The sequence below is a fragment of the Zonotrichia leucophrys genome, unplaced genomic scaffold (assembly GCF_028769735.1).
Source record: "Zonotrichia leucophrys gambelii isolate GWCS_2022_RI unplaced genomic scaffold, RI_Zleu_2.0 Scaffold_38_522144, whole genome shotgun sequence".
NCBI classification, from domain to species: domain Eukaryota; kingdom Metazoa; phylum Chordata; class Aves; order Passeriformes; family Passerellidae; genus Zonotrichia; species Zonotrichia leucophrys.
Window position 1 is genome coordinate 416,591 of NW_026992243.1, and position 105,554 is coordinate 522,144.

A 105,554-nucleotide genomic window follows, 5' to 3' on the forward strand; every position below is an offset into this window, starting at 1 on the left:
GCCTGGATCAGGAATGGTGTGGCCAGCAGGAGCAGGGCTGCTGGGCCAGCACTGATCTGCCCCAGCTCTTCACACAGACATTGCTGCTGCAGCTCCAGAGAAGGCAACAAAAGGGCATCTCTACAGAAAACTCTGCTGGGAGATCCATTAGTTCCTTAAAGCCACCAAAAGCACAGCCCCTCATTGACACAGTCTGTGGCCACATGGAAGGTGGAGAGAAGCAAAATTAGAAATGCACAAACAATGACATTTATTTGTAGATATTATTTAAAAAGCAAAACAAAGAAAAGGAACTTCCAAAATGAAACCAACAAGAAGTATCAAAGATGATTTTTATTACAAGTGATTTGCAGGAACTGGCCAGCAGTTTAATGTTCCTGAAAGCATCCAGTCATCAGTCTCCACACTGCAGCCTTGAGCTCCGGGTTCCTCAGGCTATAGATGAGGGGGTTCAGGGCTGGAGTAACCACCGAGTACAGAACTGACAGGGCCAGATCCAGGGATGGGGAGGAGATGGAGGGGGGCTTCTGGTAGGCAACTGCTACAGTGCTGACAAACAGGGAAACAACAGCCAGGTGAGGGAGGCAGGTGGAAAAGGCTTTGTGCCGTCCCTGCTCAGAGGGGATCCTCAGCACGACCCTGAAGATCTGCACATAGGAGAAAACAATGAACACAAAACAGCCAAATATAAAACAGACACTAACTGTAAGAAGACCAAGTTCCCTGAGATAGGAGTGTGAGCAGGAGAGCTTGAGGATATGAGGGATTTCACAGAAGAACTGATCCAAGGCATTGCCATTGCACAAGGGCAGGGAAAATGTATTGGCTGTGTGCAGCAGTGAATAGAGAAAGGCACTGGCCCAGGCAGCTGCTGCCATGTGGGCACAAGCTCTGCTGCCCAGGAGAGTCCCGTAGTGCAGGGGTTTGCAGATGGACACGTAGCGGTCGTAGCACATGATGGTCAGGAGAGAAAACTCTGCTGAAATGAAGAACACAAAAAAAAAAGAGCTGTGCAGCACATCCAGTGTAGGAGATGTTCCTGGTGTCCCAGAGGGAATTGTGCATGGCTTTGGGGACAGTGGTGCAGATGGAGCCCAGGTCGCTGAGGGCCAGGTTGAGCAGGAAGAAGAACATGGGCGTGTGCAGGTGGTGGCCGCAGGCTACGGCGCTGATGATGAGGCCGTTGCCCAGGAGGGCAGCCAGGGAGATGCCCAGCAAGAGGCAGAAGTGCGGGAGCTGCAGCTGCCGTGTGTCTGCCAATGCCAGCAGGAGGAAGTGCCTGATGGAGCTGCTGTTGGACATTTGCTGGGGCTGGCCATAGGGACCTGTTCATGGACAAAAGGACAGTGAAGAGTTTGAGGAGATAAATGTAATCAAAATCAAAGCCATTTCCCATATACCCTCCTCTGTAAAACACAGACACAGGCTTCAGTGTTGAAGAGTTGTGAGGTTTTCTTTTTGAGATGCCTCCATGTCTCTGCTGGTATTTTTGCATATCAAACCCTCAGCATTTCTGCTGCCCTCAGAGAGAACAGAGTGAGTTCCCTGGGTCAAGATGATGAGTGGAGACTGAGGGGAGTTGGTCTTTCATTCTGACTTGTTCAGAGATTCTTTGGGCTTGAGTCTCTCTCCGGTGCAGGGTGATCACCTTCCCTGCTTCCCCTAAAATGTCGCCAGGTACTGCTTAGAGCAGATGAATCCAGTACAGCCAAGCTCCACATTCGTAGCCAAGGACTCACGTGTCTAATTTCACTGATCACCTCTCTGCTTCCTGGAGATTTTCCTCCTGCAGGTGTTTCCCTGTGCCTGATATCTCCCTGGCAGCACTGACAGACCCCAAATCTCTGTGCACTCTCCTTAGCCGGACATAACCCTCCCTGTTTGCAGGGCACTGGCTGGGGGCAGGTTCTGTTTGCAGCTTGGAGAGAGGACAGCTCAGACTGAGCCTGATGGCTCCAGCAAAGGGGATGCTGCTGCAGTCCATTGGCCGTGTGGATGAAAGAACATTAGGGATTTTTTGTGGACCTATTGATCAGTGAAAGGAACAGTTTGGATGTCTCAGGCATGGATAAAATAATAACTGATAATTTATACTACCTTTAATATTTAACCCTCCCTTCCCAACATTCTCTAATACTAGGAAACTGAATACAAAGTCTTAGAAAGTTTCCTTATTTTTATCAAAATCCTTGACTTGGAAATATTCTCTGACTGATCAGAACCCCTCAGCATGTCAGAGCTTCTTGAGCATTTCACATCCCCTGCACCAGAAATACTCAGAGTTGTACTCACAGAATCTGTAGGCAATGAGATGTTCCAGCATTACGAGATCACTCCAGGAGCTGCAGCTGCATTGTCCTGCAGCCAGAGGTTCCTGTGCCAAGGGCTGGCAGTGATTCTCCCCCAGACACTTCTCAGCACCTTCCCAGCCCTGACTGATTGAAGCTCTCTGTGCCTCTGTGCTATGCCCGGGGTGGCTGCAGGCAGTGCCCCAGCCCTGCTGGACTTGCAGAAGAGCTGCTCATCAAGAGAAATGTGCTTTTGAAGCTCTTCTTGGTTACCAGGAGCTGCCTCTGTGCCAGGAGCCCAGTCCAGCTCAGCAGCACAGACACAGCACAAGGACTTTAATGAGCCTCTGGGGCTTTGTGCTCTGACTGACTGAGGGTGGCTGCGACTGACTGAACATCAGTCCCTGAGAGGGAGCTGAAGAAACCTCTCCAGAACTCCAAGGCAGAATCCAACTCCAAAGTTTCTTGGACTTTTAATGGGTCCCACTGAGGGATACCACTGAGAAAGTGTCCCCAGGCCCCAGGCAGAGCAGAGAACTGGAGGCACTGATGGCAGGTGGGGACAAAGAGAAGCCAAGTCTTGGTGCCCTGGGGCACAGCAGGGTCTGTGCCACCAAGGACTGTGAGGAGACACCTTGTCCTGAGGCCCTGGGGTCTCCTGGCACAGCCCCAGCCAGGCTGGGCACTGTCAGCCCCTTGTCCTGCCCTCAGCATCCCCCCCCAGCCCACATCCCAGTGGCCTCAAGGACCTGCTGGAAGGAATCCCTTGGGACCCTTGCTCAGGAGTTGCCCTGGGGGCTTCTTAATGCTCCCAGGGGCTGCAGGTTTTTCACAGGACTTCGGGTTTTGCTTTGGCCTTGAATTTCTGAGAGATTTTTGCAATCATGCCCTCCAATTCTCTGCTGTAATTAGTCCCTGGAGAGGCTTTATCAGTAACAACACTCACTGGGGCTCATTACTACTTCAAGGTACTTCAGTTATTTTAAGGTACTTGGTGTTTCCCTTTTGATACAGACTCTGTGAGAGGTTTGTGCAATCATGGCCCCAATTATCTGCTTTAACAAGTCCCTTGAGAGCTCTGTACTGACACTCAGTGGTGCCCATTAATGTCTTGAGATACTCAAAGTTTTTAAGGTACTTTATGGATTTAAGAATACTTTTAGTTACTTTTAAGGTGTTTCCTTCCCACACTGAGTCTCTGAGAGGTTTTTGTGCCATCCTGGCCTCCAATTCTCTCCTCCAAGGAGTCCATAAGGAGCCTGTGTTGAGTATCTTCCTCCTTTCTGTCTTACAACAAAGATGGAACTGAAAGAATTTTGTAAGTTTTTCTAGAAGGATCCAAATAAACATGGGACAATTAACAATACAACAGCAACCACTAAGAGAATGAATAGTCCTGTTTTAGCTAGTTATCATCCAACCCTTTCGTCCCTTGGATTGGAAGAGTTTATTGAACCAGTCTTTGTTTTCCACTTGAAGATTCTTCAACCCTTCAGTACCTGAATGCTGTTTTGAATTGACTCACTGTGGCTGGAGAGGTTCATACAGTACATTCCCTCAGAGTGTAAACAGTCATGCCCATGAGCCCAGAATAAAACCTCTATCGCTGTTCTGCAAGTTGGCATGTCTGATGGTCCCTATGTCTGAGAGCTAGCCACTCAATGTGAGGGATGTAGCTTTTGTTTGCTTACTTAACAGGCATCCAAGATGGCCTAATTGTCCTAAAGCTTTAGCTGCAGCCACCCAAGGTAGTCCAAATTTGGGGTGCTACAATCCGGTACCTGGATTAAATCTTGCAAAGCCATCTCTTTGATATCATCCAATACTTTTCTGGAGATATCTGCTGCTTAGTCATCTGGTAGACTGGGTTTTTCCTTCTCCAGCTAGATGGCTGAGTGTCAACTCTGCCTTTACCTCATTATTAGCATAGTCTGCTAATAATTGATTTAGTAAACACTTCCATGCCCCTCGTCACAGGGTGTATTCTTTAGGTGGCAACATCATGGTCATAATATATTTTAGATCATAGGGGGTTAAGACATGATCTGTAAACATGGCCCTCATGAGGCCATTATAACAAAGTAAGTCCTTCCTATGGTCTTTAGCTGCCCTACCACAGATTCTTGATTTCCTCGTAAACCAATGGCTGATACCTGGGATTCTGCCCCCTTCTTTCATAACATACGGGGGCAAAGAGGAGTTTAGAGACTATTTGCCAGTCTGCTTCCTTTCCCAGGGATCTTCGGGAATTAAGGGATAAGGTGGCTCTGGGGAATCTAAACTGTCTTCTGGGGAGGAAGAATAACTTGGAGCAGAAACATGTGGATTAGAAATAGTGTGATAGTTGGGCTTATTACCTGGACCATGGGGGTTATAGTGTTGTCGGAGGCAAAAAAAGGGCACTGCCATTTTAACAGGTGTTGGAGAGGAAGGGCCTTGATTTAGGATGGCAGACTTCCAGGCTTGCCTTTTGGAGGCATGGCCCAGGGTGGAGGTGGAATGATTGAGAGTGGGGAATGACCTGCAGTTGTGGGAGTGGAGTCTGGAACTTCGTTCATGGTGGAAGAGAAGGCTGTGGTAGAATGAAATGGAGGAGCCAAGATGGAGGGAGGATGGTCAGACTCAGGGACATCTGGAAAATTTTTAATGATCCACTTCATGATTGATTTTAATTTGTTCTTTGAAGATACATGGTCTTGATCAGTGAGAATTAAAGCATCCATATACACACCTTTCTACTTTGGACATCCGGCTGCCCATTTTTCTCTTTCTCTGCCTTAGGTGGACAGCCACTGGAACACCCCAAATCAATTATGGGATGTGGATCTGTATTGTAAAAACACAGTAGCAAAATGGGCATTTCCCCAAACCCACCTGCAATCCTATGCAGGTGAAACCGTCGTTGTCCCTGCAGATCCTGGGCCAAGGTCCCTTGAAGCAACAATGAATCCACTGGGCCCGGCACAATCCAAAATCCCAGGGAGCGCTGGCCTATCAGTCAGCTAACCCCAGCTGATGTGACTGACATGGGGACCCCTGAACATCATGGTGCCTCTTCGGGTGCCAAATGTCTCAGTGAGGGTGGCTGCGACAAACCTCTCTGGTTCCCTGACTTCAGGGCGAGGGTGGCAAAAATGAAAATTAGCAGGATTGATGGAGTTGTTTAAAAGGAACTTTAATAACACGGTTAAAAACAATAAACATGGAGAAATCAAGAACAGTATGAGGGGCAGGATCCAAAGACCTGAGTCAAAGGGGAAGCAACAACATGTACACTTGGGGGTAAAACACTCTAGAACAATAACCATAGAAGGGAAACAAGTAACCAATAGGGTAGTAGAACTTGGATAAACTAGCATAGCAACACTAAAGGCTTATGGGGGAACTTTCAAACTCACCCAAAGTTAAAGAAATTATTCCCAGGGCTTGAAACTCATGCCCAGTTCTTTTGGGGTAAAATCTGGCTGACTCTGAGTTACAGCTGAGCTAACTACCACACCGCTGCCTTGCACTGGCCTCTTGGGAACTATGTGTCCCAACAGAGCCACAGTGATGTCCTTGGTTCCACGAGGCTCCACAGTGTCACAGTGGTCCCTCTGATCCATGGTACTCTGCAGTGCCACAATGGCCCCTTCATTTCACAAGGCTCCCAACTTTCACACTGGTCTCCATAGGAAGGAAATTACGGAGCTCCATGATTCAGGAGCTGATGAACAGTAACCACCAGAGGTCAAGGTGAGCCTGACCTGTCTGTCCTGGCAGGTTTGCTTGGAGCAACCCTTGGATATTAAAATTATGAATGCAGTCCTAATTTTAAAAAATTGTGCCTGGAGAAGAGGGATAGGGTCTTTTTCATAAAAAGAAAAGCACAGAGTCCTTTCCATTGTTTGGAAAATAGGTGAGTGCTGTCCCTCAGGAGTCAAAGACCAGCCAGACTTGTCTCTCCTGGCAACTTTTGTCTGGCAGCAATCCTTTAATACAGAAAAATTTGTAGGTGGAATCCTAGTTTTGGCCATGGATGCCTGGAAAAGATGGACAATTCTTTTCCACAAAAAGAAGAGCCTAGAGCCCCAGTGTTTCAGGGGCAGATGGGAGTGGCCTTCCACATTCCAAGGTCAGCCAGACCTTTCAGGTGACCCCTTGGAGACCAAGGCAGCCACACCTATTTCATGTTCCTTTGGTTCCACAAGGCCCTGAATTGTCACAATGGCTCCTTGTTTCCATGAGGCCTTGCAGTGCCACAGTGGTTCTCTGCTTCCATGATGCCCTCAGGTGTCATAATGGCCCCTTGATAACACAAGTCCTTAAGGACCTTAATGGTCTCCATGGTTCCACAAGGCCCCACAGTGTCATAATGGTCTCTTGGTTCCATGAAGCCTCGCTGTGTCCAATGGCCCCTTGGTTCCATTGGGGCCCAGTAGTGCAACAATAATTCCCTTGGTTCGACAAGTTCCCATAGTGTCACAATGGCCCCTTCCTTCCATGAGGCCCTGCAGGGTCACAATGGTCTCCATGATTCCATGGGGCTTTGCAATGCCACAATGCTCTCCATGAATCCACAGTGCCCTGCAGGATCACAACGCCCCTTTGGCTCCACGGCCCTGAAATACAGCAATGGCCTCTTGGCTCCACAAAGCCCCGCTGCTTCACACTGGCCCCTTGGGACCATGTGGCCCAACAGAACCACAGAGATGTCCTTGGTTCCACAAGGCCCCACAGTGTCACAATGGTCCCTTGTATCCATGGTACCCTGCAGGGTAATTCTGATGCCCTGCATTTCAGAAGACCCCAAAGTGTCACAATGGCCTCCATGGTTCCTCAAGACTCCACAGTGTCACAATGGCCCTTTGGATTCATGGTACTCACAGTGTCACAATGATCCCCTTTGTTCCACAAGTTCCTATAGTGTAACAATGTCCTTTGGCTCCACAACACCCCACAGTGTCACAATGGTCTCCATAGGAAGGAAATAAGTGAGCCTCAGTGGTTCAGGTTCAGATGAGAGGCAGTCACCAGAGGGCAAGGCTAGCCAGACTTGACTTTATTGGCAGATTTTTTTGGAAATTAATGATCCACTAATGAGCCTTGAATATATGGAATTTTAGAGGTGGAATCCTAATTTCAGCCATGGAAGCCAAGACAAGAAAGATAGTTCTTTTCCATAGGAAGAAACTCAGAGAGCCCCAGTGCTTCACAGTCAGATGAGAATGGCCCTTGGCATGTCTAATTCAGTGGGACCTGTCAGACAGCCCCCAGGAGTCCAAACGAGGCAGACCTGTTCCATGTTCCCTTTTTTTTAATGGTTCCCCATACTGTCACAATTGTCCCCTTTATTCCATGAAGTCTTGCAATGTCACAAAGTTTGCTTGGTTTAATAAACGCCAACAGAGTCACAAGGGTCCCTTGGCTCCATGCGGCTCTGCTGTGTCACAATAGTTCCTTGTTTCTATGGGCCCCCCTGTTTGATCATTGACCCTTGCATCCATACTGCCCCTGAGCTGCACAACGGTCTCCTTGATTCCATGAGATTCCATAGTCTCACCATAGTTTCCTTGAATCTTCATTGTGACAACTGAGCCACGGTTCCATGAGGTTCCGTAGTGTCAGTGTGGTGTCCTTGGACCCGTTTTGTCACAACTGACCCATGGTTCTATGAGGTTCTGTAATGTCACCCTGGTTGCTGTCAGAGGCTGGATGAGATTGATGTCCCGAGACACCTTGGGATGCTTGCAATGCCCGTGTGGGCCCAGGGCCGGGTTGGGCCTTGGTTTGTGGTGGGACAGAGCCCCGCCCCCAGCCCTGGCCTGGCAGAGCTGTCAATCACACAGCGGGGGCAATGTTAACCCAGCTCTGATTGGCCCATCTGTTAATCAATCAATCACACACCAGCAACTTGCTCCACCCTGACTCTGATTGGACAAACAACTGTTAGTCCCACCCCAGGGGCAGGCCCATGAGGGCCCAGGGGGTTAAAAGCCAGAGCACGAGACCAGCCCAGGGTGTGGATCCTGCCTTCTCCTGGGGTTCCTCTTGTTAGCAGTGCTGGAACCCCAGCAGTTGGTACCCATGTACGTGCCTTTCTATGGATCTTCTGTCTTTCTGTTGTTCTCTATTTCTTCTCCTTCTGATCCTACTTACCTGGAACAATTTTGGATATCTTCACATGCCAAGGGTTAAAGGATTTTAGGTTAAATGTGTGGGAATCCAAGGCACAGGGAATATTTCTCTGTCTTCTCTGAGAGGTCCTGACCCCCAGAAAAACACTGCCTTTAACCTTCGCCCGTGATGAGGGCTTCCAGGACTTTGAGAAAAATTAGAATTTACCAAAGTGGGAAATAGTTTAGAGGGCAGTATACTATGTTCCTTGGGTGTAAGTTTTGGGATTTTTAGTATGGGGTAGATAGGAAGCAAGATGGAGGAATTGGAGTGTAGTCCCTGTCTTCTTCATCTACTCCATTTTCTGCTGCTGGTGGCAGACGGTCATTGGCCAAGGAAGGCACAGTGCAGAGGTTATGTGGACAGTCAAGGGATGAGTTATTGGTAGATAATTAGAAATAACACATGTTTTAAGAGTTTAAAGGATGAGACAACTTTAAAAGACCTTGAAAACATACATTTTAGAGCTATTCTGAGGTGTTTTCCAAGCGTGCTGGGCCTGGTGCAGAGAGCAATGCAAAACTTTAGATAAGATAAAAATAAACGAGAAGCTGAAGACTAAAAAAGTCCCGTGCATCTCCTTTTACCTGGCACAGAACTGCTACAGGAGGGTTTCCCCCATCCAGGGAGCCCCCAGAAAGGCCCAATGTAAAACAAATATCAATACCTGGTGCCTTGACAATGTTTGCAATAAGTTGGTTTTTTCCATAAAGTTATTTACTGTAGGGTGTTGTCTTAATTGGCCAATCATGTGAAATGTGTTGATTAAATGACCAAAGAGGTCCACCTGTAGCAAACCAAGAGGATTGAATAAGAGTGTGGCTTTTAGCCTTCTGATCTGAGTCTGTGTAATCTCTGACTGAGCAGTAACATTTGGGGATCTATGGGGTCTGATGGGGTTCCTTTCTGAATGTTGAGACCCAGAAAGAACTCCTCCAATAAACTTTGCTTGAAGCTCCCACTGTGCCCATGACAGGAACCCCTGTGAGTGTCTGGGACATCCCAGCTCTTTGGCAGCCTGGGGACTCCTGGGATGTCACCGTGGAGCCCCCATGAGTGCCTGTGACAGATGGGTGCCTTGGCAGCCCAAGGTGCCCTGGGATGTCACCATGGAATGGCTGTGACTGCCTCTGATCACAGGGCTCTTTAACATCCCAGAAAGCCCTGGGAGGTCTCCATGGAGCCCCTGTCTCTGCCTGTGGCATTCCAGCTCTGGAACAGCCTGAAGACTCTTGGAAAGTCCCTATGGAACCCCTCTGAGCGCGTGTCACAAATCTGATCCTTAGCAGGCAACCATAACCAGGACCTGTTGCTATGGTCAGTTTCCATGGCAACCATCACCCTCTCCTGTTGCTATGGTCAGTTTCCATGGCAACCATCACCAGCCCCCTGTTGCTGTGCTCAGTCCCTCGGCAGCTCCATGGAGACCCCATGCCAGGGGTGGTTGCCATGGACACCAGCTCAGGCCTGCAGCCACAGCCCATTGCCATGGCAACCATTGGCAGTCCCATCCCCAGGCTCATGGGATCCCAGAACCACAGAATTGGCTGAGCTGGGAGGGAACCATCAGGATCCTCCAGTCCAACTGCTGGCCCTGCACAGGACACCCCAACAACGCCAGCCTGGGCCTGGCAGCGCTGTCCAAACGCTGCTGCAGCTCAGAGAGCCCTGGAGCTGGGACCCTTCCCTGGGGAGCCTGGGCAGGGCCCCAGCAGCCTCTGGGCAAAAACCTTTTCCTGACATCCAACCTGAGCCTGCCCCGACTCAGCTGCAGCCGTTCCCTCCACTCCTCTCCCTGGGCACCAGAGGGAAGAGATTCCCACAGCCCCAGCCAGGGACCCGCTCCCAAGGCTGTTGCCATGGCCACCAGGGCTGACACCAGCTGGGATGCTCGGTTTCCATGGGCTGGGGTTCAGGAATGAGATTCCCCAATTTCCTGCTCCTGCTAAAAACGCGCTGCCCTCATGGCCCTCCTGCCTCCCATGGAAAGTGCAAAAGGCAAAGATCCCGGGCTGGGATAAGAACAATTTATTGGGAACAGCAACGAGATAAGGAACAAATGGAACAGAAAAACTATTGATCACAGAAGGGATAAATAAAACTGTTTACAGGGAAAACTAAAACACAACTGCCTGGCTCTTCCCAGCAACATATTTCCCCCACCTGGAAGGGACACCCTTCTTCTCAGGGAGAGAGAGAGTCCCTTTCCTGCCCCTGGCAATGACCTGAGGTGAGAGTGAATGTAATTACAGGGCCATTGAAAGACCCTCATGTACTTCAGTTCTACAACATGTCATTGAGAGGGGAAGGTATTGGGGCAGTTGTCTTCACAGCATGGATCATAGGGAACATGGATCACCCGCACTCTTCCCAATGTTAGACCTCCATTGGGGATGAAGCTGGAGCAGTTCACAAAGCTCCTGCAGCTGGGGCACTCTCAGGGCTTCCTTTAGTAGCTCCTCCGTTGGTGTTTTGTCATGTTAGAGCTGCTGGTGAAGCTCTTCCCACACTGGGGACACTCGTAGGGCCTCTCCCCAGTGTGGATGCCTTGGTGCCTGATGAGTTCTGACCGGTAGCTGAAGCCCTTCCCACACTCCCCACACTCATAGGCCCATTCACCAGTGTGGATCATCTGATGGCTGATCAGGGTGCTGCTCTGCCTGAAGCTCTTCCCACACTGCAAGCACTTGTGGGGATTCTTGCCACCATGAAGCTGCTCATGGACCACCATCTCTGAGCCCTGGCTTGAGCTCTGTCCACCTTCCTGGCTCAGGGAGGGTCTTTCCTCCTCAGAGCACCCTGGGCTGGGTTTGGAGCCCCTCCTCCTGTGGGATCTCTGGGGAGTTTCCTCCCTGTTGGATTCCAGTGCCCTGGAGTCACTCATAACAGCCTCTTTCACAAGGTTCTGCTGTGGGGATTTGTCCTCCATGGTCCCAGTCCTCAGCTTCTTGTCTGGGGGAGGAAAAACAAGGAGAGGATGGGATTTGCCTCCGTGCCAGAGGGAAGGGGAAGGAGATCCCCCCAGTGCATCCCCAGCAGGACGGCGTTGGCAGCAGGGTTGTCCTGCAGCTGGGGGCCGTGCTGGGCTGGGAGATGGAGCAGGAGAGAGGGGGAAAGGGGTACTGACTTCCTCCTCACCTGCCTGGGTGTCCCGGGGATCCTTCCTGTTCCTCACAGTCTCCTTTTCCATCTGGCAATGGTTTGGGGATGGGAAATCCTGTTTTGGGAGAATAACAAAGGATGAGCACATTGAGTTTTGTACTGGTTTGAAGGCAAACCTGGGGAGGGTCTAAACCAAAATTGCAATTCAAAACCAAAATGAAGATCAACGCAATGATACAGAAAAACTGCCTTAAACGCACAGAGTCAGGATATAACCTGACACCCTGTTGGGCAGGGTGGTGGCAGCAGCCCCATTAAGTTGTGGCTGTAGTCCTGTTGGAGTGATGAACGTGGTTCTGTCAGAGCAGTGATCCTATAAAAGGGTCTGGTCTTCCTCTCAAGGTCCAGTGGTGGTTATGGAGCTCTTGTCCTCTGGGAATCCAGTAGGCAAGCTGCTCCTGGTTGTAGCAAGGCTCAGCTTATATCCAGGTAGGAACGCTTCGATCCTCCCCCTGGGCGGAGCATCCCACAATGGGATGATGGCATTTTATCAGTCCTGCAGTGACACTCAATGGCCCATTCAGAGAAGAGATCTCCCCTGGAGGGCATTATCAGGACTGAGTCATGGAAGAGATAAAGAACACTGCCCCACCTGTTTATAGCAGTTGATGAAGATGGGGATTGAAAACATGCATTTAGTTACATCTTGCATGGCAACCTGGAACAGTGGGATAATCCCTGCTCAGGGGGTGAACACCACCCCCCTTACCCAAACTGGCTCAGATGTAAAACCCCCACCCAGGGAATGCCACACACATTTTTCTCTTTCTTTCCATTTCTCTCTACCTCAGATTTACTGTTCAATAAGATCCACTTCGGATTTGGTCGTGTTAGCACCTTAATTGGGGCAGAGGCATCTCTGTAACAATTTTCTTAACCAAATTGCCATATTGTTTATGCATAGTGAGTTCAGGGCACTGTTCTCTGATCCCAAGTGCCTTTGACAACAGCATGATTCCCTCCACTCAGGAGGTTGTGGTTCTTTCTGGAAGAACTCTTGGAAACTTGGACACCGTCCCTCTGTCATGGTTTGAGCCTGGCACAGAGCCAGTGCCCCCATGAAAATGCCCTCACCCTGGTGTCTGCTGTGAGATGTGACCAGGAATAAGCAAAACAGGCTCCAGCTTAAACATAAAGAACACTTTATTACCTAAACTACAGGAAAATAGGGAAAAACTATAAGGAAAAGAAAAAAAAATTGAAAACCTTACAAAAAAACCACTTTCCTCCTCCCCACTACCTGAATTTCCCAATCCGATACATTCTCCCAAATCACCAACTGCCCAGCCTGGCACCACCCTTTAGTATACTCAAACTTCAGTTCATGAAGAGGAGAGGAGTCCTTCTTGTTCCATAGGCTTCCCCTGGAAACACACTGAAACCTCGTGTGCTTCCCTGTCACTTCGGCACCGCCCGGAAAAAAAGTCCTTTTGCCGCTTGTGACATCTTCCTTCCATGCCCGGTGCTCTCACCACCGTGCATGGATCAGAGCTGCTTTTAGGGTTGTCTTTTAAGGATGCTTTGTCTCACTCCAGAAAGGCACAGTCTCTGCTTTGGGACATCTGTCCCCCCCATATTTTTCCAACCCCCTGGGGCCAAGGGGTCCTCACGATGAACCCTCCTGGTTCTGAGCCACTGCTTCCCCCCAAGTGCAGTCTCTGTGTCACAGGAACAAACTGAGTCCATGGCCACAAGAAAAGTCCAGCCAGAAGGCCACTCCAAATCATCTCTCCCCATTCAATCATCTCCACGTTCTTCGGGCCAGGTCCTTGTCTCATCTCATCTCCTATCTCCCTTCTTATTCAACTTCGAGGAGGATTAGCATTTTTGCAAGGCCCCAATCATGAAAGAAAGGGGTTAAAACTTTCAGTCTCTGTCTGTCTCAGAACAATGATACTCCCACATGTGCTGCTGCTGCGGCCGGCCGGGCTGCACCCTTCTCCCCCCTTTCTCCTCCTGGGCCGGCTGCTATCACATTCCGTCTCGCCGACTCTCCCTCTCTCTCCCTCCTGGGGGGGGGAATGGCTGCCCGATGTCTCTTGGGGCTCCTCCACCCTTCCATCCTTGAGGGCCTTCTCACCCCCATCTCTGTCCAGGCCCCGGGCCTACCGAATGGCTGCCCCTCCCCCGCCCAGCAGCAGTGGCTGGACAGGGCAGGGAGATCCGACCTCTTCCCCTCGACGTCCCAAGAGAACCTCCCAGGGCCAGAGCTCTGCTTTTTAACTCCTGTGTATTCTCGGAGGTGTGTCCAAACCCCACTGGCTACACCAGGTGCCAGTCTCAAACTCAGAACATCCATTGGTTTGACCACAGCATCCCAGAATTCCCACTTCTTCCTGGTCAAACCACCACACCCTCCTTCCTCCTGGTAAGCTTATGGAGCTTATAAAACCTTTTTTTCTTTATGGGAGAAATTATGAGGAAAATGGCTTTTATGGGTGGCCAGTGTAAAGAAAATAATTTGTCGTCCTTCCTTATAAAGTTGTTAAAATCACTGGAGGAAATGGAGCAAATGTTACCAGTGAGACTGACAAGGTTCATTCACCCCACGGTGAGGAATGCAAGGCGGCTAAAAGTCCCAGAAGAAACCCAGCTCAAGTAGGTAAATTTCCGAATAAATCCTGAATTCCCCGGCTTGGAGGCTTTACCAAATGTGACAATCATTTTTCTTTTTTATCCCTTTGTTACCTTTGTGACTGCTATACAGAGCTTCCTTCCTTTTAATAGTCTGTATTGGGCCAAATTTCCACTTTCCTTTTTTTGAAACCTGCCAGCAGCTGAGCTGGAGCTGTGCAGGAAGCAATGAATATTGGAATTGCCTCATCACTGCTTGGATTATCAGTTTATTCATATTTGGGATTTGTTTGTGCTTTCATCACAAGTTACTTGTGGGAAAACCATATATTCATCAAAGTGATTTTGCAGAGTCAAGTTTGATTTCTGCCAAGTTTATTTTGTCCATTGCCCAGAGGATGCTCAAGGGGTCTCTGTGTCTCTTGCCCTGGGGGATGCTTGGGAGGGGTTTGGGGGGGGTTCTTCCTGTCCCTGTCACGCCAGGCCATTCCCCAGGGGGTCTCCCTCCCTCTCACCCCTGTGCCAGGGGGTGCTCGGGGCAGTCTCTGTCCCTCTCAGCCCAGGGGATGCTCGGGGCTCTCTGTCCCTTCACCCTGGGGGACACTCAGGGGGTCTCCATCCCTCTGGCCTCAGGCAATGCCTGTGCAGGGCTGGGGACCAGGGGCTCTGTGTCCCTCTCACCGCTGAGGATGCTCGGGGCTGGGGGGGCTCCCTGACCTTCTCACACCTGGGGAGGCTGGGGCAGTCTCTGTCCCTCTCAGCCCTGCTGTGACCCCACCCAAACATCATCGGGGTCAGAGGGACAGAGACACCCCAAACCCCCAGAAGGGCTGAACCTGGGATTTGGTTTGGGGCTGAGGATTTAGGAAGGGGCTGGAATTGGGGCTGGGTTGGAGTTGGGGCTGAGATTTGGATTAGAGCTGGGATTGGGGTTAAGGCTAGACATGGGATTAACTTTAGGGCTGGATTGGGATTCAGTCTGGGAACAGATGATTTTGGGACTGGGATGTCATTAAATAGAGAACTGTGAGTGTGTCTAAACATGGAGTGAGACTGAGACCAGGATCAGGGTCAGGTTTGGGATTGAGCTCACCCAGAGCGGGACAGGGGGGATGTCACAGTGAGAAGGTTTGGGGAAAATCCTGGTTTGGGGGAAAACAAGGTGTGAATGCCTTGGCTTGGGGATTCCTCCCATCCACGTCCATTTCTAGAAGACACCTGATGTCCAAAAATCAAGAGTGAATAAAAAAAAGCCACCAGGAGTTTCCCATTTCCAGTCTCATCCCTCTTGGGTTATAGTTGGTCCCCCATCTCAGGGCTGGTGGGGATTCCATTGATCCTGGGTGAAATAAACAGGACCAGGAGACTTCTTCTCCTTTTTAATGCCTTTATTAAAAGTGATCAGCTCAGGATTGGGCGGCTCGGCAGTGCTGCAGTCCCCGTCGCGTCTCCCAGGGCGACTCAGAGGAGGAGGACATGCGCAGCTCTGTCCACCAGGGGCAGCGCCGGGGGATCCAGTCCTCGTGGGAGCCTTTAGGGCCTGATGTCCCCGTCAGATGTTAGTCCTTTGAGCTTCTCAGGTGGTTGGTCCCGGCGTTGGGACGACTCTCTGCTCAGGGCGAGAGGGGCTCCGCATCTCTGCAGGCTCAGCACTTGGCTCCTCATGTCCAGACACCACTTTAGTCTCTCAATTCTTATTTGGCTCGTTGTTTTTGGGGTTTTCTCGTTGCATTTTGGAGTCGAGGTCTCAAAGCCTGCTGGTCTTTGGAGTCACATTGCATAACCCCCCCCCCCACCCTCTCAGGTGTCTTCCCTATGTTGGAAGAGCGCACAGCCTCGGGGAAGGGCCATCACCCCATGCAGCCAGGCCTTTTACTAACACAAAAGAGGAGATAAGCCTCAAGGACTCGTGATTACCATGACAAAACACTAAGAACTCTGGCAGAGACAGAGACCGGGCTGGGTCCCTGTAACTCTTTCTCACAAAAAAAATATTAACTGAATTTTTGTTCATAACAGTCCTCCCTCTTTTTCTTTGATCGAGCTTAAATTCTTAAGCTCACATCAACTCACAATGTTTTGTTTTGAATCTACTATAAATCTCTTGTGCACTTTGGTAATCATGGTTATTTAACTTTGTTACTTTTCTTGGTTTCTTCAGGTTGGTTTGTACAGCCAATACTGTTTTACTAAAACAGATAAATAAGCATAGTAAAAAGAGCAATCCTCCAAGTACACACACAGCGAGAAAAACCACCTTTTCCCATACATATTTTCTGAAAATCTCTAAGTTCTCCCACCCACTGGGATCAAGTGTAGGAGTTTGATCTTGATTATTTACACATGCTAATCTTTTTATTTCGTTTGAAATGTCCCTAATAATTGAATTCTTTATTTTTAATATTGCCTGGAGCCAGATGACTTTGTTCAACACAGATTTTGGGATCCAAACTTGGTTTTTACAATTTTGGATTCTCTCAATTTCTATTTCACTTTCCCGGTTTTGTTTAATTTCTCCCAAATCATTATATATAGGAACTCCCAAACTTGATCCAGTTTCTTTGGGTAATAAGAAAATTGGTTTTATCACCCTAGCAATGCAATTGCCAGATGAGATCAAACTTAGGGGTTTAGAGTTCCCCTGAAATGTGTTCCAAAAGGGGTTTATCTCTTTTCCAGTACACTCATATAAATACTTGTAACAAACAATTCTTACCATTTTCACCATTTCTTTGCTTTTTACTAGATCTGCTGAGCTTGTTTCAGCAGCATCACATTCAAAGCACAACCAGGCTTCCCCTATAGGGCACTCTCCTAGGAGTGGCTGCCTAAAAGTGGCAGTATTCTGGGCTATCCAATACACTCTCTTATTTTTCTGATAAAGGACCAATTGGGAGGGGTTAACACAATCAGGGTTAGAACTGATGTGGACTCTTGACAAGGAGCTCACTTCCTCCTCATAGCGGGGTTGGTAGCCTTCACTGCACGGCTCAGCTGGGCTTCCCAGAGCAACACCAGCAATCAGAGCCATCAGTACCACCCTTCCCAAGAGTCCGCTATGGGTCTTCTTGCACAGCCTGCCCACCCGGCCTTGCCTCTTGGGGGATTTTACTGTGGAGAAGCTTCCAAGCTCTTTAGAGTCCCTTCTACCTGCTTCTCTGGTTAAGCCTCTCTTGGTCTGTTCCCTACAAATTTTAGTTTCCCCTAGGGGAGTATTCTGTAGAGGATTAACCTGGAGTCTTTAGAAATATATTGGGGAACTTAAACTAGAATTACTTATTTACAGCCTTAAACTTTTTACCAACATAATTTACACAGAACAGTTTTGAAACATTTTAAGCAATATTAGAACTCTGATACCAATTTTTCCTATACAGTTCAGTCTTTTTGACTCTTCCTCCTGAGAGTCAACTTTAAATCTCAGTATACTCAGGTGAAATAACTTGTGATGTGGATGAATCCTTATCCCGTGCCTGGAGGTGAGTGGTGTGGACCCTGGCCCAATGTCAGAGGGAGAAACTGGGAGTCTGGCCCAATGCCAGAAGGAGAAAGGGGTGGAGTCCGGTCCAATGCCAGAAGGAGAAAGGGGTGGAGTCTGGCCCAATGCCAGAAGGAGAAAGGGGTGCAGTCCGGTCCAATGCCAGAATGCCAGACGCAAAAACTGGTGTTGAATCCTGGTCCAATGCCAGGGGGTGAGAGTGATGTGAGTCCAACCATCTTAGTAATGAAGAATACCTGAAACGGGCTTTCAAACACAGGTATTAATGGTCTGCTATTTAATGATTTTATCAAAACTCAGCTTCTCTGTTTAATGTTATCAGTAATTTCTCTTTTTCCATAGCTTGTATGTTTCTCTTATCAACTTCTACATACTCTGTATTTTGCAAGGAGTTGTATTTCTCAGCTAACTTAACTCCCAAAGTACTCTTATTCTCCTGTTTTTCTGTGTATTTAATTCACTGGTTTTCTGTTCTATTTTTCAAGATCTTATTTATTTATCTCTTGCTTCTGTTTCTTACTTTCACTTACAGCTTAAATACTTCTTTCAACCCCTTACACTTAATTTTTTTTCTTTTTTTCTTTACACCATTCTTCTACACAATACACTTCCCTCTAAGAAGATGTGGTAAAGCTTGTAACTACATTACCTCGATTCTAATTTGTTTATATTCACTCTCTCATTTCTCATTCACTTTCACACATTCCTCCACACCTTTAAGACACAAACTTATTGCTAGAAAATCACAGGTCCCTATAGCCCCCCCTCACCTTGGGGTTGGCCCACAGGTCTCAGCATCTCTGGGCCTCTTGGAAGGGCCCAGACTCTGGTTGCCTGTGGTGCACATTCACCTGTGAGGCTGCCTGCGTGTCACTCACGCTCTTACAGCTACGGCTCCCTCACACATCAGGGGAGCACTAGTCTGGTTTGTAGGTCACACACACACACTTTGGTCACAGCCCCCACCCGCCCAGGGGACACAAACCTGGTTTGCAGGTCACACACACACTTCCACTGCCCCCTTCCCTGCCCGGGAAGTTGAGGCTGACTTTACTTGTGACTCACTCTCACACACACAACAAGACAACAGTAAGGTACCTTTTACTTTCATATCACTTATTACAAGTTTAGTTTTGCTGGCCAGTTTTGGTGCTATTGGATATCTTTTCTACCTAGCTGTTTTTGTGTAACTTCAGATGTTACTTTGTTGAGACAGTGTTGTGGTGTGTTGCAATATCCTGTTTTACCTTCTCCCTTCCCCCTCGCCCCTCGCTGAGTGTGCCCTGTCAATCAGGCTAACATACCAGCAAGGCGTCGTGTGATAGGTGACCCTAGTACCTGGAGACCCTGCCCCTTCACCTGGTTGGTGACTCACCTGTCCCCTCCCCTTCCCCTGTCCTGAGCTTAAAATGTGAATGAGACCATGCGGCACTATTCTGTTACCAGCAGTGGCCCAGTGCAGACGTATCTGTACTCATGGAATAAACATCTGGCTACCTTCTAGCAGAATCCATTCCCTTTCTCTCCACCATCGCCAGAAGCTCTCTCCTGAGGAGAACGGAGTCCTGTCTTGTGCCCCGCTGCACTCTGCCGCCAGCCAAGGTATCTCTGCGGTTAAACACCGCAGTGCTGCCTTTGGCCCAGCAGCGAAGGTCAGAACTGGCCTAGGCACCATCTAACTGGTTATATTGGGATACTTATTCCAATATATTGGCGTCCCTGTGGGTGGCTCGACTCTGCAGCCAGAAAAAGGACTCGCAGTACCTCAGAGAAGCTTCTGCCAGCCGTGCATCCAGCTGAAAGGAGCCTGGCTTCAAGACTCCCAGCTAGAGACTTTGGGAATATTCCCAGAAAAAGTTTCGTGGACTGTTCGGCGCCTTTGGAAAGCCCTGCTTCATTGTGGTGAACAGATTTTCCAGAGGGAGAAAAGGGCAGCCTCTCTTGCACCCAGAGAGAGGTCCTTTTCCGGTGGAGACCTGCCTGCCTGTACCCAGCCTACAGCTTCCATTTCACGTGAGTATCTCTGCTTTCGGTAGAGCAGAAGCTCAAAAACAGACTCTGCCGCGAGTTCTGTTCCTTTTTTGCCTTTGCATTTTGGCTGCGCAGCCCCACAGACGAGAATTCATAGCGTTCTAGTTTAGCTTTCCTGCTGCGTGTTTCACTGTTTTTTAGAATTCGCGCCGGAGCGGGATCGCTCTCTGCCCTTCCCCCCCCGGCTCAGCAGCGTGTTCAGACACGTGTTAGGAGATTTTCTTTCTCTTTCTCTTTGCGGGGGAGGGGGGGGCTCTCTTTCCACGTGGCTGCGGGGTCGGGAGTGCTCTGCACACGCGGCGGCAGGGGGGGGCGTCCCGGTTTCGGCTGCCACGTGGAGTGGCTGCTCTCTCTGCTCCGCGGGGGTGCTGCATTCCACCGCGGGGGAGGCTTTGTTTCTGCCTCGGCTCGGCAGGGCGTGCCCTGCCGCTGCTGCCCGGGAATTTTAAAAGCATTATATACAGCTGCATTGTGAAGCTTTTGTCTGCTCGTTATCGCTTTCTATCTGTGGTTTTTTTTAGAAATTGGTAGCTGATTTTAGCTTTGTTTTTGGTCAGGCGGGATTAAGTACTCTGCTTTTTTACATCTATCATGGGTTCCAAACTTAGCATTGTACAAAGGGGAGTGTATTATGATATTGTTAGCATTCTAATCAAGAGTAATGTGAAATTCTCTAAAGGAAAATTGAAACAGTTTATAAGATGGCTTTTTCTGCAGTTCCCAAACATTTCCCCTGAAGAAATCCACAATATTCAATTCTGGGATAAAGTTGGGAATGAATTGATAACCTTAGGACAATCTGGCAAATTATCCTCAGCTAAATTTGTGTTCTGGAGTTTACAAATTCGAACAGCATTGCTCAAACAAAAGGAAATGGAGAAAAAGCCGAATGTAAAGCCATGTGCCTCTGCTCTCCCTGTTCCTCCCTCTCCCTCTAACACCCCTAAACCTCTTTCCCCAAAAAAATCCCGAGCACGTGTTAGCTTTTCGGAGAGCAGTGATGTCCAAAATGGCCCCCAGTCCCTAGGGGGTGCACAAGATGGTGGGTGCCACGTGGCATCTTCCCAAACCTGGTCTTCTTCCCAAAATCCTCTTAAGCATCCCAAAATTCCTGCCCCATCCCCCTCTCCTCCTGTTCCTCGTGACACCTTCCCCCCTCCCCCCGCCTTTCCTGCAGTACCCTCAGCTCCGCCCCTCTACTCCTGCCAGGGGGCGGCTGCTGACGTGATGTTACCAGGTGACCCCGCCCCTGTTCCCACGGTATCCCCGCCCCCTGCCAGCCCCTTGACCCCGCCCCTTGTTCCCACGGTTTCCCCGCCCCTTGCCGGCTCCCTTTCCCCGCCCCCTCCCCGGGTTCCCACGGTGGGGACACACCCACTGCCTGTCCCCAAACCTGTAGCTGTGATCCCAATGCTTCTGATTCAAGGGATACAGAGCAGGGGACGGCAGACCCAATGCATGGTGCCATGTTGTCGCTAGCTCCTGTTACGTTTCAGCCTGCAGCTCAAGCTGGAGCAGCCCCAGCTGCTAATTGGAGTTCTTTTGGACGACAATTGATTAAAAGAGATCTGTAAATCTCATAAAGAATATGGTCCACACAGTCCATATTTCCGTGGCCTTTTAAATTCTGAATTAAGTAGGACTATTGTAGTTCCACATGATTTAAAACAATTGTTTTCATGTCTCATGACATCCACGGAATTCAAATTATGGGAATCAGCATTGAAACAACTGCTAAAAGATGCTCTCCCAAGCTTACAGGCTGATCCAAACACAGCAAAAGACAACAATGGTAACCTTATTACTATTGACCACCTCTGTGGTGAGGGTCAATGGTCTTCTCCCTCAGTCCAAGCTGCTGCAATTCCTGCAGAAACACTTGAGAAAGTAAAGGAAGCAGCTGAAAAGGCATTCTTTTCCCTCCAACCTGAGGGGCCTTTTGAGCCCTATAGTAAAATCAAACAACTACCATCAGAGCCTTTTGTGAAATTTGTAGAAAGGCTAACTAGAGCCATTGAAATACGGGTTAAAAAAGAAAATGCTAGAGAAGCAATTTTAGAAGAAATAGCGTTTACAAATGCAAATGAACAGTGTCGAGCGGCAATCCTGAGCCTTCCTATGGAACCTTCCCTACATTAAAAGATATGCTTCTAGTCTGTAACAGGAAAGTGCCTCTGATGAGTGTTGCTGAAGACACCAGACCAAGGCTGCTGCCAAGACCACCTCAGCGTGTTGCTGTTGCCAGCCCTGCACCTTCTCTTTCAGCACAGCAGTACCCTGGGCAGCAGCGGAGACCGGCAATGGTTGAGCCCACTAAACCATGCCTGCTTTGTAATAAGCTAGGGCACTGGAATAACCAGTGCCCCCTGAAAAGGGAATTTGATGAATTTAAAAATAGCAGGGGAGGAGAACTGCAAGCCCTCCCTGGGGGTCAACAACAAAAAAACGAAGAATAAAGCGCCAGCCTGCCAGGCGTGCAGACATAAAAGGAGCAGGCCAAGAGAATAAGGGTAGCAAAACAAATCAAGCGCGCGATAATATTAACATTTGTGTAAGTAAAGCAGGTGCTTCAAAGACCAAGTCTGCTAGTCCACTGTTGAAAGTGAAACAAAATAAGCTTTGTTATGATTTAAGTAATTCTGTATTAACCGCATCTTCTGTCAATGAGCCTTACAGGTTGCAGCTGACAGAGTCACTCCACCTGAAGGACACTGACTGGCATATTGTCTCTGTAAATGCTGAACAGAAAGGTACTTGGAACCAAATTTGTTGTAAGTACATCATCACTGGGGACAAAAACACACCACAGAGATCGAAATTGCTCCGGGACTGACAACATCAGATCCTAAGCAATTTGTTCTCAGCCTGCACTGTTTCCACCCACCCCTGTTTCTTCCCAAGGGACAAATTGTTGCTCAAGCTATCCCTGTGCCATCTTTACCTGAAAATGTCGATAAACAAGGGCCCACAGTCGCCCGGGTCCAAGTTATTGGGACAGATAAACCCAAATTGTGGTGCAATGTCAGTGGGAGTGGGGAGTCTAAACGCATTGAGATGCTTGTAGACACAGGTGCAGACTGCACAGTGATTCCAGTACAAGACTGGCCAGCTCACTGGCCTTTACAAAATGTTGCTGGTCACCTTCGAGGTGTAGGAGGTCTGCAATTGGCAAGGCAATCCAAAAGCATTATTCAATTCGAGGGTCCAAACGGACAATTGGCAAATATCCGTCCATTTGTGTTAGATTATTCAGAACCTTTGTTAGGGAGAGATTTAATGGCCCAGTGGGGTGTCACAATTAATATTCCAGACTCTCCACAGCATTTTTGTGCAGCAGTCATTAAACAACAGCGCCCCACCCAAAAACTTAAGTGGAAAACAGACGAACCAGTTGATGTGAAACAGTGGCCACTCAGTAAACAAAAAATAAAGGTGCTTGAGGAACTAGTACAAGAGCAACTAAGAAAGGGCCACATTGTGGAGACCATGTCCCCATGGAACTCTCCAGTGTTTGTCATCCAAAAAGCTGACAAAAAGAGGTGGCGACTTCTCTGTGACCTCCGACAAATTAATAATGTAATTGAAGATATGGGTTCTCCTCAACCTGGTATGCCATCCCCAACAATGCTTCCCCAAGATTGGAAATTAGCTGTTATTGATATTAAAGATTGTTTTTTCCAAATCCCATTGCACCCTGATGATGCACCGCGTTTGGCATTCTCAGTCCCTTCTATCAATTCAGAAGCTCCTATGAAAAGGTACCATTGGACTGTTCTTCCTCAGGGCCTAAAGGTATCTCCAGCTATCTGCCAGTGGTATGTCTCTTCCCTGCTTTCCCCAGTTCGTGCAGCCGCAGAGAAGGCCATCATTTATCATTATATGGATGATATCCTTGTGTGTGCCCCAGTGATGATTTACTAACACATGCGCTTGACCTAACGATCGATGCATTGATTGTTGCAGGGTTCGAGCTCCAGGAACAGAAAATTCAAAAGATGCCACCTTGGAAGTATTTGGGCTTAGAAATTGGAAATAGGACCATTGTTCCTCAAAAACTAGAAATCAATCCAAGGATCAAGACCCTTGCGGATGTCCACAAGTTGTGTGGGTCTTTGAATTGGGTAAGACCATGGCTTGGTCTGACTAATGAGGACCTTGCCCCTCTTTTCAATTTATTGAAAGGGGGAGAGGACCCAGGTGCTCCTAGGTCTATTACCCCAGAGGCACGGAAAGCTCTAGAAAAGGTTCAGATTGCAATGTCCACAAGACAGGCCCACCGATGCCGGCCTGATCTGCCATTCAAATTTATCATCCTAGGTAAGTTGCCACACCTCCATGGAATTATTTTCCAGTGGGAGGAAAAACAAACACCTAAGGCAAAGGACACACCAAAAAAGGACCGGGACCAGAGGCACTCTCTCTTGATCATAGAATGGGTTTTCCTCAGTCACAAAAGGTCCAAGAGACTGACAAAGCCTCAGGAGCTGATAGCAGAACTGATCCGGAAAGCAAGGACCCGGATCAGGGAGTTAGCAGGATGTGATTTTAAGTGCATTCACATTCCAGTTGAGTTAAAATCAGGTCAAAATACTATGAAGATACTGGAACAATTGTTTCAAGAAAATGAAGTGTTGCAGTTTGCTCTGGATTCCTACTCAGGACAATTTTCGGTAGCACGGCCCGCTTGCAAATTGTTTGAACAAGATGTTCAATTTACTTTAAAATTAAGAACTGCTCTAAGTAGGAGACCTTTAAAAAGGGCTCTAACTGTCTTTACAGATGCGTCCGGGAGGTCACACAAGTCTGTTATGACTTGGAAAGATCCTCAAACCCAGCAGTGGGAGACGGACATTGCTGAGGTGGAAGGTTCACCTCAGGTTGCTGAATTGGCTGCGGTTGTTAGGGCTTTTGAAAGGTTCTCAGAACCATTTAATCTGATCACAGACTCTGCATACGTGGCAGGAGTAGTATCCAGAGCAGATCAAGCAATACTGCAAGATGTATCTAACATTGCACTTTTTGAATTGCTCTCAAAACTGGTAAAGTTAGTCACTCACCGAGAGCAACCCTTTTATGTGATGCATGTCAGGTCACACACTGACTTGCCAGGGTTTATCGCTGAAGGCAACAGAAGGGCAGATGCTCTTGCTGCACCTACAGTGATGGCCACTCTCCCAAATGTTTTTGAACAGGCAAAAATCAGCCACCAGCTTTTCCACCAAAATGCACCTGGCCTGGTTCGCCAGTTTAACATCACTCGAGAACAGGCCAAAGCGATTGTGGCCACGTGCCCAAATTGCCAACAACATGCACTCCCTACAGTGAGTACGGGAGCAAACCCAAGGGGACTGAACAGTTGTGAACTGTGGCAAACAGATGTAACACACATACAGGCTTTTGGACGGCAGAAATATGTTCATGTTAGTGTAGATACCTTTTCTGGAGCGGTCTATGCTTCTGCCCACACAGGAGAATCATCTATTGATGCTATTAAGCACCTCTTACAGGCTTTTTCTTTCATGGGCATCCCCAAGGAGCTGAAAACTGATAATGGGCCTGCTTATAGATCCAAGGAATTCGGGAGCTTCCTGCAGCAATGGGGAGTAGAGCACAAAACTGGCATCCCCTACTCCCCTACAGGTCAAGCCATTGTAGAAAGAACTCACCGTGATATTAAAGGGGTCCTGGATCAGCAACAACAGGTTCTGAAGGTAGAACCTCCCCACATCCGGTTATCCAGGGCACTATTCACAATCAATTTTCTGAATTGTTCTTTTGACAGCCTGAACCCACCCATCCTACGCCACTTTGGGGGAACAGTCACAGGTTGATGAAAGAAAAACCTCCAGTTTTAGTAAAGGACCCTGAGACTTGGAAAATGGTGGGACCTTACAAATTGGTTACTTGGGGACGTGGATACGCCTGTGTATTCACCCCCTCTGGTTTAAGGTGGGTTCCTTCCAAATGGGTAAAGCCCTATGTTCCCAAAGTCTCAGAGAAATCTGCAGAAGCACCCCAGGTTGCTCATGCTGCCTGGAGAAGAAAACGCCGCGCACGTTCTCTGGAGGAAATTCCATTTAAGCCTCCTATCTGGAATAGTTTGTAATATATGTTTGTCTCAAGTTTTTGTACCAGTTTAGATCCCACTGTTCGTGTGTAGCCTTGAGACGTCATGAGACCGAGCCTGCTTCTCGTCCTACTCGTGATCATCCCACCTGCAATCTCCTACATAGTACCGCAGCCCAAACCACATATGGACTACCTCGATAAAGGTTCTCAGACATCAACAGAGAAACTGACAACGAGCTGAATGGACTTTTCAATGGCTGGGGACTCTCGGGCTGGTTGGGATCTATTCTGAAAACTGTAATTTTAGTGCTGTTTATTTTAGTTGTAGTTATTGTAGTTTTTAGCATTGTTTTTGGAGTAATCAGACGCATGGTTCTCAAGTTAATCTCAAGCTCATCTCCCCCTCCTGAGGTCTACCATTTGGAAGCCCTCAGTGCTCCAGTGGATGACCTAGAAGCCTCAGTAGAATCATTCTGCACCATAAACACAGTCCTCTTCTTTTTAAACAAAACTAGGGGGAGATGTTGTGGTGTGTTGCAATATCCTGTTTTACCTTCTCCCTTCCCCCTCGCCCCTCGCTGAGTGTGCCCTGTCAATCAGGCTAACATACCAGCAAGGCGTCGTGTGATAGGTGACCCTAGTACCTGGAGACCCTGCCCCTTCACCTGGTTGGTGACTCACCTGTCCCCTCCCCTTCCCCTGTCCTGAGCTTAAAATGTGAATGAGACCATGCGGCCCCATTCTGTTACCAGCAGTGGCCCAGTGCAGACGTATCTGTACTCATGGAATAAACATCTGGCTACCTTCTAGCAGAATCCATTCCCTTTCTCTCTACCATCGCCAGAAGCTCTCTCCTGAGGAGAACGGAGTCCTGTCTTGTGCCCCGCTGCACTCTGCCGCCAGCCAAGGTATCTCTGGGGTGAAACACCGCAGCGCTGCCTCTGGCCCAGCAGCGAAGGTCAGAACTGGCCTAGGCACCATCTAACTGGTTATATTGGGATACATATTCCAATGAGACAGGACTTATCTGCTCCTGTATCTACTCAAAAATTCAAATTCTTCATTTAGGGGTCCCACTTCAAAGTTTACCAAGGGCTCTTCTAGATGTTGCATCAGGTCCCCTAAAGTGTAAAGCCCCTGACCCTCTAATCGTCACCTCTAAGGATCTTTTCTAAATTATCTTGTTCCCTGGCTATTGCCGCATCGAGACTGAGCTTTCTACAAAACCTCCTGACGTGTCCTGGCTCTCCACAGTAATAGCAATGTCGTTCTCTCAAAGGGACTTGAGGTGTCTCTATCCCTCTTGCACCTGACAGTACAAGAGGCCTATCCTTGCCTCCTCCTGGTGGTGGACCCGCCCACCCTGCACTTTCTCTAGCTACAGCAACCATGATCTTAGCCTTGGCCTTTGCTTTTTCTTCCTCCCTCCTTAAATACACCTTCAATGCCTCTCTTAATAACTCATTTATGTCCTTCTCTTGCCAATCTTTCATCTTTTCTAATTTTCTCCGTATATCAGGCCAAGATTTGGTAACAAATTGGACTTTTAGTAGCATTTGTCCTTCTAGGGTGTCTGGGTCTATTCTAGAGTACAACTGGAAGTTCCGCCTTAGGTGATTAAGCCAGGCAACAGGAGCTTCATCTTCCTCCTGTGTACCCTCAAATGCCAATTGGGTGTTAGTTCCTTTGGGAACTGACTCTTTGATCCCCTGTATGATCAAAGATCTATATTCCATCATGGCCTTCCTCCCCTCCTCCTGGTTAGGGCTCCAGCTGGGATCCGTTAGTGGCAATTTCTGTTCGCCTGATGGCACCTGGGGTCCTGGACTGTTATCTTTCTCCCAAATTCTTATGCCAGCCACCCTAATCATCTGGACCTCTTCTGGGGAAAATAATATACTCAGGATGGAATTCATCTCCCCCCAAGTGTAGATATTTGGACCTAGAAATTGATCCACTTGGTTGGCTATGCCCACTGGGTCCTCAACTAAATGCCCCAACTCTTTCTTGAATCCTCTCACCTCAGAAGCAGTTAGGGGAGCATTCACAAAGCAAACATCTCCCGCTACTCCTCCCATAGGAACCTCTCTGAGGGGAAAGAGTCTCTCTGCCTTGGAGGTCTTGGATCTGGTGCTACAGTACGGCCCATCTTCAGATGCCAAACTACTTTGAGAGATATCTGGGTTATCCTGAACTTTCTGCCCATCAGCAGGTGTATTTGCTGACAGCTGTTTATTGGGCAAGGAGGCATTTGTGTCCCAACTAGGAGGAGGTAAAGGGACAGCAATTGGAGGGGGAGAAGAGCCTGAGTGGATATTAAGTGGAGCTGGAGAAGGGGTGGAGAATGCAGCAGGTGGAGTAGGCACTTGTGGTGGTGCAGAAGAAACTGGAGGAGCTGAGGGTGGTGAGGGAGTGGTTACTGGAGGGGATACTGGGTTTATCATAGGGGAAGCTGAAGAGGTAGAAGGAGGAATTTGAGCAGGTGGTAATGAGATGGCAGCCGGGGGAAGAACCGGACCTGCCATTTGAGGTGTTTGAAGAAGATAATTATAAGGTGGAGGGGCAGAAGGAGGCAAATAATCCAGGGGGTCCCATCTTTTACTAGTCCTATCATCCCCTCCTTCATTCCCCTCTTCCTTTCTCTGTACCTTACAAATTCGCACCCCTTCATCCCCAATAGCGTTCTTTAACCAGCAAGATACATACAGTAATTGCTCAGGATCGGTATCTCCTCAAGCTGTCAGATAATGACTCATTTTTTGGCATATCCACTTATCCTTTGTCCCACACCAAGGCCATCTTCCTTGCACCTCTAATTCCAGCCAGACTTCTACACAATAATATATCATTTTCACTTTATCTAATCCCTCCGTGGCCTCCATAGAATCCCATTTTACTAGCAGTTCTCCTAAGGGACTATTGGGATGTATATACCTCAGTCTCTTGCCAGTCTTTTTACTATTACACACTCCCATTTTTCAGGTCGCAACAGTAAAAAGTACCAAAGAGGCCTCTACTGATCGGTAATTTTCAAAAAGAAACCTTCTTTGAGGAGCTTCAGCCTCCTCCACCAAACTTCAAATTTCTGCCTGATGCTCAGGACTTTATACTGAAACAACTGCCCTATCTCTTGATTTCCCAACTTTCCAACATCAGGTCTTACATCTGTCGAGACTTGAACACACGAGACCTTGGTCTAAGAATCCGGGTCGTGCCTGACTCCCTCAGTCAGGAAAAACAACTGCCTGATTTTTAGTTTACCTAACCCACCAATCTTAGGCTTCACCGTATCAGGACTTAAAAGCAAACTGCAGCCTCCTTTGCTGGGGTTTGTGCCTGACTCCTTTGTCAGGACTTACGTTGCCTGCAGGGCTTGAGCTTACCTGAATCCTTCTCGGGACTTACAAATCCTACCTGAATCCTTCTCAAGACTTACAAATCTGCCTGACTTCTCTCTGTCAGGACTTACATTGTGTGCGTGCCACTCGTACAACTATTCCCTCCGCACGCCCGGGGGGGGGGGGGTCCTTTTTTTCCCCCTTAGGAGACAACTCACTCACACTAATTCCACTCGCTTTCCCCAGTTCCCAGCCAGCTTTCTCGCGAAAGTTCAGAAACGCGGTACTAAGGGCTCCGCTCTCACTTTGAAGGTCCGGCTGCCGGCCCTCGTCTCACTCACACACACATGCTCACGTCTCCCACTCCCGCCACCAGATTTCTCACCAGTCCGGTGCTCTGCTGCTCCTCCGCGTCGCTGGTCCTGAGCTGATCCCTCTGGTCCTGGTAGCCAGCTGTCCTGGAGGTCCAAGTTGGCCAGTCCTGTTGTCCTCTTTCGGCGTGGCTATTCCGGACAAGCGCCCCAGCTGAAATAAACAGAGCAAGGAGACTTCTTCTCCTTTTTAATGCCTTTATTATAAGTGATCAGCTCAGGATTGGGTAGTTCGGCGGGGCTGCAGTCTCCCGCCATCCCTCCAGGGCTACTCAGAGGATGAGGATATGCACAGCTTTGTCCACTAGGGGCAGAGCTGGGGGTCCGGTCCTCGTGGGAGCCTTTAGGGCATCAAGACCCTCTGTTGTTAATTTTTGCTGGCTGTCTTAGCCGGCCCTCAGCGCCGGGGACGACTCCCATGCTCAGGGTGAAAGGGACTCCGAAGGTGTTCCGCATCTCTGCAGGCCCAGCACTCTGCTCCTCTCGTCCAGACACCAGTCCAATCTCTCAACTCTTAGGTGGCTCATTGTTTATGGGGTTCTCTCAGCATGTTTGGAGTACGGGTCCACAGAGCATGCTGGTCCTTGGAGTATTTTGCATATCCCTCCCCTCCAAAGTCTCTTCTCTTCACTGTTCAGGAGGTACCCCACCCTTCACTGTCTCAGAAAAGGGCCATTAACTTGCCCCAGCCAGGGCTTTTACTGATACAAAAACAACTATTAACAACAACAACCCGTAATTACCATAACACAACAAGCAGAACTTCGGCAGCAACAGTGATCTCAGCTGATTTTTGTAACCTTTTCTCATAAAAAAAATTAACAGAATTTTTGTTCATAACAGGGAATCCTCATGGGAGCACTGAGGGGATTACATCAAGTGTCTAGGGCCACTTTGGGTAGGAGGGTGGGGAGGATGGCTCACATGGGCCAATGGGGCCTCCAGGAATAGGGGAATTCCAAAGGGGTGTTGCAGACAGGGATTGGCTCCAGGTTAAATTGGCAAAGAAGGTTGGGAACAAAAGGGGCTGGGTTTGACAGGCAGGAAAACAGCTAGACCAAGGGGAAGGGAATGGCATGAGGGACAGTTTTGAGGGAGGGTAAAACCCAGAGGTAAAGCAGCTCAAGGACAACATAGGGTACAACAGAACAAACCACTTAACAAGGAATCAATAAAATAAATTTGAACTGCTACACATGGCTGCAGATTTTTTGGCTCCACTGGACCTTCCTGCAGTGAACACAAATCATTCTGCTCTCCAGGAGGGGGGAAATGAGACAAAGAAGAAAAGCTAACTGGTTTATACAATAACATCTCTCTAACAGCCACCTTCTGCCCTCATCCTTGCTCTGCCCCCTTGCAATCAAATCAATCGCTCTCAAAAACACAAGAATGGCTTCAGGCCTTGACCATAAGGTCTGTGAGCTCAGCATATGATTTTGGAAACCAAACAGTGCTCCTTGAGGAACATCCCGAGTAAGCCAGCTAGCAGAGGCCTCCCAGCAGTGCAGATCTCTCAGTGCCAGGATGTTCCAAGCTGGCACCAGAGCTAAAGCCCTCCCACCCTGCAGTGCAGCTCCAGCCCTGGCGCTGCAGCGGCTGTGGCTGGGCTCTTGCCGTACCTCGATGTCCTGGTGTCCCTGGGGGAGGATGGTGCCTTGGCTGGGATTGATGGTGAACTCCCTGGGCTCCACATAGAAATGGATTCCCTTCCTCCAGGCCGGGTCGGTGTCCCTGCGGATCTGATCCACGCTGTCCACAGCCGGTTGCGTGCCATCGTCCGACATGCGGAGCTGGAACGTCAGGGGCACCGTGGAGCTGTTGGTGAGGCGGCAGCGCTGCGTGTAGGGAAAGCCTGGGCAAGGACACAAATATCCATTCAGACACCCAGCAGGGCATGATCCTGGGGGGAATATTCTGGCAGGATCAAAGTGGGATTGGAGTTGAGCTCTTTATTATCTGAACTACAGCTCACCCAGAAGCTGCAGGAGGAATTAATTGTCACTTAGTTCCCTTTGACACTGATTCCAGACTGCAGCCTTGAAAATACCCACTCCTAGCACTGCTGAACACTGCAAGCTTCTCTCTTTGTGATGGCGAGCAGCTCCCTCACCTGCCCCAAACCAGCACCAGTTCTCTCTCAGTATGAGAGAGTGTGCACCCAGACCCAGCATTTAGTCTGAGAATTCAAGCTGCAAAATTCCCTGGTCAGCCTGCCAACACTCCTACTACTTTCAAGATATATAAACAGCGAGTTGTCATTGAGAAGAAGCTACAGCCAAAGAAAGTGAGGATGGAATCAGGAACTAGAACGTGAGGCAAAGCACCCTAATGCAGCTTGTCTCTGCAGGATCCTTAAGGCATCTCTTGGTTTGGGCCAAACAGACTGAGCATGTGACAGCTCAGAGCCCACTCAACTGGGGGCACAGCCAAGCCTTGCTTTGAGATTAGCAATTAAGAACCAGGTCCCACCTCACCCAACAGACGGGGACATCACAGCCATGCTGCTCACTGGGATTGCTGCCTGCAAGGGTTTACCCCACTTTAGCTCTGAGATTTGCTTTCCATCCTGGAAAGCCAGAGATGCAGCCACTCATGGTGGGGATGTCCTGCAGAGCGCACAGAGCAGCCACAGCCTGCTCAGCGCTGCACATCTGGCTGGGCTGGCCAGCTCTGTGGGGAGGAGACTTCTCCCCAGGCCTGCTCACCAAGAGCATCTGGGACACAGATGGGGAGAAAAAACAACTGCAGGTGCAGCCCAGAGCTTCTCTGTGCCCATCCAAGTGACCACTGCCAGCTCCAGCAGGGAGGCAAGAGAGGCATAAAAAGGACAAATCCAGATGTCAAAACCTCAACTGAGACTGAGGCCAGCACATGCAGACAACAGTCAACAGTTACAAAGAAGCAAAGCTACAACAGCTGCCTTCAGCTGAAGAGACCTTAGGAATGAAATCACATTCAGCAGCATCAATCTCCTGCTTCAGAACCATATTTCCATCTGTTGCCTTTCTTGTTTCATTTCTTCAAAAGGCAACTTGACAAGTGCCTCCGTGGTGATTCAGGCTGGGGCAGAAGCAGCTCAGGAAAGGCAATGTGTTTCCTTCAGAAGTTCATGAACTTCATTGTTCTGGATTTAGACTTGGCAGCAAATGTTGCCCTTGGCAGTGAACTGTTGCTCCAGTCTGGGAAGGGGGATAGGGGTTCTGGGAGGTTTTGGGGGGTTTTGGCCCTGGACTGGGCTTTTCCCTTGGGGGTTTTTGGGAGTTGTGGCGTGATGCCGTGGGCGGCTGTGCAGTGGGAGCTGGGGCTGGGCAGGGAGTGGAGCTTCCCTTCCTCCCGCTTGGGGATCGCAGCTCGGCCGCTGCTGCAGCGGGAGGTTTGTGCTTGGCCCGGGACTGCCCTGGCTGCAGCTCAACGCTGGCACCGACCCTGCCTGCCTGCCCCGCTGCTGCCTGCTGCTGCTGGGCACTGCCCACATCCCCCTGCCCTTTGGGGCTTTGCAAAAGGAGCATTTCCTCCTTCCCTTCCCTTCCCTTCCCTTCCCTTCCCTTCCCTTCCCTTCCCTTCCCTTCCCTTCCCTTCCCTTCCCTTCCCTTCCCTTCCCTTCCCTTCCCTTCCCTTCCCTTCCCTTCCCTTCCCTTCCCTTCCCTTCCCTTCCCTTCCCTTCCCTTCCCTTCCCTTCCCTTCCCTTCCCTTCCCTTCCCTTCCCTTCCCACACTGGCTGGGAGGGGATCCCTGCCCTGCCAGAGCCCACAGCTCCTCCTGCTGTGACCACAACTCCACCAAAGTAGTAAAACGAGACTTGGCCCCTGGCAAACATCTGTTCTTGACTTCTTGTTTGTGCTCTCCTGAGATAGTCTAGCAAAGAACTGTTATTCCTTTTCCCATAGTTTTGCCTGGGAGCCCTGTCATTTCAAAGGGATAAGCATTTGGAGGGAAGGGGCTCATCTTTCCATTGCAGGAAGATTCCCACCTTCCTTGGCAGACATCTGTCTTTTAAAGCAGCACAGAGACACCAGAAAATACTGCCTTTCTATTCCTTGCTTCCATTGGATCTCACAATGGCAAAATGCCCCCTGAGGCAGCAGCAGCAGCAGCCCTGCAGTTCACAGCCTGAAGAGGCTGCTGGGGCAGAGCAGGAGTGAGGGATGCTTTTCTGTTGGAAGGCACAGATCCCTGAGGCTGTGTCCCAGCCCAGGGAACACTCACCAAAGGAGATGTCCCCGAAGTCGAGCTCAGTGAGGTCGAACTGTAAACTCGGTGCACTGACGCTGCCCCTGCAGGCCGAGGACAGAGCAGGCAATGGCTCGGTTAAAGGCATTGCAAAGGTCCGGCTGTTGTGGCTTGGGGGCACAAAACCTGGCCTCAGGGCACCCTGGGTTTCCAACCAACACAGCCCCGTGTGCTCAGCACAGGGCCCTGGGCACAGGAGGCAGCTCAAGCCAAGCGGCAGCAGCCAACAGCCCCTGATGGGCTCTGGGCACAGGGCAGGCAGGAGAAGCCCCCAGGGTGCTGGGGGTCCCATGAAGGACCCTGAACACACACCCAGACATGGCTCCGTGCCTCAGTTTCCCCATCTGCAATGGGATGGACATCAAGGTGTCCCCACAAACTTCTGTAAGCAGCCCTTCCAGCCACAGCTTCCTTGCTTTGCTCCTTCTGAGCAGCAACTGCTGTTCCCATGGAGGAGCTTTGTCAGGAGAGTTTGACCCACACAATCATTACAGACACTTTTCTGAGACACGAATCCAGGGCACTCCCAAACATCCTCTGAAAAGAGCAGCAACAGTTCTACCCAGGGCACAGATGAATCCTAGAGGAAAGGACCAGCTTGTCAGCAGTGCACCAGCTGGCACAACCAAGAGCAAGAGCTTCAACAACCAAACTTGGCTGTCCTGAATCTAGCACAGCACCTCCTCCTTCACCTGTCCTTCAACTCAGCAGACACACTCCAAAAGTCACCAACATCCACTGAAATCAGCACTTGAAGCTGCACAACACTCACCAGTTGATTTCATGGTTGATGCCCATCAATGCCCCCTCTGCCTTTTGGTTCAAAATCAAGGAGCAGTGACCTGGGCCTTGTGTTGTACTCACAGGACTGCCCCTGGCTCTGCTCTGCACATCTCAACAAGAGACACCTGCCCTTGCTCAAGGAGAAAGCTGCTTATGCAGAAACACCCCATGACCACTTTGGGGGAGGGACAGAGGAGAATCAATTCTTTGATGGTGAAAGGTTCCCTCTTGATTTCCAAAAGAAAAAAGCAGCACTTTTCCTCCAAAAACAAAGCCAGCATCATTGTTTCTCCACTATGGGCACACATGCTCACCACTTTTCTCTTGCTAAGGAATAACTTCCTTGTTCTTCTTTATCCATCTCCCTTATCTCATTGGTATCATCCAGTGCAGATTGCTTTCATTTCTTTACTGCCTTGAGCCAGTGCCTCCCAAGAGCAGCAGCCCAGCTCCAAAGCTGCAGAGCAGCCAGCATCAGCTCTCCTGCTTCCACTGCATTATCCTGGCAGCACACGGCTCAGGCTGGCAGGGACAAGGCCTCACGCTGCTGTGGTGCTGAGCACTGAGCTCTGCCTCCCCTATGATCCGCCCTTCTCCCTTTGGCTGGGCCAGGATTGTCTCTTGCCATGGCACCAGCCCACAGGATGGTGCCCAAGTCCTTGGCACAGTTCCTGCTGCACAGTTCCTGACTCCCACATCAGCCCTTTGCTGGCTGTGCAAAGGAGGCACCAGAGCCCTCTGTGCACAGGAGCTGGGGGCATAGCTTGTCCCCACAGCATGGCTGGCAGAGCTTAGCTGAGGCTGCTGCTGCCCATCTGGCAGGGATTATTCACATAAGTTTTTACAAACACTGCTGCTGCTGCAGAATCACCCAGGCTGGCCCATCTGCAAAGCCCTGGGGGCCTTGCTGGGTGTTCAGGTGGGACATCCCAGAGCAGCTGCTGCCCAAAGCTGATCCATCCCACTGCCTGCCATGGCCCAAGGCACAGGGAGATCCCTGCAGGGAGGAGTCATTCCAGCTCCCAGGCACCACACAGGGCAGCAGGCAGCCTCACACTACAGCAATGCCAGCAGCAGAGCAGAGATTCACACCTCAGGATACACCTTTTTTCTCTGCTCCAGCCCAAAAGGAGGTAGGTGGGGGATGTCCCAGAGACAGGCACAGATGTGCTGACCCAGCTCCCAGGGTCCTGACTTGATGGTCAGCATGGCAGGCACAGGAGATCCAGCCACACTGAACTGGAACTCCTCCTCAAAGCTCCCCAGCTCGGTGGCACTGAAGAAGATCTGCACACTCTGGCTCCCACCTGCGGCAATGATGCCCTCCTTGGGGTAAAACTTGAAGCACAAGCCCACGTTGGTGGCTGAAGGGAGACAGGTGAAGGGAGCATCAAGAGCTCCTTGGTTCATCAGTTTCACCTGCAGCAGCAAGAGAGCAAAATGGAAATACATGTGGAACCTTCCCTTCTTGTGAGTTATTGTCCAATGATGCAATGAGCACCCAGCAAAGCCAGAAGATGCTTTGTGCTGCTGAATGGCAGAAGTCCAAAGATACAACAGGACAAGTTCTGCCTTTGGGTTTTCATGCAGAGCAGTGGCAACTCCACAGAACTGCAGTCACCCTGGGCTTATCCCATGGACACAGAGCAGTGCACCTCTGCTCAGCAGCACCAAGCGCATTGAGAGCTGGCCCTGAGAGCAACGTGGGCTGATTGCAGCTGCGTAGGGAATCACCCCAGAGCTGCTGCTGCCCCAGTGAGCACAGCTCCAACAGCACCATCTACTCATTCACCTTTTCCCATACCATGAAAACAATCCATTGAGAATGAGGCATCAACATCAAAATGTACGGACAGCACCATCTTTTGGTAAGAAAACTCAGGGTGTCTTTCTCTTCTCCAGCCAAGCTTTTAAAAGTGTCTGGCATGATGCAGTGCCTCATGAAGTTTTTGCAAGCTTGACACTACTGGGGGGAGGCAAATAGGTAGAAAAATCCTTTGCTTTATTCCCAGGAACACTTTTCTCTTTCTAGAGCCAGAGATGCAGCAAGGCTGAAGTATGGTGAGGGACTGGTCAGCAAGGGAGAGAGCTCCCAAGGCTTTCCTGTGATTGCAGGAATAAGCAGGGACACTTGGCTGGGAGCTGTTGGCAGTGGGCTGAAGCTCAAAGGCAGCCAGTTTGTTGCAGCTGCTTCTGCAGAGCCCAGTGCAAACGTGCCTTGTGTCTGGCACTGCCACAAAAGCCTCTGAACATGCAGCTTTTGGAGCCAGTGCTGGTTTCATGGGCCAAGGGGTTGTTTTGCAGGAAGCCTCCCAGCTGATCCCTAAGGAAGGCTGCCAGAAGCAGGGACTGGGGCTTCAGGAACAACAGACACACCTTTGTGACCCCCCAGATTTGAGCAGTCCATCAAATATTCCCTGCTCACAAATGCCCAGGCTGGCAGCAATTCCACAGCTGCACCAGGCTTGCTGCTGCCTCAGGAGCCATCAGGATCCATCCCAAGCCCTGCTGCTCACCTCACAGACATGGGGGGTGTTGACAAAAATGTTCCCAAGGCTCAGACTCTGAGAGCTGAGTTCAACCATGGGTCCTTGGCCTTCCCCTCTGAGCTGCAGGGGCAGCCTGCTCTCACAGCCTGGGGAGAGATGTCCATTGCAGTACAATCATTCTCTCTGTGCCACTGCATTTTCCAGGCTGCCTCAGTGTTAGTCCCTCACTCTGAGCTGGATGCAACCAGCTCCTGATGCTGCAGGAGAAGATATGCACCCTTCTCTTCCCTCAGGAGAAATCCCTTGGGGATGACTTCTAATTTCTAACCCATTCCTTGGGCTGCTTTCCCATTTGAGCCACCAGTTTGCTGAGTTTAAAACATCGCTGGTGCCTGTAGTGACAGGCCAAGGAGTAATGGGTAGAAATGGAAAGAAAGGAAATTTAGATTAGATATTAGGGAAGAAATTTTTCCTGTGAGCGTGGTGAGGCACTGGAGCAGGTTCCCCAGGGAAGTTGTGGAGGTTCCAGCCCTGCAAGTGTTGCAAGCCAGGCTGGATAGGGCTTGGAGCTAGCTGCTCTAGGGGGAGGTGTCCTTGCCCATGGCAGGGGCCTTGGCACTAGATGCTCCTTAGGGTCCATTCCATCCTTAACATACTGTGATTCTATGGTTTCCTTCCCATGCACCTAGAGGACCTTTGAAATCCATTCAGTGCAGGCACAAAGCTCATAGAGTTTGGCAACTCCCAAACTCCCTGGCCCAGGAGCGCAGGACTTTGTTGCCCAAGTGCTCCCCTTCTGACACTCAGCACTGTGTTCTATTTCACAGACTGAGAGCTGCAAGGTGACAACTCCCACCCAGGGAGAACAGCAGCTGCTGGCCAAGGCTGCTTCCTCTGGCTGAACAGCCTGGGCTCAGTGGGGCTCAGTCCCCTCTGCTCTGCGGCTCTCTGGGCACTGGGAGGAGATCCAGGCTCAGGGAGCCCATTTCTAACTCAGCTCCTCCCCCCGATGATGGATCCTTGGCAAATGGACCCATCCTGGATCCAAGGCCAACTGTGGATCTCTCTCCCCCTCTCACTCTTCTCCTGATTTCCTCTTCTCAAAATCCACACCTTCTCTGGGCAAACTATTCCAGGAGGGTCTTTTTTCTGAATGCCTACCTAAATCTACTCTCTTTCCATTTGGATCCATTCTCCCTTGCCCTGTCCTTGCCTGCCCTCATACAAAGTCCCTGTCCAGCTTTCTTGTAGGTTGCCCTCAGGTACTGGAAGGCCACAGCTCGATCAAGTCTGAGTCTTTTTGCCAGGCTGAAGAAGCCGAGCTGTGTCAGCCTTTCCTTGCAGGATAGGAGCTGCAGCCCTGGCACCATCTGGGTGTCCCTGCTGGGCCCCTGCTGCAGTGTGTCCACGTCCTTGCCGTCCGTACTCGGGAGCCCAGCAGAGCCGGAGGCAGCGCTGCAGGTGCAGGGTCAGCGGCGGGGAGGAGACACGGCCCTGGCAGCGGCTCCGGGAGCAGCGATTGGCGCTGGGCCGCGTAGGGGCCCTTGCGCCTGCCCTTGTGCCCAGGGCGCCTTTCCCTGCCGCCCGCTCAGGGGAAACGCCCCCTGTACCGCCCCTCAGGGCCGCCCCTCGCGCTGCCCCGGCGGCTCCCCGGCGCCAGCTGGAGGAGCCCAGGCCTCGGCCTCACCCTGCTCAGCCCAAGGCCTAGAAAAGCACATTCAAACACCCACCCAGAAAGTGCCCCAGGATTCCAATCTTTTCTCTACAGCACTGCTTTGCTATCAGAGTCTGCATGGGATTATAAAATCACCAGGAGAAAAGAGCATGAACAAGTTCTGCTTTGGCAGTACCTCAAGACTTTCAGGGAGAGGGTGTGGTGCTTACTCGCTCACAGGGATGCACAGCAAGTGTTGAAATGGTAAAAATAGTCCAAACCCCTTAGAACTTGGAAGAAAAACCTGAGGCACTGGCAGCTAGCACCTCAGAAACACCTGGCTTTTGCTCCTCTCTTGCACTTGAGAGCTTCCTGGACAGGGGCAATTCTTCCAATGGCCATGGCTACAAAGGGCAGCAAGCAGCTTCTCCTATCAGCCCTGAAATGCCAGTTGTCATTTGTGTGCACTGAGGATTCCGTTTCAGACTCTGAACTGGTGCAGCTGCTCCTCGGGCGCTGCTCGCATGCAGGCGCAGCGGTGCTGCAGCAGCTGTCCCCCACACACGGAGGGCTCTGGAGCCTCCCCAGGGCCACCAAGGAGCACAGGAAGGAATGTGTCCGGGATCTGGTGCAAAACCGTGGGGTTGGGGTATCCTTTGGTCTCTTTGATGGGGGAGGGAGCGGGGCAGATGGAATCAAGATGAGACAGGGATCAGACAGCCCCACACCAGGCAGCGTTTTCTCCTCTGACAGCTCCTCTGAGCTGAGCGAGCTGGTGAAGCCTGTGGAGCAAATGAGACCCAGGAGTGAGGGAAAGGCTGGCTGGGAAGGAGTCAGATAAAGCCTGTGTGGGCATTTTGCTTTCCAAGGGGCTCCTGGGAGGCAAAGGAGACAAGAAGGATGTCTCCCATCCCATGACATTTCCTGGGATATGCTTTAGTGGTGGCCTTGGCAGTGTTAGTGGTCTCAGGTTATTGGGAGGACTCTATGATCTTAAAGGTCTTTTCCAATGGAAACAGTTCTGCAACTCTAAACCTCCATTCCTGCTTTTGAAGGATGCAGTCCCAAATAGACCCACATTTGTGTTTTTAAGGAATTTAGCATCTACCGTTCCTTGAAAGTAATAGAAATCAGACTTTTAATGCTCTCAAAACACTTGAATTCCTTGATCTTCAGCTGTGTGTTTGACGTAGGTGCTTTTATTCAGAAAGGTTTGACCATGGGATAAATGCAGGCAATTCAGCCACAATGGCACTTGCTTCATCTGATTTTCTTCTTCCTTTCCCCATGGGTGGCTGATTTGGGACTATTTGTCTTGTACTTTGAGTTCTGGCTCAGACTTGCTCATGCATGTGCCGTAAAATCTTATCTACTCCTTTGTAGTGAAAAATGCTTGCAGACTGGTGGGAATTGCTAGAGACAAGGTTTCCAAACCAGTCCCCAGTATGATTAGCCCAGTATCCCTGCTTAAATCCCTGCTTGTATTAAAAAGGAATGAGCTATTCTAACTCACTTGTCCCCTCCCCCACCCCTTTTTTTTTTTTTTTGTAGCTCTTGGGACAGTCCTGTGTGTCGTTCCTAGTCTTTGTTATCAAATGTGTGAAGGCATGGAGCTGCTGTAGCAGCAGCCTGAGTTCAGTGGGAACATGTCCAAAGCACTGGGTCCCACAGCAGAGGGCACGGTGAGAGACTTGCCTCTGCTGCCATGGCCATCCAGCCTGGGGAGAGCAGCTTCTGGGGCTTCCCCCATTCTGCCAACAGCAGTCTGCCTCCAGCATGTGGCCTGGATGGCCATGATCTTGCCAGAGTGTGGAAAATGCATTGTTTGAATGTATTTTGATGGTGTCTGACATCACCTGACTGGAGCAGTTTGGTGGGCAGGACACCCTGTGGGCAGGGCCATGGCAGGGATGGGTCGCTGCAGTGGCACTGGCAGTGTTATTTTCCCAAACAGGCTCCTGGTACAGCTGTGGAGGAGGGCACCAGCAGCTGTATCAGCCCAGCGAGCAGCAGCACATGGAGGAGACCCTCATCTGCAAAGAGCCCCTAACCCCTTTGCTCCCCCATGACAGCGCAAGATGATTCCGCCGCAGGTGAAGGGCTGCTGCAGGCTGGAGACTCCTGCAGCCAGGCCTTGTTGCAATCTCCTTGCTGCAGCTGTGCCTGGAGGGTGTTGGCCTGCAGCAGCACTGCTGATGCCCGGGAATGCTGCTGGGCTCAGAGAGGCAGAGTGTGTACAAAAGCTGCATTCAAAGCCCTGATGGCGAGACCCCGGAGCTGCTGGCAAGGGCAGCAGCTCTTCTTCATTTCATGCAGGTGAGAGCCCAGCCTTGGAGCCTGTCCCTGGGGAGAGGGAAACGCTCTGAGTATAGGTTTGAATTCTCAGGGACAGTCCAAATGAGAATTGCTTTGTGTTGCAATGTTGGGTTTGGGTGTGTCTGCAGGAAAGAAAGTGGGAATAAACCCCTTGAACAACAAAGGAGAACTCTGCATGGCAAATTTACACCCTACAGATACACTGATCATATCGGCCCACTGAACACTGGGGGTATCTAATGCAGAGTACAAAGCTTCTTTGAATAGATAGGAGAGATGAGACTTGAAGAAATAATTTTGCAGATGGAGAAAAAAGGGATCAGCCCCAGGGGTCCCATATTGGTCTTAGTTCTGCCAAAGTTCCAGATTGGACTTAGTTCTGCCAAATCAATCACGATTAGTTTTATCTGCTCTCTTGGGGAGTATTTCAGAATGACTGCCCCTTGCCATTTCCATCAGGAAAAATTGGAATTTTCAGGAACTGCCAGGATCAGAAATGTTTTGAGGCAGATCATGTTTCTGTTGGGTTTGGGTGTCTGTGCAATAAAGAAAGAGAAAAAAACCCCAGGGAACAATGAGGCAAAGCAAAAGAGGAACATTTGAAAGGTCAATTTGTTTCCTACAGCTCTCAGTCAACTGATTTTGGGGTCATCTACTGGGGAGTGCAAAGCTGCTTTTACTTCCACTGCCGGGTGTCAGAACCCAGGAAATTCCTCTGGCTGCCCTGGAGGACTTGAGCCCCTGCCCAGGGGGCTCAGAGACCTTGGCACAGAGCCCAAGACCCCTGTGCCTTTGATTTAGCCCTTGGAAAAAAACAATTACCAACCTTATATGAAGAATTACAAGCCATGAAATTTTCAGTAGAATAATAGTTAGCTTGTCACGGGGTGAAAAATACATTTTTGAAGCTTTTAGAATGAGGGCTTGGGGTCCCAAGATGGAGGAATTTGGGTGTGCCTTGTCCTTTTTCCTTCTTCCTAGCCTCAATCTTCAACTATGATGTTGGCACTTTTAGATTGGGTTAGAGTAGAAAACTGTCTAACATAGATGATAGGTATTGGAAAGTAATTGTAAACATTGTAAACGTAGTTTTTAGTAAAAAAAGATAACACCACCTCGGAGGCAGGCAGAGTGCCTCTGACAGTCTTGCTGAGCGGACCTCGGCAGGTCAGGAGAAAGAAGTTTATAGATAGGATACAAGAAACAACCTGGAGACCAAGAAATTAAGAGCTCTAACTCCTTCTTCAACCGCCTGGTTGGGAAAAGAGACTTTCTAACTTATCTTGGGGTCCTCTGACCAGCTAGAGTCCTGAGAGCCCGGTGCCATTGTTTGTGTCCCACCACTTTGTTTGATGTGAAGAGAGTTAAACAAAATACCACACCAACAAGCTGCAACCCAGAACTGAGTAGGAATTACAGAAAAAAAGGCCCTGAAAAGTAACTTTGGAAAGGGTCTCATTCCTATGTTACAGGTAAAAGTTAAGTTAAATAAGGGTAAAGTTCAATCATATTGTATTAATTATGTTATATTAATTGTATTATGTTAAAAGGGGGGGGCTTAATAGAATGTGCTAGGAGAAGGGTCCAGGGTTTGGTGGAACAGTGGTCTGGTGGGGCAAGGCGAGGTCGAAGATGGATTGGATGGAAGATCTGACCAATCATTTGAAGGACTGCAGAAACGATTGGTCCAGAATGAACGGCATTAAAGACCAATGAGAAGCCTGGAAATGGAGCAGTCGTCATGCGGATCCAAAATTGACCAATCCTGGACTCAAATAGGGCTATAAATGGGGGGAGTTCGGTTGGGTTGGGGTTCTTCTTTTTGGATACTTGGTGTTTTTGGGAAGAACCCGGTGCACTTGGGGTTAGCGCACTGGTCTGTTTTTGGCTCGCTGTGTGGGTGCCTGGGCTTATCCTGGGTACTCCGTTCCTTGTAGCTATTTTAATAAATGAGAACCTCTTTCTCTGGAGAAAGTTTGGCCTCGTTCATATTCATAACACCTAGACAATGTGAAACACTCAGGCCTGGCCCAGCTGGGCTTAGGGTTGGCTGCCCTTGGCAAGGGAATGGAAGGAGATGGAGTTGGGGTGGGGTTTTGAAGCCATGGAAACGAGAGAACCATGGTGAGCGTGTCACAAAGGGGCAGCCCCACGCTGGCTGGTGCAGGTTGTGCTGGACACGGCCCCAGTGGCAGCAGACGCGTCTGGCTCTGCCTCTCTGTGCTGAGCGCCAGCGATTGGAGTCACCCGGCCTTGTTCAAAGGCTGGGACCGAGCTCCCAGCGCTCCCTGCTCTGAGAGCATTCCCAAAGTCAAACCCAGACACTTCTGCGAGGCAGAAGCATGGGTTCAAACATGGATTTTACTCGAAAAGGAAAGACAACTGAAGGAAAAGGTGAGGATAGAAAGGAGCTGGAAGGCCAGAGCCAAATGGAAAAAAATCCCCCCAGGTTTCAGAGAAAACTGGTCCATGGTGGTCAGTGCTGACTCTGTGTCAGAGCAGGTGGCTGGCAGCTACAGATGATCCTGCAAGGATGCCCTGAGGCATCACAACATCCTATCATTAGTTTACTCTGCTTTCTCATTTTTGACAGTAGCCAAATCACTCATACTGTCAGCCAGGACAGGGACTGTGGCCGTAACTGACCACAGGTTGGACATGGTCATGAGATGCAAATTCTGCTGTTTTCTTTGCCATCAATGTTGGGTCTCACTACAGATGAATTTCCCATTCTTCCTCTGCTTGCTGATAGGGTCTGAGCCTGAGGGTGGGATTACAGTGCTCCAAATACGCCAATAAAGCCTACCTGCTTGCCAAGAGGTCTTTCTGGTTTGCAGAAATAACATCACAACTGTGAGGGTTTTTCCTGTGGATTCACAGGCCACCCTCAATAAGGAATCTTTTTTCCACTTTTATCATCGGAGCCTTCCACCTTTCCCTTCAAACTTGCTAACTCAATACTGCTAAGAGGAATTAAATGCAGGCTAGTTCCATGAGAAATAAAACAAAAAAAATTTTCCCAGTAATTATTCCCCTTGAGTACCACACCCATTAGATATGTTGATGATAAAGGCGGGTGTTCACCTAACTCACTTCTTCCCTTGTGAGCATGGCTCAGCCTCACACAGAGGTGAGGGGGGAGCTGGGCCAATCTCTGCTGGGAGGAAGGGTCTTGTGGCAGCCCAGAGAGGCTGTGCACATTGCCAGGGAACAGCTGTGCCCTGCGTGTGCCCCTGCAATGAGCTGTGCTGCTGCCAGTGCCCCTGGAGCTGTAGGGCTGCTGAGCTGTGGGGCAGGCAGAGGAGCAGGAGGGTGCATGTGCAGCTGAGCCATTCCTGGGGAGCACAGGGCTCTGGGCTCCCTGCTGTCCCAGGGCAGCCCAGAGGCCAGGCTGTGCCTGTGCTAGCTCTGGGCAAGTGGCTCAGGGTTGTGCCCTGGCCTGCCTCAAGTGTCTGCCAGCAGCAGCATGTTTCCCTGTGCAGCTGTTTAGAAGTTTGCAGGAAATGTGTCCCATGAAATATGGAGCTTCACATGCTTTACGTTTGCATTGCGGCCTGTGTTGTATTTTGTGTCTCCACTTTGCAGGCCTGACTGGCTATCCTCTTGCCAAGAGGTTTTCCCTGGCAAGTCCCTCCATGCTCCTTCCCTTCAAGCCATTACCTCCCATCCAGGAGAGCTCTCCTCCTACCAAGCCAAGCCCAACATGCAGAGGAGAGCAGGAGAATGGGGAAAATGGCACTGGCTGGGATGAGGAGAGAAGAAAAAAACAGGAGCTGAGTTCAGAGGGAAAAGGATGGAAGGTAAGGACACCAAGCAAAGTCCTGTGTGGCAAATGTTCAGTTTATGTACTGTTGGCACAGCTCGGAGAACTTTTCCCTGACAGGAACTGACTCTCTCACTGACATTTGAACAGGTCCTGGTTTGTCTCTTTAGCTGGGCCAGAAATGATGGGATACTAAGGATGAGTGTGCACCTACCCCTGCTGCCTCCAGCCCCATTCCTGGCCATGGCATGGGGGCCCTGGAGCAACTTGGGCAGGCAGAGAGCTTGCAGAGAGCAGCAGGGCAGGGAGCTCTGCTGAACTTGCTCAGTGCCAGGGAGCCTGAGCTGATGGATGTGTGGGAGCTGGAGAGCAGCCAGCATGCTGAGAGCTCAGCAGTACTTGGGCTCAAAGGCTGCTGGGGAAGTGTAGGAGGGAAGGGCAGCAGTAGAAGAAATGAGGGGCTTGAGAAAAGCAGGTTTTGACATCCTGCAGAATGGCTTTGTGGGGACATGGCTGGAGATCAGCTCTGGCTGTGAGACGCCTTAGGGGCAGGGAGAGAACAGTGATCTAAAGCCACTGCCATGCCATCCAAAAGGGCAGTGGAGGCAGTGGCACACCAGAACATCTTGATGACAAACATGTGAATGCCAGCTGGGAATGCAGCTACACTTGCAGAGGAGTGAACACGAGGGCAGAGGTGGCAAATGTGGGACATGGTTTCTCCCTCACCACTTCGTGTTCCCTTCCCCATCCTGGGCCAAGCTGGACGATCAGTTTGACTTTTCCTGCCAGATCCCAGTTAAATGCATGGCTAAATGTCCTGAGGCATGAATGAAGGCAAGGCTGGATTCTTGATCTGATCACTGTGTTCTACTCTTTCCAGATTTCCTTGCTGTATTCCAGTGGTGGGGATATGAAGAAGGGGTTGCTGGGACCACCTTTGATCCCCCCCATACGCAGGGCAGTGAGTCCCCCTGTGGGCCCTGCTGCAGGGTCCCTGCCAAGCTCTCACCAGCTGGAATTCCAGGAGTCCCAGGAGATGAGGTAAGCCAAGGTGTCTGTTGCTGCAGTGTGCTGTTCAGCTCTCTCTTCCCATCTTGTGGGGTTATTTTGCCCAGTCAGGTGTCCCATGTATTTTGGCAAACCTCTGTGTATTCTCCATTTTGGCCATCTATGATGATCCAGTGCAATGTCAAAGGCAACACCAATGTCCCAAGAGCAGAGGTGATGGTGGGGAAGAGGAGGCAGGGCTTTAAAGCACCTCAAGATGGGTCCTCTGCTGGACCTTGGCCATTGTTTCATACAGAGCTTGGCCAGCTCTGTGTGACTCCAGCAAGTGAAAGCTTAAGGAGCATGAATTAGCTTTGCATCCTGTTGGGTCTATCGGTTGCATTTCCTCCTTTGTCATAGTGACCATGCTAAGAAGGTTTGCCTCCTTTCATGGTATGCCCATTCTCTCCATTCTCTTTCTACCTCCTCACATGTTCTTTTGTCCTCCATTTTCTCCAGGCCAGAATCCAGCAGCATAAACAAAGAGAAGAACTCTGAACCTGCAGGTAGGTACAGGGCATGTCTGTCCTAAAATGACCATTGCATTCTTGACTCAGAGGTGACATTTGAAAAGCTTGCTTAAAACCAATTCTTCTCAAAATTTCCTTAAATTCATTTCAATTCATTGGTGGGCTCAGTGGACTCTCTGAGAGCCCAGTCCCTGGGAGCATTCTCTGGTGCTGCAATGTGAATTCCTCCACTTTGCAGGCATGACTAGGTTCATTTTTTCCAAGTCTTTCCACCCTTGGCTCCTTCCCTCAAAGCTATTGCCACCCATCCGGATCAGCTCTCCTTCTTCTAACAATAATAAAATGGACAGCATGGAAGAAGAGAACAAGGAAACTGGCACTGGCTATGATAATGACCATAGAGAAAACCAGGAGCAGAGTTCAGAAGGAAAATGTTCTAAGGTAAGGAGACCAAACTAAGTCCTGTGCAGTAGATTTTCAGTTTATGTGTTAGAGCCAGAGCTTGGAGACCTTTTCCTGTGCTGTGAGCCCAGGGAAGCAGCTGAGCCAAAGAAGAGCTCAGCTGGATGCTGTTCTTCAGGCTGTCTTTGCAATGGGTGTGTAGTGCACACTTCACATCCTCAGTGTGTATAAATAACAGGAGAGGTCTTTGAATGGTTTCTGGGCTCTGCTGTGGTTCCTCCTCTGTCTTAGGGCTGAGAGAACACAAACTAGCAGTCAGAGCAGCTAAAGTTGTCCACTCTGGAAAAACTGTCCTCCTAGATTTATTAAACAATGGGTTTCTTTGAACTGTCTCTGTGTCTTGGTGATGGTTTCTGTCAGCTGTGTCTGATCAGGATGGAAAAAGGTGTTTGCAGGAACAGGCAGTCCTGCAAAGTCAGTTCCAGGTTGGCTCAGCTTTTGAGTTGTAGAGCCATGCCCTCTGCACAGTTGTCCCTGATGCTATTTCAGGACTTCATCAGCTTCTAGGCAGCTGTGTGCTCTGGCATGGGTTTGTGCAGAGGGAAGGGAAGGGAGGTGGCCATGGGGAGAGCAGCCCGGAGCCCAGCCCCGTGACTGCCTTTGCAGCAGGGCCATGACCTGCAGTTCTTCTGGGTTTGCCATGGGGTGCAGGAAGAGGCAGATGAACAACAGCTTTGGTAAACAGAATGTGCAATCCAAGGCTCTGGTAGGTGACTTCAGCCTTGCTAAGAAAGGGCCCAGTGTAACCCTGACAAGAACTGACCCTCTCACTGACGTTTGAACAGGTCCTGGTTTGTCTCTTTAGCTGGGCCAGAAATGATGGGATACTAAGGATGAGTGTGCACCTACCCCTGCTGCCTCCAGCCCCATTCCTGGCCATGGCATGGGGGCCCTGGAGCAACTTGGGCAGGCAGAGAGCTTGCAGAGAGCAGCAGGGCAGGGAGCTCTGCTGAACTTGCTCAGTGCCAGGGAGCCTGAGCTGATGGATATGTGGGAGCTGGAGAGCAGCCAGCATGCTGAGAGCTCAGCAGCACCTGGGCTCAAAGGCTGCTGGGGAAGTGTAGGAGGGAAGGGCAGCAGTAGAAGAAATGAGGGGCTTGAGAAAAGCAGGTTTTGACATCCTGCAGAATGGCTTTGTGGGGACATGGCTGGAGATCAGCTCTGGCTGTGAGACGCCTTAGGGGCAGGGAGAGAACAGTGATCTAAAGCCACTGCCATGCCATCCAAAAGGGCAGTGGAGGCAGTGGCACACCAGAACATCTTGATGACAAACATGTGAATGCCAGCTGGGAATGCAGCTACACTTGCAGAGGAGTGAACACGAGGGCAGAGGTGGCAAATGTGGGACATGGTTTCTCCCTCACCACTTCGTGTTCCCTTCCCCATCCTGGGCCAAGCTGGACGATCAGTTTGACTTTTCCTGCCAGATCCCAGTTAAATGCATGGCTAAATGTCCTGAGGCATGAATGAAGGCAAGGCTGGATTCTTGATCTGATCACTGTGTTCTACTCTTTCCACATTTCCTTGCTGTATTCCAGTGGTGGGGATATGAAGAAGGGGTTGCTGGGACCACCTTTGATCCCCCCCATACGCAGGGCAGTGAGTCCCCCTGTGGGCCCTGCTGCAGGGTCCCTGCCAAGCTCTCACCAGCTGGAATTCCAGGAGTCCCAGGAGATGAGGTAAGCCAAGGTGTCTGTTCAGCACTGTAAGCTGCAGTGTGCTGTTCAGCTCTCTCTTCCCATCTTGTGGGGTTATTTTGCCCAGTCAGGTGTCCCATGTATTTTGGCAAACCTCTGTGTATTCTCCATTTTGGCCATCTATGATGATCCAGTGCAATGTCAAAGGCAACACCAATGTCCCAAGAGCAGAGGTGATGGTGGGGAAGAGGAGGCAGGGCTTTAAAGCACCTCAAGATGGGTCCTCTGCTGGACCTTGGCTATTGAATTCCTCCCTAATTGTTGTGGTGACATTTGGGAACTCTACTGCATGGGATGGGTCCTGCAGGTCTTTGAATGCTGTTATCCTTGACTGTCAAATTTGGCAACCATGAGAATATGCTTGGGCAAAGTTTGGCTACTGGAGAGGTGTCTGCAAATTCGGCTTCTGTAAACATCAGGTGTAACTTCACAGTGCCTGGGGCTCCACAGTGAAATGAGATGCCAGATAAATGTTGCAGTATAGATGTAAAATCTGATGTATAATCCAATTGATGTTTAATGTTTTGATCTGGGCTTAAGATCAAAGAGGGAAAGGTGCTATAGAAGAGGCACAGGACTGTACCTGATGGAAAAGTATTTGCTTGGATATGCAAGAGAAAATGTAGCTATTACCCTTATGCAAGAGCTAACAATAAAGAGGGAGTCACAGAAGTATCATGCCAATTGTGAATCTTCAGTGGCTTTTAAGGTGTGATCTGCACATCCTTCCCTAGCATCTGAGTTGGAAACCAGGCTTTGTTTTCTTGAAAGAGCCTGCAGGTGTAATATCATTCTCAGGAGACAGCAGTGCTCTGACCACATGTGGCACAAGAATGTCACCAGGGTAAGGCACAAGCAGGCAAAGTCAAGCTTTGGCAGCTGTACAAAAGTAGCTGCCCTCCATTCAGTCATGCCCTCCAAAAGGATAGGCAGCAGAACTGGGGAATTCTGATGCAGATTGAAGAATTATTGCTGTGTTTTAGCTGGAGCTTGGCCACCTCTGTGTGACTCCAGCAATGGCAAACTTAAGGACAATGAATCAGCTTTGCATCTTGCTGGGTTTGTGTGTTTCATTTCCCCCTTCATCACAGTGACCATGTTTAAAAGTTTTGCCTCCTTTCATGGTACACCCTTTCCCTCCCTTCTCTTTCTACCTCCTCACATGTTCTTTTGTCCTCCATTTTCTCCAGGCCAAGACCCAGCTGCAGAAGCAAAGAGAATTCTGAACTTGCAGGTAGGTACAGGGCATGTCTGTCCTAAAATGACCATTGCATTCTTGACTCAAAGGTGACATTTGGAAAGCTTGCTTAAAACCAATTCTTCTCAAAATTTCCTTAAATTCATTTCAATTCATTGGTGGGCTCAGTGGACTCTCCCAGAGGCCAGTCACTGGGAATGTTCTCTGGTGGCACAGTGAAAATTCCTCCAGTGTGAAGTGTTGAGTGGTACCTGGGGGCCATAGGGATGCAGCGCTGGAAGAGGATACTTTCCTCTCCATGTTGCTCATTCTTTTTATCTCCCTGCAGCCTTTTTAGTGTCACAATTAGCAGGGGAAAGAAGGCATTTAGCATGAAATGAGAGAGGTTCCCCCTCCTTCCTCCTGCTTTTGAAGCAGAAAACCTTTCCTTGGGGCACTTTCTGAGCGGAACCCTTTGAGATGTGAAGGGGATTCATGGACATTGCCTGGCTTTGTATTGGCAGAAATAGGGAAACTTTCTATGATAGAAAGTTCTTTTGAATTTGCCAGTGAAGGAGAAAGAGCCTTCCAAATGGATACATCCTATGCAGGGTGTGAGTTTGTCATCCTGTGGCAGAACAAGCCCAAAGCCACCTATGGCAGGTTCATAATGACAAATCTCTTCCCAGCTCTCTCTGCCTGTGTCAGTGTTGCAGGCTGAGGCTGGGGCAGGAGATGCCTTCTGCCTTGTTCCTGTCCCTGCCTTGCCTGATCCCTGACAAGTGGAATTGTGCCAGACAAAATGCAGTCTCTGGTGCATCTGGGTCAGGCAATGCTTTCAAGTTGAAAGCCTCAATGACACTGTTGTTGTTCCTTTGCCATCTCTGGTTGTGTAATGATAGGAGAGATGACACTTGGAGAAATGATTCTGCTGATGCAGAACAAGGGATCAGATCCCCTGGTCCCTTTGGGGGTCAGGGTTAGTTCTGCCAAATCCTGGCTACAGCCCCCCTTTGGAATGACTCCTTCATTGCTGATATGAAGCTGAAATGCTTAATGCACTAGAAAATAGTATTGCTCAGTAAGTAAGGTGACATTTTTGCTGGATCAATTCTGGACTAGAAATGACCTATCTCATTAAACATTACCTGTCTCACTTTTATTACTGACCACTGCATTCTACAGGGTGAAGGAATCCAGGTTTAAGACACTCATCCTGCTTGGCTGCCATATGATTTTATTCTCTGTGCAGCCATGTAAAGAACTAGTTCTCTTAATTCTAACTGCTTTGTTGGAGAGTATTTCAAAATTACCTACCCTCTGCTATTTCCATTAGGAATATTTTGAATTGACAGTATTAGCCAAGATCAGAAATGTTTTGAGGCAGGTCATGTTTATGTTGTGTTTGGGTGTCTCTGCTGAAAAGACAGCAGGGAATAAACCCCCAGAACAAGTAAGTAGAGCAAAAGTGGAACTTTGGGATGAGCACTTTGTTCCCTACCAATACAGGCTCACAGAATACTGGGCACATCTAATGCAGAAAGCAAAGCTTCTTTTTTATCTGAAACGTGGTGCCATTGTTTGTGTCCCAGCTCTTCTTTTGTTGTAAAGACTAATATAAAAATCCCAAAAATGCAATACCCCACCTGGAATTGAGTGGGACCTACAGAAACAAAGGCCTTGAAAATTACTTTTGAAAACAATTACTTCCTTGCCAGTGTCAGATTCTAGAGAGCACTGTGAATTCCCAACTGTTTGGAAGGAAAGGGATCCTGTAGTAGTGGGGAGGCAACGGGCATCACATGAACTAGTAGAGCCCTTCTCTTTTGGCTTGCCATCTCCATATTGTTCAGAGAAATTAAACTGATGCTTGTTTCATGAAAAATAAAAAACCATGCAATCTTCTCAGTAACTAAAATACGCTTTGAATTCCTCACCCATTAGATGGGTTGATTGTAAAGGCATGAGTTCAATTAACTCACTTCTTCTCTTGTACCTGAATGTCATCTGCTTCTGAGCCTACAGCAAAAACCCAGAGGAAGAAGGAAAAGAGCTCTGGGTTCAAGACAGGAGCTGGGATGCCTCTGTTGCCAAGGAAACAGGCTGAGCTGTCGGGCTTGGAGCCTCCTGTGCTGGAGCCCGGCCTTGGGAATGGAGGTCTGGGCTCGCGGGAGGCTCAGGGGCCTTGGGCCAGGAGCCCCGGCAGAGCCGCGGAGCAGTGCCGGCCCAGGGGCACTGCAGGGAGGACAAGGACAGAGGGCAGGGGCAGCTGGGCTGTTGGCTGGCAGGAGGAAGGGTCTTGTGGCAGCCCAGAGAGGCTGTGCACATTGCCAGGGAACAGCTGTGCCCTGCATGTGCCCCTGCAATGAGCTGTGATGCTGCCAGTGCCCCTGGAGCTGTAGGGCTGCTGAGCTGTGGGGCAGGCAGAGGAGCAGGAGGGTGCATGTGCAGCTGAGCCATTCCTGGGGAGCACAGGGCTCGGGGCTCCCTGCTGTCCCAGGGCAGCCCAGAGGCCAGGCTGTGCCTGTGCTAGCTCTGGGCAAGTGGCTCAGGGTTGTGCCCTGGCCTGCCTCAAGTGTCTGCCAGCAGCAGCATGTTTCCCTGTGCAGCTGTTTAGAAGTTTGCAGGAAATGTGTCCCAGGAATTATGGAGCTTCAGCTGCTTTAGATTGCATCTCTGCCTCTGTTACATTTTGTGTGTCCCTTTTGCTGGCCTGACTGACAGCAGTGGTCTCAAGGAGGTTACCTCGGGATCTGTAGTTTCCCTGCCAACATCCAAAATGCATTTACCTTCCAAGGCCCTCCTTTCACAGAGCTGCTATCTAAGTCTCCTTTTTTATTATTATGCTGACCATTCTGCAGGGGCAAAAAATCCTGATCTAAAACATTGCTTTTTTTCTACTGCATTGCCGCCTAATTTATCCTCTGTGAAGTTGTTGTATAGAACTGCAACTAGAAAATCAGCCTTTAGTCATCCTGGCCTGAAAGTGGCCCAATCTCATACAGTTTAGAATGAAAATCCTTGGGGAAAATGAAATATCTAGTGTCAAGAACACAGTTCACACTTGGCTAACACTCCTGCACTCCTGCAATGCTCAGATTTTCTTTGAATGTCCTGTGAAATATTCCAACAAAGAGAAGATAATGTTGATCTAAATGCATCCAGGTATTAGAACTTGGGCTTCTTTCAGGAACCGGAAAGATGATGTTTACTACAATCAGCATGAATAAGGGCAGATAAGAATCTCTGTCAAGGGCAATCTCCTTCTCTGCCCTTCTCTATCACACACAGAGGCTTTCCAGCATGCAGGGGCTGGGGCCTTCATCATGCAGCAGGTTTCAGTCTGCTGGCCAACAGAGTCATGTCATGTCTGCTGCCAGTAGTCCATCCCCTGGGAGAGGGTCTAGGCATTGTACCTTGCTGCTCTCAATCCCAATCTCTGTGTCTTGAGAGCTCTGCACTCCGGAACCTGTCTTGCCTGTTGCCCAGCATTGTGTTTTTGGGGGCTTGAAGTCTGTCAAGGAATATTTGAAGTCTTACAGGAATCTTTGCTTCCATTCCCAGGCCTCCCACTGAGCCAGGCCAAGGAGACAGATCATTCCACCAGTCCTGGTCTTACAAGGGACAAAGAGCTGAGGGACGCCTTTGGAAAGGTAAGGGATAAGGACAGGGATGAGCAGACTTCCTTTCCAGTGGCTGTTTAGTGCTTGGCCCAAAATGTCACTGAAAATCATCATCTTCCACTCTAGGGGAATGGGGATTCACTTGGGAATATATTGGACAGCTACAGAACCACTGCTTGGCTATTTCCAGTGGTGCCAAGGTCTCTGGTTGGAGATGGTGCTAAGGTCATGCCTGAATGCCTGAAGCATTTTTTTATGTGCAAAGGCTGTTTTAGAGAAGTTCTGAATGACAGAGCAAGCTACACATCAGTGAACGTGGGCAAAGTGCATCCTTGGAAGCAGAGAAGCTAAGATTCTAATGTTGGGTGCAAGCAAGGCTGCAAAATCAAATGGTAGAGGTTGATTTTTCCTGGTTACCTTTGTGTCTGTATCTCACAGCCCTCTCATTCCCAAGTTTTCTGCTCATGAACGTCAATGCTTCTGTAACTTGTTTTCACATGACTCCTCCTTTTGGTTCCTGGTCTCAGAGACCAAGTCCTTCAGAGTCCTTCAGAGCTGAGTCCTTTAGAAGCCAGGAAGTGAGAAACAGCTGCAAAAAAAAAAACAAAAAAACAAACTCCTGGCCATGAGTGTCAAGCAACAGCTCATTAGCCCTCCTTGCTGGGTATTGCACCTGGTTTTTTTTCTCCTGCCATAGCCTGTAGGAACTGAACTGCCTGCTCCCTGGCCATGTCAGCTCTTCCTCTGCCTTGGAGCACTCCTATGACTTTCATGCTTCAAGCAGGGCTTCCTGACATTGGTTGCAGTTGCAGCAGTGTAAGGTTATGGCTCTGAAGTGTTCCACCTCACTGTGTGTAATTGCCAAGGTGAGGACAGGAGATATTCCTCTGAAATTATTGGAATGTGGATGGAGCTGCATTGAAGCCTATGGCACTCTGTGGACTCTGTGCTCCTGATGAGATGTTGTGTGTGGTTTGTGTGTCTCTGCTTACAGTCTATGATGTATTTCCATTGCACCCAGATCCGTGCTGCTTTGTACATGTTGGCTCAAAAGAACTTGGGGCGGAAGCACGCAGAGCTTTTGGAGAGAGAGATGAAGAAAAGGAGACAAAGGAAAACATTCTTGCAGCCTATTCCTGAGACAGTTGAGCTTGGGGATGCAGCTGAAGCAAGTAAGTGGTGCCTACACTTGTGGTGGTCCTTTTTCACCACTTGCTTGCCCTTTGCACAGTGTTGCAATCAGACTGGGGAGCTGTTCAGCTTGCATCTGAGTGGAAGCTTGCTTGGGATTTAATTCTGTTTCCCAAAGAAAAATACAGAGGCATGAAGTGTCTTGCCCATGGCCTCACTGAGTCAGTAACAGAATATCGGCTTCCCCCCTTCACCTCTAAAGTCCTTCAGAGTAGAAAATTCTGTCTTGCAAAGTACACTAAGGTTTCAGACTCTCCTGGAGAGCAGCCTCCAGGGAAGGGGAGCCCAAAAGAATGCTTTTCAACCAGACTGCTACCTGGAAGAAACAAAATTCAGCTCCTTCTGATGAAAACACCAGAGATCCTTCTCCTGCCACTCCCTGCTGAGGAGCTGGCACTGTAGGGCTGTGCTGAAGCCCCAGCCAGGGCTAATGTTGCGGTCCCAGGAGCAGCAGCGTTTCTGACTGGATCCTGGCTGAGGATGTGAGCGCTGCCGAGGGCAGCAGCGGGGCCCTGAGGAGGCAGCACTCAGCCCGAGGGCAGCAGGCAGGGTTATCTGCACTTTCCTTTGGCAACTGCCCCTGCCAGCCTCTGGAACAGGAGAACAAAGGCAAAGCAATACTGGGTTTCCTTGTTTCTTAGGGGAAGCATCACTGCAATTTGGTTTTAAGCTAGAATAAGGTAGGGTTTTTTTTATAATGAAAGGGGATGAAAAGCTGGAAGGTTTTCCCAGAGAAGCTGTTGGTCCATCCTTGAAGGTGTTCAAGGCCAGCTTACATGGGGCTCTGAGGAATCTGATCAGGATGAAGATGTCACTGCTCACAGGGGTTGGACTAGATGATGCTTAAAGGTGCCTTCCTACCTGTCAAAGTGAGGGAGCGACCACCTTTGTTGATTTAGCATCTGACTCCATTTATTCACTCAATCAATCACTTTTTATAACCGTGTTAATTAAATTCATGCATATTGCAAACCCGAGCTCACAATAGGTCAGAGATAACACACCAGCCCCTCCTTATGTTTCCAATACCAAGATTTGGGTTCTCAAAATTATTTTTGCTTTCCCAAAACAGCCAAAGATAGAATATCTACTTGTTATGAGAAAGCTGCCTGAGAACTCTGGTATGCAAGGTTCTTCATGTTTGTCACTTTTACTTGTAATTAAAAACAACCTGAGAACTTCTACTGTTTACAGAAACAGGCTGTGAGAACCTGTCCCCCACAGCTGCCTTCCAAGCCATTTCTGAAAAAATCTCCAACAATTCCCGGTTTTTTCTTTTTTGCACAAGGAGGTTGGTATGCTAGGTTTTTCTATCGTTCCACTGACCATATCTTGAATGCCACCAAGAATACAAAGCAAAACAAATAAAAGCATTCAAAAATACACTCAGTATCTCTATAAGGTCCCCCAGCCATGGTCCGAGCAATGGCTTTTACCCCAAAGGGTTAAAAGGCTGTCAGCTATCCTCCCTCATGTGCACCTGGGGAGGAGGTGAACGGCGAGTCTGAAAATGATCCTTTTTGTCCTTGAAGTTTTCACATCCACCCTTTTCTTGGGTTTCTCAGAAAAGTTCAAGATCAGTTTTACAGACTGTAATCCTTTGGCTCAAATGGCATGATTTGCGGAGAAAGGAAGAAACCTCACAACTTGTAAAAGTTGTAAAGCCCGGTATGCCTTTATTACGACGTGCGTCGGACGCAAGCCTCCCAAAAGGCGTGCGTACCCCCGGAGACTCCGAGTCCTCTTTTATCCCCCCTTCCAAATGCATATGCATACAGTTTCAAATTAAGTTCATACATATTCATTCCACGCGACATTTAGCACTAATTCTTCTTTATCGAAGGAATTCCTAGGTCGGGGGCAGATTGACCTCGTGGTTTTCTGTTTTTCTTTCTCTGTCTCCTTGCTGTCTCTGGAATGCGGCCTCTCCTTCAGCTTTAGCTCCACAGACCCTTCACCTCTCCCAGACACTTCACCTAGTTCAGGATGGATCCTTACTCTGTCTCATTCCCCCCTTTCCTAGGAAATAAGTAAATTCTTTTACTTAAGGAAAATTTCCACGACAATAAGTGTCTTTTAGCGCTTTACCATGTACATTCGACAAAGAGGTTAGTACAGCTATTCGTTGTAGCATCCTACAGTTCCAAATTAACAATATAATAGACAATCCTAAGCTTATCCCAACTAATATTAGTAAAACTACAATGGGGTGACACAACTTATTAAGGACTCCATTCGCAGTTGGTGACCATCCAAAGATCACATCCCACCAGTGATGAGTCATATCTTGTCTTATTCTTTGTAGAACCCTGGTTATCTCCTTTGTATCATGTTGGACAGTAATTAATGTTTTCTTTCCACTCTCCTGAATTTCTTTCAGGATTTCCAATAGGTCTTGGTGTTTAATTAATTGTTTTACCAATGTAAGGTTCATCCCAATAGGGGTAGGTAGTAGTCTGTGATACATCGTGTAATTAGCTTGAATCAGCTGGTGGGATGTCACTGGGGCCAAGTACGAAAAATCACACCTGGTAATCTTAACAAAATTACAAATACAAAAGTTAGAATGATTTCTACTAGACAGAACAACATCATTGCTATCAACTTTTACTGCAGCACAGGCAGTCCTCAGACACACACATCCATTCCCAGTATATACAAGCACAGTTTTCTGGTCGGTGACTGGATGAACTTCAAAGTGACAAATACTCTGTTCAGTGTCCAGACACACGTCCTGAGCATTAATAGTGTTGCTCTCACAAATGAATCCCATCTGTTCTCTAGTAATGCAGGATTCTACATTTACTGTCTGCCACTTTCCATTCACCTTTCGTGCCCACACTCTATGTTCTGAAGGATAGAGTATTGTTTTTTCATGGTTTAACCCTAGGGCAATGATGGGATGGATAACAAAAACTGTGGCATTACGTATGGTAAGCACAAAGGCAGTTGCTACATTATAAACGGGATCATAGGTGAAATTCACCATAGTCCACCAAGATTGGAACTTCCTTTCAAAATCGATGGCATTATCCCACACAATCTTCCGAATTTCAGCTGGAAAATTACCTTCATTCCCTTCCCATATGATCAGAGCTGCTGTTGCCTGCACCCATAACTGTGCTTGTATACAACTGAGAGCTAAAGACACATTATCTTGGACTGCACCAAGTGCTTCTGTTATTAACCTGTGGTCTTGGTCCCCGGTCGTTTCCCATTTTGACAGTACTTTTGAAATCTGCCACTGGCTAGTTCCTAATGCCAACAGAGATGATTGTAAGGGTTGCCTCAATTTTGTTAGGCTGCCTGCTGCAGTGATCAGTTTATTCATCAGTATCTCTGAATCAATTCCATTCAAAACTCCTAATCCTGTCCCTAATATGCCAGTTAGATCCCTTCTCATTCTGCTCCTGAGGTATGTCTGTTTTTGTAGCCATGTTGTCCAGCCCTCAAAGGAAGTTTTTAGGAAGGAGGAGCAGACTGGTTGGATTTTTGAGATGTTAATTTGCATTATCAGCTCCACACGTTTGAGAGACCATTCTGGATTGAATAATAGTTGTTGTTCATCCACATTCTTTACTACATAGGGGCCGACTCCGTACAACTCGGGTTCAAGTTTGGGTTGAGTCTGAACTATTTGGGTCTTGGTGTGGGCTGTGTAAGGTCCTGCTGTGGTGAAAGGTGTAGTGTCTATTTTGAATTTAAATGAAAGCCCAATATCTTCCTGTTCCCAAAGGCAAATTATTTCTACAGGCTGTATTAAGGTGAAATTACACCAGCAGTCTGATTCATTTAGGCTATCACAGATTTCCTGGTGTTCATATTCATCAGAGAGGTTGAGACACTAATTTCATTTGGTTTCTCATGGGCTGTCCCATTTATCATCCGGCACCCTACCTTGATTTCTTCTCCTCTAATCCCTTGAAGTGTCCATAGTTTCTGTTCCTGCCATTCCTGCTTCTCATATACCTGATCTCCATGAATTACCACAATGGACAGGTTTAAATTCTCAGAAAGTTCTCCCATGGATCCAGTATACTGTTTAAATGCCCGGGACCAAGGCCATTCAACATTGCTCTGAATAAAGGTACTCTCAAATTCTAAAACTTCAGTTATGATTATACACAAAATGATCTTACAAACTAAAACATGAGCTACTCCCGACCGCAATTTACTCATTTTGCCCAAGTAAGTTTTAGTCTCAGTTCATTGTCTCCTGGAGTCACTCCTCAAGGGGTCTCTGGGCCTTCTTCACCCGGGAGTGATGAATCCAGGCGTTCTGCTCCTTGATTTTGATTGCAGTGAAGGTGGTGAGAAGCACTTGGAACGGTCCCTCCCACTGCGGTTCCAAAGTTTTTTCTGTAAGAGACTTAACATATACATAATCTCCAGGCTGTATGCTATGAACTGGCCCATCTAACTCCCGGCTCCGAGTTCCTGCCACATGTTTCTCAATTTCTCTGAGCTGTTTGTTTAAGGCCACCATGTAGGTGGCTAGTGTCACCTCTCCAATGTGGGTGGACATTCCCTTTTGTATTCCATATGGTCTCCCATAGAGTATTTCAAAAGGGCTTAACTTTTCTTTAGCTCGAGGTTTCGTTCGAATTCGCAATAGTGCTAGTGGAAGAGCTTGGGGCCAGGGCAGATTAGCTTCCTGCCCCAGTCTTATGATTTGCTGTTTAATCAAATGATTCATTTTCTCCACCTGGCCACTTGATTGGGGGTGGTATGGGGTGTGGAGCTCCCAGTCTATGCCCAGATGGCTACTAATTTGTTGCACTATTTTGGAAATGAAATGTGATCCTCTATCTGAGGATATTGTGGCTGGAACTCCGAAGCGCGGTATTATCTCTTGTAATAACACCCTGGTCACCTCTCTAGCTTTGACAGTTCTGGTGGGGAACGCTTCTGGCCACCCTGAAAATGTATCTGTCAATACCAACAAATATCGATACCCCCCTTTCCTTGGGAGTTCTGAAAAGTCAATTTGCCACTGTTGTCCAGGCCCATGGCCCCTCCCAATCTGACCGAGTTTCGGCCTGGGGATATTTTTGGGGTTAGTCTGGAGGCAAAGATCACACTGTCGAGTTACCTGAGTAATAGTGGCATATAAATTTCTAGCAACAATCCTCTCAATCAGGTATGTGTATAGGGCATTTATTCCCCTATAAATGTGTGTTTTCTGGTGTTCTTCCCTTACTAATGACCACAACAAATGAGAAGGGATTACCAGTTTCTTTTCAATGGTAGCCCACCCTTCTTGGCTATATGTCCCTTTTTGATCTTCAATTAATTTCCTATCTCTCTTGCTGTATTCTGGCTTACCTTCAAGGGAGATTTGTCCATCTGGGATAAGGACTCCTTCAGTAGCTACCTCCCCTTTTGCTGCTTCTTTTGCCTCTCTATCCGCCAGCTCATTTCCTTCTTCCAATTCTGAGCTCACTTTTTGGTGTGCCTTAATGTGCATAATTGCTACCTTTTCAGGCAGCTGAACTGCTTCCAGCAGCTGGATTATTTCTTGTGCATGTTTGATGTTCTTTCCCTGTGAGGTCAGCAGCCCCCTCTCCTTCCAGATGGCCCCATGTGCATGTACAACTCCGAATGCATACCTCGAGTCTGTGTAGATGTTTATTCTCCTCCCTTTTGCCCTTTCCAAGGCACGGGTCAGGGCAATTATCTCGGCCTTCTGCGCAGAGGTGCCTGTTGGTAAGGGTCCAGACTCGATTACCTCTCTATAGGTGGTCACTGCATATCCAGCATATCGCTTCCCATCGGCAACGTAGCTGCTCCCATCAGTGAACCAGGTCTCTGCGTCATCCAGGGGGGTATCCTTTAAGTCTGGGCGGCTGGAGTAGGTAGCTTCAATGGTCTCCAGGCAATCGTGGTGTACTGCCTCTCCTTGATTTCCACTGAGAAAAGAAGCTGGGTTGACAATATTAGTCACCACGATCTCTACATCATCTTGCTCCACCATGATGGCCTGGTATTTCAGAAACCTCTCTGGTGAAAAGCCAGTGGCCACCCTTTACTTCCAGTACTGCAGACACTGTGTGGGACACTAGCACAGTCAATTTTTGTCCCAGGGTAAACTTGCGTGCCTCTTGGATGTTCAGCACAACTGCTGCTACAGCTCTGAGGCAACCTGGCCATCCTTTGGCTGTTGCATCTAGTTGCTTAGAGAGGTAAGCAGCTGCCCTTCGGTATGGACCCAAGTCTTGAGCCAGTATTCCCAGGGCAATTCCCTGTTTCTCATGGGAAAATAGGAAGAATGGTTTACTCACATCTGGAAGTCCCAAAGCTGGAGCTGACATGAGAGCATCCTTTAGCTGGTGAAAGGCCCGTGTTGCTTCTTTCGTCCACTGGAGATCTCTGTTTCCATTGGCAATAAGAGCATAGAGGGGTCTGACGAGCAGTCCATAATTATAAACCCACAGCCGGCACCACCCTGCCATGCCTAGGAACGTTCGGAGTTCCTTTATTGTCTGGGGTTTTGGGGTTTGGCATATGGCTTCCTTGCGAGCCTGCCCTAAAGTCCGTTGCCCAGCACTCACCTCGTACCCCAGGTAGACTACTTGCTGTTTCACTATCTGTGCCTTTTTCTTGGATACTCTGTATCCTTGGAGTCCTAGGAAATTCAAAAGGCTTACTGTCCAGGCCACACATGCTTCCCTTGTCTGAGTGGCCAGTAGAAGGTCATCGACATACTGCAAAAGCCTTCCTTCTTCCTGTGGGGCTTCCCAGGATTCCAGATCCTTTGCAAGTTGTTCCCCGAACAGGGTGGGGGAATTTTTCCAACCTTGTGGTAGTCTGGTCCATGTGAGCTGGGTTTTGCGCCCACTTTTAGGGCTTTCCCATTCGAATGCAAAGAATTTTTGGCTGGCTTCATGGATGGGGAGGCAAAAGAAGGCATCCTTTAAATCTAGAACAGTGAACCAGGTTAGCTCAGGTGTTAGGCAAGTTAATAAAGTGTATGGATTGGCTACAACCGGATACAGATCTTCTGTGATTTTATTGATAGCCCTTAAATCCTGTACTATCCGGTATGTCCCATCAGATTTCCGAACAGGCAGGATGGGAGTATTGAAATCAGATTGGCATTCCTTCAGCAATCCTAGTTGCAGAAAATTTTCGATTATTGAGCTGATTCCCTCCCTATCCTCTTTCCTTAGGGGGTACTGCTTGATTCTCACTGGCTGCGCTCCCTCCTTGAGTTTGATTACTATGGGAGAGGCATTTTTTGCCCTTCCTGGCACATCAGAGGCCCACACCCCAGGAAATACCTGACTTAATATTTCCTCATCAATTTCTTCCTTAATGCCAGTAGCAGTCAGAGTTAAACTTAGTGCCTCTATGTACTTTTGATCATTCACCTCCAGAGTAATTTCCCCATTTTTGAATATAATGGTGGCTTGTAATTGTTCCAATAAATCTCTCCCCAAGAGTGCCCTTGGTGAATTAGGCATGTATAAGAACTTATGAATAACCCATTGTTTTCCCAATTTGTACTTCAAAGGTTTACAAAAATATGCCCTTTCAGACTGGCCAGTTGCCCCCTGCACTACAACATAATCATTTTCCACAGGCACTAAAGCTTTATTTAGGACTGAATATGTAGCTCCTGTGTCAACCAAAAATTCCACCCTTTTCCCTTCTTCCCCCAGCCTCATTGTTATAACCAGTGGATCCGCTGGGGCAGGATCCTCCGGTCCTCCTCAGTTGTTTTGTACGTGTGCAGCCATCTGTTGGTCACTCCTTCTTCGTTCTGGGCATTGGTCTTTCCAGTGACCAATTCTTTTGCAGATTGCACACTGGTTCCTGCCCAACCGAGGTGGTCCTTGTCTCGGTGGGCCCTGGTTGTGTTTCCTCTGCCTTTCCTCCTGTACCACTGCCACCAACCTTTTCATTCCTCGTTTATATCCTTCCTCCCGGTTACTAAATACTCTCCAGGCCTCTTCTAACAAGGCTTCAAGATTTCTCGCGTCTGCTCCCCGAATCTTCTGAAGTTTGCGCCTGATATCTCCAGCAGACTGCCCCAAAAATGAATTAACTAGTTGGTTTATCCCTATCTCAGACTCCGGATCTAATGATGTATGACGACGCATGGTATCCCTTAAACGCTCTAGAAATTCAGATGGAGTCTCAGAAGGCCCCTGCTTAAGCGAATATAAGGCAGACCAGTTTATGGTTTTTGGAATAGCTCTTTCCACCCCTGTTGCTATCCACTCTTGATACTCTGCTAATTTCTTTACCTCTGCCGACACATTAGGGTCCCATTCTGGGTCTTGGAGGGGGAAATGTTGTTTTACATCCAGCTGGGTGGCTTTACAGTAATCCTCTGCCAAATTTCCAGCTGTCTTTAAGATCAGCTGCTTCTCTGTCTCAGTGAAAGCATCCAGTAGTAGCTGGATGTCAGCCCAGTCTGGGTTGTGCTGTTTGATAACATACCGTAGGCGTTTGGCAGTGAGTATCGGGTCAACACGATAATTCCTCGCAATCCTTTCCCATGCTTCTAAATCAAGGGTGGTAAATGGCACTTTAATCATTAATTTGCCCCCTTCTGGTCCCACTGCCTGTCGCAGAGGGGCCTGTAGCACTACTTGCCTCCTAGTCCTAGATGCAATTGGACTCCCACGGGTGGGGTGGGCTCTAGTAGATGTGCCTTCCCCACCTGAGTCCTCCTCTTCTTTTTTGGGGAGGCTTCCTTCCTCCTCATCCTCAGTATCAGCCTCGACTTCCCTAACCCCCCCGCCTCGGGGAGGAGCTGGAGGATGCTTCACCCACTCAAATGTGTCCCGTTCTTGCTCCTCAGAACAATAAACCTTATCTGATCTCGTACACCGTTGTCCTATACTGCATGCTGAACAGCAGCGTTTGATTTGCCCTCTCTTTGCCTTGTTATCCCTTTCAAGGGCCAAGACCAGTGGGTCTGAGGGTGCTTTAATCCCACAGTCCCTCTGCCACTCTTGGTGGTTTCTTAAAACAAAAAACATATCAGCATACGAGACCTCATTCCATTTACCTTCCCATCTTAGAAACAACATCAACTGCAGTAAAGTATTATAGTCCAGGGTTCCAGTGGGTGGCCACCTTGCTCCGTCCTCTAGCCTATATAAGGGCCACCAGTGTGTGCAATACTGGATTAGATCCTTTTTATTCTCAGAGCCCCCCCGGCTAGTGACTTCCTTCCAGTGGGCCAAGATGCACCCTAAGGGGCTGGCCTGCGGAACTTCCTTATTCTGGTTAGTTCCCATTATCTCCTTCTTGCTCTGTCCCGCTTCCACCCAAACCTCTTTTCACAGGACTTCACAGTAGCTTCCCAGTCCTCCTCCCACAGACCCCAAGTGGCAGGTACCAGATGTGATTTCCCACACACAAGTTTTAAGATCTTAGGCTCTGAATCAGCTTGATCAGGAACCTCTAGTTTACACCTGGGGCACGTGCCCCATCGCCTGCTAGAACAACAATACCAGCGTTTCCCACAAACTACGCACTGTAATAATACCCACGCAGCGTGCCAGCCTCTTGATGCGCCAAAGGTTACTCGAAATTTCCCGCAAAAGCAAGCTATTCCATTTATTACAGGGAGCTCTAAATCTTCTACGGCAAGCTGTTCCCAGTCCAGACTTACAAGAATGCCAGCTGAAGTCCGGTAGAGTCCCTCTAAGTGAACTCGTTCGTCTCCTCTATTTATCCAATAATTCACCGGATTCACGAACTCCCAAGGGTCGAGTCCAAACCACTGAGGCAGAGGAACCCCTCGGGTTCGTCTAGCCACAGTGAAAGCACGCACAACCTACACCACAATTTACCACTTTTACTCAATAAACGCCCTCGCGCACGCTTTTCACAGTTCACTCTGTTTTCTCCGTCGGGCGCTCCCCGCCCCCGCACAGCCTGCTTCGGCCGGCGTTTACTCAGCCTTTCAAGCGGCGGGCAGAACTTTCGCCCCCCCGCACAGCCTGCTTCGGCCGGTGTTTACTCAGCCTCTCAAGCGGCGGGCAGAACTTTCGCCCCCCCGCGTAGTAGAGCACTATGCATCTGCTCTCTATATATCATACACTTTATACACTTGCACAACTTACAAATACAGCGCGCTGATCACACAATGCAACATACAGCAACACAGTGTCCGGACACCACTCACACACGCACAAACAGAAGAAACATACGTGAATTCAGCTCTGCCCTATCAGAATCTGAATTCTAATACACGCATACACGGGTTCACCCAGCTTACCCCGGAGCCGCTGGCAGTCCTGCTCCATCAGGACGACGAAGCAACGAACCCCGTCTCTAATACAGCTGCTCTATCAGCTGCAGCTGGCTTACCCTGGAGCCGCTGGCAGTCCCACTCTATCAGGACGATGGAATGAACCCCGTCTCTAATACAGCTGCTCTATCAGCTGATCCCAGACGTCTCTGGGTCGTTAATTCCCTTGTTCTCCCCCCCCCCCCCAGGGGCCCCTAGTACATACCGTGTCCTTCTCCGCGGCCAGCAGGTTCTTGTCTGTCCCGGCAGGAGGCAAGTCGAGGCGAGCGGAACTTCCTCCAGGAAAATCCTGGGGTGCGCCTAGGAGTCCGTCGGTCCTCCCCTGCCCCTGCGGGGACAGAGATGGAGACGGAAAGTATCTCCTGAACCTCCTGCCTGGCTCGCCAGAATGATTTGCGGAGAAAGGAAGAAACCTCACAACTTGTAAAAGTTGTAAAGCCCGGTATGCCTTTATTACGACGCGCGTTGGACGCAAGCCTCCCAAAAGGCGTGCGTACCCCCGGAGACTCCGAGTCCTCTTTTATCCCCCCTTCCAAATGCATATGCATACAGTTTCAAATTAAGTTCATACATATTCATTCCACGCGACATTTAGCACTAATTCTTCTTTATCGAAGGAATTCCTAGGTCGGGGGCAGATTGACCTCGCGGTTTTCTGTTTTTCTTTCTCTGTCTCCTTGCTGTCTCTGGAATGCGGCCTCTCCTTCAGCTTTAGCTCCACAGACCCTTCACCTCTCCCAGACACTTCACCTAGTTCAGGATGGATCCTTACTCTGTCTCAGGCATCAGCTGGGTAGTTCTCAGTCCTTGGTTGATTTGGAGTAGTGGAAAAGTAGCATGCATTTAAAACACTTAAAATATTTAAACTTAACAGACTTATTTTAAGATCAACAAAACTTATATGTAAAATCAATTAACTCTAATAAAACTTAAACAAGAATCAGAAAAGCTCTACTCACAAATGCTTCTGATTGTCTCTTTTAACTAGTCTCTCTAATGTTCACAACAACACCCTGCATACAGGTCATAAAATAAATGCCTATCATAAAAGCATAAATTTATCTAACATTATTTAAATTTAATAATATTTAGATTTAAAATATTTAAACTTTAAATATTTTAACTTAACAGAATTTAACATTATTTAAACTTAGTTTTAACAAAAATCAGCTGATTTTAAATTCTAGATAACTTATACTTAATATAATTTTAATCTTAACAAAAAACTTTTGGTCAACAAAAGTTTGTCTGCCTGCAGTCATGATAGAAAGCAAGTGATATCTCAGAATGAATACCAAATGCTGTATGTTTTTGTTAATCACAATCTTTTAAAAACCATGCTTTTATTAACTAAAATTTGAAATTATTAATTATTTCAAATGTTTTTATTTCATATTTTATTATTATTTTATTTTATTATTTATTATTATTTTATTATTTATTTCATATTTTATTAGTATTTTATTATTATTATTCATTTTATTATTTATTATTTTATTTTATTATTTCATATTTAATTATTATTTTATTATTATTATTTTATTATTTATTTTCTATTTTATTAGTATTTTATTATTATTATTTATTTAATATTTTATTATTTCATTTATATTATTATTATGCCTTCCAAAGTGGCTTTGGAGTAGGAAACACCACTTTAAAAAACAAACATTTCCTTTGGATTCAGAGAAAGGAAACAATTCTTATTTTAAAATAATTATATAGCAATTTTATAAAATGCCTCTTTGAGGAAATACATCAACAGATATTTTCCTTGTGTAAAATAGACATTTTTCAGCTTAAATCTTTAAAACACCTATACTATTTAAAGTTTGTGTTCATGCATTACCTTCTATATCAGTAATTCAATAAAACTTCTAATCTATACCAAAACTATTTTTCTTTACCACTCCTAATTTAGCTTTCAGGGCTTGAGCTAAAACCATGTCATCAGAAAACTCTGGGTTTCTCATTTCTCAATTCTTCCTCTAAGTTTTTTTTTTTCTCATTGTGTGTGTTTACCCTTGACTCTACAAGTCTATTATAAAGGCTATATAAAATATATTTTTTCCTAGAGAACAGCAAAGCTACATTACATACCATTGAAATAAAATACTGTTTAAAATCTTTAAAAGCAGCATTTAGGATCAAACTAAAACTTAATAGAAAGATCTGTCTGCACTTTGAAATGCAAAACCTCTTGAAACTATTATTATTGGAGAGTGGATACTTGAAGTGTTCTGAAACTCAAAAAAGAGTACCTAAAAGTTAAGAGAAGGAAGCTGAAGCAGCCCAAGCCACTGCAAGCTTTTATTTTAGGCTCAGGATTACCTGCAGCCAAGCACAGACACGGCAAGAACAGAAACTGCACAGACAGGAGAGAGAGAGAGAGAGAGAGAGAGCCTAGGAGCTTTAGCCCAGTGCACTCCAGCCCTGGGCCTTTCACAGCTAAAGCTCTGTTTGTAGCAGCAAGGAAAGGTAAAAAGTGTGACTATCCTTCTCAGCTTCACCCTAAGCTGGTTACTAACCTGTATCACTGAATTACTAACACTGCTGAAAAGGGGCAGAAGAGAGAGTTTGCAGTCTACCTCTTCTGTGTATAAGAGGAGTTTTCACATGTCTGAGCAGGAGAGGAAAAAACCCAAAGCTTATGAGAATAAGTATGAAATACATATAAACTAAGGTAGCAGATTTAAGTAGCTTAAAAAGTACAGGAACATTCAAGAAAAACCAACAGATATTTGTCCATTTTAGAGCAGAGCTACCAAGAGCTTATTTGCTCCCGCGGCACATGTGTCGGAGGGGGGCCGAGCCCCCCCGCACTGCGCTCTTTGTTTACTCGTCGGCAGGTTGACTCCGCTGCAGCTACCGCTGGTCGGGTCGCTCCCCCCGCGCTGCTCGGCTCCCTGCGGTGTCGGAGCGGGCGAAAAAAACCTCTGGTCTCACGGCGCGGCGGCGGCTCCGCTCGGCTCCCGCCGGGGCCAGGCCCGCCGGGGCCACGGCGCTGCTGGTGCTGGTGCTGCTGGTGGCCGCCTGGCGCTGGCTGCAGGGCGCGGCTTCCTCCGCGCTGGGCGCGGCGCGGCTGCTCCCGCCGCTCTCGGCTCCCGCGGCTCGGCTCGGTTCCCGCTGCGCGGCGCGACTTCTCCCTGCGGTGCCGGTTCTCCCCCCATAGCTTGCTCAGCGTCTTGACAGGTTTATCACTCTCCCATGATAAATCACCGAATTCACGCCATCCCGTTAACTCGTAAACCGTCCTGTTAAATCCTTTTGCAAATTCATCTCCTTAATCTGTCTTGTCTATAAAAAAGCAATAAAAAGATCATATGTGGCTTGCCTTTCTATTACCTCTAAATCGAAAGCGCGTGCTTTTGCAGCTCTTCAAGGTCGCGGCCACACGTTTCGGCCAGGCTCGTCTGGTACGGTCACCTGGAGCACGGCGTGTCTTGGCGTCTTTTCTTCCGCTTTTTTTTTTTTTTTTTTTCCTCTGCACGCTTCTGCTGTTCCGGCTGCTCGTCCCGGCTGCTGCTTCGGACGCGGAAACCCGACCCATATACTCCAACTTCTCGTGGTGTCGCAATATCACGTCAAGGAGGTCACCATATATTGAAGATGGAGGGAGAAGACCCATCCTTGTTGATCAGCATCGACTCCGTTTATTCACTCAATCAATCACTTTTTATAACCGTGTTAATTAAATTCATGCATATTGCAAACCCGAGCTCACAATAGGTCAGAGATAACACACCAGCCCCTCCTTATGTTTCCAATACCAAGATTTGGGTTCTCAAAATTATTTTTGCTTTCCCAAAACAGCCAAAGATAGAATATCTACTCGTTATGAGAAAGCTGCCTGAGAACTCTGGTATGCAAGGTTCTTCATGTTTGTCACTTTTACTTGTAATTAAAAACAACCTGAGAACTTCTACTGTTTACAGAAACAGGCTGTGAGAACCTGTCCCCCACAGCTGCCTTCCAAGCCATTTCTGAAAAAATCTCCAACACCTACTCAAACTCTACTAAGATTCTGTGATCATTGTCCCATGTTAGTGTTATACTTGGTATAAAGTGGTATTTTGTTGTTATACTTGAAGTTCTTTGGGGTAACAAGCAGATGTTACCCAGCTCCAGCAAGTTTTCTGGTCCTTTCCATCATCACCTGTCCAGCACTCTCCCCTTACAAGCTCATCTTTGGTCCCTGCAGCCTTTAGCCTACCACCTGTTGATGGCACAGCTTTTAGAGGGCAGAGTAAACAGCCTGGTAGTGCCTTGAAGAAGAAGGTCTTGAGGAAGCAGGACAATGTGCCCTTACTGCCCAGTACACCCATCATCCATGGGGATGGCAGCTTCCCATGCAGCTCCTCAGGTAAGCCTGCTCCATGGCAGCTTTTCCCACTTGGGTTTTTCCTTGCACAAGGAGCACAAACTGCCTCCTGCCTCAGCCAGCACTGCTGGGATCTTGGCTCCATAGTCTGTCCTGAGAGTGAACAGCAAATATACTTTTGAGTTACTCCAGCTTGGAAGTACTGGAGCAGTTGGTTCTTGGAGATCCATTGGAAAGCTGAACTGAATAAAGTCGTGGTAAAGGCCTAATCTCTGGCTTTTGCCCAGCCTGAGAGTCCAAACTACAGCACTGGTGCCAGGAGGCAGCTGGGACTGCAGGGATGAGCTGCAGGGCAGTCTGCTGCTGTGCTCACTGTGCTCCTATGAGAACCACCACGATCAGTTGTTTACTCACCATCTGGGCCCTGTGCCTGTGCTGCTGTCCAGTTCTGCAGCCAGCTGTTCTGCTCTCCAGCAAGGGCTGTCTCTGCAGGGCAGTCAGGGGCTTGGTGCAGTCGTGCTGCTGCTGTTCCCAGAAGTGCCCGATGGCTCCTCACCCCACAGCCTGCAGTGCCAAGAGGGAACAAGCAGTGCCTCCTGTGTCAGCCAGCAAATACAGCACCCCTGTGCAGCAGATGGCAGCCAGGAGGGGCTGCCTGCTGCTCCCAGGCTGTTTGCTGCCTGCAGCAAATAGACAGCAGAGAGTCCCTAGTGGCTCTTGTCCCTCCTTTGTGGGTAGCCTGCCTGTGCTGTGATCCCAAGTAGGGTGAGATAAGAAGAAGGGAGCTAGGAGTGATAGTTGAATGCTCTTCTCTAGTGATGCTACTTCCATGTTCAGAATTGACCAGAACTAGCCTGACGTGGCTCTCCATTCACAGTGAATCTAGATGTGTGTGTCTACATCACTGCTGTCAGTGGGTACCTCAGTGACATCCAGATTAGCTCCCTTCTGAATATATTTTGAAGTTATCATTCCTCCATACTTTGTGAGAACGTGCAAGGTAGCACAAAAACCCTACAGAGTCCAAAGCAGTTCATCTAGATTCTGTGCAATATTTATACTCCATCATTTTAAACATCTCAAATGTTTTCATCTACACATTAGAAAATGAGCTTTTGAGTGCATGACATGAAATTTTTGATTGACAGTGCTTTTGATGGCAAATGCGTTTCATAAGGAATGCATTTATCATCAGATTTTTCTCATACCTTCTAAAATTTTTTCCTTACCAAAAAGTTCAATTAAGGCAAACCCAGGTCAACTGATTAACAAGAGAGTGCATCTGCCAACAATGTGGATCTGTATTTGCATATTTTTATCCTCAGTGCATTTGGAAGGCTTTTTTATCAACTGTCTAGTCTGGAAATTCCATTTTTACACAAGAGAAAGCTTAGAAACTGCTGAGTTTGCAAACACGTCCATTAGATGGCAAATAAATTTCACCTCAGCATCCTTGAAATACAGGCAGTGTGTACCTCTGAAAAAGGTTCATGATGCTTGGAAAGAACAAAATCCATAAAGTACTCTGTTCCCAATAGCAGGCTAAAATGTGTGTGCACTCAGCTGCCTCTGTCTAGAATATCTGCAGTCAATGGGAACAGAGGCACTCTCAGGTGGGAAGGGTCAGGTGTGGCTGTTCCCTGGCAGCTGCTCCGGGGGGATTGAGCCGGGCCCAGCAGGGCTGGGTTGTTCAGGCTTGGCTTGGTGCTGTCTCCAGGCAGCTGCAGGGCTCTCCCCAGGGAGTTGCAGAGTGCCCCTGTCCTCAAGGCTGGGAGCAATCAGGGCGCTGAGACAAGAGGGGCACCTGAGGGGTTCCCTTGTGGGCAGCCGGTGCTGCTGGTCAGCGCTGCCTCACAGGGAGCAGGAGCTCTGTGGCCGCAGGAACTGCTGCTGGCTGTGGCACCTGTGGCACTCGGTAGCTGGTGCTGCAGGGGCAATTGTCAGCTTCAGCCTGGAGCTGGGCCCGGCTGGGGGAGGCTGGGAGCAAGCAAGGAGCCCCAGGAGCCAGAGAGCAGGGAAGCCTCTGAGCCAGTTCCAGTTTGTGCCACACGGAGCCCTGGCTGGGAGATGGGGCTGAGGCCACTCCATGGCGGGGCCTTGCCTGGGGCTGCAGCGCCCATGGCCGACCCTCTCCTCACAGTGACCTCGCAGATGGCCCCTGGGGCCAAGCGCCAAGAGGAGCCGCTCCGTGGGCATGGGCAGAAGGACAGAGCCTCTTCAGACCCACAGCAGTCCTTGCAGGAGGCACTCTCCTTGCTGGGCAGCAATAACTGGTAAGAAAGGCCCCGCTCCCTCTTTGTCCCTCTCAGAGTTAAGGTCGGTCAGAAGCATGTCTTGCTTGTGCCTTGGAGCCCTAAGAGCCCAGAGAGCCAGAGGGCACTGGGGAAACCACTCCAGAGCAGGGAGAGGATGAAGACTGGAGAGCAGCCTTTTCTTGGTCTTGCTCTGCAGCAGTGCTGCAGCTGCAGCAGGCCCGTGCTGTTTCCTCGCTTTGCCTGCTGCTTCATGGAGCTGCAAAGGAAACCTTGAGGGAAGGGAGAAAGCTCTGGAAGGAGATGATTTGCTGGCTGAAGGCAGAAGCAGGATGGCAGAAGTTTTGAGTGTGGAGATTTGGGTGCCTTGGGCCACTGGCCCAGTGGGACTGAGTAAGATTTCTCTCTGCTCCCACTGCTGACAGCAATGGCAGGTGACAGGGTCTCCCTGTGACCTCCTGCATGGCAGTCCCAGAAGCAGCTCCAGGGAGTTCCTTTTTCTGAGAAATGGACTGAGTTGTGCTTTCAAGTCCCTCAGCCTACCATTACTCCTGAGGGGCTTATGGCAGAAGAGAAGGAAAAAGAAAGAAAATCCTCTAGGAATCTTGCTTTTTTGGAAATCAACTTTTTCCGTCACACTGCTTCATATGGGCCTGAGATGTTTTGTCATTACTCCCAGTGTGTCCCAAAATTATACAGAGGCAGAAGGAGGCCCAAAGGTGATAAGCCTACAAATGTTAGGTGATATTGGTTTTCTTTTTGATGTCTTTTTGATCACTCCCTGGTGGATGCTTAATTCACACAGGGTTAAGGACTCCATTCCCACTGGGATAAGCATGAAAAATCTGCCACGATGCATCTCCTTGTGCAGTCACCTTTGCTTTGCCCTTTCTCTTCTGCTTTCTCTTCCCCGTTTCTCTTTGGCGCCCTGTGACGTGCAGAGAGCTTCTGCAGGTGTGGGGGCTCCGGATGACACTCAGGGGTGCCCGTGGGATTGGTCACCAGCCCTGGGCTGCAGCCTTGATGCCTCACACACCTTCCTGTAGCTGAGGGCCTGCACAAAGCAAGTGCTCAGAGACAGAGTTGTTTGCACCTTTTAAATAACCTGTTGCTGTTGGAGGGGGGGGGTGTTTTAGGTAGGGGTTTTTGGGAAAAGTCAGAGTTTCAACAGTTCTTGCCCAGGGGTGGAATCTCCTGGGACATCCTGCTGCATTTTTAGGGAATGCGTGAGATGGAGTGGAGTGGAGTGGGTGACAGAGAGGCCTAGATTGTAGAGTGGAAACTCAGCTCCAGAGAGCCAGTGCAGACTCTCCCTGCTGAATGCCTGCTGGGGCTGACAAAGAAGGAAAATGCCCCAATAACAGCCCCATGCAACTGTGTCTCAGGGACAGGTACAGGGAGGTGACAACAAACAGCAGCATGGCCCGGTCTCACAGCTTCTAGGAAGCAGTGACAGAGGGGCCTCATGTGCCAGAGGTTTCAGAAAGGCTGTCTTCTTAAATGGCCACTCTGAAACCCCTCTCTTTGCCTCTTGGGTTTGTGTATGCTTTTGACAGCCACAGCATCCTGGGGCAACGCGTTCCACGATTTCATTAAGCGCTCCTTGAAAAGCTCCTCCCATTGTTCAACTGAGCTGCCAGCCTGGTCATTTCAGAGGGTACTGCCTTGGTGGAGAAAAAAATCAATCTTGTGCCTTTCAGGGAGCTGAAGGAGAAGGGACTCCTCACCATCAAACACCTGGCTGGGTCCCATTCAGAGGTCCTGCTTTGTAGACTTCATGAGGTTTGCTTGGCAGTTACCAGCGAGGTGAGAACATTGTTCTGAATTGTCCCCCATACTTCATACACAGTGTGTAGAGTAGGTATGTGCTTGCTCATCTCCATGTGTGCTCAGGGTCTGCTTTCGTTTCTGGTTTTAGACCTGAGATTTCTAGTGTCTGTCAGCTATCTGAAGGATCTGTGGGTACATGCAGCTGTATTTACTGGCAGGTCGGGTATCTGACACTCATCTTTGAGTGTGGTGTTTTTATAATTCAATGTGCAAAAATGAGACACTAATGACATTATTTGCCAGAGTCCCAATCTCTTCCCAAGCTGTAATTCAACACTGCAAATTATTCTGTAGACCTGAGCCTGTGTTTTCTGTTTCCTGGCTGAGTGCTTCAGCTGCTGGTGTTGCTTTTTTGAACAGGAGCACCTGACTCTTTTATCTTCATCACTTGTGCTTTTATGATTTGGAAGCAGCCCTTGCTTTAATTTTCTAGTAAAAGGGCCTAAAATCAAAGCTCTGGACATTTTAGAAGGGTTAAGTAGAACACTGAATGAAATTTTTTTTTTAGGCCTGCAGTGAGCAGGTCTCAGGCCAGAAATTGGTGCCAGAGTAAGTGCCTTTCTGTGCTTGTACTCTCCTGCTCTTCCTGTACTTGTATGTTCCTCTGGACACAATGGGAAGTGTTGTCATTTCCTGGGATTTCTGTTGAAGGCAACTGGTTTTCTTTTCAAGGTGATTCCTATGTTTCCCCTCATGACTTCCCCAGGTGACCAACCTCCGTTCCAAGGTGTCCTACTCTGCCATTGTCACTCTGGGAGAGCTCTCTGTGACCTTGAAGAAGGACATGGACTCTGCAGTGGATGAAGTTGCTCGGGTCCTTCTCCAGATGGTGTCCAGCTCCCCAGAATTTGTTCAGAAAGCAGCCAGTCAGACCCTGGGGATCATGGTGGAGAATGTGACTCCTGCACGAGCAATGACTGCTCTCATGGACATGGGAGTCAAGTAGGTTCTTTTTCTTTTAGTGATATTCTTCACCTTAGTGTGTGTGGGAGGGAGAAGGGATGAGACAGAGAATGGGAATGGTGGGAGGGAAGGGTCCTGTATCCTGCATCTTCTGTGAACTCAATGCCTTGATTCTCCAACCAGCCTCTCTTCTTTCCTCTTGTCACCTACTTCTGCCCTCCTCCAGCCTATTAGTTCTCAGAATCACAGAACTGTAGAATATAGGGAGTTGAAAGGGGCCCATCAGAACCATCAAGTCCAACTCCTGGCCTTGCCCAGAACAGCCCAAGGGTCACACCAAGTGCCTGAGATTGTTGTCCAAATGCTCCTTCAACCCTGTCAGGCTTGGTGCTGTGACCAGTGCCCTGGGGAGCCTGTTCCAGTGCCCAACCACCCTCTGGGTGAAAAACCCTCTTTCCTGATATCCAAAGTAAAGCTCCTCTGACTCAGCTTCCTGCTGCTTCCTGGAGTTCTCCCCAGTCTGTCAGATTTTCCTAGATGTGGTGATCGGTGGGGAAGTGAAAGTGCCTGCAAAGGCAAAGGATAGAGCCTTGTGCTTTTGTGGGAAGAGGGACAATTGCAATTGCAGCTGTGAGTAGTGTTTGGTATTTCACAGTGCTAACCACAGAGGCCCTGGGAAAACCATGTCTCCTCATGATGCCATTAACTTGAGAAATGAGGAGGGTCCTTGCTGGGGCATGGAGCACGTGGGGGACAATCTGCTGGGTGTGGCACAGCCTGCACAGCAGGTGCAGCTCCTGCCAAAGGAGTCTTGTATGACTGTCCTGGCCTTAGAGCTCTACTTTCCATCAAACTGATGTTTCATGTTAGCCTTGAGATCATGAATCACTTTAAAGGCACCTTCACAGGCTGACTGCCATGGGACAGTTGAAGCAAATGCTGCCTTAAATGTTGGTGCTGGGCCTGATAGTTCCCAAGAGACACTCTCTAGAACAGGACAGCCTGGCTAAACTGCCTGCCACCCTTTCCTCAGCTTTGCAATAGGGTAAAACATTCAGATGGATCCATTGCCAAGGCCCACAGAAGAAACAGGCTGCATTGCTGGATATTCTGCAACTTCACGGTCCACAATGTGTTTTCCCTGCATTTGTTATTTTCCAAAGTTCTGCAGATTTGGGGATAAATGGCTGGAAAGAGCCTCAATCCTGCTGCAGCTCTGTGTAGTGGGTGCCCTCTGATGGGTCAGCATCAATTGTTCCAAATTTCTAAATTATTCATATGTCATCTATTTCTTTAATCTTTCTCAGAGTAAATACTGTGAAAGAAATTGAGTATCAGACAGTGCAGGGAGACTGAATTCTCCCTCCTCCGTGCAGGCAGGCCTTGTGTACAATGCTAACTTTGTGTTTAGCTGAGGCCAGAACCTTGTGCAGGTGTCTGCAGGTGCAGGGAGAGCCCAGGCTCCTTCCCCCAGCAAGGGCAGGGAGCAGCTCTGGCCAAGGCCGGCGCTGCTGCTGCTCCTTGTCCCTGTGCCCAGGGTTTGCTCTCTCCTCCCCAGCAGCCGCCCCGCCCCGGTGCGCAAGTGTGCAGCCCAACTCCTCCTGTCCCTGATGGAGAGAATTGGAGTCACCCAGCTCGCAGGCACACCCAGGGCTGAGAGGCTGCCACACGTGGCAGGGAAGCTTGCTCAGGACTGTCACAAGGACACAAGGTAATGATCTTCATTTCACCTCCTAAAACAGGAAAATCGTTTTGTGTCTGGCTATAAAGGTGCAACCACACAAGAGTGGAAACTAAAGGGAATATGAAGTTACCTCACGGTGTGAATAAGGCTCACAGAATCATGGAATATGCTGAGTTGGAAGGGGCCCATCAGGGTCATCAAGTCCATCTCCTAGCCATGTGCAGTGACCCCAAGAGTCACACACGTGCTTGAGAGCATTGTCCAAACTCTTCTTGAGCTCTGTCAGCCTTGGCACTGTGATCACGGCACTGGGTTGCCTGGGCAAATGGCTGTACTGGGAAACCTGAGGTTGGCCAGCAAAAAGGAACATTGCCAACTTTTTCCTGTGGCTTGAAGGATTCTTTACTGAGATCAAAAGATCTCAGATCTGCCAGTCCAACAATTCTGTTTGGCTTTAGGTGGACAAGAAAAAGCCAAAATGTTGGCTAATGTTCATCACTGAAGCATCCCAAACATGCATTTCTCATTAACTCCAGACTTTCCTAGAAATATTTCAGGGGTCTTTAGCCAACATATTCAGTCTTTCTAAACCTGTTCTGCAGATTTCTAGAATGCTGTTATCAGTGAGCTCCACATTTCTTCTTGAAGAAAACTGTGGTTTCCTAGTAGCAAAATCAACCCAAACCACCAAAATCCCCTACCTTTGATGATGAAATTGCCATGAATAGCTGCCAAGAGCAACTAGCAGAGCAACTAGTTGCCCCTGTGCATACACATAATATAGAATAATCAAGAGGATGCATGAGGTGTTTTGTCCTGGTTTCCCTGCCAGTTAAAGAAAGGCAAATTATTGTGCAATGGCAGCAAGACACTGCTAATAAGCTTTGACAACAAAGAGATGTGTTTTGCTTGTTCCCTGGGATCCTTTGATGCCACAGAAGCACACCCACAGTTTCAGAGTGAAATGGTATTTTTCTCTTGCCCCACATTTTCCTCTTGCCTTTTGTGTTCAGCTGACAGCACTGTGCAGTGTCAAGTGAGGTAAATCTCCCTCTTTGCTGAGTAGGTAATGCCTTCTCATGCAAGGATTGCACCTGATGAGTTTAAGGTGTCAGCCTCTTCTGTTAAAACTCTTCCTTTGTTTGTTCACTTTTCTTTTGTTTCCTTCCTTGGTGTCTTCCTTCCTTAGGCATTATGGACAGGAGATGGTGAAGATGTTGCTCAATCATCGACAATTTAAAATGCTTTTGGAACAATCTCTTCCCCCCCGTAACCTGGAAGCTATTCTGACAAGAATTCAGAAGAAAGTAAGGGCTTGGCAGGAGAAATGTCTCCTTTGTGCAAGTATTGCCTCTGCTAATATGAAATCAAAGATACCCAATCTGTCTTTAGCTAATTCCTCTTCTGCTGAATCATTTTGCTCCTGGGAATGAGCTGTTAATCCTCAGCCTGTTCATCTGCAGACCACAAAGGAACTGATATTATTAGGGAAAAGTGGGGTTTTGAATATTTTCAATATCGGTCACAAAGAGGAAAGGGAAAGAGGAGAAAATGGGTGTACATTTAAGTGTAAGCCCCCACCATGCTCTCTCTACTCTGCCCCCTGTAAAGCAATTAAGTGAGAATTGTGCTTCTGAAGATAACAGAGTCTTTGCAAAGGACACTGGAAGTAGTAGTACCAAGAAAATTCCCAAATTTACAAAAGATGTCCAAGTCAATCCTAGTTACTACAATGACTGTCTGTCTTTTGGGAATACTGCCCTGCTGTCCAGCCCTGTGGAGCTGGAAGAAGCTTGGTGAATTCAGCAGCATCCACTGGAAGATCCTTTGTTTGTTTGGGGGAGGATTTTGTATTTTGTTATCGACATTACAGAAGGGAGCCTGCCTTTGTGCAGGAGCAAGGAGAGTGAGTGTTGAACCAAATCGACTTCCAACACAATGGGCCAACCCCCAAAAGAGTCCAAATTTTTCTGTTGATTCCTTTACAAACACTTGTTGCCTACCAGTTTGCATTATTCCCATTTATGCTCAAGACTAAGAAATTTGGGATTTTAGACTGCTGCTCAGTCTGGTAGCACCCATAACCTGCCTTGGGCTATTGAAAACAAAGACTTGGCATCACTGAATCTCTGGTCAGTTTCCATCTATAAGTTAGGAAATATTTCCCTAAGCCTTGGTAGCAGTGGTCCTGGTTCTAACTTGTGTTTTAAACAGGGAATTTCCTGTTTTATATTCTAAAGATTGATGAGGTTTCTCTGTGTCTTTGTAGGGGATGGAAAACCAGAAGGCTGAAGGCCCATCTGTCAAGGAGCTGGTGAAGGAGAGGAACGATGGCTCAAAGAAGCCCCAGGGCACATTGTCTTCTTGCAAACGGTACTGAGCACTTTTCTTAGATGTGACAAAGCACATGACAAGCTTTACATGTCTCTTTCTCAGGAAAAACTTTCTGGCAGAGATGACCAATGCCACAGATTGTTTCCTTTCCCTACTCTAGGATATGCTCTAGGATAAAAAATGTCTACTTGTGCATTGTGCTGAACACAACTTCTCTGGAGGGGTTTCCACAAAAATGGAGAGACAAACAGACACCCATTGGTTGCAGCTCAGACAATCCAGTGCAGTGGCAAGGGCAGTGCTGTGGAGGCTGGGAGAGGGCCAAGTTTCTGCTGCCTGACTTAGGACAAGTAAATTCAAACAGTGTTGTATTCATATTGTTGTGTATCATATTTCCAGAGTCTCATACCTTCTGGGTGGTTTTCTCACAGCAGCTCTTCACAGAAGCGTTGTTGTCACTTCTCAGTCAGGCCAACTCTCCCTGAATGCCAACCCCCCCTTTTATCCCAGCTACCTCCACGGGCTACAGCAGCTGCCCAATTAAGGACATCACAGCTGCAGCCCATTTACAATAACTAGAATCAGGGCAGGGTCACTTATACAATACAGAGATCTTTTACTGCCATATATATATTTACTCAGGCCCCTATAAAACAGGGCTTCTTTTTCATCTGAGTGGAGTCATTTTCAGATAGGTGTTTTGATGAGAAATCTCAGTCTGGAAGCAAGATGCCATTCCACAAAGGTGGAGTTCTCATCTGTGAGGTTTGGCCTGGCTGAATCATGGTTTTCTTTCCCTCAAACAGTACCAAGTTTGAGTAGTAAGTAGCAAGGCAATTCCTGAACAACTTCAGTCAACGGGTGTCTGAATGTGGACTTTTTGCCTTGATATTCCTGTCCTTTGTGTAATTTGCTTGATGGACAGCATGTTTGGTTTATTTCCCCCTGTGCTGCAATCAGCATTTACGACAGGAATTTGCTCCCCACTGTCTCTTCATGGCAGTTGCAGAGCTACTTGTACCTGTTCTCCTCTGATAGCAGAGGGGATTTATTTAGCTCTGTCCTGCTCAGCAGTGTCAGGAAAGTGACCACATGCCTCAGTAGCACAGCTAGCATCTTCCTGTGCTCATGGAAGAAACGGGCTGATCAGGAGAATTGTTCCCAGTGGGGTTGTTAAGCTGTGCATCTAGTCTCTAGGGAAGCAAATGAAATGTGAGCGTAGTTCTGAGATGTCTGGCTTTTGTTTTTATCTGTTACTGATTTTCTGAATCCTTCAAATATGGCCCCATTTTTCTGTTCAGATGCAAATGAGCTATTTTCCAGATTGTCATGCCTGGTTGTAGAGACACTTCTCCAGAGTGATGAGTTTCCTTATTCTAAGACACACACATCCCATATGAGGAGGCATTTAAACTTGGCAGTAGTGTCTCTCTTTGTCCACAAAGCAATGTGACCTGTGTGCCCTGGCAGCCATCTGAAGATAGATCAGATGCATCTCATCCTTGGTTTTCCTGAGTGAGCACTGGCAAGAATGTTACTTGCAGATTGTCTGCCATAAAGATTATCATGAAGTCCACGTTGTTCTTCAGAGCCTCATGATTTTCCAGCTTGAAATCATATGATTAGGAAAGCTGGTCAAGATGTTTTGCTCACAATTAACTGAAAGTATTGTCTGTGGCTGCAGCCCTCTCCATAGAGAGCAGCAGGCACAACTTTGCCAGGCATTGTCCTTGGGAAGGATGTTAGAAGACCAGAGAAAAGAATGAGAAACAATTCTTATCTTCACTTGCTGCACCTGTTGTTGTGAACATGTGGAATGTGATATGGAGATTAATTTACCAAAGGCTAATTTCTTAATTGGCCACTGGTGATGGTGTTTTGGATTCAATTGGCCAGTCTGGTCTGTCTGTATCAGACTGTCTGTAAGGGCAATGAGGCATGGCATGGCACGGCATAGCAATTGATCAGCCTTCTGGAATGATGGAGTCAATGCTAATTATTTCCTCAACGGGGATGCCATGCTACGATAATTATCACCAACAGGTCCTCATTTGGTTTTATTTTCCAGGGTGAAATCTACCTCTGATGGACACCTCCTACACTGTGCAAAAGCCCAGGTCACGTCACCTCCAGCTGTGGAAGAAACGGAGCTGCTCCAGAAGCTTTACCATCTCCTGGAAGCCAAGGGGTTTCAGACAAGGATGGAAGGAGTGGAACTCCTCCTAGACCTGTGCAAAACCAGCCCCCAGCTCATCTCCACTAACATTGCCCAAGTATGTAGGGTATCTTCACTGCTCCTTTCCTTTAGCTCCTTTCCTAAGCCTGTAGCAGCAAAGTTAATTCAGTGTGTCTTGGCACTCTGTCCTGGCTGTTTGGGACACGCTGGTCCCTCTTACCCAGAAAAAATTTAATTCAGGTCCAGGCTTCAGGACAAGTTGTTTCAGTCCAGCTGTATTTGTCTGGCAGGTGCCTATTGATGCTGTTCATCAGATGATGGCAGAATTTTCTGCTGGTGTAACTGCTGCTCTCTCCTACTCCCAGTTGGGTGAAGTGAAGGGAATCCAGCCCCTGAAAGCATGGCAATTGTTCTCTAGACCAAACATGGGTTTGCAAAAGGAAGAGAAGTATCAGGCTGGGTTGGTTTCAACCCAGTTGCTTTTTTAAGAATGCTTTTATATACTCCATCTTGTCTTACATGGGCACAGCTCAGGCTACTCATTTCCCTTCTTGTTCCTGTTCCTCTCGGTAAAGACAGTGCTGGGGGGGGCAGTTCTTGGGGGTCTGTTTTTCTCTTTGGAAAAGGAGGAAAACAGCTAAGGACTCATCTCTGCCTTCCCCTCCCAGTAGCTGCTTTTTCCCTTTTTCCAGGAAAAGGTGCCTGATAATGAGGCTGTCAAGGGACTGAACCTGCTCTAATGAGAGCTGTACAGCACATTACATTTCAGAAGTCTACTTGTTACTTAGAGAAATGGTCCAGATCTTGGAAGAGTTGATCAGAGCCCTGCACTTCTCCAGACACTGGCTCAGAAACAAACAAAAGAAAACTTAGATCTCCTCCAGCCATAGTTTTGGCAAAATCATAATTGCCCTCAGTACCTGAGGCAACTGTATAGAAAACCGAGCATTGTAAACATCTACTTCCATTCAAAGCAAAGGTACTCTTTAGCATTAATAAATGGAATTAATTTAATGATTTATAGATGGAGAGAAATACCATAGGAACTATTCTGTCCCCAGCCAAACCTCCTAAAATCAGAAGAAAATCTTTCAACCAGCATGAGGTTGTGCCACCATTCCAGTGAGTGGCCCACAGGAAAACAGTGAAATTGTGCAAGCGAGTGCTGACCTGACAGAAAGGATCACTTTCATCTTTGACATTGCTGACTGCTACATCCACTCTTCAAACAAGGACATTTGAATCCAACTTTCACGTTGCTTGTTCTCTTCACAGATTTTTGAATATTTTGTCCTGAGAATATCTGACAGCCACAAGAAAGTGAAGCAGAGGGCACTGGACGTGCTGGCTGAAATCACAGGGGCCCTGAAAGATGCTTTGAACCCGGTGATCATTGGTTTGGTGGAGGGAATAACAAAGAACCTGAACTCAAAGGATCCCAGGATTCGTGGGGCAGCTGTGAAAGCACTGGGAGAATCCATTGCTCATTTGGGTAAGGCTGAGCCCTGTCAGGGACTCTCCTCAGCTTCATCTCTGTCTCTCCTGCACAAGAGAGCGCTGAGTGCCTTGACAGCTGCTCTTGTCTGTGGAACACTCCAGCTGACACCCACCAGAGGCTGTGCAGGTGCAGTCCTTATGCACCATCCCCAACAGGCTGGAATGGGATCAGCATTCCCCAACAGTCCCAGGAGCCGTTGGCTCTGTGCTGCTTGTCTGAAGAGCAAGTCCTTGACTGCAGCTTTGCTACAGTTCAGAGGCAAAGGGAGTTTTGGAGTTTGCTTGGGCACCATCTGACTTCCCAAATGAACAGCTTTGCTGTTGGCATGAAGGGACACTGACCCACCAGAGCTTCTGCAGAGCAGCCACCTGGGAGGCTCTACATTAGAGGCATTAGCTGCCTATTTTCCACTTTTCTTCTTTGTCTTCTATGTTCAAAGGGGAACTTGTGATTCACCAAGTTCATTTGTTTATATCAAACAGGTATAAACCCAGCTGTCAATGATGCCTTGTTCCACTTGTTGTTTTGCATGGGGCAAGATGGCCAGAGCAATTAACTACATAGGCAAGGGCTACTCTAAATTCCTTTGCCACACAGATTTATGTCAGGTCTGAAAATTCCATACTGGGGGAATATGCCTGAAAAAAGGAGTGTTGAAGAGGCAGGTCTTCAAGGGGAGTTTCCACTTTCTCCTCCCCAGCTGCTCTGTGATCTGAGGAATTGTCTGAATCAGTGCCTTTCTGTGTCCCAAGTATGGGGCTCTTCCTTTTTGCTCTGGGATGCAAAATCTTTTCCCTGCTTCCATGTGACTGAACCCTTGAGGTCTCTGATGTGAAATGTTTTAACACAGCTCCTGGTACAGCAGACATGTTTGGATTTACAAATGTGAAAGGAGGGCTTTTCTTTTGGAATTTAAAACCCTGCCAAGTATGCTGGAAGGAAAGAAGAATAGGATTCAAACATTTGCAGAAATGTGCTTGATTTTATAAAATGGGGTTGGCCCTGCCCTTTCTCCTATGACCTGAGCAAAGTGAGCAGAAACATGTTTCCCTTGTAGATAAAGTGTCACTGCTGAAAGAGTTCAGCTACCAATGGAATCACCTGAGTGGCCAAGCCCTGCTGGATGTCACTGAGTGTATCACAGGTATGGCCTCCCCTTCTGAGCCCAGAGCTCTTCCCAGGGAGCATTTACAGGGAATGCCTGTGAGCAGACAGCAGAGCAGCTCCTCCAAACCAGGAGGTGCTGAGCTTGTCCCTGCTGCCCCATAGCCAAGGCAGGTGGGTTTGGCAGGTTTTCCCTGGCTGCTGCAGAGCTGGGCAGCATCTGAGATGGGGGCAGTGCTCGGCCTGGGGCTGAGCTCTCACTGGGGCATCTCAGAACCACCTCCAGCAAAGGGAGGGCTAAAAATGCCCCAGCTGGCTCCTCTCTGGGGAGCTCAGGGACATCTGTGATCTTTGAGGGGAAATGGTGGCAAATGCTGTTTCAGGGCATCAGTTTGTTTTGTTCTCACAGAATTCTTGTTTTTCTCTTGGAAAGTTTTGAGGCTGAACTGTGCAGAGCCTGGGGGTCACAGCTTAGGTCAAAACTCAACAGAGGTATCAGAGGCACGGGTTTAGTGCAAGGCACCTCTGGGGCACAGGACAGAAGCAGAGTGCTGAGGCTCCCTGCCTGTGCTGTCAGAGTGGCCTTGAACTGAGCCTTTCAGGGTGTGCAAACAGTGTCTGCCTGTGTCAGCGCTGTCCAAAATGCTACAAATGCAGCTGATAATTGATTCCTCAGAGGAGCTTGCCATGCCAGCAAGAGCCAGGGAATGGAAAAATTATAATCTCAATATATAGTAGAGAAGATGACTGATAGCCTTGCTTTAACTGGGGCTAAATCCACTGCTAATTATGCCAACATCTTTGAATGCAAGGTTTAATACACTTTGTGTCTTCATTAGGAATCTCAAAAGAGCATGTTCAGCTATTGGGAATGTCAAAGGCCCTTTAAAGAGCATTTGAATAAAGTAGATCTCCAGCAATAGGGAGTTTGGTTTACCAGTTCTTTTGATCTCTTTTTCAAATAAAGGAATTAACCATAAATTAGGACTACTTTAGAAAAAGCAGTTGTTCTCTCTGAGATTTAGCAGGACCGGACAGCTGTTCCTCACATTCAGTAGTCACTGATGTCTTTAATTGCATTTAAATTCAAATGAATTCCCATTTTAAAATGGGTACCATAACCCTTTCTTGCTTAGAAGAATTGGTTTTGGGTACTTGCAGGAGCTCTTTCAATGTTGATGTCTGCTGGTGGATTAACAGCATAGAGAAAATGAAGTCTCTTCCACCACAGAATATTAAATTGCTGCTGAATAACATTTTGTCCGATTAGAAAATAAGAATGGTCTCCAGAGCATTTCAGGTTTTCATCTCTTAGCCAAATCTGCCTGTTGCAAGGAGCCTGTTGGCAGTAAACATTTGTCTGTGTTTGATACAGTTCAGTTCAGAAAATGGGCAGAGAGATTTCAGAGACAATATGAGAAAACACTCGTGTTTTGGTTACATTTCAGTCCCCTGTGTAGCATTTTTCTTTCTCTATGCCCCTATTTGAGTGGACATTATAAGAAAAAATGCCATTAACATTGGGAGGGGAAGTGGCATTAAAATGTGGAGATGCCCAAATGCCAAGGCAATGGGGTCTGGGTAATTGTCTAAGACACCCTGAGGTTTGAAACAGCTCTTTGTTGGAAGCCCCAAAAGCATTCTGCCAAAGACAACAGCTGATCACTGATGTTTCTCCTTCAGCTGTCAGGCAGCAGCTATCTCTGCTGGGCTGGAGTTTTGAGGTGTGTTCTAATCCTGCCCTTTGCTGTGTGCCACTGAGCACAGGGAAGAGCCAGAACAGACATTTGGCACTTGACATCAAAGTTACAAAAATGGAATCATCCCTTTTATTAGAAATCTCTCCATTTCCTCTCTATGGTACATTTCCAAATCTTCAGTGTTGGTTTAGACAACTTCTTAATGGAAATCAAAGGCAATTGGACATTTCATTCATTGTTCATGCAGAGATATTGAAATAATTTAGTGAAGGTAGGAAGTCTGCTACAGGGACAAGGGCTCTGGTTGGAGAAATTATTCCTGAGGGGTTGGTGGTTCTGTTTCCAGGATGATCAGCTGCATTGCCCATTTCTGGATCAAGGGGCTCTGGGTGCTATTTTGCTGCTTTTGGCCAGAGAGGCTGGCAAGAAGCAGAAGCAGAGGCGGATCCTTGTTTGCAGTGAGGCTGGTGGGTAAGGAGCTGTGTCTCTGTCCCGGCAGTGCTGGTGCAGGGGGTTCATGCCAGGAGCCCTGAAGTCGTCCAGCGCGACGCCCTGCCCGTGCTCTGGTCCTTCCTGGGGAACAAGGCGCTGCCTGTGCGGAGCGCCAACGTCCGCACCATGGCCACCAAGCTCGCCTCTGCCCTCTACAAGGTGATGGGCACTCAGCTGAAGAAATGTGCTGCCAGCAAGCCTCCACATGTGCGGGAAAACCTCTCCAAAATATTGGGCTGGTGAAGGTGAGATGTTCTCCAGAAAGCTGAGGAAGTGCTGAGTTGGACACCTCTGGATTTGCCTTTTTAGCTGTGCTGAAAATGACAAAATCCTAAGGAAGGGTGTGCATCTGCCCCCACTCTCTCCATTGCCCTTCCTAGTCATGGCATGGGGGGCCTGAAGCAGCTGCAGACTGAGGACAAGGTGAAGGGCAATCATGGCTCAGCCTCACACAGAGGTGAGGGGGGAGCTGGGCCAATCTGCTGGGAGGAAGGGTCTTGTGGCAGCCCAGAGAGGCTGTGCACATTGCCAGGGAACAGCTGTGCCCGCATGTGCCCCTGCAATGAGCTGTGCTGCTGCCAGTGCCCCTGGAGCTGTAGGGCTGCTGAGCTGTGGGGCAGGCAGAGGAGCAGGAAGGGTGCATGTGCAGCTGAGCCATTCCTGGGGAGCACAGGGCTCTGGGCTCCCTGCTGTCCCAGGGCAGCCCAGAGGCCAGGCTGTGCCTGTGCTAGCTCTGGGCAAGTGGCTCAGGGTTGTGCCCTGGCCTGCCTCAAGTGTCTGCCAGCAGCAGCATGTTTCCCTGTGCAGCTGTTTAGAAGTTTGCAGGAAATGTGTCCCAGGAAATACGGAGCTTCAGATGCTTTAGGTTTACATGGTGGCCTCTGTTAAACTTTGCCTCTCTGTTAAACTTTGTGTCTCCATTTTGCAGATCTGGCTGGTTATAGTCTTGCCAAGAAGTTTTCTCCAGACTCTTCCCATATTCCCTCACCCACAAAGTCCTCGTCTCCTGTCCAGAAGAGCTCTTTCCTCCAAGCTCAAGAAGAAGCTGCCGCCTGTATGAAGAGTGTTTGAAGAATAGGATTGATATGTTAGGCTTCATAGTTACAGATGTACATATGTTCTGATCTTTAGATATAGTTTTGAATTAATGTGTTTTGATTGTATCTTTAAAATTTGATTACATATTTTAATTGTATATATTTTTGATGATGAAAAGAAAATAAATAGATAAATAAATAAAATATAAATAAACCAAGAGAAGAATGTGAGACCAGGACCTGCTAGCCTAGAGATTATGGGAGTGCAGCTCACTCAATGTGCCAGTGTCCCACTACATCCTTTCCTCATTGGGCCTCTCCCTCTTTGGCCATGTTTTCTTTGTGTCATTTGTGCTGCTCTTTGTTACTTGGCATTACAACAGGGTCACCTGTTGACCTGTTTGAGGGACAATGGATCCAAAAGATCCTGTCCAGTCAAAGGTTTTTGTCTTGGTTTGGAAAGACAGGAGTCTGCTAAGGAAGGCAGGAGCCTCCCCTGAAATGGAGAATGTAAACCCTCCCCACCCCTCCGAATGGCTATAAATTTTAAATTAAGGGGCTCTCATGCAAAAATATGGGAGCAGGAAATAACAGTTCTTTAATAGGGAAAGGAAAAAATAAAAGGATAGAATAAAAAATGCAGTACACTAGAACAACACTGAGAGAGTTAGAACCCAACCTGACACCCTGTGGGTCAAGGTGTTGGTGGCAGTCCAATTGGAAATGTGGCTGCAGCCCTCCTGAAGTGTCAGGTGTGGTTCTGCTGGAGCGGGGGAGATCTGTAGAGAAGGATGTATTCTTCCTCTGAAGACCCCGTGGGAGAAGAGACAGCTGCTGTTCCTCTGGGGAATCCCATGGAGAAAGCCGTGCTGTGGTCTCAAAAACCTCTGGATTATATCTGGGTAGCAATGCTTGGCTCCTCCCTCTGGGTAGAGCATCTCACAATGGGATGTTGTAGTTCTTATCAGTCATGCAGTGACATTCAATACTCTGTTAACAGCAGATGTCCCCTCCAGAGGGAGGTGTGAATGTGGTCACTCAAAGAGAGAGATAAAGCAAACTGCCCACTTGACAAAGGTAATCTGCCATACAGATGGTAATGGAAAACATCTTGCATTGCAATCTTCAACACCAGCGCACACCAGATCTTGGCAGGGAATGTGCTGACACTGAGAAATTGCCAAATGACACTGAGAAATTGCCAACTTTCTGTGCCAGCAAACTGCTGGAATTATGCTGTGCAGGCATCTGAAAAATTCCAGATCTGGGCACTGGCAGTGTCAGCAAACACAAGATTGGGCTGGTGTAGGCACCAGGTATTTGCCTGGTTTTGGCTTTCTTTGCCAACAAATTGCTGCACTTGGGCTGTGGTGGCACAGGAAAATGTCCAGATCTGGGCATCGGCGGTGCCATCAAATACAAGGTCTGGGTGGTGACAGTCTTGGCACCAGGAAATTGCTGTGTTTTGTCTTTTTCCAAAAAATTGCTGCTCCCTCATTGGTGCATCCTGTGTCACCCCACTTTATCTCCAGCCCTGGCTCCCTTCTCCATTGGATCATTTGTACCCTGACCCCTCCTGCCTTCCTCCAGTTATATACCCTGGCCCCAGCCCTGCTTCTGGCTCTTCGCCTCTGGTTCCCTTCAGCAGAGGTTGTGTTCCTGCTTGCTCCTGTTTCCCTCTTCACCCTCACTTCACCTGGACCCTGGGATTTTCCCTTTATAAACCCGGCTGGATCTGCTCTGCAAGGAGTCCTCTCGTCCCTCTGGTGAGGTTTGATTGCACCATCCGGGCTCAGGGTCTGCTGGGCTGGGGGAGTTGTCAAGGCAGCCCCAAGTGGAGACGCTTTCGCTGCTGCAGGCACATGACAGCACCTGCCTGGGGAAGCTGCTCTGGCCACCCGCAGCAACCAATTCCTTTTCCCAAGCAGCAGCTCCCAGCGTCCTCCACAGAAGCCCAGAGAGAGAGGGAGCAGCTGCCCTCAGCCCTGTCCTTTACCGCATCCCCATTCTCATGGAATGTCCCCCCTCGGAGAGAAACTCCCAGAGAAGTGAAGTGTGACCAGACCCCTTCCGCCCCTGAACTTGATCACTTCTTTTGTTTCTTAAGGATCCAGTCCATCAGAGCAGTGGGACTGCACTGACAGCTGGGACACCAGCAGGGGATCACCCCACACTGCCCAATGTGCACCAGGCTCAACAAGGTCTGCTTCCCCCCTGATTCCAGGCCTCTTCCCTTGGCTGTGGTTTTGCTGGATAGTGGGTCAGGACAGTGAGAATCTCCTTCATCCATTCATCACTATTTAGGGCCCTGCAGACACTTCCTCAATTTCTCTCCAAGGTGACCTCAGCCCACCAATGATGTCACAGCTCTTGTCCATCGCGTCAAGAATCCCCCAGGAGGACACTCTGGTCTCTCCTCCAAGGACACAAAGCAGCAAAACCCCCAAGGAAAATCTTCCTCCTTGGGTGAGTTCCAGAGCAAACAGTCAAGGCAGTGGCCTGAAATGTTTTCCCAGCTGGTCAATAACACTTCTCTGATGGATCCACATTGTCCCTGGAAAAAGAGATGTGCAGAACCCTTCACTGTTGCCCTGGAATGTCAAACAGGAATCACAGCCACAGACAGCTCTCAGGAGCCACTTCACTGTGGATTTTCCTTCCTGGAAGCCCAAGATGTCTGAATGTCCTCCTGGTGCCTCAGGGCCTGGGCAAACAGGGCTTGTCAGAGATGCTGGCAGGGTACCAAGATCCCTCCTCCTCACAGGGCACCTCTGTTACCCCAATTACCTCCGAGTGGCTGCCTGGGAACAGGTGCCCACTTCCCCATGTGCCTGGGATGGGCACATCCTGCTCAGGATCAGTGCTGGCCTGGGCCCAGAGCCAGGGCCATGACCCAGGTGCTCTGGGAGGGCTCCATGGCTGCATGTGTGACAGGATGAGGGGCACGGCAGAGCATATTCCCCTCTGGACCGTGCTCTCGGCATGGAGCTTGGTTGGGTTTGGCATCTGCAGGGAAAGGAATATCGGGTTGTGTGGATGTGGGAATTGTCACTCCTGAGCCATTCTCCAGCCCTCAGCCTTGTCTGCAGATGATCAGCATTGCCCAGTGCTCCCCAGTGTCTGCAGTGTCTGAGATGCCAATCAGCCACCTGATCACATGTCCCTTGTTCCCCTTGTTCTCCCACATGTTGGGTTTGGGGCCGGGCTCAGCTCTGGGGTGTCTCCCAGGGAAAGCTCTGTGAGGGGAGGGGCAGCAGGAGATGGGGGATCTGGCACTGGGGGCTGTTGGAAGATGGATTGTGTTGGAGTGGGGGTTGTCCCCACAGGGTCCCCAGGTGCCTTTGGCTCCCTGCCTGCCTTCCTTGGCCCCCCAGGTTCCTGGGCCCTTCCAGGGGCAGCTGCCCCGTGTAGGAAGCTGGAGGCATGCCGGGCAAGGGGGCTGGATCCGTGCCACAGGTGGGGTGGGATGGACTCTGTGCCAGGGCTGGGCTTGTGGCCAGGGCTGGGGGCTGTGCCAGGCCGGGCTTTGGCCTGGGGGCTGGCAGGGAGGGTGCAGGGAGGAGTCCCGGCAGGGATAAAGGTGCTCCTCACCTGCTGCAGCATCAGGCAGAGCTGCCCAGAGCCAGAGGAAGATGAAGGTGGCTGTGCTCAGTGTGGCCCTGCTCTTCTCCATCCTGCTGTGCCTCCCGGCACAGGCCAAGGTGAGGCACCAGCCAAATGCTGTCCTCATATCCTGCCCTTTCTGGCCTCCCATCCCACCCTTTTGGTCCCTCCTCTGTGTCCCATTCAGGGTCCCCAGGTGCCCTCCCACTGACCATTCCTGAGGCCTTTCCTTCCATGTCCCCCCTCAATCCTTTGCCTTTCTTCCTGACCACTGCAGAGGGGTCCCCCTGTATAATTCCCTGACTCACCCCACTCCCACAGCATCTCCCAGTCCCGCTGGTTTTGTCCCCACCCATCCTCATTCTTCTGTCCCCACCAAGCCCCTCCCTTGCCCACCCATGTCCCTACACCTCAATTCCTTTCTCCTCCCCTGTACCTCACACCCTGCTCTTTCCACACCCTCAGCCCTGTCCCCTGGGCCCTCAATTGACCCCAGATCAGTGTCTTTGGGTCTCCCCTCACCTCAAACAGATCTCCTTGGAGGCTCTGAATTCCCATCCCTCTGCCTGCATCCTGCTCCCTGTACCCGTGTGTCCCCCTAGCCCCACAAGGTCCAGTCCAGACCCAGCCTTTGTTCTGCTTTCCAGGCACTCCTGGAAGGAACCCAAGATGATCTCCGGGAGGTGAGTGGGCTGCTGGCATTGGAGGGCATCCCCTCAGGGAACTGAGGGACAGTGGTGTGCCCCCATCCCTTGCTGGCACCAGGGACATCCCAGTGACCAGCGAGGTCTCTTGGTCTCTCTGCAGTTGGATTTAGACAATGTTGAGGTCCTGGAGACGCCTCTGGTGGGTACCACAAGTTCTGCCGGTGTCAGACCCTCCCCTTGCGTGGCCACCACAGCCCAGGCCATCCCAGTCTGTCCCAGCACAGCCCAGTGCACCCCTCCTGACAGCCCAGACAATGCCCTGCCCCAGGGCTCCTCCCCAGGGAAGCCTTTGCCCAGGGCCCTGCTACATTCCCATCCCTGTCACCCCAGGACCCCCTGGATGAGCCAGCATGCAGCCCCTGCCCCAGCTGTGCCTCTTGGCCAGGAGCCCAGCACTTCTGGGCAGCAGCACAGCAGCTCCTGCACCCCATTGCTGCCACAGCCCGTTCCCCAAGGCCCCCCTGCTCTCCCCTGCCTCCCAGTGCAGCCCAGTGTCCCCGGTGTGTCTCTAATGCTGCCTTTGTCCCCAGCCCCCTGTGGCTGAAGAGCTGCGGGCTCTCCTGCGGCAGAAGCGTCTGGCTGCCTCTCTGGATGCCTAGGTGAGCCGTGCCTGCAGGGACAGGGCTGGGGACAAAGCCCAGCCATGCCCCAGTAGGCTCCAGAGTTCACCTTCTGGGGTTTGTCTTTTAGCGTTGGAAGGACCAGTGTCCTTTTTCCTCTCCAGTGGCATGAAGAGATGATCATCCATGGAGGAACCCCCTGATCCCTTTGAGCCCTGGGCCATTTCCCCTGAAGAATCAATCATCAAGAATCAATAAACCCTTTGAGCAAAACTTTGCTCTGTGTCTGTGTGTGTGTCCATGGGTCTGGATTTCCTCCTTTCCAGTGGTCCAGGCAAGACAGGCCAGGTCTGGGCTCTGCTGCCTTGACACAGTCTGTGCTTTCCCCCAGACAAATGGTGTGTTGGGAGTTGTGCAGAGTCCAGGGGGAGTGGGTTGAGTAGGTGGGTGGGTGTCCAGGTGGTGAGAAAGGCTTTGGTTCACTGTGAGTGTGGTAGGAATGGCCTGTGTTTCAAAGAAAAAAAATAAACTAAAAAAAAGAGCTTTCTTTTAAAATTTTTTCTCCCTGTGAGAAATGACTGTTCACTTCTCAAAATTTTGAAAGGTTTAATAAACCTTTTAATAAAAGTTTAACAAAAATTCAACAAGAGGACTAAATAAGGGGAAAACTACAGTACTGGGAGCCTCCCCCACTTTGTGACTGGTAACCACGTGGCTGGCTCATCCACACAATGGCTGCTCTCCCTTATATATCCTTGCTGTTGCAACAGGCAGCCCTAGCTCCTCCCTGTCATGGTTGGAGCCTGGCACAGAGCCAGTGCCCCCATGAAAATGCCCTCACCCTGGTGTCTGCTGTGAGATGTGACCAGGAATAAGCAAAACAGGCTCCAGCTTAAACATAAAGAACACTTTATTACCTAAACTACAGGAAAATAGGGAAAAACTATAAGGAAAAGAAAAAAAAATTGAAAACCTTACAAAAAAAACACTTTCCTCCTCCCCACTACCTGAATTTCCCAATCCGATACATTCTCCCAAATCACCAACTGCCCAGCCTGGCACCACCCTTTAGTATACTCAAACTTCAGTTCATGAAGAGGAGAGGAGTCCTTCTTGTTCCATAGGCTTCCCCTGGAAACACACTGAAACCTCGTGTGCTTCCAATGTCACTCGGCACCGCCCGGAAAAAGTCCTTTTGCCGCTTGTGACATCTTCCTTCCATGCCCAGTGCTCTCACCACCGTGCATGGACCAGAACTGCTTTTAGGGTTGTCTTTTAAGGATGCCTTGTCTCACTCCAAAAAGGCACAGTCTCTGCTTTGGGACATCTGTCCCCCCCATATTTTTCCAACCCCCTGGGGCCGGGGGGTCCCCACGATGAACCCTCCTGGTTCTGAGGCACTGCCTCCCCCTAAGTGCAGTCTCTGTGTCACAGGAACAAACTGAGTCCATGGCCACAAGAAAAGTCCAGCCACAAGGCCACCTCAAGCATCTCTCTCTTCACTCAGCCAGTCTTCTCTACGTCCTTCAGGCCAGGTCCTTGTCTCATCTCATCTCCTATCTCCCTTCTTATTCAGCTTCGAGGAGGATTAGCATTTTTGCAAGGCCCCAATCATGAAAGAAAGGGGTTAAAACTTTCAGTCTCTGTCTGTCCCGGAGCTGCGGCACTCCCACACACGCTGCCGCTCTGGCCAGGCACTCTTCCCCCCCCTCCTTCTCCTCCCAAAGGCTGTCTGTTGACTCTTGGTCACTGTCCATTGGTGTAGATTGCTTTCGTGGAACTGCATTGGAGGGCAGGTTTTGCTAAGCCATGCCTCTTAGGAACAATCTGCCCCTCTCCAAATGCCCCGGCTACCAAGATCATACCAGGATAACAATGCTGGGCAGGATGGACACATTGCAGTAACATAACTATACATCTGTACAACTTCTCTTAACACACTTAGCACGTTCACCCTTTAATTGGGAGAGCCAACCATCTCATTACTCATCCCAATCACTGTGGCATCCACATTCTCTGGAAAAATCCCTCCGCCCAGGATTCTTCTCCTGGGAAGCTAAGAAGCCTCAGAGAAAAAGGAAAACAATTCTTATCTCATTTGCTTCTCCTGTGCTGTGCTCATGTGCAGAATGTGTTTGGAGATTGTTTACCCACAGGTGATTTGTTTGATTGGATTCTGGTGTGAGTTATTTTGACTCATTGGCCAATTATGGCCAAGCTGTGTCGAGACTCTGGAAAGAGTCAGGAGTTTTCATTATTATTTTTTGAACATTCACTAAGAATCCTTTCTCTGTTCTTTAGTATAGTATAGTATACTATATTGTTCTTTACTATAAGGTAGTATTATAAAGTAATAAATTAGCCTTCTGAGAACATGAAGTTAAATGCATCATTCCTGCCTTCGTCGGGCATCCCTGCAAATACAATATAACACTCCCAAAATTCTTGATTTACTCAAAAGAATTTAAATGCCAAAACCATCTTCCTATGTCAAGAGTATGTTGAAATTATTTATTGGTCTTGAAATTTGGTTCCCTGGTGGGATGGGGCTGCTGGGTCTACCTTTCTATGGGGCACTGTGGGGCTCTGGGGTTCCCTGGGTGAGGGGCCCTACACGGTCACCTGTAATGCCTGGCCACAGTGGGGTAGAGCCACCGCTGTGTCCTAGAAAAGGGCAAGTGGTTCTACCTGGCTCTGGAGTCATTCTTGGCCGCTGGGTCCATCGGCTCCAGCAGGACTTGGGTGAATTTTGAGATGGGCCAGGTGGATCAGTTGTCCCCAGCCATCCTGAGAGCTCACCAGGGCTCAGTCGTGTTCACTGACTCCAGTTCCAGTACTGAAGGAACCACTGAAGGCACTGCCCCAAGGAAGCCTCACAGCAGAACTGGCACAGGGCATTGCCCTGGCAGAGGGGCAGGGAAAATATCTTGGCCGTGAGCAGCAGAATGGCCAGAAAGCCCCTGGTGCAGGAGTTCCCCACCAAAGCAGGTTGAAGGCAGGTTTGGGTTGCATTCCTGCTGTCCTGGCAGTGAAATTCTGGGCAGAGGGCACAGAGGTGTCTTCTCCACGGGGCTCCAAGGTGACACCGAGATGCTGTGAGGGAGCTGAGCCCTGCCTGAGGGCAGACTCAGCCCAGCAGGAGCCCCAGGCTGACACCGCGCTGGAGTCCACAGCTGACTCAGGGGTGCTGCTGTGCCATGAGTGGGGAACAGCTTCCCCTGAAACAGGGAGAGCTGAACCTTGGAGCCACCTGCTCCACAGCTGGAACGGTGTCAGCATCAGGGAGCAGACTAAAGAGGAGAGGGAGGCCTTTGGTGTGAGATTCTGAGGAAGGTTTATTCGTTAAAGGGAAAAGGCACCAAAGAGCCCCAACCACCAGTGTGTCGCAGTCGAGATGGTCACGACATTAGGCAGAGACCACAAGGAGTCTCAGTTGGTAACACTTGGCAACAGTTTATTAATGAAAATGGCTGATCTTTTATACACTTTCCACTTATTTACCTTCTTCTACCTTAGCTATTGGCCACAATAATTCAATACCATGCCATTGGTGAAAAGTTACTCTGACTCCACCTAACTTTCTAAAAATGCTTCATCCAGCTGCAGAATGCTCTTATCTTCCTTCTCTCGATCTCCTTGGTTACAGCCTTGGAGAAAGCTCCTTATCAGCTTCTTCTTCTTACTTCTCGCTCCTTTAGCTAACAGGCCTGCTGCTAGCCCCTTCCACACCAGTGTGCTCAGGATTTTATACAGCACTAGAACTGCGAGTGAGCACGATCACTGAGCCAATAGGAAATCAGGGAGGGAGGAGCAAAAGGAGGGGAATACATCTCAGGGACCAATGGGGATAAGGGGGTGGAGAGTGCAGGTCACATGGGCCAATGGGGCCTCATACATGAGGGGAATTCCAGAGAGGCGGAACCTGCAGGGAAGGGGTTTACAGGAGACTGACAGGGAAGGGTCCAGAACAGGGGCAGAGTTTACAGGGATGGATCGCGAAGGCACTGGAATATAAAATGGGGATTATAATGATTGAAGGGTAAAAGGGGAGGGATATAACCTCGGAATAATCTTGGGGAAGTACAACATACAGTGGGTGAACTGGAACAGACCATCCAAAAAACTATGAAATAAAAGGGCACTGCAACAGCACTTGATAAAGAGGGATGCAGCACATGTTTTATGGTGCAAAAAGAAAGGATCAATCCTGTGCTATTTTTATAGGGTCTTTTTCTAAGCCTTTTTATAGGGTTTTTTAAGAACATCCCCTGTCTATCCCCAGTTGGTCAGCAACAAATTGTTACCCTGTATTGATTGGTCACTCAAACCCCTGGTGTGTACGTGCAGGAAAAGTTGTTTGTGAGAGATAGTTTTCATTTTTCTATCTAAGAGTGAAAAAACAGTTTATACAGGTGGCTAGTGTATATCGCAGTCCTAGAGCTCTTTTTCAAGGAAAGTAGGTTGTTTTCCACAGTCCTAGAGCTCTTTCTGAGGAAAAACAAGTTGTTTTTCACTGCTCCACAGCTCTGTTCTCACAAAGAGTTGTCAACTTTCTCATGGCTTCTGTCGGCTCAGGTCAGGATTCAGTTTTTCGGCCTTTGGCTGCTGTTTCACCACCACAGAAAACATCATTACTGTCCCAAAAAATAAAAGCAGCTGAGATGCAGCTCACTGCCTTCTAGAAAGTGAAAAGAGATGCAGGTGCCTGGAGGCCCACGAGAGAAATGGTGGTATTGAAAATGTGAGAAGCAAAGTTTTATCCATAGAGACAGTGCCTGACCTCAAGGAAGACCTTTCCTACCAGTCAAGACTTCCTTAGTGTCCAGGGGTGACGTTATGATGCTTGTATTCCCGGTCTACTGTTCTGTGCCTTTAAGACCGGCTCTGAAGAGTGGAAGTTTTGTTTGGGTTTCTCTTATCAGGGACACAGAGACGGGCAGTACTTAGGGCTGTTTTCGCTTCTTGCTTTCAGCTTGCTGCTTTGCTTGCTCTCTTTTCTGCTCTTGCTTCTGCTCTGCTTTGGCCTCTGCTTATTAGCGAGTTCTAGCTAAACAGTCCACATTCCTTCCTGGACTGTTTCTCCTCTCCTGTTTCTGTGACCATCTCAAATCTGCTCCAGACTGGGACCTGGGAACACCAAGGGTTTGCACCGTTTGGCTGCAGCAGCTGCCCCAGCGCCGGAGGGACTGAGAACAGAGCGACCGCCCACCGAAAGAGACTTTCTGATTTTGTCAACTTTCTCAGAGCAGTGTCATCTGGTATTATTCATTTTGTGTGCTGGGGGGTGCTGTGTCTGTCAAATAAACAGGTTCTTTCCACTTCTCTCCGAGGAATTCTTCCCGAACCAGTTGGGGGGGAGGGGCCATGTGGGTTTGCTTTCTGGAGGGGCCCTCCTTTGCAGATTCTTTAACAAATTTGCCCTAAACCAGGACAGCTTGGTTAGTCCAAATCAGCAAATATCAATAAGCTGAGAGCACCAATTTCATAATCTTTCCAGGTGGTCATTGACTCCTATCGTTCTTGTGGTCGTCTGGAGGAAGGTCTTAGACTGATGTCTGCTACATGATTTTGTCAAGTGCATCAAGCTTTTTATTATACATAAGCTTTTAATTGCTTTTTTGCAATATCTCTTAACTTTACCCCAACTTCCTCTATTTTATTCTAAGCATCAGTCATCTTGCTACCTCATCTCTTTTGCTCTACTATACTTCTTTGATTTTGATGCTTTATTTGGCTATTTGGTCATAAAGTTTCAAAACTTTTCTTTGTGTCTATTTTGAACACAGCAGATAGAAGGATTTGCTGATTCCATTGCCAATTGACATGAATCACAAAAACAATTTCCACAGAATCAGGGGAGGATGAGCTCTGAGACCTCCAAAACCCCCTCAGCATGCCTGAGCAGGACCTGGGAGAGGGGGGAATGCCCAAGACCCCCCAGAGTACAGCTCTGAGAAGAGGGATCCACATAACCTCAAAGTCAGGACACTGGAAATGGGCAACTCCTAGAAGAATGTTTTTGGAATTCCTGGTTTTTGGAGGTATTTCTGGCCACCAGACACCCAGTGACTTCTAGAGATGGACTTGGCCAGTGGGACCTTCAAAGCCAATGTCCTGGTTTAGGGCAGTTTTGGGAGAAAAACCTCTAAAGGTGTTTCCTGTAGAAGAGCAAAGTCAAGCGGCCTCTCCTCCAGCTGATTCTGGAAAAGTATTTCCTTTGAGAGAAGTGGAAAAACTGTTTATTTAAAAGGCAAAGCCCTCACCAACCCCAAAAATTAACAATATTAAACAATAAAACTGTTTGCTGCTCCAAAAGAGATGACAAACTCACAAAGTCCCTCCATGGGCTGTAGCTTGGCTCGCTCAGTCTCTTATCAGTCACTTATCAGTCTCTTATCAGTCTCTTATGAGTCTCTCTGGTGCTGCAAATGCCGTGGCCCAGCCCCGGTGGGGCACAGGTGTGAGCACCTGGTGCTCTTCTGGGTGTTCAGTCCAGAGCAGGTTTAGACAGGTCCAAAACATAGGAAAACCAAAAACCACAGTCCAGGGAACTTCTCTTCCTCTGCTAGCTAAAACTAACTAAAAGCAAAGGAGGGCTCTGTCCCGCTGTCTGTCTGTCCACAGACAACAGAGGAGCCAGAATGTGGAGGAGTGAGAGAGGTTCAGAAAACAAACTCCATGCTTCTTCTTCCTCCGTCTTTGTTCTCAGAACCAGCCTTAAAGGTGCAAAGCTTATTTCAGACAAATGGGGATATGAGCATCATAAATTTATCCCTGGGACCCACAAAAGACCCTCAGGCTGTGTAAGCAGGACCCAGGAGAGGGAGAATTCCCAGGACCCATGGGCCCCCCAGCAGCTCTGAGAAGAGGGACCCCATAACCCCAAAGTGAGGACACTGGAAACAGGGAACTCCTGGGAGAGGTTTTTGGACTCCTTGATTTTGGAGATATTTCTGGCCACCCAGTGACTTCTAGAGGTGGACTTGGTCAGTGGGACCTTCGAAGGCAATGCACTCACATCTTGTTTTTTCCGCAAACCAGGATTTCCCATTCCCAAACCTTATCTGGATAGAGAAGAAGGCTGCGAGGAAGCCGAAGATGCCCCAGGACACCCAGGCAGGTGAGGAGGAAGTCAGTGCCCCTTTCCCCCTCTCTCCTGCTCCATCTCCCAGCCCAGCACAGCCCCCGGATGCAGGACAACCCCACTGCTGATGCTGTCCAGCCATGGATGCACTGGGGAGATCTCCTTCCCCTTCCCTGTGGCACAGATGCAAATCTCATCCTCTCCTTGTCCTTCCTCCCCCAGAGCAGGAGCTGAGGATGGAGACCAGGGAGGGCAAATCCCCATGGCAGAACGTCGTGGCAGAGGCCACTTTTAGTGGCTCCAGGGCACAGGAGTGCAATGGGGAGGAAAAGCCCTGGAGATCCCACAGGAGGAGGGGCTGCAAACCCAGCCCAGGATGCTCTGAGAAGGAAAGACCCACCCTGTGCCAGGAAGGCAGGTAGAGCTCTGGCCAGAGCTCTGAGGTGGTGGTCTATGAGCAGCTTGATGATGTCAAGAAAACCCACCAGTGCTTGGAATGTTGGAAGATTTTCCCCACGAGCTACCACCTGATCATCCACCAGAGGATGCACACGGGGGAACAGCCCCATGAGTGTGGGGAATGTGGGAAGAGCTTCAGGTTCAGCTCCCACCTGATCATCCACCAGAGGATCCACACCAATGAATGGCCCTATCAATGTGGAGAATGTGGGAAAGGCTTCAGGAGAAGCTCCAGCCTGAAACTCCACCAGATGATCCACACTGGGATACGACCCTTTGTGTGTGGGGAATGTGGGAAGGCCTTCCGTGACAGCTCTCTCCTGATCATCCACCAGACAGTGCGCACTGGGGAATGCCCCTGCACGTGCTCAGTGTGTGGGAAGAGCTTCATCGAGAACTCCAGCCTGATTATGCACCAGAGGATCCACACTGGGGAGAGGCCCGACAAGTGCAGGGAATGTGGGAAAAAATTTAGGCAGAGCTGCCATCTGAATGCCCACCAGAGGATCCACACTGGGGAGAGGCCCCATAAGTGCAGGGAATGTGGGAAAAGCTTCAGGAGGAGCAGTGGGCTGATTCTGCACCAGAGGATCCACTCCAGGGAGAGGCCTTACAAGTGTGGAGAATGTGGGAAGAGCTTCGGCCAGAACTCCAGCCTGATTGCCCACCAGAGGATCTGCACTGGGGACGGGCCCTATGAGTGTTCTGAGTGTGGGGAGAGGTTTTTCAGGGCCAATACTGTCTCCTCAAGCATCAGCAGATTCACACAGAATAGAGGCCCTTCTGCTGCCCTGACTGCAGGAAGGGCTTTAAGAAAAACTCCACCCTCGTCACCCACCAGCGGATCCACACTGGGGAGAGGCCCTGACAGTGTCCCAAGTGTGGGAAGAGCTTCTCCCAGAACTCTGCTGTGACCCAACACCAAGGGAGGCAGCAGTAAGGGATGCCCTACAAGTGCCCTGTGTGCAGGAAGAGTGTCGCCTTGATTTTTTAAGATTTTCTAAGCCTTCTGGTGTTTACATTCTTGTAGCAAACTTTCTCACACACTTTCTGTAAATAACTTATTGTTTTGCATTCTTTTTTAGAAGAAAAATTTGATGGACTGTTGGTTTGTCCAGTGTCATTGGAGAGGTGGCACTTTCACCCTCCAATCCACTGTCACTTTTAGAAAACTATAAATGTTGGAGTCAGAAAATAAACTTCCCTTTCCTCCCCCTTGAGAGCAGCAGTGTGTGCGCTCGTGTTGTTTTGTGTCCTACAGTGACAGGAAGAGCTTTGAGCGCTGCTTCAACTCCATCCTCCATTGGAGGACCCCCACTGGATGGTCCACAGTGACCCTCGCTGGGCAGAGACTTGGTTATCCGTGGTCCTGGTGATCCATGTTGGGAAGACACCTGGCCGGTGGTCTCCACGTCTTCCTGGCTTCCCTTGGACACTTAATCACAGCCAGAGAAAAATCCATTGGGATGCAAACTGACATCAGAATTTCATAGGGGACAGCACATTTTTTTTACTTTTGACACCAAAAAAGTCTGACCTTTGGCATCCAATCATTGCTTCGGGTGGCATCCAGGAATTCCAAATGGTGTTGGAGGTCTTTTCCAACCTGAATCATTCCATGATTCTAATTCTCTCTGGCCCACCAGCATCTTCCACAGCCAAATGGTGATGGACTGGGGCAAAAAACCAGGATTTTGGAGACAATGGAGTGGAAATCTCTCTTAAAACAGGTCATTTCTACCCACCCAAGCACATGGATCCTCAGCCAGCATGGACACATAAATGCTTTTATTTTGGCCTTTATTTTCTCTCATTTTTCTTTGTCCTTCACCCAACATTGGGGTAAATATAAAGACATTTAAATATCACACGGATGGTGACATTGTGGGACATGGGTGGGGACATGGTGGGGATGGGATGGGGACAAGGACATGGGTGTGGACATCGCTGTGGATGGCAATATTGGGCATGGGGGGATGTCACAGATAGAGATGGTGACATGGGGCTCTATGGCCATGGATGAGGACATGGGGGACATGGCCATGGATGGCGACACAAGTGGCCTAGGGGACAAGTCCATGGGTTGACATGTCCATGCCATGAGGTGTCCCATGGCCAAGGACAACACATCCCCACCACCACTATGATACTGTCCCTTTCACGCTACCATTTATTCCCTGCTCCTCCCCTGGCTGTGACACCCACCCTGTGGGATGTCCCCATGTCCTGGTGACCTGTGTCACTCAGGCCACTCCCACCAGTGGCTCCAGCAGCAGCCAGAGACCACGCTTGGCACGCAGGATCAGCTCGGGCTGGCGGCGTGGGGGTGACCTTTTGTTGTCCCTCCACAGCACCAACTGGGACAGTGTCAATGCCACTGCCACCTTCATCTCAGCCATGGCAAAGCTCTGCCCGATGCAGTTCCTGCCACCACATCCCCACTGTCACTGTCACCCCACTGTGAACCCAGCCAGGGACAGGGGTGGCACTTGGGGACACTCCTGTCCCCACTCCAGCACATACCTGGGGGCAGCAGAGAAGGGGATGAAGGACAGCGGGGACCATCCCTTGCTGTTCTCCTGACTGAACCTCAGAGGATTGAACACCTGGGGTGACACCGACACAGTCACACCGAGGGAACACAGCTGTCAACACTGTGGTGGCAGGGACACCTCGTAGGGTGGCCCTACCTCAGGCTCGGGCCAGAGATCTGGGCTGTGGTGGGTCCCGTAGATGCTCATCAGGCAGATGACCCCTGGTGGGATGGGAATGGCCGCTTTAGGGACAGCAGATGAGGGTGGGTGGTGACACTGGGGACACCCTGTCACACCCTTGGGGATGACATGGCCATCACGCTGGGGGATGTCCTCGGTGCAGCGCCGGGACACAGCAGTGACAGGATTGCCGTTTTTCACATCCTGTGACCTCCCTGTCCGTGGGATGTTGTGTCAGGCACTGCGTGAAAAATGCCAATCACTTGTTTTTCAAAATTTTAGAAGTTTAATAGTAATAAAATGGTTACAAAAATAGCAATCTTACTAGAGTAATAAAAATTTGGACAATTAGGATTTAGGACAATATGAGACAATAAAAACAAAGAGTTACAGACAGTCCGGGTACCTTTTTCTGGTACCCATTCAGCACCACAGCCAGATATGCTTCCACAAACAAAGGCATTGCAGTTTTTTCCACCAAGATGCTTGAGCTTTACAACAGCAATTTCAGCTGTCTAACACAGAGGTTTGTAATATTGTTAGCATCTGTGCTGTCAAGGTCACGCTGCACCATTGCAGATGACAGTGAACCCTCGTGGACTGTGTGCTTTGCAAATCTGGCAAATTGATGTCACACACATCCCTGATTTTGGCCGTTTAAAACACACCCGTGTCTCAATGGGCACCTTTTCCTCAGCAATATGGGCTACAGTACACACAGGGGAAAGGGGACTGGGTCCCGTGATACACTGGCAATCAGCTTTTGCAGCCTTGGGCATTCCTCAAACCATCAAAACTGATAAAGGGCCTGCTACACTTCCCAGAAAACCAGGCACTTTCTACAGCTCTGGGGTGTATCACACCAAACCAGCATCCCTCATTTACCAGCTGGACAAGCAATAGTGGAAAGAGCACATGGTGCCTGAGAAGGTATAGTTAATAAACAAAAAGGAGGTATGTGGTGAGACCCCACAGAGTAGAATAGCTAAAGCTCTATACACATTAAATCACTTAACAGTATTAGGAAAATCCCAGAACCCAGTTATGCTAAATCACTCCTTATCAATGCAAACGTGTGATGTTCAGCTGCCCAAATCCAAGGGAATGGCACGAGACCTCCTTACCAATACATGGCGGGGGGGTCCCGGGATCTCATTCCCTGGGCTTGGGGATATTCATGTGTTCCAACAGACAGTGGGACACATTGGGTACCTGCCAGATGCATCCAGCCTGCACTGCATCCTGACAGCACCTCCTGATAAACCCTCAGCAGACACAGAGCCGTGTGATCAGTGATTGATGACAATCTCATGGAAATCTGGGACTTCAGTTCACATAAAGATTCATCTGTTTACAAATTATTCCCCTGTTTACAAACTGTTTTCCTTGTCTTCAGATTGTTTCCTAGGTTTTGGGTTTGTCTTTCTTTCTTTAATAAGGGTTGAAGGATTCTTGTTCTTACTGACTGTTTTATTTTCTGCAAGGCTTAAATGGTTTGTTGTTTTTACAAATAAGTTGCAATCTGTAACCTATAAGCCTAATGCCTGGGGCATATTTACCTGAGCTCTCCCCTAGCAGTTCCTGGACATAAATGCTGCAGCTATAATGCAAATCAAAATTTATAGAAAAGAAAGGGTGAGATGTTGGTGTCACCTTGCCAGCCCCTGGGCTCAGTGACAAGATCTTTGGCCAATTTGATCTCTCATAAGCCTGCAGGCATCTCAGTGGCCCAGGACCCAAAGAGGTCTGGAGTTCAAACCAATGACAGCATCCAGACCAGGCCTTTCAAATGCTCTATATAAAGGAGGGAGTGGAAAACAAAACCCTCTCTTGCCACACAAACATCAGGGTGAGTGGTGTCTGTCTCCTGTGCCCCTCACCCTCCACATGTGACCTAACACAGAGGCAGATCCAGCTCTGGATCACCTCCATGCAGGTGAATCCTGATGTGTGATCCATGCTGGAATCTCATGGATCCTCTCATTCTGCAGAAACAGGCAGAGAAACCAATTGCTTGACCACAGGTACAGAGGGGAATCTGTGCAGGATTCCAGAAGGGATATAGGGCAGGATTCCAGACCAGGGCATGATTCCAGATCAGGATTAGGTCGAATTCTAAAGTGTGTCTGGGCTGGATTCCAGAGCAGCATCAGGTGGGATGGATGGGGCAGCATTGAAGTGGGATTCCAGAACAGGATTGAGGGGATTCCAAAACAGATCAGGTGATGTTGGTGGAGCAGGATTGGGGTACAAGAGATGCAGTAGGATCTGGTGGGATCCTTGCTCTCTGTGGGCTCTTCAGCCAGATCCAACCCATGGCGACAGAGACAGGGTGACACCAACTCTTACTCTCATCACCAGCTGAATGATCCATGGTGCAGGTCCAACCCCTTCCCTCTCCCTGCAGAAAGCCACAAATTGCTGGCAGAGCTCATCCTGCTGTTCCCACTCATCACACAGCAGCCCTTCCCAACAGACTGACTTCCTGTTTTCCCATGTGTTAAACACAAGAATTACAGTTGTTCAAAATGTTTTATTTCTCATGTATAAATACCCTGGTTTGGGCAATAAATCTCAGTCCCATCCTCCAGTGCCCAGCACTTCCTCTCAGGGAATGAGGAATAGAAAAGGGGACATTGGGAACTGGGATAAAGACACTGGGGATGGGGACACTGGGAAAGGACTGGGAACACCAGGAGCTTGGAGTGAGCACAGCAGGAGTGAGATGAGGACGTGACACCCATGCCCAGATCCATTCTTTGGGATTGATTTCCCACCCTGTGTCCCATGTCCAGGAGCAGATACAGTGACCAGGGATCATGGGGACAGGGTGGATACAGGGGATACACACACATCCAGGCAATGGGCAGACCTGGGGGACACAGTGGGGACATGGGGGACACAGGGAGTTGGGATCCTGAGGATGTGGGGAGAACGGATTCACAGGACACCGTGACTGGGACCCAGGAGCTGGCTGGTGACACAAACACCAGGAATGGGGACACTGGGACTGATTCCCCTTTATTCCCTGCCAGATGCAGCCCCCTGCTCACTGCCCATCCCGGGGGCCTCGGGCTGCCCAGTGCTGCCTCCTCCAAGGAGCAGGCAGCTGTAGGCTCCGCGGCATTCCCACAGCTGCGCTGGTGTTCCCGTCTCATTCACGGCCCTGCGCTCCAGCAGCACCAGGCGATCGGCCCCGTCCAGCACCCGCGGCAGGTGGGACATGACCAGCACGGTCTGGGCCAGCCCAGTGCGCACCCAGCGCTGTGCCTGCGGCCAGAGGATGCTCTCATCCCAACCCATCCAGTTCAGAGAACACTCATCCCAACCCATCCAGCTCAGAGAATGCTCATCCCAACCCATCCAGCTCAGAGAACGCTCATCCCGACCCATCCAGCTCATCCCACCCCATCCAATCAGAGAATGCTCATCCCAACCCATCCACCTCAGAGAACACTCATCCCAACCCATCCAATCAGAGAACCCTCATGCCAACCCATCCAACTCAGTCCTACCCTGTCCCACCTGATCCCACCCAGTCCCGACCAACCAATCCCACCCCACTCTCAGTCCCACCCTAATCCTATCATCCTGTTCTTACCATCTCATCTCCCTGTTCTCCATCCCATCCCCATGCCCACTCTGCCATCCTGCCCACACCATCCCCATTCCCACTGTCCCATCCCATCCTACTCCTACCACTCCAACCCTTCCCACTGCATTCCATCTCTGTCCTCATCCCAGCATTCCCATCCCCTTCATTCCCACCCCACCCTATCGTATCTCCTTGTCTTCATCCTTTGATTCTACTTTCCTGCCATCCTACACCCCTGGTCTCTATCCCACCCTACTATCCTGTCCTATTTCTCCACCTCGTTGACCCACACCACCCCATCCAATCCCTGTCTTCATCAGATCTTTCCCACTCCATGCCAATCATTATCCCTTATTGCCACCACCTCATCCCACCATCCCATTCCAGCCATCCCAGCCATCCCATCATACCCCATTTTCACCAACTGCACCCCTATCCAGATCAACCCCCTCCATCCCACCCCACTCACCGCTCCATCATCTCCATCATCCAGCGCCTCATCGAGGATGAGCACGGCCGGACGCCGGAGCAGAGCCCGGGCCAGGGCCACACGGCGCCGCTCCCCCACCTCTGTGGGAGCGACCACAGGGGATCTGTGGGGTGCAGCCCTGGAGTTCTCCCCTCTTCTCCCACCCCCCACACTCCCCCATCTCTGCGGGGGGACCCTGGGATCAGCGGGATCCCAGCACGAGAGGCTCCTCCCCTTTCCCCTACCCCCCACACTCCCTCACCACAGTGTGAGCAATCCCATGGGATCAGTGGGATGTGACCTCAGGGATTCCCCGCACACCCCACCATGTGCCACCCACCCCGCTCTCCCATCACTGCCAGAGGA

General features: G+C 49.0%; 3 protein-coding genes across 3 annotated transcripts; 1 reads left to right on the plus strand and 2 right to left on the minus strand.

The window, feature by feature from the left end:
• Positions 1 to 368: 368 nt before the first annotated feature.
• On the minus strand, positions 369 to 920 carry LOC135460409 (olfactory receptor 14J1-like; the record flags this gene model as incomplete). The annotated part of the gene is made up of 1 exon (XM_064737220.1): positions 369 to 920. A coding segment is annotated over one exon (552 nt), but the record flags the coding sequence as incomplete, so codon positions are not given.
• Positions 921 to 10,893: 9,973 nt separating this feature from the next.
• Positions 10,894 to 62,300, minus strand: LOC135460410 (uncharacterized). Its single transcript, XM_064737222.1, is given in 9 exon segments — positions 10,894 to 11,396; positions 29,503 to 29,620; positions 31,111 to 31,343; positions 33,698 to 33,765; positions 35,700 to 35,923; positions 39,135 to 39,310; positions 39,376 to 39,429; positions 59,722 to 60,305; positions 60,442 to 62,300. Coding segments are annotated over 9 exon segments (3,819 nt in total).
• Positions 62,301 to 79,876: 17,576 nt separating this feature from the next.
• Positions 79,877 to 86,240, plus strand: LOC135460399 (TOG array regulator of axonemal microtubules protein 2-like). Its single transcript, XM_064737217.1, has 6 exons — positions 79,877 to 79,912; positions 80,059 to 80,263; positions 81,442 to 81,658; positions 82,722 to 82,808; positions 84,968 to 85,205; positions 85,889 to 86,240. The coding sequence occupies exons 2-5, from the start codon at positions 80,192 to 80,194 to the stop codon at positions 85,201 to 85,203; spliced, it is 612 nt and encodes a 203-aa protein (XP_064593287.1). The 5' UTR covers positions 79,877 to 79,912; positions 80,059 to 80,191; the 3' UTR covers positions 85,204 to 85,205; positions 85,889 to 86,240.
• The last annotated feature ends 19,314 nt before the right edge of the window (positions 86,241 to 105,554 follow it).

Coding starts and splice junctions, on each gene's coding strand:
- LOC135460399 (XM_064737217.1), top strand. CDS start 80,192: ATGGAAGGAGTGGAACTCCTCCTAGACCTGTGCAAAACCAGCCCCCAG. Junction 80,264..81,441: donor TCTCCACTAACATTGCCCAA/GTATGTAGGGTA, acceptor TTCTCTTCACAG/ATTTTTGAATATTTTGTCCT. Junction 81,659..82,721: donor AGAATCCATTGCTCATTTGG/GTAAGGCTGAGC, acceptor TTTCCCTTGTAG/ATAAAGTGTCACTGCTGAAA.